At 41.6% G+C, this 144,179-nt stretch overlaps 1 protein-coding gene across 6 annotated transcripts; it reads right to left on the reverse strand.

The window, feature by feature from the left end:
• Window positions 1–26,755: 26,755 nt before the first annotated feature.
• On the reverse strand, window positions 26,756–109,901 carry PXYLP1 (2-phosphoxylose phosphatase 1). 6 transcript variants are annotated; one of them, XM_030575280.1, is made up of 9 exons: window positions 109,732–109,901; window positions 101,419–101,597; window positions 99,580–99,808; window positions 88,047–88,149; window positions 86,496–86,627; window positions 55,184–55,345; window positions 53,967–54,093; window positions 32,884–33,023; window positions 26,756–29,163 (listed from the first exon to the last, which is right to left on the reverse strand). In XM_030575280.1, the coding sequence occupies exons 5-9, from the start codon at window positions 86,572–86,574 to the stop codon at window positions 28,232–28,234; spliced, it is 1,440 nt and encodes a 479-aa protein (XP_030431140.1). In that variant the 5' UTR covers window positions 86,575–86,627; window positions 88,047–88,149; window positions 99,580–99,808; window positions 101,419–101,597; window positions 109,732–109,901; the 3' UTR covers window positions 26,756–28,231. The 6 variants fall into 6 exon arrangements, with proteins under 6 accessions (XP_030431140.1, XP_030431139.1, XP_030431141.1 ...); XM_030575279.1 differs by having other exon boundaries at window positions 101,419–101,645; XM_030575281.1 differs by lacking the exon at window positions 101,419–101,597.
• Between the last annotated feature and the right edge of the window lie 34,278 nt (window positions 109,902–144,179).

Genomic DNA, 144,179 nt, shown 5'->3' on the forward strand with positions numbered 1-144,179 from the left:
GGGACTCCATCTTCTCCTGACTGATCGTGCGGGGGGCTCTGTCTGTCTCCTGCCCTCAGAATCCTGGGAACCCCGACCAGTTCAAGCTTCAGGAAGCGGTGAGATCCCCTTCTGTCTCTCCCTTTCTCTGTTTTCCTTTCTACCTTAGGTATTAACCTTTAATAATGTATGTTATGTTGGTGTAGCAATAACTACACAAGGAGGGCTATATTGAATAAATAACTTTTATGGTTAACTTGGTTGCTTCTCTCTCTCTTGCTGAACTTTATTCTTTTGTGGTTTTAGCTTTCCCCATTTGCTCTACAGCAATGCTTCTTTTACCGAAGCTAAAGATCCCTGCAGCACCCAAAATAGGGTCATCAAGTAGGCTACTGCCAGTACAATTGTGATGTGAGAGTGGGGATAGGGACATGCTGAATCTAGGACACATAAGGGTAACTGCTTGAATGTGCTGCTTGACCCAGACCATGGAGCTCAGAGGCACATAAGGAGAGGCAGCTGAATGTGCTGCTTCCTCCAGCCCAGTGAGTCCAAAGACATAAAAGGGGTCAGCTTGACAGTGCTGATTGACCCGGTCCACTCAGACTTGCTCTGTTAATGTATGTGTGGGTGGGTGGGTGTTCATCTGGTTCTGGGGCTGGAGGAACCCAGCCCTAGGGAATCTAGGTCCTGGAGGATAGCTCCATTGGGAGGGGACTTGCAGAAGGGAGATGTAGAGCTCCATACAGGGGTGAAAGTAACTTACAGGACTTACCGGTACTGCCGGAGTCCTGAGGGGGGCGCGGCCTCATCCGGAAGAGGCGTGGCCACAAGCGGAAGAGGTGGGACACCTCAAGATTGAAAGGCCCTGGGGCACCGGCTGTGGCTGGGAGCCCCAAAGCCTTTAAATCATCCAGGGGCTCCCAGCTGCAGAGGTGGCTGGGAGCCCCCCTGAGCTCAGGGGCAAATTAAAGGCCCCGGGACTTCGGCCGCCATGGGGAAACCTGAGCTTTTCCTGGCTGGGGCCAGGATTTAAAGCGCCCGGAGCTCCTGCCGCTGCGGGGAACCCCGGGCCCTTTAAATCCTGGCCCCAGCCAGGCCGCCGGAGCCGCGGGCGGGATTTAAAGGGCTCTGCGCTGCCTGCAGCAGCAGGGAGCTTTGAGCCCTTTAAATCCCAGCCCCAGCCCAGCTGCCCCAGCCGCAGGAGGGACTCAAAGGGCTCTGGGCTGCCCGCAGCTGCGGGAGCTCTGAGCCCTTTAAATCCCCGTCCCAGCTTGGCTGACGGAGCCGCGTCTGAGCTGGGGCCCACAGCCCACAGCCCTTTTAATCCCCGCCATGGAAGCTGGTGCAGTCCAGCACAGCATACTGGCTCTTGCCAGTATGCTGTACAAGACTGTACCGGCTTACTTTCACCTCTGGCTCCATATGAAAACACAAGTGACACAAGCAGTACATTGATACAATTACAGCATTAATTTGGGAAAACACCACAACTAAGGTTCATAAAGATAAACCATGAGCAAAAGACAGGGCCGGCTCTAACATTTTTGCCGCCCCAAGCGAAAACAAAGAGAGCAGCCCCCCCCGAGCATCACGCCGCCCAAGTCCCCGCCCCCTCCGAGTGTTGCACCGCCCAAGTCCCCGCCCCTGAATGTCACGTCGCCCAAGTCCCCGCCCCTCCCAAGCACCGCACTGCGCCTCCCAAGTCCCCGCCTCCCCGTGTCGCGTCGTGCCACCCAAGTCCCCGCCCCCGAGTGTCACACAGCCCAAGTCCCCGACCCCCAAGTGCCGCGTCTTGCCACCAAAGTCCCCGCCCCCCCAAGTGCCGTTCCGCTGAAGCCCGCCCCTGCCGAGTGCCCCGCCCCCCCCAGCGCCGCCCGGCCGAACCAAAAAAAACAAAAACAAACCCCGAGTGCTGCCCTGTCCCGCGGTGCCACCCCAAGCCCGTGCATCTGCAGAATTCACCTTCCACCCTGTGTGGAAGGCGGGGGCATAACGAGGTACCTTACATGCTGCACTGCTCGCTTGTCATCCCAACGGCCAATTGCCACGTCTCTGTGGGGCTCTGCTCTGGCCTTCTCCACCAGGTTCTCTGCTGGCCGCTTGCCGTGTCTTTCTGCCAGCTGCTCTTCTGGCAGCTTGCCAAGCCTCTCTGTCAGCCGCCCTGCTGGCTGCTTGCCATGCCTCTCCATCAGCCACCCTGTTGGTCACTTGTCATGCCTCTCCACCAGCTGCCCACTTGCCAAGGTGTCTTCAGGGCCTCCCCCACGCACACACACTTAACACAGCTCTCAGTGATTTTAGGTGTTAGTGGGGATGCCTCAGTGCTGGTGCACATTGGGCAGTCTCTTGCAGTAAAGACACTGTCCCAAAGTAGGTCTAATCTTTAGGCCCAGGTATCAGTGATTTCAGCTCTGTAGCAAGTAACAAGACACTCTATTGAGTCTAAATTACCTCTTTTATTATACCATGGATAGAGGAAGGGTCAAATGGTGTCTAGGACCCTTAAACATGGGCCACACCCACAAGTACAGGTGCCCATGCCCACCCTCTCTCAACTTACTGGGCTTTGGAACCCATGTTCCCTGTCTAGAGAGTGCTGTTCAATTGAGGATGAATCCCTCCATTTGGGGTATGCCAGGTACAGTTCCGCCTCCCTTGGTTCACACAACAAGCATAAAAACCCTTTATTACTCCTGTCCAGGTGACTGGGGAGCCAATACCAGCCACAAGTGATCACTTGGGCAAGCACCGTGGGTATGTTCATGCAAACGAGATCAGCTTCTGAAGTCTTTTTCCACAACTCACCACTAGATGTCAGGGGAGAGCTCATCCAGCCTCTGCTTACATGTTAATGGTATTTGTATCAACCCTGTGTGAAAGAAGCAGTTGGTGTTCATGCAAACAAGTTCCTGGTTTGTGTGGGTTTATGTTAACAGAGCTCCACTTTCAGATTTGGTTTTAAACAAATTCAAATATTCCAAGTAAAACAAACAAAACTAGCAATGTTTGCTGCTCAAAGGTACAGGCCAGCTCCTCAGATGGTATGAATCAACCTAGTTCCACTGATATTTAATTCCTTTGGTCTTTACTATGCAAGAGCTTAGACTAGATGACCATATTGCTGCTTGCTAGCCTTAAAATATCTGAAATAAATGGAACGACAAAATTTCCCTTCCCCCGCCTCGATGATCTAGCCCAATATATCAACTCAAATTTGCTTGCCTAGTCTTGCTTGCCCTTCTACCCAGACTTGTGTCAACTTTGAAGAACATTTTGGCAAATCTGGTCTGAATTTTATAAGACAAGTATTGTTACACTCTTGCACACTTTTCATTGGTAAAGGAAAACCTTGTTTGATGGCCATGTTGGACTGGATCTCCCTAGAGGTCTTTCCTAACTTCATCATTCAGTGCTAGTGGATCCATGGAATAATTATATTTCTGGCAATTACTCAACTTCAGGAAGAAGAGAATGAACTAAACTGTTGATTTAAAATAAGATATTGGGCCACATTCTGCTCTCAGCTACCCTGGTTTACTGTAAATTTAGAATAAATTCACTGGACCAGATCGCCAGCATGTATATTGGCAAAAGGAGCTAGGATTATTTGCACCAGCTGAGGATCTGGCTCGCAGACTTCAGTGGAGTTATTCTGAATTAATGATGATGTGAACAGAAAGCAAATTTATTTCGTAAATCAAGGCATTTTGCATTAATTGGTTCATTTGCATAACACTCATTTATATTATCCTTACAATTAATTTAGCTAAATACAAAGAGGTAGGAGAAGGGAAGCCTCAAAGGCTCCATAAATTATATTGATTTCCTCTTACAATGCTGTACTATTAAAACAATATATTTAAATGTCTTCAGGAGTTTGAAGAGTGAAGAAGTAGCAGCGAGCATTTCAGTGGTAAATGAAAAGCATAAAAGTATATATATATATATATATTAGTTAAAAGCATTCAGGGCTAAGAAAATATGACTTGGATTCTAGGCTGATAGAGTAGGATTAGTAATGTGATTTTTAAAGGGCTGCTGCCACCACAGCTACACTGTATTTTCTTAAAAATATCCTAGGGCAGTCATTTATCAACATTTTTAGAGCCGGGTGAACTATTCACAATGAACCATTTACCCAATGAATCTAGCACTCTCTTCCTGTTCACAAAGGAAGTATCTGAAAGTATGCAATTAATAGAATGTGAGATATATTTTACCTATGGGTTCCATGCAGCCTATTCCCTCCCTGTGCCTCTTACTCAGAGCCTTCCCTATCCCTAACTTAGTATCGGGTCACCTAAGTTACACGGTACTGACATTCCTTCTGCTCCCTGACTGGATGACTTCCTGTTAGCCAACCAGGATGAGGTCAGTCTAGCTTAGTGGGCAGCATGGACATCAAGACCTAACGACTAGGGTCAGAACCAGAGACAGTAAGTCAGAAACTGGAGCCAGAGTTAGACTGGAGGGCAGGAACTTGACACCAGGCCAAGGCTCAAGCCAGAGGTCAGGAACTAGAGCAAGCAGGGTATCAGGCAAGGAAGGGTTTAAGGCAGGAGCACAGAGGCAAGGCAGGAGCAGCAAGAACCAGGTAACGCAGAAGCACGCACAGTGGTGGGCAGGTGCATTGAGAAGTCAGCATGTACTGCAGGCCAGCTGTAGTGATAATGCACCCTGGAGACTAGCTCCGCCGCCGGCCCTGATTTGTGACACTTTCAAAACCAAAGGCCACATGAATACTTTCAGTAGACAAAGTTGTGCAAATGTGTATGCATATGAGCATTTGCAGACAAACACACATATACTGTAAAAGTACTTGTGAAATTGTCCATTTCAGTCAACCAAAATTTGCTCATCCAATATTTGTGACAAAGCAAATAAACAGGATTACAAATCCTGCTGAAGTGAATTTGCATGAAGGGGAGATATTTATAATTTGTTATTAATTTTTCCAAATGCAACCAATATACCAAACTGCAAGATTAATCAGAATACACAAGTAAATAGCTAGGGGTAGGATAAAATGAGGGGAGGAGAAGCAACATATCTATCTTCAGGGCCTACGTTAATCATAGACCTCTAAAAAGGTCAGCCCAAATTTCTTTGCATTTTTTGGGCCTTCCCTTTCCGCGGAATGCCAGGCATTCGTTAGCTGTTAGGTCACCCATATCACCGAGCAAGACATCAATATTTGGTGGGGATCGACTTTGCCATTTTTGCAAGATTAATTTTTTAGCAACCAAAGCTGCATGTTGGAGCCATGCCACCTTGTTATCAGGTAGTCTCCAAGTATCAGGAATATATCCAACAATGAAACTTAAGGAGGAGGGGTCCACCTTAGGATTCAATACCAAATTAGTCCTTTAACACACTTCATACCAGAAATGCTTGATACAGGGATACTCCCAAAACATATGAGCTAATGTAGCACCAAGGGAGTTACATTTCCAACAGTGGTCAGCATTTATGAGGCCAACTAGCCTTAGCCAATATGGGGACCAGTATACTTGAAAAAGTGTCTTTAGTCTCAGGTCTGTAGGTGCTTTTTAAACATTAGACACAGTTGTATTCCATTAGGTCAGAGATTCCAAGCAACTATCAAATTATCAATCTTTGGCAGATTTCTTTGGGCCAGAGAACCATAAAAGGATACCACTGGCCAAGAAAATCCAGGATATTTCCTCCAAAATAATAAAAATTCTGGAGGTTCTGGAGCTCCCAATGCATAGGGTACAAATGCATTCATAAGTAAATGCTTAAACTGGAGATATTTCCATGCTCCGGAGCAGGGCTAGCCAAATTGTTGCTGAAGTTTAAATATATTATAGTCAATAAGCTACGACACAGTCACAATTCCTCTGTCCATCCAATCCCTCAACATCAACTTTTGCCACTGATTTTAAGGGTAGTATAGCTCCACGAGACCACCTCCACATGGAAGAATAGAGGGAAGCAGAGTTTTTTAGCCAAGTTTGATCAAGCTTGCCTCACAGCCATTATTGTGGGAGAAGAGCTCTGGAGCTATCAACTCTATAATAATTTGATCCTACAGTGCCTGAAAGGAGGAGAGGCTGTACCAATTCTCATTCAATCTGAATCCAAGGTAGAGTCTGTGGTGTCATATCTAACAGCCTTTTGGGACAGAAGATTGTTGATGTCAGACCTTATATTGATGAGGGTTCAGAGTTTCTCTGGGGAAGGGGCCAGAAGCATAGGCCATGGCTACATTGGAGAGTTGCAGCGCTGATGGCGGGTTTACAGTGCTGCAACTTACTCACCGTCCACTCTTGCAAGGCACAGCCAGCGCTGCAACTCCCTGGCTGTAAGGCTGGCTGTACACCTGGTCTGCTTGGGGTGTAACGATTGCAGCGTTGGTGATGCAGCACTGCTCGTCAAGTGTGGCCACCAAAAGCACTTTTATTGGCCTCCAGGGCATTAGGAGGTATCCTAGAATACCTTTTCAGCCAGTCTGCTCATCAGTTCACACTCTACTGCCCTGGGCTCAGGTGACCCGCCCTTTAAATGCCCTGGGAATTTTAAAAATCCCCTTCCTGTTTGCTCAGCCAGGTGTGGAGTGCAATCAATCAATCAATCAATCAGTAACCATGCTCCACGCCCCAAACGAGACCCAGCATGGAACACTGGCGAGTTGCTGGACCTTATCAGTGTTTTTGGTGAGGAAGCTGTGCAGTCACAGCTGCGCTCCAGCCATAGGAATTAAGATACCGATGGGCAGATATCAAAGTCCATGCTGGAAAGAGGCCATGAGCGGGACACGGTGCAGTGCAGGGTTAAAGTAAAGGAGCTGCGTAGTGCCTATTGCAAAGCCCGTGAGGGAAACCGCCGCTCAGGTGCTGCCCCCATGACCTGCCATTTTTACAAGAAGCTGGACGCGATACTTGAGGGTGACCCCACTACCAATCCGAGGACCACAATGGACAGTTCAGAGCAGGGAGAGGAGAGGGAGGTGGGGGGGGGAGGAAACCGAGAGTGAGGGTACTGGGGTGGAGGGAGACACCCCGGAGTCCCAGGAGGCATGCAGCCAGGAACTCTTCTCGAGCCAGGAGAAAGCTAGCCAGTCGCAGCAGCTGGAACTTGTTGGTGAAGAAGAAGCAGAGGAGCGTGTTCCCAGTAAGCAGCTTTTATTTTCAGGATGGAAATGTTTCGGGAGAGGAGGGGGGGTTATGGCTGCCTGCATGCATGCCTAGATGTGGAATAGCCCATTGATGTGATGTATCACGTCTCGGTAACTGGCGTCTGTAATCTCTTCAAAAGTTTCTGCCAGAGCGTGGGCACTGCGCTTGCACAAATTTATAGGGAGAGCCACTGTGGTCCTTGTCTCAGTCAGGCTAACGCGTCCGCGCCACTGTGCCGCGAGGGGACCATTGCTGCACACAGGCAAGCTGCATAGGGACCAAGGCGGAATCCACATTGCTGTAGAAGACCCTGCCGCTCTTCCCAGGTAACCCGCAGCAGTGAGATATCTTGCAGGATTAACTCCTGTGTAAAATGTAGAGATAGTGTTCAGTGCAGTTCCCCCCATGCTGCTCTCTGCCTTCCCCAATGCACAGAAACCCCAGTGCAGCCCTGAACCAAGAAGTCCCCCTTCCTAGGTGAGCCGCGGCAGCGAGATGGCTTCCACGATTACTTAACTCCTGCTCTCATTTTCCATTACTCACCATGTCTTCACTGCTGTGGCCTCTCTGTGCTGTGCTTGCTATGTGTAAAGTATGCTACAATGAGACTAAAAACTCCTTCACTGTGATTATACACAATGCAGCCTTTGTAATAAAAGTTTCCATTTTTGTTTTTTTTCTAATGACAGTGTCCTTGACTAGTACTAGTAACATACCGGCCCTATCACAGACTGCTGAAAAGCTACAAAACCTGAGGAGGAAACCAAGAAAAAGCAAAGAAGATTTGGTGAAAGCAGTTATGAATCAGTCTGCCAGAGAGAGCAAGAGGCTTCAGGACTGGAGAGAAAAGATTCAGCAGTGGAGGGAAACACAAAGCAGGAGAAAGGAATTGGCCTAGAAGAAAAGCACTAAGCAGCTGATAAGCCTCCTGATGCGCCAAACAGACTGTATGCAGTCACTGGTAACCATGCAGGCAGAGCACTACCATGCTGTCCCCCCGCCCCATCCCTATCCCAAAGCTCTCTCCCTTGTGCCCCAATATCAGCTCAAAACCCCCTTCTCCGGCATCCAGGTTCTTACCACCACCAGCTGCCCCCAACACCTGTACGTTCACCTACCAGCCCTGAGAACTATGACCCTTACCCTCTGCACTCAACCCCCATCACCATGCAGCATTTTCATCCTGAAGTGCAGCAGTCATTGCACAGCACTCCAGGCAGGACATATTTAAACCTCTGACTCTACAGTTCACCACCCTACCCCCCTGCTCTTTTACTTACTTTCTTTTCAATACATGATTTATTTGCTTTTAAAACAGTTTTTATTATTGAAGAAAGTGAGATACCATACCCCAAAGAAAAAACAGGCACTGCAAATCATTGTGACCACTGCACTTCACTCCCGTGCAAGGCACTAAACATTACTGTTGCCTTTCAGCCTCAAATTGCTCCCTTAAGGCATCCCTAGTCCTTGTAGCCCTGTGCTAGGCCTCTCTAGTAGCCCTGCCCTCTGGCTGTGCAAATTCAGCATCCATGCGTTGAACCTCAGAGGTCCATTCCTGACTGAATGTTTCACCCTTCCCTTCACAAATATTATGGAGGGTACAGCATGCGGATATAACCGCAGGGATGCTGCTTTCCCCCAAGTCTAGCTTCCCATAAAGAGATCTCCAGCGTCCCTTTAAACAGCTGAAAGCACACTCCACAGTCATTCTGCACCAGCTCAGCCTGTAGTTGAACCGGTCCTTGCTCCTGTCAAGCTTCTCTGTATACGGTTTCATGAGCCAAGGCATTAACGGGTAAGCGGGGTCTCCAAGGACCACAATGGGCATTTCGATGTCCCATACTGTGATGTTCCGGTCTGGGAAAAAAGTCTCGGCCTGCAGCTTCCTGAACAGGCCACTGTTCCGAAAGATGCGTGCATCATGCACCTTTCCAGGCCAACCTGTGTAAATGTCAATGAAACGCCCACGGTGATCCACAAGCGCCTGGAGAACCATAGAGAAATACCCCTTCCGATTAATATACTCGGATGCCAGGTGGTGTGGTGCCAGAATAGGAATATGCATCCCATCTATCGCCCCTCCACAGTTAGGGAAACCCATTTGTGCAAAGCCATCCAGAATGTGCTGCACGTTCCCCAGAATCACGGTTCTTCTTAGCAAGATGCGATTAATGGCCCTGCAAACTTGCATCAACACTATTCCAACGGTCGACTTTCACACTCCAAACTGGTTCGCCACCGATCGGTAGCTGTCTGGAGTTGCCAGCTTCCAGATTGCAATAGCCACTTGCTTCTCCACTGACAGAGCAGCTCTCAATCTCTTGTCCTTGCTCCACAGGGTGGGGGCAAGCTCATCACACAGTCCCATGAAAGAGGCTTTTCTCATCCGAAAGTTCTGTAGCCACTGCTTGTCATCCCAGACTTGCAGGACGATGCGATCCCACCACTCAGTGGTTGTTTCCCGAGCCTAAAGGTGGCGTTCCACTGTGCTGAGCATGTCTGTAACTGCCACAAGCAATTTAGTGTCACACGTGTCAGGCGACTCGATATCATCGTTGGAATCCTCACTGTCACTTTGGAGCTGAAGGAATAGCTCAACTGCCAAACGTGATGTGCTGGCGACATTCATCAGCAAAGTCCTCAGCAGCTCGGGTTCCATTTCCCACATAAATCGCGCTGCACAGAGACTCACAATGGCGCCAAACTGCTGGAATGTGAAGCGATGCACCACAGGGCGTTGGGACAGGAAGCGGAATGACTCGCACCCTTCCGTCCCCTTCCCACAACCCACGGCGCCAAAATGGGACGAGGTGCTCTGTGGGATAGCTGCCCACAATGCACCACTCCCAACAGCGCTGCAAATGCTGCAAATGTGGCTACATTGCAGCCTTGGCAGCTGTCCGTGTGGCCACACTGCAGCGCTGTCCCTACACAGCTGTACGAACACAGCTGTAACTCCCAGCGCTGCACACCTCCAAGTGTAGCCATACCCATAGTCTACATTCAAGGCCTTAATTTCCTTCACAAAGGTATCAATTCTATGGTCTCTCCATTTCTTTTTTAAAGGTGCCATAAGAGATGATATGGCCTATGGGAAAGGCTTTAAAAGTTTCCTGAAGTATGGCAGCTGGTGAAGTAGTGAGGTCATTTGTTCTTTAATAAAAGTTCTAACTTGTGCTGGATAGAGTTAACCAATTATGTTTCAAACATCAGAGAGGTATTTAATCTCTACATTTTAGTGGGCGGGTGCATGCTTTGGGGGTCTAAAAGACATCTGTATAGGAGCATGGTCAAATATAGCAATAGTACTAATGCCACAATCAGTGATAGAACTGATCAATCCTTGTGACACAAAAAAATAGTCCGATCTTGAATATGTTGAATGAACTGCAGAAAAAATATATATAATCTATAGTCTCTGGCTGTAGTCACCACATATTTTGTAGTTACCACACATTTCATAAACCTAAATCACCCACGTATGTATGAAGTACCTGATGAGTATTCATGTTTTGAGATGGAGATGATTTATCAAGGACTGGGTCTGGAGTTTCATTCAAGTCTCCAGTGATAACAACAGGATGATTGCCCATGTCATGAATCATGGGATCATCCTAGTTTGCCCAGTGCAATTGGAAAAGATGATTATAGAACTGCCAATTACAGCCTTGAGGACAGTAAATCCACTCTCACTGTCAGACCTTGTGCTCAGAATATTAGTATTTAACTTTTTATATATTAGTGTAGCATGACCCTCACTTTAGAATTAAAGCAACTAGAAACTAAGAGGCCTACCCAACGCCTATTCAGTTTACAAGCTTCAAGTTCTGTCAGAGGTATCTTCCGGAATATGGCAATATCCACACTTTTTTTTTTTTAAGCATTGAATTTTTTTTCTTTAAATAGGGTTATTAAAATCCTTTATATTCCAGGAGACACATTTAATTTCAGAGCCATCATTGTTAAAATATACTGGATAAAATATAAAGTCTATTTGTGAATAAATGAGAAGTTGCAAATTTTCCAGAGCAGCACACAGTTCGTGCATAACTATGCAGCAAAATTATATAATCCATGCTTCCCATACATATGTGGCAGGAATGGGAAGGAAATCCCCAGCATGGGAGGGTAACAGGAGGAGGGCAGAAAGAGGAATTAAATAACTGAAAATACAAAACAGAAGAGAGAGAAATACTTATTAGTACCATATAATCTAAAGGAAGAACCTGTTTAAAACAGTCCAAAACCACACATTTGACACCTAGAGGGGGCAGCCGAATCAAGTGAAACTTAAATATCTTCACAGCATTTGAGGCCCCAAACAATACAATTACAGTAATCACCTTTTACCAACAGAACCTTCATATATTAGTTCATAAGAAAGCACCACCTAATACAGCAATGATAATATATAATTACTAATCAAATGATAGATTTTACATTGATGCTCCTTCCCCATGAGTTAAGGCAGTGATTCTCAACCAGGAGTACCCTGGGGGTACTTGGTGATCTTCTGGGGTTACATCAACTCTAGATATTTGCCTAGTTTTACAACAGGCTACATAAAAAGCACTACCAAAGCCAGTACAAACCAAAATTTCACACAGACAATGACTTGTTTATACTGCTCTATATACTATACACAGAAATGTAAGTACAATATTTATATTCCAATTGATTTATTTTATAATTATATGGTAAAAATGAGAACATAAGCAATTTTTCAGTAATAATGTGTTGTGACATCTGTATTTTTATCTCTGATTTTGTAAGCAAGTAATTTTAAAGTGAGGTGCTACACAAGACAAATCAGACTCCTGCAAGGGGTAAAGTACTCTGGAAAGTTTGAGAACCACTGAGTTAAGGCAATAGGAAGTAAATTGGTTATAACCCTCCAATCCCAATGAGAGAGAAAAAAGGGAATTAATGTATCAGTATCAATCAGCACCCATCAACTTGTTTAGAGCAACCATCTATAAATTCCATACAGGCAAATCATTCCATAGCTATCTCCTCTTGCCTGGGAGGAGTTTGCAGATTTTTGAGGTATTTTTCTGCCTCCTGAGGGCAACTGAATGATATTATTGTCTCACCATTCTTAATATGGAGTGTTGCTGGGTATTTATTAAAAAATACTTCAAATTCCTTTTCCTGGCAAATCGTTTCGCTTTGTTAAAAGCTGAGCTCATTGAAACCACACCACAGACATAATCTTGAAGAGCAGTATTTTAATGACTCATTCTCCCCATAATAGCTTGTTTCCTTGGGATGTCTGCAATATAAGATCCTTAGCGGTAAACTTCAGGAACTTTACAATCAATGCTCTAGGCCAATGGGCATGGAGTTATGGACACAATGTGCACCTGTTTAGTATCAACCCAAAAACCTATCGGCATATCAGACAACTTAGTTCTCAGTTTCAAGACAAATTCAGAGGGTTTACCTTTCTTCTTTTCCCTCAGAATGTTACATTGTCTTGAGAGGCTTTCAGATCTATTAGCTTGGTCTTAATAGTCTTGATATTATTATAGTTCTTCACAAACTGTAAGTTGTTCTCTTTGAAAGCCTCTTCCACTTCAGAAATTCTATGTTCTGCTTCACCCATCCATCTGCACGGAGAGTCAGAGGGCACTACAAGCTCTGTCGTGGTGGCATGTAAGCTGGAAACCATAGGTATAATTTCAACAGTAGCTGCAGCCACCTGTTTCAGCACAGACATCAGCTGCATTCTATCAGGCTCAGGCACCATTCTGTTTGTAGAAGAGAGGAAGGCAGATCTCCTTTGGTTTTTGGTGCTATCTGACTTAGAGAGGAAGTTGCAGAGCTACAAGTCACCTTGGGAGCTTCAGTAGTTGGGTGGAATATTTCTTAGAGTTGGATGATGTTTGGGGATTCTCCATAGGATGCTTTAGGATTCAAGAAACCTGAATCCACCTCATCTGCACCACCCTCAGATGTCCCAAATTTGCAGTTTTTAATCAAACAAATAGTCACAAATAGTTTTTGCAGTTTTCACTAGAGGCATCTGTTCAATGTTCAATGTTGACAGAATCTTTTAATTGAACTCTAAAATGTTTTACTAACACAGGGGTGTCCAACCTGTGGCTCCAGAGCCACACGTGGCTCTTCAGAGGTTAATATGATGCTCCAGGGCTGGAGGTACAGACACCAACTTTCCAATGTGCTCGGGGGTGCTCACTGCTCAACCCCCTGCTCTGCCTCAGGCCCTGCCCCCACTCCACCTCTTCCTCCAAAGCCCCCGCCTCTTCCCCCAAAAGTGCTGTGCCCTCCCTCTCCCTCCCTGCCCCCCGAGCCTCCTGTGCATGCAAAATAGCTGATCACGGCAAGTGGGAGGTATGGGGGAGGGGAGAGGGAGGCGCTGGGGACTGGAGGGGGTGGAGCTGACGGGGGGCTGCTAACGTATTACTGTGGCTCTTCGGCAATGTACATTGGTAAATTCTGGCTCCTCCTCAGGCTCAGGTTGGCCACCCCTGTACTAATATGTTCATACCTAATAATAATCATGGCTAGTCTGATCTTAAGTTTAAGACAGATATTTTCCAATGATGTACTGCTCACAAATCACTACTCAACAGAACTCATGCACTGAGAGTCATCTCAGTGGAGTCATCTTTGGACCAAGAGGGAAGAACAGGTGATATTCACACTATTGCACTTCTTTGAGGGTTTTGCCAAGGTAAACCAGCTTTAATATTCAGTTTAGAATCCCATTGGTGGAACCTGCCAGGGGAGTGCACTGAATCAGGTACATGACTCAGCTGGCTTGGCTATCTCATCCATCTCCCAGCAAGCACTACTCAGGTTTGGGGTTGAACTTGCCAGCTCTGGGCCCTCTGACACAGCAGGGCTTTGTTTACAGCTACTCTTGTTGCTTCCCATTTTGGATGGACTCAATCCTGCTCTGACTCTGACTTATATTATCTTTGAAAAAAATCATACGAACAATCATTCAGTTCTCTTAAATTACATTATACTGGAAGATGTTTCCCATGTTTCAAGGTTTACTTCAAACTTCCCCAGGATCCGTCTACCTCCAGTGAACCTTCCAAATCCTGCCCCAACCTGGGCTTTGTACTCAGTACTCCATGTAGCAAAGCACACCTTTTATAACCCTTCCATGTTTCCTACAAGGGTACATTCCCTCCCCACACATATATCCCCAAATTAGACCAATTCACTATAGCTCAGGACAAGGGATCTTGTTATATGCTCTCATAAGGATGGATACACAGTGTAGTTGTCGGAAGATGTTTGAGAATGCCTTGTCTGTTTAGATTGAAATTCTTGCTTCCTCTCATTCTGATGACAGAGGCTGACATTCTGACCACGAAATAGACATCTTTGCTGGCAGTGGACAAAATATTTTTAATCTCAGGTACTGATGAGTGTGTAACTTTTGCAATTCTCTACCATGAGGCATTAAAGCTTCATGATTTCTTTGTTTTCTGGTCTACCTTGTGCAACTTGACTTATGTTGCGTTAGCAGTGGCTATTTTACAGTCACTGTGGTTGGTCTTGACCACAAGAGGGAGCTCTACACCTTTCTCCACTCCACAAGAAAGTAGGTTCGGAAGTCTGAGGAGGAGGCATGTAATATATTAACTCCTTCTTCTTTAAAAAAAGGAATCTTTCCCCAAGTTGACAAAATGACATAAAACATCCTGTACTGCAGACAGCAATTTTTTCAGGTTGCACAAAGTACAGCCGTATGATGTGTGCATACACATGTACACTGAGATTCTCCAGCCTGCCCGACTGGAGCTGGGGCAAAGTGGAGGGGGTTGCGTGGGAATCTAGTTGTACTCCCTGATCCTGAGCTGCCCCACCCAGGTGCAAGTTAGCTACTTCTCTATAGCTCTAACTTAGACCAGTGGAGTAGAGCTCTTTTCCAACTATGTCACTCAGAGTGGAGGTAGGGGCAGTTGGTGCCAGAGGTAGTGCAACCATCTCTGCCAGCTTTTTGCCAACTGAGAACTCCCCAGGACAGGGTTATTACTGAACTGGCCATCTCCAGCAGCTATAAATCCACCTTGCACTGCTGCTTTCGTGGTGCAAAGTGCAGTTAGTGCAGTATGGAACCTGCCCTGGCCATTTTGCTTCTATGAGACCTGCATGTATAAAAGGGGAGAAGGACATTTAAAAATGAGAGCTGAACTCACACACCTAAGCCTTACATGATGGGTCTAATAATACTAGAAACATAAATGCAGTGAGAGTATGAATTTTATACATGCAACTGTATCTGATGTAATAATTACTTCCACCACCAAGAGACAGAAGATAATTGTCTTTTCTGACATGAAAAGTCAAGCTAAATGCTCCCTGTCACACCCCTCCTGCACACAGTGAAACCTGCCCCTGTAGATATTGAGGCCCAATGGGCACAACATACCCTCTTTTTCCTCAGTCCTTGGATGCTCTTCTAGGAGATCTCCAATTCAGCACTGAATTGTGCAGTTTCCCCTGCTGCACTATCTGTTCCGCTCCTTGAAAAGGCCTGAAGGGGTAGCAGCAGTCAGGACTGTCTGCTAGCAGCTGGGGGAGAGGGAGAGGGGACACTGTAGAAGTCAAATGCAGAGTAGTGCAATAGGCAGACCTTGGCATGGATGACCCTGAGCTCTAGACAACCTCAAGAAATCTGCAGATTCTGGACGCTGGATTGATTGCCACATCTGGCACACACACTCTTTCCCATCTCCACGACAGAAGCATGAGAAGCAAAAATTGGATTTGGTAACCAATTTGTTGCTTGAATTAAGCTTTTATACTCTAACCCAATTTGCAGGGTAGTTGCCAATAATATTATGTCCGCCCCATTTCCATTACAGAGAAGTACCATGTGGCAGAGCATCTGACCCCTTTGAGAAGTTATCCCTGCTCAGGTAGCAGAAGACCCCTAAGTCGGGGGTTGTGCTGTATGACTGGAGGATTGCTAATGTAGTTCCTATTTTTAAGAAAGGGAATAAAAGTGATCCGGGTAATTATAGGCCTGTTAGCTTGACGTCTGTAGTATGTAAGGTCTTGGAAAAAATTTTAAGGGAGAAAGTAGTTAAGGACATAGAGGTCAATGGTAATTGGGATGAATTGCAACACGGATTTAGTAAAGGTAGATCGTGTCAAACCAATCTGATCTCCTTCTTTGAGAAGATGACGGATTACTTAGATAAAGGAAATGCGGTAGATATAATTTACCTAGATTTCAGTAAGGCATTCGACACGGTTCCGCACGGGGAACTGTTAGTCAAATTGGAAAAGATGGGAATGAATATGAAAGTTGTAAGGTGGATAAGGAACTGGTTAAAGGGGAGACTCCAGAGGGTCGTATTGAAAGGTGAACTGTCAGGCTGGAAGGAGGTCACTAGTGGAGCCCCTCAAGGATCGGTTTTGGGACCGATCTTATTTAACCTTTTTATTACTGACCTTGGCACAAAGAGCGGGAATGTGCTAATAAAGTTTGCGGATGACACGAAGCTGGGGGGTATTGCTAACACGGAGAAGGACAGGGATACTATTCAGGAAGATCTGAACCACCTTGTAAACTGGAGTAATAGAAATAGGATGAAATACAATAGTGAAAAGTGCAAGGTTATGCATTTAGGAATTAATAATAAGAATTTTGGATATACGTTGGGGGCGCATCAGTTGGAAGCGACGGAGGAGGAGAAGGACCTTGGGGTACTGGTTGATAGCAGGATGACTATGAGTCGCCAATGTGATACGGCTGTTAAAAAAGCAAATGCGATTTTGGGATGCATCAGGCGGGGTATTTCCTGCAAGGATAAGGAGGTGTTAGTACCGTTATACAAGGTGTTGGTGAGACCCCATCTGGAATACTGTGTGCAGTTCTGGTGTCCCATGTTCAAGAAGGATGAATTCAAACTGGAACAGATTCAGAGACGGGCTACAAGGATGATCCGAGGAATGGAAAAACTGCCTTATGAAAGGAGACTCAAAGAGCTTGGCTTGTTTAGCCTGGCCAAAAGAAGGCTGCGGGGGGATATGCTTGCTCTATATAAATATATCAGGGGGGTTAACGTTAGGGAGGGAGAGGAATTATTTAAGTTTAGTACTAATGTAAGCACGAGGACGAATGGGTATAAACTGGATATTAGGAAGTTTAGACTTGAAATTAGACGAAGGTTTCTAACCATTAGGGGAGTGAAGTTCTGGAACAGCCTTCCGAGGGAAGTAGTGGGGGCAAAAGACTTTCCTGGCTTTAAGACAAAGCTTGATAAGTATACGGAGGGGATGTTATGATAGGATCGTTAATTTGGGCAATTGATCTGGATTACCACCAGATAGGTCTGCTCAATGGTCTGCGGGGAGATGTTGGATGTGATGGGAACTGAGTTACTGCAGAGAATTCCTTCTTGGGTGCTGGCTGGTGACTCTTGCCCACATGCTCAGGGTTTAGCTGATCGCCATATTTGGGGTCGGGAAGGAATTTTCCTCCAGGGCGGATTGGCAGGGGCCCTGGAGGTTTTTCGCCTTCCCCTGCAGCGTGGGGCACAGGTCGCTTGCTGGTGGTTTCTCTGCAGCTTGAGGTCTTCAAACCAATTTTGAGGATTTCAATAACTCGGTCCTGGGATAGGGGTTGTTATAAAATTGGATGGGTGGGGTTCTGTGGCCTGCCTTGTGCAGGAGGTCAGACTAGATGATCAGATTGGTCCCTTCTGACCTATGAGTCTATGAGTCTAAGTCAGACACAGAGGCAAACTGGTGTTCAATCAGCAGAGTCCCCCACCTCACACTACCATAACTCTCCATGCAAGAGTGGGAAATAAGAAAATGAAATGGAAACCAATAACAAAAATTAGCAGTAGAACTTCATTTTAAAAGCACAAATAGCCATGGGTGTTTTCTGCTCGCCGAGAAAAGCTGCGCAGATACTACTAAATGCTTAGAGGCTTTTTCTAATTTCAAAAACTATGACCATGTGAATGTCTAGGGCCAGGGAGATAGGATAGTTATTATGGGTAGACTTTTCAAATTGTCTAAGTGACATAGGATTCTAAGTCACTTCTGAAAATGGGTCTTACAGGCCCTTTTGAAAATGTTACCCTGTGTCTCTATATTCGTCTCCAAATAAAGTGAAACTTACTGCACAGACATCTATGAACAACATACAGTGTTTGGGTTTCTGGGTGAAGCTCTAGTAATTGTCAGTGGCAGTTGGTCTTCAGGATGTAAATAGCTAGTTCTTATGTAATTATAAAGTGAACAATAATTTCCAGCATAGATGAATATGAGTGGCAAGTAAAATGCTCCCTGCATATACCTGCAAAACCTTCAATAAGGGCCACTTTTAAGATGCAAGCCCCTGCCTTGCACTTCAAAATATCCCTGGGGTTTCCAGTACTGTATAATTTCATCCAGACCAACTTTCTACTTGACAACTGATTTTTGCTAGCTCCTTGGTTGGTCCCTTAAGACAGGACACCGTAGAGTGTAAAAGCCTAGAGGGATCCATCAGGATGAAAGATGCTATTTATCCATAATTTCTAATTATCATCTCTATGAAATGTAAACAAAACTGAAAATGCTCAGCAGAAGTTTGCAGGATGCTGCCTGCGCTACACATGCTTATTAACACCGCATGAAATAATCATTGATTCAGAAGAATGATGTACTGGAGATATTAATGTAGTGACTGGAATTAACTGCAGAAAACTGACAGCATCTGCACTAACAGAACAGACAATCCCTAAAATGACAGCATTAATTCACTGTGGACGTGCCTAACAGATTGTATTTAATTGCACTACTCCAAAATCTATTGCCAAGGCTGACTATAGAGAAGAGGTGGCCATTTCTTTTTGATTTGTTGGAAGTGTTCTAGAAGCTATAAAATCTAAAAGGTCCAGGTGGCATTTCAATGAGTGATGCAATGGTTAGAGCAGGTCACCAGGAGCTGGATTCTTGGTTCAACATCTGGCCACGTCATTTACATTGGGAAAGTCTCTTAACATCTGTGTCTCAATTTACTCACTGTCAAATAGGTACAATACTGCACACCTACCTCAGGGTCAGGGAGGGGGGGATCATGAATTGCTTTGGCAGGTTCCAGTCAAGCATGATACTAAGTTACCTTTTATCTTCATTGTCTTTAATGGGGGTTGAAGGCACTCAGAAGCAACACATGAATGACCCCTAAGGATAAAGTATTATTAGGTTTCCATTGCCTTAAAAGACAGTCTAAGCAATTCCTCACAACCTTTGAGTGTGCAGCTCTGGATGTTAACTATAGGAGAGGCCAAGCAGTGTCAAGGCAAGGGCCCATTTCCAAGGCAATGGCTGAAGTGTCCCGACACAGGCTATGCAACACACAACAGTGTGTCATATCTTAGCCACTTTAAAAGTGATCCCAGCAAACACAAAGTGGGATGGCTCCTTTTATGGGCATGAAGGGGAAAAGGAGAAGAGATCAAATCACAACTGAAAAATAGCACACCCCCACCCCAAGAGTGACAGTGTTTGTGTTCTAGCACATACCACAAAAAACTTAATTTATTTTGTAATTTACTACTTGTTAAAGAGTGGGATTGAGCACATGGAAAAACAAAGCCCTCTCTTTACTCACAGCCCACAGACAATATGGCAATCCAAGCTTCCTCACACCGCCCTGGCAGCTTTAATCTTGTTCTGAAAGAACAACTTTTTTGGCTGAGAGAGGGTTCACACTCTCACTTCATTCAGTTCTTGGCTGCTCTGTTGATACTGCTGATTCACCTCACATAGCTACCAAGAGCCACCAGCTGGTAACTGCCGTATGATACCAACAACCTGGGCTTGGTTCAGCATGGAAAGCTAAATGCAATACTTCCTGTTACCAATGCCTTGAGCCCTTCACTTCCTACTCTGTGTCTTAGTTTTTAATAGTATAGTGTGACAATCTGCTTTCTTCCCCGCCCCAAACAGCTGACACATATACACACTTGGTGATTCTTTAACTGGTACCTTTGCTGCCTGTAGTAGTTATTATGTAGCACCAGCCCTTGATGCTTGGTTACTGGAACAGCCGTGGCAGTCCCTCACTTTTCCTGAGAACTCTTCCCCCTACAGAGCCCAACATGACGTACGTGGGCAAGCAGCTGCGGCTAGAGACACCAAGCTGAGCTCTCTTCAGCCTCCTCTAGTTCCCTCCTCAGAGCTCTACTAACCCATTTTCAGTTAGCCCCCCACTCCAGGCAAGTCTATCCAGGTCTTCTGGCTGCCCTCCAACTCCCTTACCATTCCCAGATCTCCCTCTCTCGAGAGTCACTCTCCCGCTATCACCTTGGTCAATCCTCTGCTGAAGCTCTGCCCCCTTTGGTGATGTCACTGCTGGTGATGTCACCAGCCTCAGCAGTTCTTTCACAGAGTGTATTGATAGAACATGTCTTGTGTGAAATTCAATTACTCGTGTTCTGTAATCCTCTTGACGGTACAGAAATTGGTACGTTACTGCCAGTTTGTTAATTAGTAGTTCAGTTTGAGAGACAAACAGTGTGCTAAAAAATAAGTTGGTTTGCAAGACAGGCAAATAACCATCCCTTTCCATTTATTACACTGTCACCATATCTCCTGCTAACACAACCTCTGCATTTAATCCATCACCACAAAGCAATAGCTGAGAAATAGATGCAGAAGATTGGACACCATCATGAATCTGCCATTCGGTGTCTGCCCTACACATCCCAATGTATTTTGAGCAATATCTCCTAGACATAAGGAGTAATGCTAGAGCTGTGCAAAAGGAAGGACTTTTTTTCCCCAAAGCCATTATGCAAAAGATATGTAAGTTAGATATGTAAGTTATGCAATTTCACATGGAAAAATTAAAATTTCCATGGGCTGTTTTTCACATCAAATCACGCAAAAATTAGTTTTGTACAACAGGAAGCCAACACAAAGGGGTGCCCTATCTGTACATATACAAACATATAGTAGTTATTTTTCTGTTAGGATTTCTCACCTTCCCATATCTGTGCCCATTTTCACAGTCTTACTTCTCTGTATTTGCACAGTGCAGATTCCCTCTGCCTGCTGCCCCATTTCTCATCCTCACATTTCATCATTAGGTTTTGCCTCACGCTCTCCTGAATGCAAAGTCAATTATGCTAGGGTTCAAGCCAATCCATTTGAGCACTCCAGTGTCCAAGTGGGTTTAAAATATAGGAAAGGAAGTTCATCCATTCCAGTATCCATAGTAATTTCACAAATAAAAGGGAAGAATGGGAAATAACCCGCCCTGTTTCTGCCATGAAAATGCAAGAAGAGTATGAGTTTGAGAATCACTCAACACTCAGAACCCCAGCTGTAGTCAATGGGAATGGTAGGTGAACTCAGCACCCCTGAACCAGGACCTAAGTTTTATTTAAACCAACAGAATGATTTCAGGATAGCAAGATTTTTTTTTTAAGCTTCGTTGTAAAATGTCAGCTGTTTTTATTTCTATGCTGTCCATTTGATTAAACCCGTAGCCATTCAGTCAAGCTTTCCCGGCTTGTATATCTAATCTAATCTAGTCATCCAGGTAGCAAAATTATGGTCGTGTACCAAATATAAATCCATTCTCAACTGTCAATTGGACAATAAATGATGCAAAACTGTTAAACTCTAGTCATGAAAGTCATGAATGAAATGTAATGGCTTGCCTGGCTCATCATTTCATCTCCTTAGAAGGGTCAGTGGTGTGAACGCAACTAAGCCATGCAATGGCCTTTGTTTTAGCCCCTTAAGTGCTGGGAGGTGCGGTGGGTCTTTCAGTGCTGGATGTACAATATCCCTTTGTGCACAAACATCCTATCCTTTTGAATGGATGTTCAAAATGGAAGAAAGTGATGCTGGGACATAGGCATATTCTACCAACGGTAAAGAGTTTTGTGAGTGCTGGGGTTGGTAAGTCTCATTTTACTTACAAACCTTAAAATAATATTGACTGCTGAACTTGCTGCACAGTTCAGTTATCACAATTACTTCCGCACCAGAAGGCCTGATCTAACTCCTAATGACTTCCATGGGAATTGGGTCAGATTCTAAAAGCCTGTGGCTTCAAAAAGGTGACAAACTGATTTTCTTGAACTGTGCAATTTTTTTCTAATCAGCTGCATTTTTTCATTTTAGTGCCTCTGCTCACTCCCTCTCTGTCCAGGTCAGATGGCTGAGGTGACTATCCTGACATCACGCTAGCTTTACGGCTCTAGAACCCACTTCTCTAGGAATATATTAACGTTAATGTACCATATAAATATTAATTATGCCTCCCAACTCCTCTGTGAGGAAGCAGAGGACTAATATTATTATATATACTAACAGGTTTTAAACTAATTTAATTTGGGATGTATAAGATATGCCTTGTGCAGAGTTTAAAAGATCAAGACCAGGTTGAGGATTAAGCCTTTAAATATTTAAATGATAGCCTTACAAAACAAGCAGAAGAGTTACACCTCTTCCCACTAGAGATGAACTTGAGTCGAAGTGTGGATCAAGAATCTTATCCAAACCCAAATTCCCCCAGAGTTCAAAGTTATCCAGATTCAGTGATGCATTTTTGCCCATTATAGAGTTAGGCACAAGTCCTGAAGTATTGATCCAGAATTGGGTATCAACTTCAAATCTCAGAGGGCTCAGTTCATCTGTTCCATTTGGGCTTCTCTTTGTATTTTTGACATAAAGGAGACTTAGCCATCTTGGTTTATAGAGCACTGTTCCCAGGCCCTAGGCGAAACTTCCACCTTGCGCCCCCCCAGCCCTGCAGTACCTCCCCACCCTAGCTCACCTCTGCTCCACGTCCTCTCCAAGCATGCTGTCCTGCTCTAATTCTCCTCCCAGGCTTGTGGTGCCAAACAGCTGATTGGCGCCGCAAGCCTGGGAGGGAGAAGCGAAGCAGCGACTGCGCGGTGGAACCACTGGGCTGCCGGCGGCGCACTGACCCAGGGGAATCCCTGGGCTGCCGGTGGTGGCTCGCTGACCCCAGGAAACCCCTGGGCTGCCGGCTGCGGCCCACTAACTCAGGGGAACCCCTCGGCTGCTGGCGGCCCGCTGACTCAGGGGAACCCCTAGGCTGCCGGTGGCAGCTCAGACTCCCTCTCCCTCCCAGGGCAGCGGCCGCTCAAACACTTAAAAAGAAAAATTGGAGTGCGCCACTTTCTGGCGCCCCCAAATTCCGGCGCCCTAGGCAACCGCCTAGTCCTCCTAAATGGTAGCACTGGCCCTGACCGTTCCTCTAGTAGATCCAGAGTCTAAGGTGCTTTTCAGAGTAAACAATGGAAAACATAAGAGTGGCACATTCACTGGCAGTCTTTAGAGACAGGCTAGTGAAAGAATGCGTATGGAGACCAAATCACTGTTCCAGATTAGCACTGAGGCATTTTTGTGGGCCATGTGGGGAAGCTTGTGATGCTGGTTGTCTAGTAACAGAAAGCTTCAGTACACAGAGTTATCATGCCTGTTCTTCTCATGAACCCCAATTTTACGCTGCTTCTCTTTCTCTCACCCACAAACAGCCCTAATTCTCTTTTTCAGTAATGAAAAATGCTGCAAAGATACTAGTTTTAGTCTGAATTCTGGAAAAGTTCCAGCAGTAGCAAAACCCTTAAATGAATTTCCTGTAAGTTTACAATACTTGAAACCTTTAAAGATGCAGTGAACTGGTTTTCTCCATAAGGAGAGAGAGAGAAAAAAAAAGCACTTAGCTTTTAATCTTGACATAACCTTTACTTCTCTATAAAAATCATTCATACAGCACCATAACAGAGTATCTTAGAACAGCAACATGTGGAAATGGTTAAACATCTCCCCCACCCTTTATTTATTTACACTAATGCATGCACATAGCCACAGTGGTACAAACTGAGATGCCAAAAATGCTGCAAACAATAACCAGACTATTAAGACCCTTGCTCTCTTTTCATTATTTCTTAGCATTTTGCTATGTCCTAGTCATGCAATTCTCTTCTTATGCATTTCTTTTGGCCTTTAAATAAAGCTGAAGGGTCAAATTACACCTCCATTTATATAGCATGCCCCAGGTCCTTTTCATGATGCTCTGCAAATCCATTGGCACTCAACCCACATTGTGAGTAATCAACATTAGTTCAGCTCGTGCCTTTGTAGTGATTAAAGATACCAGGCTGAGTGTTTTGAGAGCACAATTCTAAGCAATGAGCTCTAAGTGCTGCTCTGTCACCATTCTTTGACCTTCTTAGAGAGGTCATTTTATTAAGAGTGTTGGAGCCCATTATTTTCTTGTCTGAAGCTATGTTGCCTTAGATAAATGAGTTGCTGAGAGTATTTCTTCTTCCATCAATATCCTGTGCAGTCATACAAGGCCAGCAGTAAGAGAAAAAGCAGCATCGAAATGGAGTTTGAGGGCAGAAAGGAGGCTGTGGGTGAAGAGGGCTGTCGGGAAACGAAGAAACGTTACTCATCAGTAACAGAGGTTCAAGTTGCGTCTGGACATTGAAACTCATTAAAGTGGCACCCCCGTTGCCTTGGGCATGGAAGCCTTTCCCAAAGTAGTGTCTGTGGAGGCTGCATACCTGTACCCTCTACTGAGGCAAGCGTTCCAGGCCTCAGTCTATCTAAGGAAGTGCAGCTGTTTACCTTCTCCGCCATAGGCTCTTCCATAAAGCCCCTTTTACAGTTTTCTTCCAGTTTTGCATTTAGTTTAGGTGTTATGTTTAAGGAAAATGTTTCTCTCGTTTCCAGTCAATTGCAGAATTTTGAGCCTTCATGGGCTTGTTTCACATTGAGACCACTCTGACTGGCGAATCCCTAAAAGGCACAGACTGAGACTCTAGAGGGCTGGGAACCCATAAGGGGACTATAACAGCTGCTGTCAGCACTCACAATCACTCACACAGGCTATACTATCAGCCCCGACTTCTCCTTGGGTACTCAATTCCAAGCAGGGCTCACGTGAAAGGTCTGTGATATCTGTTCTCTGTGAACAGGACCAAGAAGCCCATGGAACCTTCTATCTTGGCTACACTTCACGCAGAGGCCTAGAGAATAGCACCAAAAACTAATTCCATAGACCCGTGGGCCTGCCACCTCCACATTCACCTGTGACATCATTTTACCTCCTGACATGAGGAATCCATTCTTGTACCCACCCCAACACACAGCAATGACACCACACCATAGAGCCCTCACATCTCAGAGCAGACTCTTCCTGTGAAGAGAAAGCGAAAGAGTAAACCCTGCTGCGGTATCCATGACACACCTAATAAAAGGAACAAACACAGACACTTTTCTCAAGATGATCCTCTGGAACAGACCTCTCTGGTGCACCTGAACACAGCAAAGGGTGCAATGCTGCTAGAGGGTGCATATGTGCAGGGAGCACCAATCTCACGATTGAAAATGGACAGGGGTCTGCGATGGGCAGTGCTTACTGGTGGAGCTGCATAAGGGTTTAGCAGCTGAGTCACAACTCTGTCCTGTCTCTAGCATCCACTGCTGGTGGTCACTCCCGGCACTGTGACGCTCTCCTTTCTGGTAGTATGTGACTTGGCCGCCAGACACATTGACTGTAGAGTCAATCCCCTTCCAGGGAGTTAACAGAATGCAACAAAATATATATCTAAGGTTTCCCACAAAAGAAAGTCTTCAGCTCACATCCAGGCCTCTGTGGGCTTCATGCCCTTGCCTCAGGGTTTACAATGTCTCTAACCCCTCCTTAGCTCCAGGGAGAAGGGGTTTGTACCCTTTCACAGGAAAGGGGTTGGTAAGGAAGCCTAGGCCTTCCCTCTCCACTGGGTTCTGGCCCAGGAGCCTATGACAGGCAGCATTATCAAACACCGAGGAGTACTTCAGGGCTGTCTCTCTGGGCCACTCCCTACCACTAGCCCTCCCAATCCAAAAGCCTCACAAATGGTTCACCAGAAAATGGAGTGACTGGTTCCCTAATCCTAGGGAAAGACTAGTCCCTCCCCTAGGGCTTGTGGTAGAACAGCTTGTAGCCCCCGTCCCTACGGCCAGGACTCCAGCTAAGGAGTGCCAAGATAGGTCTCTCCCCCTACCCTACCTGCTCCCCTTCTGAGCTGCTGGCTATCAAGCTCAGCAGATATGGTGGAGAAGAGCCACTTGGGCCTGAAACTTCTCCTTAACGCCTATTCCAGTGTGGGGTTTATATACCCCATTACAGGCCTCAAACAACAGCAGCTTATCAGCCTGAAGAAGTTATTGCAGCAGCCTTTTGTAGAGTGACTTAGAGAGTGCAATGCCTACTTTACCAAGCTGATCATTTTCAATAAGTTTAAAAAAAGGTTGTTTAAAGTGAGCTAAATCTCTCAACCTGACGCATTCTGTACCCTTCCCAACCCACCAGAAGAACAATTTAAATTTGCCCCATATACAGAGGTACAGGAACCTTTTCTGTGATTACACACTCCTAATGCAACATAAAAGACCCAAGATTTATACCTTTATTTCTCTTTAAGACCTTACAGTGTGTTTACTAGCCCGTACTCAGAAACAGTTTTAAGGAGGCAGAAAAAAATTAAATAATGCGGTGACAGTGAAAATTATCAATGAAGCAAACAACAGTTTGCAAGATAAATTTTAAAAGCTGGGTATAGTAAAGAAAAGTAAGAATTATATTGAACTCAAAGCACACACAAGTGTACAAATATTCCCCAAAACTTTATTTATAGAAACTTATTCAAATTCAGAATTTGGAAACGAGATAGAGAGACTGGAATGCTGCTCAAGTTAGAGAATCTGATGTTCAGATACATTTTCTTTGATTAACTAGCACCATTAAGTCACAAACCACAAACTAAATCATAATTATTTCTAGACATGTAAAAAACTCCACCATTATAAAATGCAATACTCTCGTAATGAAAATCTTTTTCAGACATTTGTATTAAAAATTGGATCTGCATTAACTACTTGTAAGAGATGAAAGTAGTTTAAAAATGGAGTTTTCATACTTACTATGGTGGCTCAAGATAAATCATCCATAAAAGCTAGTTTGTTCCTAAGTCTGTTGATCCTGATCAAGGGAAAGCACGTACAAAATCAGTTTTTCACAGCCCTTTGCAAACCAAACAGGTAAGAAAATGTAGTGTGCTATACATACACACAATACAGTATGTACCAGACTCGTCTTATAAAATAACATCTTCCTAGTCTATAAAAATACTAGTTGGACTACAAAATTTCTGAGCGTTTAGTCAAGCTGTCTTTCTCCCTCAAACAGCCACTACATCAGCCTGAAACACATCGGTTTGTACCACAGTCTGTCAGCATGAATACAGTTACTAATAGGAAAGATCCAAAAATTCTGCCATTAGACTGACTGATTTATTATTCTAATTTCCCACTCACATTTATCTGTAATATTAGTATTTACTTATCTGTTTCTAGTGACAGTCACACACCTTAACATTTCTGGATTGTGTTCAAACTATTTATGAAAGTGCTGAAAGTGCAATCAAAGAAGAGACGTTTATATCCATTCATCCAGCATACCTACCTGAGGGACAAGTTTTCAGAAGGCTGTGTGCAAAAAACACATGCATACATTTGCACATGCTCAAAACACATGTGTGTATTTCTGCCAACTTGTCCCCTAATATTTCTGGCAAAGGGAAGGATGCTCCTGTCACAGGATTTCTTTAGCAAGACTATACTACAGATGGTTGGAATTAATACATACTTTTGATCCAGTGTGCTCCTTATGTATTAAAACTATCGTGATAATATGGTGGAAAAAAACCATTTTGTTTATAAATGGTAACTTGCAGTGTCCAAATACTGCCCTGGAATTCAGAGGAACCAAACCTATACTCTCAAACTTTTTCAAGCAATGTCCAGTTTACAGTAGCACACTTAATTAATTACAGATAATTTAGCAAATGTGTTCATATGCATACTAAAATAACCTAGCAAATTATTTTCTACTCCAGAACATCCAGAATGTCTTCTGATGAAAATCCAACTGTATTAAAATCTGTTTCAAGCAATATTTTGTACTTTAATGTACAAGAATTTGAAAACCCAAAAGGTGAACTCCACCCCCTCCACAAATACAGACACACAGACCTTGTGTCAATACATAAATTAACATTTCTTCTTCTCCTCAACACCCCCCTTTAAAATGGTCTCCTGCGACATGCATCATAATAATTAGTGCTATTAAAAACTGAAAACATGCCCCTTTTGACAAAATGAACAAACTTTTCCAGAGGACACATGGGCTTGCTGGAATGCATGTTATGCTCTCGGCAAAACAAGGTCTGGAATGTGACATCAAACCCATTATATAAGATGCGGATAAAGTGTTCTCTGGGTTTTTTCCCATCCTGCCACAACTCAAAGACTAATCTGGCTGCAAATCTTGGAAACCTGGCTTCTGTAATGCCCAAGGCACTGAGAACAGGTGACAAGGTTACATCATGAGCTGAGTAAAGGACAAATAATTCTTCTTTCTTGCCTTCTGCAATGCGCTGCATCCGGTTAACAGTCTGATTAAGGAGAGGATGAATAGCCAGTAGCGCATACCAGAAGTAAAGTTTCTTTTCTTGTCTCTCTCTCTCATCCTTTAATTGGTGTGTCTTAATTACCTTAAAGTGTTCAATGTCAATGCAGCCATTTTTAGTACAAGGGAAACTGACATTGTGGCAAAAATGGCACAACAAAGAATCTATTGGGTTAGAAGCTCTTAATTGCCTAGTGGGAATGCCTACAATTTTTGCCATATCCACATATGTTCTCTCCAAATGGCTGTTTTTCACCCTTAAGCTATATTGGCGGCGTTGCTCCTCTTCTAGGTAATGGTTTCTCATTGGGCAATCACAGCTTCCAGAACAAAAGATAGTGCTCCACTGATGTTTTATGTTAATTTTCTTCCAGTCAAAATCTGGAAGGAAAGTATACAGAAGTGCAAGCCCACTCTGCAGGGTTCGACTTTTTCCTGTAGTCTCCAAGTAGAGATGCTTTGCTGTCCAATCACTCGATAGCAGTTTATGTTTCTTTATATAAATTTCCCGTAATAGCTGTCCATTATGTAAGTGCTGTACAACACCTAGGAGAGATTTAAAAAATCCTGTTACCAGTGTTCGGATAAATGGGTTATGGGAAATGTCTAGAACTCTGATACTTTTGGGAAATGACAATTAGTAGTTTTCTAACATGCACAAATTAGTTTAAAAAATGTTGATCTTACCCAAGAATCAAATTTCACTTAAGCTTGGCTATTATCCAGGAAGATTTCACAAAGTGTGTGTATGTGTATATATATACACACACACACACACACTTCTAAATCTGAAATATAGGTTAGCTCTGTATACTCTTCAGTGTAGATAAACAGCTAGTTCTATAACCTTTAATAATAAAGCAGCTCATTCATCAGTAGTACTGGATATAGAACTTTAAAATAATTGAACAGGAAAGCTAGTCTGATGATCTATGAAAAATACTATGTGGTTTATAAAATGGATCCACATTCAGAGATTAACTCAGTTTCCAGGAGAAATCTGTTAACACAGTGCTGCTTGCATAGATAAACAGCCATAGTTTCAAAACAGCCCTTAAATGCATACCACAAACCTGGAATGGGTTAGGGGAGCGTAAGCTGGCATACAGACTCTCAAACTAGGGAAAGTAAATCAAGTCCCAACTACCAGCCTCTTCCCATTCTTTCTTCAGAGATTGCTTTATTTCCAGAACCAAAATTCAAAGCCAGCACAAATCAACTCATACTACAGAATAACACCCTCCACAGCTTCACATGGCTGGGAAGGGAGAAGTCCCACCCTTCCCCTAGAGTAGGCTCCTTTGCAACAGACTCCCCTTTCCTTTTACAACCCTGTCCAGCACAGCCAAGTGATAGGCAAGAACTCAGTTACTTTTGCATGCCAGAGCACCTTTACATGTTGTCACAGGGAGCATCAGTTCTAGATACTAACTAACCCATACAGACAATGTATGAGTCCTGGGATGCGGTAAAGTTAGATTTAAAATTGATGTATAGGTTACCTCACTACATGGCAGAAATCCTGGGACAGCTCTGCAGATTCCTCAAGAGAGGTGGTATTGCAGGGGCTGAGGCCAATGTTGCTCAGTGACTGATACCCATGAGGAGGAGGATTCTTTTTATTTAACTCTGGAATTTCTGGCTATGGTGACAGTCACAGGACCACCCCAGCTGGTTTTACAAATCTAGCTGGCTACAATCTGGATCTAGTACTAAGAATGGGTTTGGAGAAGTTATGATTACACTCTCAGCATGGACAGGCCAACTAGCTATTGTTTCAATGATCCACTCCAAGGTGATCGATGGGATCTGACAGACTCCAGACAGTTGAGGGAATTTATTGTGGTATGACTGATCATTATCAAAAGTCTGATCAATGGAGATACTATAGCTGGTGCTTCCTGAATACAGAGAGGAGGCAGTTGCTGGCATTCTCCACAGAGGCTCCTCAATGCTACAATGTGTTTGCCACTCTCTTTGGCCAGAGTCCAGATTTCTCCTTCCAGATACATTGCAAAGAACTCCATTATTCATAGGTATTTGGGGAAGAGAGATAGAATTAAGGTATAATGATGTTATGGGGCAGGAATGAAGAATGTGCAGGTGGTCCAGAGTGTACTCCTGGGGGAATTTTGTGCCACTGCGCAATGTAGAATTTTGAAGAAATTAATGGTGTGCGTGCAGAATTTCCTTTTTTCCCCACAGAAATGAGCTGCAGAGATGTTGGCTGCCACTAGAAGCCGCTGGACCTGGCAGAGCCTAGCTCCAAATAGAAGGCAAGGCTGGGGGAAGGAGGCAGGAACTGGAGGGTTCCCAGCAGTTGCAGTTCCCAGCATTCACTGAAGGAAAGAGACAGCAGCACATAGGAAACTCTGTGCAAGCCTGGGACCCAGCATCAGGCTGTTTCTTCCTCTGGATCCCTGGGCTCTGGGAGGGTAGGGTCTGAGAGTGTCTGATCCGGAGTGCGGGGAGGCTGCTGGCCACTGGGAAGTGGGGTAGGGCTAGGGGTTGTGAGTGTCTGGGCTTCGAGGAGGGGAGGGGAAACAGCTAGGCCTCTGGGGGGAGTGGGGGTCTGAGTGCCTGCGCTGGGAAGGGGCCCCTGGCTGGGCTCTGGGGGGGGGCAGGGAGCAGAGAAGCAGGAACTGGGTTGACACAGGGGTTTCTTTAACTCTCTACTTCTGGGGGAATTTTTGTGTGTCTGTATTGTGACAGACATACTTGCTGAGAGGTAATTTGAAATAAATTACCAAAATAATTGAAACTGGCGCAATTATGTAGTGTTATTTTGACAAATACGCAGAATTTTTACTTTTTAGGCACCGAATTCCCCCAGGAATAACAGTGGATATGAATGGTTCAGTATTGTTTTAAATATTGTAAAGAGAGTCCAGAGCACAGAGGTGTGTGCTGCTAGTGTGTTTTTTAGAAAGCAAAATAAATCCATATACTGAGGTAAGAAATCTGCCAACAGTAAAACTAATTCCTTGCTCACAACCACATTTCAACCCAACTGTGTTTTGACTGGGAAGGTTTACAGATAGGGATTTTTTTGGTTTGTTTTATAAGGGCTTTTGTTAATTTTGGAGGAAAATATTTGGACAGCAAATAAAAATAAATGTACAAACAGGGATTGTAGCTTATACACAACAGGTGCTATATGTTGACCAGAATTGATAATACACATAAAATACACAAATACATTTGAGGACCTGAGTCCAACATGTTTTCATATATCATGTGATATATACACTTCATTTTTATTACAATAGTGAGGATAATGTATCTGGTTGACCTAAACTGTAACACGGTTTTACAAACAGGAAATGCATGCTGGTGTAATATAAACGTTTTATCAGAATAAATGAGGGACAGAATGTTACTCACAAGGAGTGAAGCCATGACAGAGTTATGCAAATAATCCCCATTTACTACCAATGAAAGCTATACACCATATAACAAAGCCATCATGTGTCCTATGCATTCCATATTTTAGAGCCAAGCTAGTTCAGGAATGTTTTAGAATTGTTAAACAATTTATTGGAATTTCTTTTTAATCCCATCATCTGTAAAATTCAGCTCCCTTCATATCAACTTAATCCAATTGAACAGAACTCAGAGCGAGAAAGAAAAATAAACTCATACATTAAAAGCCCCTCATATAATCTAAAAAAGCATTTCCATTTCCATACCGACAAGTGCCACAATTTGTCATCTGCTCTCCCAGGATCTCCCTGGGCTAGAAGCAACAACTTCATCACAGGGGAAAATTGGCAATTAAATCTTACCAATCATGCCTAAATTTGATGGATCATAAGATATTGAACTGTAAGCCTGCTACCAACTCAGTATTAATTATTCTTCCTGGATGTTGGACTAATGTACAACTAATGTACTAATGTAGGGGGTGCAAAATGGAATTCCATGTTTGGGAGAGGAGGGAAAAGGAAATAAGGTTGATTTTTTTTTTAAATGGCAACTGTTTGCCGTTCTGAGGTTTAACATATTAAAACTAGTGTCAACAGTGATGCATTAGTAGGCTAAATGTAGGCAAGGTATATGACACTATCATGACTGTGTGTGGTATATGCAGGTTTTGACATGGCCATATCTCATCTACACTGGGATTGGAAACAAAGTTAGCTAGCAGAATCATTTTTCAACATGGTTCTACTTAATACACACTGAATTCCTATTTAAACAGGGCCATAGAGCCCTGGAAGTGGACTATGTTTTGTTGGAGACCGAGAAGAAGGTACAGGAACTTACCTGTCTGTGTAAGTTCTCCCATTTCACACAAAGAATGACTGGGGTAACGAGGCAGGCTGCTCAGGGTGCCATCCATCTGGGCTTCAGAGCCTTGGGACATATGCCTAACAAAAGCTTCAAGCTGAGGGTGAGACGGCTTCCTGAAGAGGAAACCAAAACATGAACACTTCCGTAAGTGCATGCAAAAATAGCTCAGAAAAATGAAAAGTTCTAATTAGGGTCAGTTCACGTACTCTCATGACAAGGAAATATTTCCTGTTGAGAAAATAGCTGATCTTGGCCAGAGCTTTCCTTAAAAAAATCCAGCCACATAGCTGTGCACTGATATTAAAGAACTGGTGAGGACAAAATAAAGGACTTTAATGTATCCAAGGAGAATATCAAAAAGTCAATAAAAGTTAACATTCTTCAGTTTAGTAACTTTTGTGGTTACTTGCACCAATCTCATTATAACAATATTGGGAAAAATCCCTTGTGTGGAGGGATTTGTTTTCAGAACTAGAAAGACTACCCCATTTCAACAGCATCGTCTGTAACCACACAACCTTAGTTTGTGATTTTGTCAGGTTTGATAATCTAAACAGGGCTGACTGGGTCAGTATTTAGGTGGGAGATCTTCAGGGAATTCTTAGGTATTATAGCGCAGGAAGTGCTGTTGGCAATGCAGTAAGTCATACTTTTCTCTGAGTCCATTTCTACTTGGTTTCTTAAAGGGCACTGTGTCATTGCTGGAACTGTCTTTAAATGAGAAATAAAAGCAACTTCCTAACTTCTCCTGGCCATTAAAAACACCATGGTCCTTTTTGTAAGAGAAGGAGAATTATTCCACATGACCTGGCCAAATTAATGGATAATTCATGGGTAACTACCCACCTGCAAATTCAAATTCAGCTTTAATTGAATAAGATAATCCTTGTATCATATAGTATAGTGTTAGTTTGCAACCACTTGCAAGAGTGTTTATAAAAAACTATTCTTGTACATACTTACAGCTGAATTTTCATTTATATTGTAATGGCACCCAAAAAGCCTAATTGAAATGGGGCCCTTTGTGTCAGGCACAGTACAGACACATGAGATGACATGCATCCTAACACTCTTGAGCTGACCATTACGGATGAGGCCAAAACAAACCAAGTAGTGTCACAGTAAGATTGAGGGGAAATATTCACAGAATATTTACCCAGTATTTTACCCAGGCAGGCAAATAGACAACAAACATCAAATATTCTCCATAATCTCTCTCTAATCTCTGTCTAGCAGCAGAGTTTGAGAGTGAGTTAGTTCACATAAATTGAGAGTGTTAGTGGCAATATCTAAATTACATATATACAATTTAATAGAGTGACTAAAAGTCATTTTTAATGATCAAATATCCCTGCAAAGATACCCTGATGTATATACATGTAGTATGTATTTCACTTCTAATAAAACTTTGCACTTCCAAGCCTTTCAAAGTGCTTTACCACCATTAATGAAACATTCATCAATTTCCCTCTGAGACAACTAGTTTCATTTTACAGGTAGAAAAACTGAGCAGCACAAAGCTTAAGTAAGTTGCCCCAGGACATGCAGTCATAACATGGACAAGGGTCAATATTTAAACATTACACCAACCAATAACATTCTTTCAACAAATAATTTCAGTTATGCGAAAAGTAAATATTTGGCTTCCCTGATACTACAAACAAGAAACAGAGCTCTAGCTCTGAAGTAGTCATGTCTTGGCTGTTGCTCCATTTCAAACTTTTGCAATGTCCTGGAATACAGGGCACACCTAGGAACTCCCAGTGGCACTAAAATCTCTCATGCATTGCAGCTTCTGAGGTGTCCTTGGCACTGTGGCATGTAACTAATGGACAGCTCTATGAGAACGAAACAGAGGGGCAGCAATATGGAGCAAGGAAGTTGATAGATACTGGCCTTTCCTTCCTATCAGTGAAGATGGCTGTAACAGAAAGATGGCTAACCCCATCCTAAAGTTACACCCCATCAGGAGGAGATGGCTACTCCACGGCTGTTCCTTTGGCCTTTCACTGAGATAGCTGGAGAATTAGTGTGGTTTATTTTAAGAAATTAAAACAAGTACACATGCAGTAACAGAAACTGACTGCAAACACTCTCTTATCATACAAGTGTCATGGCTACAACTCTCATGGATATAAGTAAAACGTATCTGAAATTAACACAATAACAGAGTTCAAATTAATGGAAGATGTGTCTAAATCCTCTACACTGCTTTGAAAATCTCAGCCAAGGTGATTCCATAACACAATATGAACTCTTAAATTATTGCTGTTGGTGGGTTACTTAAGGGCAGGACCGGCGCTAGTGTTTTTAATGCCCTAGGCGCGCGGTCATTTCGCCACCCCGCGCGCTGCTCCCACGGCTCCGGTGGACCTGCCGCAGGCATTCCTGCAGAGGGTCTGGAGGTCCGCGGCTCTGGTGGAGCTGCCGCAGGCATGCCTGCGGGAGGTTCACCGGAGCCGCGGGAACAGCAGACCGTCCGCAGGAATGCCTGCGGCAGATCCACTGGAGCTGCGGGACCAGGGGACCCTCCGCAGGCACGACTGCGGCAGGTCCACCGGAGCCGCCTGCTGCCCCCCCCCAGCAAAATGCCACCCCCCAATAATCCTGGTGCCCTAGGCGATTGCCTAGGCCGCCTAAATGGAAGCGCCGGTCTTACGTAAGGGGGTATTTGAAGATTAAGCAAGATAATGATAAGGGGAAAAAGTGAGGAGAGAAGTAAAGGAATAGACTGATTCTTCTGTGTACGGGTGGGAATTTAAAAGTGTATGTTCAAATTCATGACAGGACTATATCACATATATACATGTTAAGTCACATATTTAACGCATGCAGAAATGAAAAATATGAAACACACACAAGCTTTGAAAATCATAACAATGGTGTGCATCTGCATTCTCATATTCCATTACATACAAGATACACTTCTAAAAGGTTCTACTTTTTCATCTAGTCCAGTGTCATTGTATTTCCCCCCTTTCCCTCCCACTCGTACCCCCATCCCTATCCCAACTATTCCAGCTCGACAGCATACTTAACCATGGAAATCCAAGACTGTTGACATCTCCTTAATATGGCGTTTAGCCATCAATATCAGATATAGCCACCTATTTCTTAATATTGCTTAGAAACAATTAATTTGACTGGGATTTTGGTTTTAAGCAGAACTCACTTTGACTTTATAAAGAGAAATTCTTAAAGGGTCTCTAGTACTTTTATGGAAAAGTTTATACAGAACTATTAAAAAAAAGACACACACCTACACCCTACTGACTTTTGCCACAGTAATATACAAAACTGATATGAAAACTTATGTCTAAGAATTTTATGCTTTTCTCTGAAAGTTATCTGAACCACTAGAGGGTGCCACAATGCCATCTGAATAAAAAGCATTCTGAAACAAGAAATCTGGCATCAGATTTTCTCAATATAAAGGCAACAGTGCTCACATGGGATCTTCCTAGATGCATAGTTCCAAGGGAGCAGATGTCTTTTGTTAATAAGAATGTATCTAGCATGAAGATACACTAATTGCATTAGCTCTCAGGCAAATCAGTTCACTCAATTGGGATCAAAATGCCCCTTTCTTTTTTGTCTGCAGTCTTAAATAGATTCCCAAAACCACAGTGTTTATTATATTTTTCTTTATAAAGAGATTAGAAAAAAGTTGTTTGTACTTTACTGTAACTATGTATGTGGAAAATCATGAGCAGTGACAAATTGTGAGAAAAGAAAAAGGGTATAAAGAAAGAAAAGTTTAAGTTTTACAGTATAAATACAGTGTGGAAGGAAAACAAATTAATTTATGGGATTTTGGCCAATCCCACACTGTTTCCAGATTTTGAGAATTTTTATGTAGGTCAAATGAAGTGCAGTGTTAGGAAAGTACACGCCACAAAAAGTTTCCTTTATTTCTAGATCACTTCAGGTTTCCTATTATAGCAACTCTGGCCATGTACCACAAAGCTTAATTCTGTTCTAAATATGGAATTTAACTAAACCTACAAAAAGTTTAGTGTATTTGACATGTCTCAGGAATAAGATTCTAAAATGAAAGAAATACATTTAAAGAAAATTGTTTTGAATGTAATCCTGCTGCCAACAGGTTTGTACAAAATTTGAAGACTAGAACATTATGATTTTTTTTTTGGCTAACCAAAAACAAGCCTAAAACCTTGTGGTGTTTTAATAAACTTTAGCCTGCACAAACTGCCATTTGTAATTTTCTCCCAGCAATGCTCCCCTTTAATGAAATTTCTAGCTCTTTTGTTAAGCTCTTCAAACAACACAATAGTGAGACAAATGGCAAGAGCTGCTCTACTACTTGCTCTGCTGCTTCTGTTATATCACCAGTAATTCCAGTGCAGGGTTTCTCAAACAAAGGTCACCCCTTGTGTAGGGAAAGCCCCTAGCGGGCCGGGCTGGTCACAGCTCTCACTGGCTGCAGATCGCTGTTCCAGGCCAATGGGAGCTGCTGAAAGCGGCGGCCAGTAAGTCCCTTGGCCTGCGCCGCTTCCAGCAGCTCCGACTGGCACGGAGCAGCGATCCACAGCCAGTGGGAGCCGCAATCGTCAGGACCGGTGGATGAGGCAGGTAAACACACCGGCCCTGCCCACCGGGGGCTTTCCGTACACAAGCGGCGACCCCTGTTTGAGAAACCCTATTCTAGTGGACTAAAACTGTCACTGGTGAAACTGTTAGTAATTATTTGGGGGAAGGAATAGAAACCACATAACGGATCTCTCTCAAATCACTATTACTGGTACAATGAAGAAGGGAGTGATACACATAGTACTAGGGCAGAGCAACTAACATCCAGGACTTAATAGCAACCTTTGAATATCAATGAATTACAAAACATGAAACAGATACATTATTTAATTTCTAAGTTTCTTTTAACACACAGACGCCCCCTGACTTACGCAAGCATTCCATTCCGGAATGCCTTGCGTAACTCGAATTTTCTGTAAGTCGGAAACATATACCTGACAATTATGCAAAAAAAAGAAAACCAAAAAAATCCAACCAACTCCTATTTCTAGCTTACACAACTTTTTCCGTAAGCGTGGATTTGTGTAAGTCGGGTTTGTGTAACCCGGGGGGGCAGGAGGAGGGGCATCTGTACAAGCATACACCCACAGAAATCAGTACAGAAGATTATGTTATTGGATTCCCCATTCTGAAAGCTGGATTTCAGACCTAGAAAGCTTTCTGGTTGCTTCCAATGATTTCAGAAAAGTGGAGAAGCAATCCAGACATGCTAGAGGTATTTTTTGCCAAAATGGGAGATTTCAAACTAGAATGTGTTTCTGCCTTCTAGCCTTATTGTAAAACTCCAGTATGAAACAAACAGACAAAAAAGTATTCTAGTGATTTTGCTGTGGCAAGTTTCTATATAAGAGCAAACAATTCTGCAAATGGTGTTGAAAAGAAATTCTTGCAGTAGTATTTAAACTGGTAGTTGACAAATCCCTTTTTCCCCAAAGATTTTTTTATTTAGATTACCAATCTTACTGTTGAATCTGCCAATTTACAGATGCTGCAGGAGATGGAGTATCTAGGCAACACTGCTAAGACTGCTGGGACTGCTTCTGAGCAGGAAGCAAAGAAAATGACTCAGTTGTGTAGCTGAAAAGATTAAGCCCTCAGAGAAATTTGTAAAATTTAATTTCCATAACATCACAAAAGACTCAAAGTGCAATAAAAGGGATTCATTGTGTAATCTGACTGGCAAAGATTCTTTATTATTATAGCAGCAGCATTACAAACAGCAGTTGGGGAATCTGGAGTTAATATAGCATCTATTTCAAATCAATTAAGTCCAAAATTTGTTTTTAAATAGTCAGCCAGTACATTGTGATATTCATCAGCTGTTACCATCTAACTTTATCTGATCAGAGACATCTATTGTCTGGTTATTAGTTGAATGATTTTTAATTTAGTTTTTATTTCTGTAAAATAAAATGATGATTTCCTGTAACAAAATACAAGAATTTATTTCCCTTTAACAATAACACATGCTTGCTTTTTTCATGTGACTTCCTGTTATCAATGCACTATACTACACTGGGGTTAGATACAGATCTAGACTGGGATAACAAAAACCATTTGCCAGTTTCATTTTCTGGCTTTCATGCATTATTAGCACAAATGTGGAAGAATTTTTAAATGCAAACATTCTTTTTTTTTTAAGTCTTTAAAAGCACTTATATTAGATCTTCTAGAATCCTTGTTAGAAAAAAATAAATGTATGCCAAAACTATGACAGTATTCTGTTCATGTTACATTGCTATGCACTAAGAAAAGTATTTTGTGGACCTACATGAAAAGGAACTATGTATGCACCAATGCCAAAAACTTAGCTGACTCATCCTGACATGAAATTGTCCTTGTTTCTGTTGAATTACAGTAACTCCACATTTAACGTTGTTCCACTTAATGTTGTTTCAATGTTACGTCCCTGCTCAATTAGGTAACATGATCGTTTAAAGTTGTGCAATGCTCTCTTATAACGTCACTTGGCTGCCTGCTTGTAAGATTCTGTGGCAGAGCAGCGACTTTACAAGGGAGCATTGCACAAGTTCCACTTCTCCGCCTCCTCCCCATCCCTCCCAGCACTTCCCCCACCTTTAAACACCTGTTTGGCAGCACTTAGGGGACTTTCTAGGAGGGAGGGGCAGGAGCGGGGAAGCACCATGTCTCTGCTCCTTCCAATCCCTCCCAGAAAGTCCTAAACACCGCCAAACAGATATTTAGTGGTGCTTAGGATTTTCTGGGAGGGAGGAGGAGGAGTGGAGACGCGGGGCTTCTCCGCTCCTCGCCCTCCCTCTCAGCACTTGTTTCACTTAAAGTTGCATTTTTCAGGAACTACAATGTTAAGTGCGGAGTTATTGTAGGTCTAAAAATCAGGAGATATTTTAGCTGGTTTGATGAGAAATGAACTCTGACTTCCGTTTTGTGGTTTAAACTGTTAACTAGTTAGATGCCTCTGAACGTGTATAGCACACTGGGAAATCCCTATTTTTGGTATCTTTGTTAAAAAAAACCCGAAAACCCTAAGCTGCAACACATACAGAACCAAGAGGAGCCATGCTGTAGAATTTGGGTCCAGTTTTCCATGGAGTACATAGCGGTGTGTGTATGTGTATGACACACATGAACACATGGGTTTAGGTATATAGATGTTTTTCCCACATGCATGAAATGTGATTTATGCACAAAAGGTCACGTTAAGTCCTCAACAAGCTGGACATACATTCTGCAGCAAGGCTCCTTGCTTCTGTGACACTCTGGGACAGCAGCTTGGAAATTCTGCTGCACTTCTTTAAAGTTTTAAAAATGGAGGTTTTTACTGACTCTGGGAACTCAAATCAGTACAGGGAAATTGTCAGGGAATTAGCTGGAGCTTTTGCCACTGAGAAAGGTATCGCTCTTGGTACACCAAAAGGCCTGGGAGGCCATTCAGGATCATACAGTAAATTCATTAAGCTGGATATGTTCATTCAAATGTTGAGCATAAAAACAGAACATCAACTCAAGACTTCAGAGTTAAAACGGGGAGATGGATATGGACAGTTCATGCACCTCAGACCTACCGTTCGAGGCTGACTCAGGAAAACAACACTGTCAGTGCACCCAATTTACATCTGGAAGATTTTCTTCTTTTCACCCATCATCGGGAGAACCATTTTTGATTAATAATTCAAATCACATTATGTGGCACAATTGTATTCTTGCTATAAGTAGGTTGTATATTTTAAACAATTCTTTTACCACATAATGTGGACTAAATTGAGTAGAAAGTTCTTTTTGTTTTGTTTTCTTTCTAATAAACGTGACTACTTATGACATTTGGCAAACCACTATGCTCCGTATGTCTGTTTTAGTGAGGTTAAAAGAAAAGACAGATATTGGAATCCACAAGTCATTTGAGATTAAACTTTCATGAAAACTACAGGGTCAAACTGAGTAATAAAATGATGGAGTACAGCATTTACGAGTGAAACTGACATTAAAATCATATCTTGACAAGAAAATACATGTTTATTTTTTAATAATTTAAATATTTGTAAATATTCATAAATAGAATAAATAATACAAGATGCTAAAGACAAACAGAAGACAAGCTGTCAGACTATGATTAAAGGAAAACTGTGCTGTAATATGATATTTTAATTATGGTGTCCAATTACTCAGTCACATGCTTAAAATGTGTCTCAAATATAGCAAAAAGGAAAAGTTAAATGAATAGTTAATCAAATAGGAAGCTGCCAATTTGACAGATTAAAGATGTACACTAAAATGCAGTGGGGTGCACACTCTCTGTTAAATCTTTCTCTGACAAGGTGCTGTGTTCACACCACAGGAATCTGCACGCCTCAGGAGACAATCTGTGGAAGTATGTGAGGATACCCAGGAAAAGGGATTCCTCATCTCCACATGTCCACAAGAAAGTGGAACTTGCTGAAGGAATATGAGCAAATTTCCCATTCTGTGTAGTGATTGGAGTTACTGAAGTCGGGCTAGAGCCAGACAGACATGCGCCAGAAGATGAGAAGTGGACAGGCTCTTTCATCCTATGAACACTGAGCATCAGAACCCAGATCACACCACTGGTTTACTGAAGTGAGACAGTGTCTGCTGTCTGGTTTATATCTGAGATCTCCCTCAACAACTCCTACTGATCTGTCAAGCCTTTGGTCACATATGACTCAGATCCTTCTCCCTCTCACTCCTGGGGGGAATTCTGTGCCATAATTAATGAGCTGTGGATATTTTTAATATTTTGCACAGAAAAAAACTTCTGTGGGAAATTTATTGCAGTTCTGCCTTTTGCTCAGCAGAGGGTGCTGTGGCGATAGAACAGAGCAGCCTCAGCAGAAAATAACTTTGGCTGGAAAGTTGCTGCAGTTTTCCCTTTTGCCCACCAGAGGGCTATGTGGCAACAAAACAGAGCAGAAGCTCCCAGCCAGCTAGGGAAAAGAAAGAACCTGCCTTTTTTACAGCACCTGTCGGGCCAAGTCGGAAGACAGACAGGTGCTGGGGGGTCAGACAGGGGCTCATAAGGGCTAGCTGGGGAGGACAGACTGGGGATGGAGCTGAATGGGAGTGGAGGTGCAGGGCCACAGGGGGAAGGAGGTGCAGGGCCACATGGTGACGGGTGGAGGGTCACATAGGTACAGGAGGTGGCTGAGTGGGGGCACAAAACACATGGGGACAGCAGGAGAGGGTGCGGGGTCACACAGGAACGAGGTTACTGAGTGGGGACGGGGAAAGGGTGCAGGGCCACACGCGGATTGGGGGAGTGATTGAGTGGGGGAGTGAAAGGACACATGTGGACAGGGGGTGCAAGAACACATGGTGGTGCAGGGACACATGGGGACAGGGGCAGATGTGCCTGACTAAATGGGAGAGGTTAGGGGTCACACAGGATCTTCATGGGGGAAGCTCCCTAAAACAATCCCTCCCCACCCTTCAAAAAAACCTATTTCATACTTGTGCCACCTATACCCAACAACCCTCCAAATTCACACCCAGGGTCCTTCCCAGCAACTACTTCCCTCTCCCTCAGCTCCTCCGTTACCCCTTGACTCCCCTAAGCCTTTGCACTGCTTCTGAAAGGTCAGGAAATATGGTTCTGTACTGTAGTTTAAATGAATTATCATCAGAGTTCTGTATTAATATGACTAGTAAGGAATCTATTTGTCAAAAAAACATTTCCTGAATCTTTTTTGTTGTCCGTATTGTTACAGACCTACTTGCTGACAAGAATTTTGAAATAAATGATCAAAAATAATTTAAACTGGTGTGAATATTGTGTTATTTTGTCAAAAAAAATATGCAGAATTTGAAAATATTGTGCACATAATTTTTTGTTGCTGAATCCCCCCAGGAGTATCCCTTTACACCAGTGGTTCTCAAACATCATTGCACCGCACCCCACTTTGGTCAATAAAAATTACTACACGTCCTCAGGAGGGTACACTGAAGCCTGAGGCCCTGGTACAGGGGGAGGGGTCCCACTTTGTGGTTCAGACCCACAGTTTGAGAACCGCTGCTTTAAACCATCTTATTGTATTTGTATTTTAATATATTCTGTCTCACAGTTATACTGAAACTCAGTTCAGTTTTTCTTATACTTACTGAGTTTACTCCACAAGGGAATCACATACATTTTTATGCAAACCTGATGTCAACTTCTGAGCAGTTAAATAGCTATGGTTGAGGGAATGGATTATTTCCCTCTTTGGAAGACAAATGAATGGCCAGAGATATAGGATTAATAAATTATCCTAATCTGCATAAAGAGCTTTGAATAGAAACACAATACAGTTAGCCTTACTTACTAAAATGCAGCAACTTTCACTTTCTTAGGACAAACTCCCATGTCACTGGGCAGGACTCCTCCAAAATTAGTACGTTTCAGCCTTTAACTGTTTTTATAGAAGTACTCCCACTTTCTAGCCTTGCCATATGCTTCTGCCATGTGGTTTACAGGATGATAAGTAGGTCAGCCTCTAAATAAGATTTAGCCTAATTCTTGACAGCCTCTGCACCTTATTTTGAGAGGAATCTGCTGTTATTTCTTCTGTTAAATTCTCCCAACACTACTACCCTTGGAGAGCTACACTGGTGACAGCATGAGTGTACCATTACAGCCAGGCCTTCTAGCACTGGTGGGAACACAGAAGTTGCAAAAACCACAGACCAAATTCCCTGCTCCTGTAGGCAGATACAGGCCTTATGAAATAAGTGGAGTTGCACCCACTTGTGTAGGAGACATACCTAAAGCTCAAATACTGTTACTTACCTTAGTCACATCAGTACCTCACAAGCACTTGCCAATTAAACCAGCATGCTATTAAACTGGAAATTCTTCTGTAATGGTTTTAATCTCTTCTGATTACATTTTTCTAAATACAACTTATTTTAGTAAACTGATGTTCTCTATTTTGTATGATCAAAATCACTATAATCAAGTATTTGTTACAGATGGAGAAAAACATGACAAAAGTTACTTTGTTCCTAAAAAATAACTACTACTATGGAAAAATTTGGATCAAAAGCATAAAAAATAATTCTTCTTATAGAGAAAAATGTGTTTTTAAGTTCCCTCTGGGAATTTGCACTCTGAATGTTGAAAATAGTAAAAATGTTAACTGAAGTTACAGAAAGAAGAAATCTCCAAAGCATTTTATCCATTTTTCTTCTATTCATCCCACATTTTATGTACATGCCACAATCCGTAATTCACAAAGCCCAAGCAAAGCTATTTTACATATCTATTAAAAGACCATCAGGCTGTGGCATAATCTGTGTAATTAATGAATTTCCTCAGCAGAATACTAAAATCAAACAATGAATGGACTGAAACTGAATGGTATACTTATCAGAAGTAAAGTTCAAGCAGTTTAAACAAATTGAAATATTAATTAGACACCTCAGATTAATTACTCAATAGCAACCAACCTACAGTTCAAAAATGTGCCAATTATATATCTTTTAATATTCTGATTATGATTTTGCAATTAAAAGCCAATATAAAGTCATAAAGGAACTCAAAGCTGACAGGCAAAAAACACTAAAATCCTCCTGACATTAAAACAATATACCATCCAAAATGATGGCAGCAAAATTAAAAATGCCAGTGTTTTTACCTAAGTGATCCACCTCTGCTAAGACTTGAAACTATGGCATATATGCACCTCAAGCTGTCCCCTTTCACTGACTGCTGCACTCTTTTCGCAGGCAGGGTTTTAATTTACAAGAGGATTGTTCCCACAAGAGACAGTGTTTCAATTTTAGATAAGTTCTCATTTTTAGTGGCTATGGAAGGTGGTGGATACACAGATCTGAAGACTAGAGGTAAGAGGACTCTTGAATTATAAAGCCATTAACTCTGACCTGGACATTCTGCTGAGAATGCCAGCAGAGTTACCAGTCAGTTAAATTTTATGGATAGTTTTCATGATACAAACTCCTTTCTACTACAATACGGATTGAGATCACAGGCAGAATCAAATAGCCATCAAACAGTAATTATTTTCAGTCATTACTGACCTACACCCTTTTCCTACAATCTGACTCATAGCAAAGAACCCTTACATCCATACAGAGCCCTGCTAACACAAAGGGGCTCCACCGAGTGGACTGAATTAAACTAGCATGCAGAAAACCTTGATTTATCTAATTAATTTTAATCATGTTTTGTTTTTGTACTTTTTATCTTTCTGAAGAAAGCTTTATTCGCGTTGCTTGCTAACCATTAAAACACATTGATTCACAACTAATCATAACCTTCACACTAAATTTGGTATTTCTTTTTGCTAATCAGGAAGATATATACTACATCTACACTCATTTATTTAAGTAAGTATATAAGCTTAACTTATCTTTACACAGATTTTTAATTTTTTTGTTAGAAAATGGTGAACAGTACATGTCTTTTTTACAAGATTATTAATTTTTTACTTGTGATTTGTGTCAAGCTTCATTTGGATGGAAATTCAAATGCAATTAAAATGTAAAAATATATTAAATGATGTTTTTGTGCTAAATAAAACTAAATTAAAAGTTACACTAAAATGTTTATCAAGCCATGTTTTGCATTTAAAACTGATTTATTAAACAAATGAATATTATGTGTAGTTGGTTAATTGAACTGATTGTTCCTGGTCCCCTTGTCCTTCAGGATTTTGGAACTAGTAGATCTCATCCTCTGACACTTAATTTCTATTCAGAGACTGAAAATGAAAAACAAGCTTTCCTGCCTTTTCAATGCCTAACTGATTTCTTAATTTTGAATGAACTAGTCAATGAACTGAACCAGTGGAATAAACTGAAATGAAGAAAATACTCTCTGTACACCTGCAGAAGAGACTACTGATAGCAAACCTGGTTTCAGTTCAACTAACTGATTCTAGGTGCTTAGCCAGTGACTCAAACCACTGAACTCGTGGGAAATTTCTTTAAAACCTGGCAGCTAACATGTAGCAATTACTTTTACTTTTTATTTAATTTGCATGTTTTTAATAGATTATAATTAGTTTTGGTCTTAATACAGATTACAATTTTAAATAGGTTTTGTTTTGTTTTTTTAATTCAGTTCAGGTTCCACAGGAGTGCGGGAGTCTGCCTGCATAGATCAGACTGCAGGTTCAGGTCCCTGGGTAGATTGAGCTAGTAGCCTTCAGGTGAAAAGCTCTCTCTCTTTCATTTAAGCAATTCCACTGAGCAGTCTCACTAAGAGGGAGTAAACAGTTTTTAAAAAAAGCTGTGATTTTTGCACAGTATTTTAAAGTAAAGACAAGGAACTGCAGATGCCTTTTATAGCCATCCATCAACCTTGACTTCTCTTTAAAATATCAAACTGAAATCTCATATTCCCCCTGTAATCCAGAGACATAAATTTAGTCACCCAACATCATCATTTCCAGTTATCTTTGCAAAGGTGCCTTCTTGTATATATTATAACAAAGCTGACATTCTCTGAGATGAAAAGATCAGACCCTTTACGAGCTCTGAGTGGATTTGAATTATGTCTCCTTATTTTCCAAAGGAAATATTATCTCACTCCCTAGAGACAGATAATTAAAAATCCTATCTTAGCAATTAGCAATTTGCTCCCAGTTCATCTTGTTAAAGAAACTAATTGCCTACTCAGCCCAGTGATAGAGTTATTTGGTGGCATGCAAAAGACCAAAGACTGGGAGCAATCTCAACTTTACATGACCTAATTCACACAGTAAGTTTAATTTTTGGAAGTGCTGACCAGTGTACTCTATTAGTGTCCATATTGCCCACTGAATGAAGACCCTTCTAGGCAGGATGCTGTAGATTATTAGTTGTTTGACCAAATAAGTGCTTCAGTGACAGAAGCAGTGTGAGAGGATAAGAAAAATGGCAGGGGTGGTAATAGAAGAAAGTTTTCAGAAATTGCAAAAGGTCACTGACCACACATTTGGAGGGTTAGCCTTTTCATGTTCATTACCCTGGAAGCCACAACCAGGAAACAGATTGTTTTTTAATTGCTGTTATAATATGTGGTTTATGGCCATAACATATCCTCAAACAACAAGTTTTTTTTTTACACTATAAATTATCTGACTAAAATAAATAAATAAATGCTTAGACCATAATGTTTTAGATATTGGAAACTGTCTAATCACATGAAAAAATTTTAGAATGGATCAATCCATACTTACCTAACTTTGCCCATGTAGATAAGTGATTAGAATCCTGATTGATTAATTAGTCCTTTTACCTAAGTTTTACACTTTAACATCTCATAACTGGATGGAGCAAATTAACAGAACTATTGGTCAAGACAGGTCTCTGATTTTTTGTGGATTCAATACAGTATCCATGGGCCCTTTAAGTTTAATTGTAATAATTCACTGTGACATGTTTAAAAAATGTAACATATTTGGGGTAAATAATACCATGCAATTTTAAACTGTATCTAACTCTCTAAACAGAGTAACAGTACATATTTGAACCTGTACACAGTCAAATATTTCTGAACATTATATCAGACATTTTTCACAAAATAGCATGTACCTTTCATACAATATTCCATGTTTTAACAAGATAAAAGTTAAAATTCCTGAAAAAATGTGTGTGTGTTAAACTAAATTGACCCTTGACTATCGAAGTCAAAGCACCCACAAGCCAGTGACTCATAGGACTGATGCAGTTAAAGCACATCACTTTCACAGCCAACGGTACACAAGGGAGTGATGCGGCCAGCATCACATCTGACTGTCCTAACCCGATGGATCAGGTACCCATTTTGTAGTTAGGTGAACTGGAGATGGTCTTTCTGCGTGAGAGAGTGACACTCAAATCCACAACCTTCAGGACTGCAGTTGAGTGCTTTAACCACTCAGGCACTGCACCTCTCCCTTGACTATACCAGTGATAAATCACAGCCAAAGAGATTAATACTCATGTTCCCTTCCAAACTGAGGGTGTGCAATTAATTTGTTTTCCCAAAATTTCTGCCCATGATCTTTTCTATAACTGTTTCTTTGCTATAAGACAATGAAAATGATTATTTGAATTTTCTGCTTCTTAATGCAACATTATACATACCACATGGAGTCCTGGTATTGACTAATGTTTTGTTTACTTCTGTTCTACCCTGAATTTTCCATGCTTAAGAAGGAATAAATGCTTTAGAAGTGGGGCTGATTTATACAACAGGAGGGGAAAAGGCCTTAACATTTTCTGTTTCTCTTTTAAAATGTTAAAAAAAAATCTTTAATAACGCATAACTTCACAACCACCAAAATGGAGACAATGCTGAGATTATCTCGACACGGTTATAGAAGAGGATCTTATTTTCATTTTTTCCCATAAATAATTTGCACTGTATTACAGAATAGAAGAATGATAACCTAAATAAAGTCTGAAGGGCCTTCTGAAGTACATTTTCTTCCTGCTGCTACAGCAGACGCACTGATGGAGCAAAACAGATTGTGCATGCGCAACTCTTTGTGGAGTCATCCAGAGTATTAGCTTAGTCAGCCATATGGTTACTGTTTAATTATTCATGCTTGGTTATAACACTGCCTACTACTGAAGGTAATATCTTAAATATTGCCAAGTTCAGGACATATACCTTCTTCCAGGTTGTTTTTCTTATGCAGTCGGATATCCTATCTGACTAAAAACAAGTAATCTAGTTGTGATAGGGTGTCCATCCCACACAAGGCTTGAAGGGGTTAAGGTGGCTAGGTAGACTAGTTAACCATCTACAATGTAACTGGAGGAGCAGCCAGGGGGCAAGGACTAATTAGATATGAGGCTCAGCTGGACAGGAAGGACCTCAAGAAATCCTACATATGTTAGCAACATTCCCATCATGCAAGATTATTAAAGTCACTGATTTTAATATAATCAGAAGGGCAAAGAATTGAAACAGGACAAGGTCTGGGACTCGGCTAATAGTTTCCTAAATTGAACTACTCAAAACTATCCAGTCAGGGAGACAAGGAATAAATATCACAATACCCACTGTCCAGACATTAGTTACATAAAAAACACTTAAGACACTGAAGGGGTGAGGTAGTCTGGCTCCAAAGACAAAACCACATGTTCAGCTTATGCTGGAAGCATGGGGGACGTGCAGGAAGACATCTTATATATTTCCTGAGACCAGGAGCTTACATGTTAGAATGACAAACCTAAAAACCAAATTAAATAAATCCAAATTCCTGCTCTACTACCCTTAAAAAGTACCACAGAACAACCACCTCTCTGCTTGATTCTACAACGCAGGAACAGGAAGAACTGGCTGGGAAGGAAAATGGAGATCCTGTGTGCTGCTTGGAGGAGTAACTTAACGCTTGCTCATCTGCTGGTCAGTTCCTGCCTGAGTGACATGTGAAGGAAGCAACACCCATGTATCTATGCCATTGCACTGGACTCCAGAGCCTACAAGAAAACACTGCAATTCAGACAATCCTGCTGACACTTCTGCTCTTGACCCTTGCACTGCTGAGTGGACTGTAACAATAAAGCTTCTGGTTTTTGCTGAATTGCAGCCAGCACTAGCTCAAGTTCTAAAATATACTAGCATAACAGGTTTTCAAAATGCAATATGATCAGGCTTCTTTAAGTGCAAAATGCTCAAACTTAATTTAAAAGATTTTTCTCTTTAAAAATCAATAGTGTGACACCGACAATATCTTGAAATATCATTAATGAACTTTATTGAATTAGGTTAAACTTCACTAAATTAAGTAACATCTTTGAGGTCCACTGTATTAAAATTGCAATTATGTATGTGTTATTGTAGGATTGTATGTATGCACCTTCTCTAGGAGACTAACTAATGCAATCTCTGGAAGGTATTAGAAACTTCAATGGACTTTTTTGGAATAGTACCTGTGAAGTGGATTTTCTAGGAAATACGTGGGAAATGCAAATGAGCCACTTTAAAGCCAACCATTTGAAGATACGCCCTCAGGAGAGACATAGGCATCGACTTCTACTGGCGCCAGTGGGTGATCGACCTCCCTCTGTCTCCGGTCCCGCCCAACTCCACCTCTGCCCGTCCATCCCATCCCCTTCCCCAAAGTCCCCACTCAACTCCACCCCTATTCCAACCCCTTCTCCAAACCCACGCCTCCCCCTCCCCCTCCTGTCCCTCCCTCCCGGAGCTTACTACAGCTGTTTGGCGGCTGCAAGCGCTAGGAGGCAGGTGGAGGAGTGTGGATGCGTCATGCTTGGGGGAGGAGATGAGGTGGAGCGGGGCGGGGCCAGAAGCTTGGCTGCCAGTGGGTGCAGAGCACCCACTATTTTTTCCCCATACATGCTCCAGCCCTGGACAACCCATGGAATCAGCACCTATGGAGAGAGAGAGACCCATTGCATACCAATTACCTGCTTCTGGTAATTCCAGATCAAAGATGCCTGAACTGTACAAAGGGAAAACTAAACATGTCGTGAGTGTGCTTTATCCTGAGCTGAAGCTGTGATGGACTGGTAATCACAAGGACTCCCCTAGGGTGGGGTGTTGAAGGATTTATCCTGCCAGAACCTATGTTAAAACTAAGGTGATGTCTGGTAAGCTTATTAGCAAGCTGTAGGTTCTTTTGGTGTTTTTATCATGTTTTCTCTAATCCTTTTTTACCTTAAGACTAAAGTAGGCTGAAAAAAGAAGTACTGTGTGGTACCTTATAACTGTAGCAATTACACCTGTAACCACTGAGAGAGCAGACAGGTCTGTTTAGGCAGGCTGTCTTTGCTAGTATTAATACAGTGTAGGCAGGGAACTGTGCGGCCATATTCCAGTCAGAAGGGAGTGAGATGTGGTCTCCTCCCAAAAAAAGACAATGGCTGGGGAGCTGGAAGCCCGAGACTAGACGCATTTGCTGGACCACTGAGAGAAAACACAAGTGGAGTTGCCTTCAATCGTGACACATGGTATCAGGGAAAAATTGTTTTACAAGAAATATTTTTACACATATAACCAGGATGTGAGAACTATGTCAAATAATGAACTAAATTCTCTTACTCCTTACGTTAAACTGCATCTATTTTCAGGTTAGGAGAGGTTTAATTTTCATTGCATTTGGCAGTTTCATGAGGATATGTGGAATTCTAGTAATTGCTAGGAAGTACTGGAACCCCTTACAAAAACCCAGCCCTGGTCCAAATGGGATTAGTAGTCAAATTCTCTGCTACTCTAGCCCACAAACCTGTCACAGTGAAGAAAAAAAGAGAAAGACAAAGAAGTTTTGCAAGACATTACTTAATAACACTTAGCTCTCGTACACTGCTTTGGATACACTGACCTCAACACCCCTCACCATGGACTGTGAGTATCATGGAAAGAGTCAGGTAGTCCCAGTTTTACAGAAGGACAAATATAGCGGAAGAAATAATTAACAAAAATATATTGCAGCTCTTCATTCTGTCTCAGGTAATCAATATGCACAGCAAACTACAGACTGATAGGAAAGATATTCATGTTGGGCATTCATTTTTTGTTTTTACTTTCAACTTTCAAAATTTTGAGGGTACGTCTATACTACATTTCAAAAGTTGTGGCAGCGAGTCTCAGAGCCTGGCCCAGGCTACAGTGTTAAGAACAGTTGTGTGGATATTCAGACTTGGGCTCTGAAGTCCTGGGAAAGGGTGGGTTTCAGAGATTTCAGCCAGAACACCTACACAGCTGTTATTAGCACTGTAGGGTGGGCCCAAGTCTGTAGACCCAGGCTCTGAGAGTTGCGCCTGTGGGTTTTGAGCGTAGACGTAACCTCAGAATGCTCACTGGGGAAAACTGTGTCTTTTGGGAACTCAATCACCACCAATGACTCAAGTAAAGTATAAGTAAAAAACAAACAAACTAGGGTGAAGTATTTTTATACTGTATGTTTCTAATGTCCACTTTTGATCGTTCCATACTGCACCTCTCATATCACTGAGCACTACCTAAAGTAAAAAAGAACAAATGTTGCTGATAAAAGTAGCAGCAACACTCAGAGAATGTCTGCAACTGGAATTGGGCCTGCTACTAGTGGAAGTGCTAGGCTGTAGACAGCCTTATAATGTGAAATAAAAGCACCAAGCAATCAAATTAAGTGGTTGTCATTAAAATATTTACTACACAGAGGTAACTGACATACTATATTTTTCCTTTTTTACTTTGGCTTTGACCTTGGCATCTCAAATAGCACTGTGGGGTAACTGTTGGTAAATAGTAATTTTTGAATAGTGGCATTGTATCTGTTTACCTCAAAGAGCTCAAATTAAAAAGACAGATGTGCAATCTCCCCCCACTCACTCCGCCCAAAAAAGATATTCAATGCAAAAATAAACTAAACTGAAGAAAAAGTGTTATTTATCTCTTTGACACTAAGGATATATGTTAAGAAATGAAACTCAAAGGTAACTTATACATGTGGCATATAAATATTTTTAGAAGTTTCAAAATTTCTATAGCAGAGGCTAGATCTGAACTCACTGAACAGAGATTGCAATTTATTGTTATCATGCAGGAAAGGAGATTTGATTAACGGAGACGGAAATTTTTTCCTATTGATGGGGAAAAAGCAGTCAATCTCTAATGCTTCATTAAGATAAGGGACAAGAGGTTTTTAAAATTTGAAACAGGCACTGTATGTAGTGTAGATATTTAATTAAATTGGTTTTGGTTCTTTATAAGCAGATGTAGCCCAGGATTTGCAGATGAAGATAGATAATCTCTAAGAATATGTGCTGCTCTGAACTGGTAACAGAATAGGATATTTTTATTTAAACATAACATGCTAATCATAAGATTTATTATCTGTATTACTGTAATGCCTCATAGCCTTAATCATACACCAAGACCACACTGTGTTAGGCACTTTACAGACACAGAATAAAAAGAGAGTCTCTACCCCAAATTTACAGTATAAGTCAAGAGACCCCCCAGATGGATACAGACAGATGGAGAATACAAGGAAACAATACTAGTCAGCATGACAGGCAGTGGTCTCTAACCACTGTCAAGTTTTTTGTAGGCATCATGAAAAAGGAGAATGTTTTAAGGAGGATAATTAAGTAGTTTTGTGGATGTTTACAGGGAGCTCCTCTCAAAATGGAGAGGCAGAATGGGAGAAATAGACAGGTGATTGTTTGAAAATTTAAGCAGTGCATTATGGAGGCTGGCATAGTGGGCCAACTGGAGACGGGCAGTGACATCTCAACTGTGAATGGTAGATGAGAAGTAGGATGGAGGTAAATTGTGAAGGGCCTTGAAAGTGAAGACAATATCTAAATATCTTAATTTTTAAAATAGAGTTTTTTGAAGAAGTCTATGATTCTGTCACTTTGAAAAAACATCTGAATTGTCTTTTAATATATTAGGGTTAAAATTTAAAATTGGTCCAACTTTCAAGAAATTGAAACTATGAATCTCGCACAAAATGATAACAAATTGGCCATTAAAACTAAGGAATTTATCTTAATATTAATATATGTTAATACAAAACCTATACACGGATGAGTGAGCTGGATTACAGTTGTAAGAACCATAACTTGGAATTTCTACACTTTTGTCCAATTAATCCCAACCAAAATGCTTCATTAATATAATCTGTGTGAAAAATATTCATATGCATCTGTGCACTATTATATCATTTGATTTTTACATTTTTAAGGACCAAATGAAGAGATTAAATAGCATCTTAATGCACGGGACCTGCTACGATAGAAGCCATCTTTTCAATGACAAATGAACTATTTTGAGCGTAGTTAACACACTGGATTTTTTGATAATTCAATGACCCCCTAACTTTATCCAAGCAGTAAACATGCAAAAGAGATTGCAAAACAGCAGTCTGCTACATGAATAATAATAAAAAATGGACAACTGTTCATGGCTGAGTGAAGAGACAATCAACCATTCCCAGAAAGCTGTTTTACACACTGGATGCATAACAACAACAACAGTCATTTCTCTCTAATTTTGTTCATGCACCATGCCTCAGCTCTCACACATTTGGAAATGTTACAGTAAATATCAACATGGAGAGAGAAATGGCAAAATCCAGGACCTTTACCTGCTAGACACCAATGTACAGTCAATCTCTGGTCTTTTTGTTTTGGGAATGGCATAAAGTGGGTATCTATCCCCATGGCGAATCAACACGTGGACAGACACAAGCTTAAAATAATGGGGTGCATGACCTATGTGGAAGGAAGAAGTAAAATTAAACATCAATCTTAATCCTCTCCATATGTTTTCCAATTCTTCTATTCCAAGTAAAAAAGCATGTATTATTGTTAATTATTTGTTGTTTTTCAGCATTGTATTTAGTGCTTGGAGAATATGGAGGAGAGACAGTCCTTTGTCCTGAAGTATTTATTTCAATTTAAATAATTTAAAAAAAATCTATAAAGGCTCTAGGTGTCCAACACATAATACTACAATAGAACCCAAGAAATGTTAGAATAATTATTCAAAAAGAAACTCTGCTACCATAAGGCTCCTTTCCTCCCCTTCTTTAATCATTCTGGGAAGCATATCCACAGCCCTCTCCAAAAACCCAATTCAGCAGATGACTTTTCCAGCACGCCTAGAAAATCACCAAATGTGGACTACTTTGGATCAAAGTATTGTTTTTTATCTTTATCTTAGGTTTACTTTTTAAGAGGATTGACTGATATAAGCACTTAACTGACATTAGTGGACGATACAAAGGTATAGTGATTTAAGATGCTTTGTGCCATACTATGGGTAAGCAGTCCAAAAAGTGTCTTCCTCAACTAAAGACAGAGGCTGCTTTCCCCTCCCATCATTATCTCTTTCCATGGTTCTCACCAACCTAACCTGTCATTTCTGGGGAAACACCCCAATTGCTTGTGTCCCAGTTTGAGACGTCAGCGTTAACATGTTCAAATTTCACACCACTAGGAAGTGATTACACTGTTTCCAACAAAATGCTAAATATTTTTAAACAACAGCTACAATCTATATTTTCTCTCCCTGTACCCTCCTCCCTCTGTGGAGCTTACAAACAATTTAACTGTCAGAAGAACCTTTGTAGATCTCCTTTAACGACCAACTCCAAAATCAAAATACACAATGAGAGGAAGAAGGAAATGAGCATTTCTGGCAACTGAATATATTTCAGCAGCCAGTCAAGATTTTTGTGGCTAGCTCCATATTCTAAAGCATTTGCAATGCACACTTAAATCACCATTTCCAGTGCCAACATGTAAGACTTAATAATGAAATAAACCCTGTCAATTGCCTACACCACATCTCACGGCCTACCTTCCATGCTGCGTTCAGTTATGCTAGGAACGTTACAGTAAAGACGAGCTTCATAAATAGGATCAATTGCAGGGGGTTCGGTCAGAGGATCAGGCATTATTCTCTTTCGGCTCTTAGGGTTCAGCCCATCTTCCTTGACTGGGTTGACTGGAATTAAGTGCACTAAAAGACATAAAATTAGTAACATTTGTAGTAAATTAATACTGGTCATTACATCCATATTATTATTTTTATAATGTGCAAAATATTCAGTTGTAAAAATTGGTTATTTTATCAGGAAATGGACTCCATGAAAATCAGTCACACTAGACCACAGGGCTCTGTGTTCATCCTGTCAATTTTTGATGCTGTTACATAATGAAAACAGGAAGACCCTAAAGAGCTCTCTTGTGTAGGCAGTCCTTGGAGTAAGACACTGAAATCTAACTGGACATAAGAGTCACTGTTTTTTGTCATTTGCACTCTTTTCCTTGAAACTGCTTCTTATGTTGGATTTTCCCATGGGGTGACAAGAGCAGCAGCAGAACAAGGAATTTAAAACCTATATGAGTCATTATCTCCCATGATGGCTAATATCCTGACTCTTCAGCATAGACCCTGAGAGGTCGGGCAGGAGTTGCTGAAGAAAAGAGACACACATCTTGGTAAAGGAACTTGTAACCATGGAACTATTGGGACTTTTCTTAGTAAAAAGCACCTGAGAAAACAGTTTAGGGAATCTAATATTTAGAAAAGGAACTTCACCATATAGAGAGGGAAAACAGATTTTGGTCTGTTCTTTATAGGGATGGGAATGACTGAATTTCCCCAACTCTTCTTATTCTGAAGTCAGGTTTAATAGCTCAGGATAGTTTTAACTCTGTTAGGCCCTTTTAACAGTAAATATCACAAGCATTTAGTTCAGAAACTTGATTCTACTGAGTATCTTAGTTGCCTGCCTGGAGACTACTTCAGACAGAGAAACAACAGATTGTTGGCTTTATATTACATCATCTCCTTGGAAACATCAGAAGTCTTGACTGCTAGTAGTACAGAAAGAAACCCAGTGAACAGGTCTAAAGTACCCTTATTACACTTCCAACATGTCATCTTTTTGTGAGTGGCAGTCAATCTTGTTTTACATATAGGACAATTTAACCCACTGAAAATTTTCAGTACAAATGGTCATCAATTTAAGGTATGTAGTGATGACTGGGGCCTTGGGAAGTACAATTTATGGAGAAAGTAGTACATTTTAGTTTTGATTGTTCTATCTACCTAATTTATGATCTAGTAAACAGTGAGCATGGCAAAAATAACAGGAAAATCACATTAGTCCAGAATGGTTAGGTGATAAGAAAAATTCAGCTGAAGTAATTTTTTATATCACAGAGTATTTCTCAGCTCACATATCTAGCGTGGCCTAACCACTACCTGTCATGCAGGATCACTTCTTACCAATCAGCTATCTGCATGGACGCACTTTCGCTGGAGGACCAGTGACTGCTGTCTAACCGGCAGTCTAAAGCTGCAGTGTTTTACATGTGAAGCTAGCTGCAGTGGGCTCACATATTCCTAGATATTTCCCTTTGAAAGCTGTCTCTGCAGCCAGTCTCGTGCTAGTCAGTGTCCCTCTGCAGCCCTGGGAGGGCTCCTATCGAAAATTCATAGAAAAACTTAAGTAACATGTTTTTAGTAAACTTTGATTTTACAATGTTCAGATATCACCCCCTTCCCCGCATTCAGACTTTTTGTTTACTTGTGCAATAAAATGTTCATAAGGATGTCAAAATATATCTAGTATCAGAGGGGTAGCCGTGTTAGTCTGGGTCTGTAAAAAGTAACAATGAGTCCTGTGGCACTTTGAAGACTAACAGATGTATTGGAGTATAAGCTTTTGTGGGTGAATACCCACTTTGTCTGACGCATGCATGTTCACCCACAAAAGCTTACGCTCCAATACATCAGTTAGTCTTTAAGGTGCCACAGGACTCATTGTTAAAATATATCTAATAATTTTTATTCACTTTATAATCATTGAACTTGAAACTGAAATGCTGTACACAAATGAAGTCTAAAAATAGAATTCACTCATGTTGGATGATAGCACAGACTTTTTAAATTGGAAAAAGCCATTAAAGTATATGAGAAAAAGCTAAAATTACATTAAATCATGCCTGGTGCCCACAACATCTCAGTGTCCCTTTCACAAGAATGTAAGAAATATTGATTTCAGAAATACACAGAAAAAAATTACTTAATTTACCCAACTAAAACTAAAACAAAAAGTCAACAAAAGTGAATATTAACGTCATTGTGAAAATGCCCTTGGCAGTATCACACTAAACTGAAAGAGCCACAAGTCAACTCAAACTCGTATTGTGAAACAAAAAATAAACGGAAATATTTCTCATAGGTCTTTGGATCTGCAAAAACTTGTTTCTACAAAATCCAAATTTTGGACAAAGTTGAGTTGACAAACTCTCTTCAGATTGCCTAGGTTTGAAGACTATTTTCTGTAGTAGCCCTCAAAGACTGCAGCCATAATAATGAACTCTCAAGGCTTTGCCCCTGCCAATATATTCCTTTCAAAGCGGGAAAGATTTTCTTATCGAAAATGATGGAAACAATATGAACTACTTTGCCTATTAGTCTTCAACTGCAAAGAGGGAAGACTAATTTCAAAACTGAAGGTTTATTGATTTTCCTCAAATCACATCATGACTGTGACGTGCACTGATTTTAGAGGCACATTTGTTCTGCGGGTTGGCTGGTGTGTTGGGTGCAGAAGTGGGGAGAAACAATACCAAGTATTTAAAAGCTGTACTAAAATGCAACCAATACAGAAAATGTTTAAGAGTCCAAGTTAAAGTAATTAACAGAATATACACATAGATTTAAATATTTAAGGTACTATAGTCTACATACATTAAGAATGTTTAAAATTGGTTTCTCTTCATCCACCAAAGCCAAAGTTTAAGTCTTTCAGATTCTGTGCTCCTCCTGCTCCAGCTACTGACATGGCAACATCGATGGTGACTGGCCCTGAATTTCACCTACTCGTGTTTTTAAATTTATTTATAAGGAAGAAAACCCACAGAATTAGGGTTGGCATAATCTACGAATATGAAACCTTTGGACTTTGGAGGGTAGGAAAGGGGGAACTGTTGGTATTCTACTCTCAAGGCTCAGAAGTTCCCTACTCACTACATCCATTTTTTCAGGTCCTCCCATATTAAGATTTTAATAAGTTATCATTAGTCTAGACAACGTCTCTTGAACTGCTGACTGAGTGGAAAGGAACTTACAGTAGGATTTGTATGGCTATAAATCTCAGATCAGAAGAATACACTTAATTATACTAGTAAGATTATACTACCAGCCTCTGTAAATACACATTGTGGAAGGAGATCAAAGTAGTTCCTATGCCTAAAGAACAGTTATTGGAGGACTTCAGTTACCCCCATATAAATTGATGCAATGTACCAAGGAGACATGGTTTAGACAGACAACTTTCAAATGCTATAAGCAGTTAGGTGCTTTTTGGAACAGCAAGTTCCAGAGCACACAACAGGAGACACTTTGATCAGTTTAGCCCTAAGGAATGTACAGGGTTGGTGTAACTAATAGGGAACACAGTGTAATTAAGTTCAACATCCATTGATGGGTAGTTGGGGGAAAATGATACCAACAACTAACTCAGTGACACTATAGCTAAAGTAAAAAAAAAAAAAAAAATCAAAATCATTAGACTTAGCTCTGAAACTATTATGTATAAGATAACAAAGATGATGTGTAACCCCTTCAAGCAGAAAAAAAAATTATTGAAGTATACTAGAAACAGGAAGCCAGAATCAGGGAGAAAAGAGAGCAATAAAGAGGATAATAAAGTCATTGCAGAGAAACAAAATTATTTCTTTACATCAGTCCTAACCACAGAGTATATGGGGGAATTACCTGCCATAGGCCTACGCTATCCAGTTAACAAAAATGAGGTACTACCAAAGATTGAAGTATCAAAAGAATTAGTATGGAACAACTGATAAATTAAAGAGCAACAAGTCACCAGGATCACATAGTATACACCCAAGAGTTCAGAGGGAATTTAAAAATCAAGTGGCTAAACTGCTAAAACTAATATGCATTCTCTGAAAATCAGCTGCAACTCTGCATGATTGGATGGTAGCAAATGTTTTATTTACAGACCAGTTGACAATGGGCTGTCCCAAGTTTCTGTACAAGAACTAGTATTGCTTAATACATTTACCAATTATATGGAAATGGGTGAACAGCTGAGTGGCAAAATTTCCAGATGACACAAAATTATTTAGGTTAGTCAAGATAGAGAAAACTGTTAAGAACTTTGGATGGACCCAGCAAAATCAGCCAAATGAGCAGCCCGACCGCAAATGGAATTCAATTTTGACAAATACAAGATAATAATGCACATTGGAAGGAATGATCTGAACTACTCATACAAATTGAGGTGTCTAAATTAACTGTAAGCACTCAGATTAAAAAGATCCAGGCATCACCCCTGGACACTAATGTGGACACACTTTAATTTACATTTCTGCTCAATGTGTAGCAGTGATCAAAAAAGCAAACTTTTTTCCTGAAGGTGTAAGGAATGGGATAGGAAAACAACACTGAAAATATTATAGTTCCATTATATCAGTCTATTATATAAGCCCTCAGTTGGGATATTATGTTCTGTTCAATTCATATACGGGTTTGATCTGGTTCTATACTCCTAGAGGCTGTATACAATAAGGTTATTTCTACTTACTCAATGTCAGAAGTGAATAAAAAATACTGTAATTTAAATACTTATATGTGGCTTTTCTTAAAATTTCAATTCTATATCTTTTCCTCCTTGTCCGTTCTCCCACCCCCCAATGATCCACTCCCGCTTTGCCCTGTGCAATCTCATAATTTCTCTCAATTGTTTTCAACTTCTCTTTTTTCCCCTCCCGTTCTGCCTTTTCTCTGTCATCCTTTCAGTCTGATGTCTTTATTATTGTGCCTTTTTTTCCTTTTGAGTCGATTGTTTGTACTCGGCCCTAGCTGTCTAATCCTTCTTTGCGTGCATCCCCCTCCTCCTCCCACTGCCTTGCTCCTCCCCCACTTCTTGGCACACACATTTCATTTCTCCAACTGTGCCACCTCATCTCTGCTCCACAAGCAGCAGCTATTAAAAGCTCTTAGAAGAGCAGCAGTTTTCACTGTCAATACTCCTTACTGAAACTCCTACTCCTCAGTGCCAACCCTGTCTCTGCCCGAGCAAAGTTATTGACCACTAAGCCCATGGCAATATGGGGTCACAGGAATCGCTACAGCAAGTAACTCATGGAGATGGCCACCTAATGTTGTCCCATCTCTTTCTGATTTTTCTGATGTAAACTGATATAAGGTTAAATCTCTATTGTACAATGTATTTTACATTACAATAAATGGCTATGACATATTATAGTTATTTTTACGTTATGTGAATTTAGCCTTTAGTGCAATCAATATAATGCATGGTGTACAGGATCAAATGAAACTGAGCTAAATGTATCTCTGTGGAACAGTCAGTTCTCTGTCAGTGCTCACATTTTCAAATCTAGAGCCCCAATTAACAGTATTTTAGAATAAGGCCCTTATCATGCCAGGACTTGAGCATTTTTCTTGTCAGGAGAGGAACCCAAAAGCGTAAGATGAAAATTTCAACATATTTAATTAATTTGCTATCTGAGCATTTCCAGAAGTCAGTGCAATTGATAAAAGGCAGATTTAAAGTATAGTTTTGGAGGTTTTTGGAAACCTCACCTACACTGAAACTATGCTATAAAGACTACCTATATATATCATTATTATAACACCTTGACAACAGAGATGAAATTTAAATAGCTTAGAAAGTTCACAACTTGTAGAAAATGTTTAAAACTAGAGGAGCAATAATATAAAATTATTTTAAAGGATATTTTTAAAAGTCAGGACTAATAGAAACAAGATACAATATACGGTTTTTATATTAACATCCAACTACAACAGCAAGGAAGCCTTGACTGTTGTCCAACCAAGCCAAAATATGTCTGAAACATGAAAAAAGGAACATGTGGGGAAATAGCAGTCAAAAATAAAAGATGCCAAAAATTGGCAATCTGCTCAGTTTACTCCAAGAGAATTGCAGGAGGTTGGCCATGTGGTAGAAGAAAAAACACCACCATAATCAATGATCTAGGAATCTTTATGTCTGAATTCTAATGTGTTTTGTATTAACAAAAATTTTAATGGGAGAAAAGGGTCCAAACTCTCAGCTAATGTAAATCAGGGTAACTCCATTGAAGACAAAGGAGTTAAAACAATTTGTACCAGCTATCTGTCCCAAGGTTTTCATATTTTTCAATTTATTAGCAATGTAAACATCTGAATTGCACACTAAAGAATATTTAAACAAAAATTAGACTTTTTATATAAAAGTGTATTACAAAAAAGTTGATCTTTTACAGAAGCTGAGGAAACATTTTAAAATATGTAAACAGTTTGGGCTAAGCAAACAGAGAAAATCTTGTGTATGAATTAAAAAATAGCCACTTTTTAAACATTTTAAGATTCCTCTGAATAGCTGTATCTTCACTGTATTTAAAATATGATCCATTAAATCTAAAAAGGGTCGAATTAATTTGTTCTTTTGTTTTTGCAGAACAACTTACGAACTCCAGAAAGTGAGCTCACAGAACATAAATACTAGACATATAGTTTCTAAGCAACAGATGCAATCATTACAACAGGCACTTTAAAATAATTATATCCATGACTACATGAGAAGTAGTCCTCTTGGAAAGAAAGTATTATTTAAAAAAATCAAATATTATACTTAGATGAATAACTGTAGGAAGGCAGTTCTATACAGATTTTGAGTATATAAAAAGAATACAGATGAGATTGACAGGAACAAAAAACACACTGCAGAAAACAAAATTATTACAAACTTCAGTCTACACAGAACAAAGCATATGCTGTATAACATTAAACTATCAAACCATTGAATTACAAATTCTTTCCATTCCCTCTGGTATGGTTTTGAATATTAAAAACACACATAATAGTGCTGCAGCAATTTATACAGAAGAAATATAGTTTCAAAAAATAAATAAATCAACATTTACCTAGAAGCATAAAGGTAGACAACAAAGCCATGTCTCAAACTTTTTTTCCTGAAATGGGTCTGAGAGGAAAGTATGGAGCAAGGCTAAAATGGCCACTTGCATTTTTTTTCTTGCCACACAGTGATGTAAAATTTTCTACATTTATAAAGACAGAAGGTTCTTTCAGTTCCATGTGAGCAAACTATTTAAAGCATTGACATGGAACTAAGACACACAGCAAAAACACAAGAAGACTATCCAGTAATCTTATGCTAGCCTGTAAAAGCGAACAAGTATGTCAGGAAATACAAAAAGTTAGTTATCCCTCCTTCCAAGGTAAAGACTTTTTGGTATTAACAGGTCATTCCAAGGGTCACATGGTACACTGCAGACCAGACAAGTTTCTGAAATCTTCATGATAGCCATAGGGGGTATTTTTGTTTTATTTTGTTTCAAATGGGAAGAAAATGGAAGAGTAAAGCAAAGGACTGGTAAGGAAAGAACAATAAGAAAGGGTAGAGGGGTGCTGAAACAATGAAACATGGAATGGGGAAGGAAGACTCTTCTGGCAGATATACAGCACTAAAAGCAGTCTGGAAAAGACAGATAAAGTTTGAATTGGAGAGCTGCTAGTGTAAAATAACCTATAATGCTGTCAATTTAAAAGTGAGAAGTGTGCTCAACTCAGGACCCTGCCATAACAGTTTATGATTCCTGCCATCCTGCATCCACTCCACATGGCCATTTCTAGAGCTTTGCTTTTTATACAAATGCATATTTGAACACTGCTGACATTCAAATATGCTGGTGTGTGACGGAACAGAATCCACCTGTCCAATCTGAATCTTTCTGATAGTAGTACATACGTTTTGCAATTTTGTAATAGAAGAATGTCTCACTGCAGCTGAGCACTCTGACCTTAAGTGCACGTACAGCTATACAATTATTTGTTCCATTTAACTACTACCATGTTAGAGAGAAGTTGGTTTGGCCAGTGCTGGACAAACAACTCTCACTCAGTAGATGTCATATTCACAGCCATTATGAGTAGTAGGGTGTTTTAAAAGAGACATTTAAAAGCTGGTAAATTAATGCAGGTAGGGGAAAAGGGACTAGACTTTGGCAACATCTGAAACTGGAAGAGGAGACTTGTCATTTCAGAGCTATTCCTGGAGACATCTCCCTCTGGGCCATCCATAGCTGAATCCAAATTCTTCCTCGTGCTCAGGTGAAGGAAGAGTGATTACGTGACCCTTGGGGTAAGTTTGTTGTCTGCAGTGTGTGTTTGTGATGTGCTTGCTGCTCGCCTACTCTTGGGCTGGAGCACCCACAGGAAAAAAAAAAAACAGTGCTCTAGCCTCCCTACCAGAACCTTCTCCTACCCCCAGCACCTCCTGCCTGCCAGCAGGCCCCGCTGATCAGTGCCTCCCCATCCCTACCAGAGCCTACCGTAGATCAGCTGTTTCGCAGCGTCAGGAGGCGCTGGGAGGAGGGGGAAGGAGGGAGAGCACAGCATGCTCAGGGGAATGGAACTGGGTGCGGAAGGCGTGACGCATTGGGGGAATGAGTGGAGTGGGGGTGGAGCCTGGGCAGACCCCTGGGACCACCCCCCGCAGATTACAGACTCGGCACCTATGGTTTGGGGGACCATGTGCTGAGCCTAGTGGCCTGCTAGGCAAAGTTGAGAGCTTCTTAACAAGGCTTTGGTCCCTAAGCCCTTTAGCACCCATCAACCCTTAGCCGGGGGCGGGGCTACTCAGGAAGACCAGGGCTTTAACAAGCCCACTCAGAAACGACCAGAGGAGCTAGCAAATAGGAATGGTGAACAAGAGAGTTTTGTGAGGAAGGTTAGTGGGAAAGTGGGGGTTAGATACATTTAACATTCTTTAAACTTGAGGCCAAACCCTTCCCCTAATAAAAACAAAACAGCAACAACAAACAAACGAGCTGCAGAAGTAAACGGAGAATGCAGACGGAAGTCCAGCAGCAGAGTGGGGGCTATCCAGTTTATTGCACTTAGTGCAGTATGTATGATTACCTGCCCTATGGACAGGTAGCATATGTGTGCATTTGGTGCCAGCAGCTCCTGGCCCTCAGAGATCGTGTATGGGCTTTGGAGACCAGAGTGGCTGAACTGGAGGAGCTAAGGAAGACGGAGAGATACACATATGAGACTTTCCGGGACACAGAAGAACAGTTCCACCCCTGGTCTGACAGCCTACGTGCTGTTGAGGAGGATGAAAGTCTCAGGGAAAGAGAACATCCAACAGGAGCTGAGGGAAACGATTCCATAGGTGGGACCCTCCTTCCAGATGATGTCATGGTATCCTCTCGCACAGAGGATACCTCTCCAGTGGGAGGGAACTCCAATTATTAGGAAGAGACAGGTAATAGTTATGTTCAATCATTAAAAACATACATAGCTGGGATAGAAACATAACGTTAAATCAATAGAAACATACATAGCTGGGATGGCGATGACCGGGAGAACTGCATGGTGATTTGCCTGCCTGATGCGAAGATTGTGGAACTCCTGAGACATCTAGATAGACTTATGCGTAGTGCTGGGGAGGAGCCAGCTGTCATACTATATACAGATACCAGTGACACAGGGAAAGATAGGAGAGAGGTCCTGGAGGCCAAATTTAGGCTGCTAGGCAAGAGACTGAAGTCCAGGACCTCCATGGTAGCATTCTCTGAAATGCTTCCAGTTCCATATGCAGGGCCAGTTAAACAAGCAGAACTGCAGGGTCTCAGTGTGTGTGAGGCAATGGTGTAGAGAGGAGGGGTTTAGGTTTATCAGGACGGGCTCCACCTAAACTAAAATGGAACCAGATTCTTGGCACTTAAAATTAAGAAGGTCGTAGAGCAGTTTTTAAACTAAGGGCTGGGGAAAGCCAACAGGTGTGGAGGAGCACGTGGTTCAGACAGAGACCTCTCTTAGAGATTCTCCTTTAATAGATCCTTCCCTATATCTTAGAGAGGAGGAGAGGATGGATGATGATAAAATACGGGTAGGATCAGATGAGAAACAGCCAAATGAAAAAGAGTCCCATTCAATTACATCATGTAATGGCAGACAGGTAAAAAGTGTCAAGTTTTTAAAACTGCATATATACAAATATTAGAAGTCTAAATAAAAAGATGGGTTAACTGGAATGAGGATATTGATATAATAGGCATCACAGAAACTTGGTGAATAAGGATAATCAATGGGACACAGTACTACCAGAGTACAAAATATATTGGAAGGACACAAAAGGTCATTCTGGAGGGGGAGCAGCACTATATGTGAAAGAAAGCATAGAATCAAATGAAGTAAAAATCTTACATAAGTAAACTATACCACAGAATCTCAATGGATAGTAATTCCATGCTCGAATAAAAAGAATATAGCAGTAGGGATATATTACCAACCACCTGACCAGGATGGTGATAGTGACTCTGAAATGCTGAGGGAGGTTAGAGAGAGTAAAAAATAAAGAACGTAATAATAATGGGGGACTTCAACTATCCCCATAGTGACTGGCTATATTTCACCTCAGAACAGGATGCAGAGATAAAGTTTCTTGACACCTTAAATGACTACTTCTTGGAGCAGCTAGTTCTGGAACCCACAAGAGGCAATCCCTGATTTAGTCCTAAATGGAGCACAGAATCTGGTCCAAGAGGTGAATATAGCTGGACCGCTTGGTAATAGTGACCATAATTTAACTAAATGTAACATCCCTATGGCAGGGAAAACACTACAGCAGCCCAACACAGTAGCATTTAATTTCAGAAAGGGGAACTACAAAAAAAATGAGGTTAGTTAAACAGAAATTAAAAGGCACAGTGCCTAAAGTGAAATCCCTGCAAGCTGCATGGAAACTTTTTAAAAATACCATAATAGAGGCTCAACTTATATGTATACCCCAAATTAAAAAGCCATAGTAAGAGAACCAATAAAGTGCCACAACTAAACAAAGTAAAAGAAGCAGTGAGAGGCAAAAAGGCATCCTTTAAAAAGTGGAAGTTAAATCCTAGTGAGGAAAATAGAAAGGAGCATAAACTCTGGTAAGTGATATGTAAAAATATAATTCTGAAGTCCAAAAAAGAATTTTAAGAACAACTAGCCAAAAACTCAAAAAGTAATAGCAAAAAAAATTGTTAGGAACATCAGAAGCAGGAAGCCTGCCAAACAAACAGTGGAGCCTCTGGATGATAGAAATGCTAAAGGAGCACTCAAGGGCGATAAGGCCATTGTGGAGAAACTAAATAAATTCGTTGCTTCAGTCTTCACGGCTGAGGATGTTAGGAAGATTCCCGAACCTGAGCCATTCTTTTTAGATGACAAGTCTGAGGAACTGTTCCAGACTGAGGTCATTAGAGCAGGTTTTGGAACAAACTGATAAATTAAACAGCAATGAGTCTCCTGGACCAGATAGTATTCACACAAGAGTTCTGAAGGAACTCAAATGTGAAACTGCAGAACTAACAACTGTGGTTTGTAACCTAACATTTAAATAAGCTTCTGCACCAAATGACTGGAGGATAGCTAATGTGACGTCACAGGTGATCCTGACAATTACAGGCCAATAAGCCTGAATTAAATACCAGGCAAACTGGTTCAAACTATAGTAAAAAACAGAACTGTCAGACACACAGGTGAACATAATTTATTGGGCATGGTGTTAGTAAAGGAAAATCATGCCTCACCAATCTACTAGAATTCTTTGAGGCGGTCAACAAGCATGTGGATAAGGGGGGTCCAGTGGATATAGTGTACTTAGATTTTCAGAAAACCTTTGACAAGGTCCCTCACCAAAGGCTTTTAAGCAAAGTAAACTGTCATGGGGTAAGAGGGAAGATCCTCTCATGGATTGGTAACTGTTAAAATATAGGAAACAAAGGGTAGGAATAAATGGTCAGTTTTCAGAATAGAGAAGCGTAACTAGTGGTGTTCACAAAGGGTCTGTACTAGGACCAGTACTATTCAACATATTCATAAACGACCTGGAAAACGAGGTAAAGAGTGAGATGGGAAAATCTGCAGATGATACAAAACTATGCAAGATAGTTAAGTCCAAAGCAGACTGGGAACAGCTATAAAGGGATCTCAAAAAATGAGTGATTGGGGAACAAAATGGCAGATGAAATTCAGTGTTGATAAATGCAAAGTAATGCACACTGGAAAACATAATCCAAACTAGACATACAAAATGATGGGGTCTAAATTAGCTGTTACCACTCAAAAGAGAGATCTTGGCTTCACTGTGGATTGTTCTCTGAAAACATTCACTCAATGTGCAGCAGCAGCCAAAAAAGCCAACAGGATGTTGGGAATCATTAAGAAAGGGATAAATACTAAGGCAGAAAATATCGTATTGCCTCTATATAAATCCATGGTAAGCCCACATCTTGAATACTGCATGCAGATGTGGTCACCCTCATCTCAAAAAAAGATATATTAGAATTGAAAAAGGGAAACAAAAATGACGAGGAGTATGGAACAAAATAAGACTGGGACTTTTCCACTTGGAAAGAGATGACTAAGGAAGGGAGATATTATAGAGGTCTATAAAATCATGACTGGTGTGGAGACAGTAAATAAGGAAATGTTATTTACTCCTTCTCAAAACACAAGAACTAGAGGTCACCAAATGAAATTAATAGGCTGCAGGTTTAAAACAAACAAAAAAGTATTTTTTCACACAACGCACAGTCAACTTGTGGAACTCCTTGCCAGAAGATGTTGCGAAGGCCAAGACTATAACAGGGTTCTAAAAAGAACTAGATAAATTCATGGAGGAAAGGTCCATAAATGGCTATTAGCCAGGATGGGTAGGGATGGTGTCCCTAGCCTCTGTTTGCCATAAACAGGGAATGGGCCACAGGGAATGGATCACTTGATAATCACCTATCTTGTTCACTCCTTCTGAGGCACCTGGCACTGGCCACTGTCAGAAGACAGGATACTAGGCTAGATGGACTTTTGGTCTGACCCAGTAGGGACATTCTTATGCTTCCTTCCCACACCTTGGCTGTCCACAATGCCTGCCATCATTCCACATTCTCCACCCCACTCTAAAACCCTGCTTCACCCATCCTAGTACCATACACTCTCCTCCTACCCCTCCCACTCACTAATGCACTCCCCCTTGGCTCTTCTTCCCATTAGCAGAAGTGCTGTTGGGAGCCCCTGAAGCATAGATACCTCAGCAATGGATACTGTTGCCTGATGCACCCGTACAATGGCTCAGTGCGTCAAGGGCTTCCCCTAGTGCTGCTGTCTTGGCTCTGCGACATACCGAAAAACAAGGGGAATGTGGGGAAGGGGGGGGTCATGTGGGGTAGCGGAAGAGGAGGAACAATAGCATGGATAAAGGGATTTAACTGGGGGAATACGGGAAGTAGCTCCACTCTGACAAGCCTCCTACAGTTTATTTTGGAGCAAAGCTCTCTGGCAAATCATAGGAGGACTGGTCGGAGTACAGCCCTTCTCCAAAACAAGTGTCAGTTTAGTCTAGTACAGGGTTAGGCAACCTATGGCACGCATGCCAAAGGCGGCACGCGAGCTGATTGTCAGTGGCACTCACACTGCCTAGGTCCTGGCCACTGGTCCAGAGGGCTTTGCATTTTAATTGAATTTTAGATGAAGCTTCTTAAACATTTTAAAAACCTTATTTACTTTACATACAACAACAATTTAGTTATATATTATAGGCTTACAGAAAGAGACGTTAAACGTTAAAATGTATTACTGGAATGCAAAACCTTAAATCAGAGTGAATAAATGAAGACTCAGCAAGCCACTTCTGAAAGATTGCCGACCTCTGGTCTAGTAGCAGAACTGTTTTCAAGGCAAAATACACAGACCTTAAAAACTCCTGCAACTTCAAGGGGACTGTCACCCATTCCTCAGCTCTTACAGACTTACATATATTGTCAGAAAACAGGAGACTCAGAATAAGCATTTAATACTAAGCACTGAAAAATTATCCACCTATCTGTATTTGTTTGTGCCATAAAAACAGATATAAAGAGCACTATATCATAATACAAAATTTACTGGATATTTTTTCCTTTTAACAAAAAGATTAGGTGGAAACAGTGAGCTATGTAAATTGCCAATTCTGTACCTAAAGCCCTTTATACATAAATGGCATTTTTTGTTGTTTTTTTAACCAACCGGTAAACTATATACAGATATTATTAGCTTATCAAATTGTATACATTATTTAAAACAGATCTACATTTTCTAGTGTCCTTTGTACTTTTTTTTTTTTAAACCAATGACTAAATACTAAATGGAAATGTATGTTTAGGAACTCTGTTTCCATACACTAATCTTTACTCCTGAGATTACACAACAGTTTAAAATAAATAAAAACCCACTATTCACCTGTCAGTAGCTCACTTTTGACTCCTGTTACTCTACAGCTTTTATTGTGTTTGCAATTCACAGACTACCATACTTGCGCTTAAAAGGGTGGTAGATTGTTGGCATAACAAAGTTACTACTTTAATTCTGGATTAGTGGAGAAAAAACAACCCATTTATAAAATATGTTTCATAAAGTTGATTTAAAATAAGAAATCTTAATTTCTGGACAAGTTTAAGAAAATATTGTAAAACAGTGTAAGACAATTCATCAAGCTACATTTAGTGTCTTTTATACATATTTGCAAACTTTCAATTAAAAATGTATTGTAGGGCCCAATATATCATAAAAATAAGTTAGTTTAGAACTATGGGTCATATCTTCCGGCTTCCCAGCCCCACCTTTGAACTGCATACCTAGAGCCATCCTCACATAAACTTACTGTGTGCAGGGGTTGTGCTGGATATCAACAATTCAATCCTCTTTTTGGTCCCATACACATTGGGGAAAGTCTGGAAACAGGCCAGTGGATGATACACTGTTGTGCAGATACACCAATCCAGTCCTTTGTCCTGACCACAGACACAAGAGCTAAATGGGGCCATAGGCGCTGACTCCATGGGTGATTCGGGGCTGGAGCACCCACGGGGAAAAACTGGGGGATGCTCTGTTCGCACTGGCAGCTCTCCGCCCATCCCAGCTCACTTCTATCTCCTTTCCTGAGCGCACCTTCCCCGCTTCTCCACCTAGTTCCTAGCGCTTGCTGTTTTGCTGCGGCAGGCACTGGGAGGGAGCGCAGAGGAGGGAGAACGAAGCGCACTCGGGGAAGAGGTGGGACCAGGGCAGGGATTTAGGGAAGGAATCCAATAGGGGCAGGGCGGGAGCGGAGTTGGGGCTGGGACTTTGGGGAAGGGGTTAGAATGGGGGCTGGGCAGGGATGGGAGGAGATGGGGAAGGGGTGGAGTCAGGGTGGGGACTGGGGCAAGAGAGGAAGAGTCAAGTATCCACCGGCGCCAGGAAAAGTTGGTGCCTATGGATGTGGCAAACTGCAGCCCTGAGGTCACAGTACCAGCCACACAGCAGTTCAGTGGTCAGAATTGGGTGAAAGAAGAGGAGGATTCCTTCTCCTATGCCTCACAGAGAATGCTCCAGCATCCTAGCCTGTTACACAGAGTGAATCTGAGACTGAGGGGTGTGCGTGTGTGCACGCACGCAAATGTGTGTGTGCGCTGCTTGATTATAGCATCTACTACTATTCCTCATTTATCTGTATGCTAGTAACTTATAAACTGGGAAGTAGATCTGAGGGCCAAAAAGTTCATACTGCAAATATTTAAGCAAAATATTTAAAAGCACAGTGACCAAGGAGAAGATATCACTGAATAAACATTCTTGTCAGGCCAATACTTTTCAACAGAACTGAACAAATACTTGCTGTGGCAACACTTTATACTGCAGTTCACCTTAACCATAGATTTCTGCAGCAAACCTTCAGCACAAATGTATTTTGACAAGAGAACAAAAACATTATCAAAAGCCTACTTGAGTAGTTCTCTTAACGCTACTGAGTGCAAACCTCCTTTCCTACCAAACAGAAATAAATCCATGACTGTTGGATGGTAATGATCAATATAGCAGCAGGCATTTCAAAGGGAATATTGTTTTCTGAACTTTTAAATATACACATTAGGCCCCCAGCAGCAATCACTAAAATCCACAAACTGAGTTTTCATTTTGTTCACTTACCTTTGGAGAGTCTATTTCAAGATCAGACTGGATAATATTAGACACTTACAAACATTTTTTAAAATGTCCTTGGCCTCTTTATTGCTGTATTTGTAGCCTTGGAATCATAAGAAAGTTTGCTTTTCAATATGACAAAAGGCAAATTACATTCCCATTTACTAGTTAAATTGCTTTCTGTGCCTTGGTTGAGACAGAAGATGGTGGTTTCCCTCTTCATTTGCATTATCAGACCAAATGAGGATGAGTCTCCAGAGAGTCTGGGTATAACTTGCACTGCTAAAAATCTGTTCACCCAGAACCAAGAACACAGTCCCCAAACCCCACAGGTGTGGGGCAATTTGCAGACAAAAGCCCCTGCTGTTCTGAAAAAAAGGGAAGAGAGATCACTATCCTGCATCTGGGAAGATATTCTTGAGAGACTATGGATAAAGACCAAGGAATCTGAAGAGGTGAGTGGACTGATTTTGACTTTTCCAGCCTGAGGGACAACCTTAGCAAGTGACTTTGCTGCTTTGAAGAGTGTGTCTGTCCTGCACAGGGGCTTCTCTCCCCTTGTGCAGAAGCAGCATTTTGATTGCCACAACTTCCAAAACAGAACACACAAGTATGTCCCTCACATGAAAGTGCAGCTATAGGAGCCACACTTGAGGGTTGCCTACTCTTTTTCTTTAACCTTCTGTGACCAAGAGACAAAAGGAAGATTGATAGAGTGCAATATAATCTTGTAAATTATATAATTCTTACCAGTTTATCTAGAATGCTGTCATAGCACATCAGGCTGTGAGCTAATTAGGACTGAACCCAGTCAGTACCCTAAAGTCTGCCAAACAATACTCAGGATGAAAGATATAAAGACTGAATGATGTACTGATGGTAAAACAAAGTATGCTTGACAGATTCTTGACAAAAGAAACCAGTACAAATTACCTGTAACAAAACACACGAACATGGACACCAATTGCTGTAAGTATCCAACGTAAAAGAAGAAAACTGGGAAAGAAGCACAGCTTTAAAAACACAGAGACATGAAATGTAGGTGCTCTGTGTTCTAGTTTTCTTTGTCTTCATCTGTGGCACAGGTGGAAGTGTGCAGCAGGTCCTTGTCCTTGTCCCTGAATTGTTCTTTTTCTTTCAGAAAAACTAAAAACCTTTTTCATTTCCCTCTGCATCTCCAGAAACAATTTTTCTCTTTTTCATTCCCTTCAAATTGGTCAAGTGATTGGCGAATTATGATACCAGATATCTGGTTCTTCTACTTTTCAATGCTCATAATTCAGCAGTGGCCATTGAAATGAGAGGGTTCACACGCATATTAATGATAGTTAATAATTGGAATGTGGTAAAGGTAACATTTTTTGTTCATTTTTAATTCCAAAGCCTTCTTACAAGATACAAAATGCTAAGGATACAAACCTACATTTTCTTCCAAAATATATATTGCTACATAAAATTGGCAAGTTTTCCCTCTTGTGCTTGACCATCTGCTATCCTGAACTAATCTTTTATCCCTTTTATTTTATCCTTGAACTGCCAGCCATACTGAGTGATGCCCTGCTTGGCAAAGTGTTCACAAAACTGGTCACTCCAAATTACAGAGCTTAGCTGCAACTATGTCACAGTTGGCTATAATGGCCACCAGGACATGGATGTTTGCCTTAGACTAGCAAGGAGCACATGTCCAAGAGGACATTGCTGAAAAGTCATCTTACAGCAACACTACAATGGTGAAGTTTATGCTGAGGAAACACACAATGTTAAATGTACAGGTGAGTGTCTTTTGGACTTTAGAGCAGTCGAGCTCAAAAACTCCACCAGATAGGCATCTATGCAGTGACCAGTGCACTGTGGGAGACGAGTTTGCTCCACTGGGACTTTTATACAAATATGTTCACCTACACTGGCACTGAAGTAGCAGAGACTGGCATAGAGAAAGATGGCAAAGGTTATGTGTATTGTGCATGCTGGGGTCCAAAACAATAGTTGGCACACTGAATTCCTCCAAATGAAAACGGGAATGTTTTCCAAACACTAATTTTAACACTGTGGCAGATATAGCAATGTCCTGCCACATCCTTGGGAGATCCTACTGAATAAAGTTTAAGTATCTTAGGCTATGCAAAAACCCAGCCTTTTGAAGCTATACTTCTACCCCGATATAACGCTGTCCTCGGGAGACAAAAAATCTCACTGTGTTATAGGTGAGACTGTGTTATATCGAACTTGCTTTGGCCTCCTCGTTCCTTGTTCCCTGACAGCCCCCTCCAGAGACCCTCGTCCCTAATCACCCCACCCCCTACCCAATCCCCCGTCCCCTGACTGCTCTGACCTCTATCCACATCCGCCGCCCCCTGACAGGCACTCACCAGCAGCGGCGGGAAGCAGAGCAGCCCAGCCCCAGCCAGTTCCATTCCACCAGCTCCCAGCCGCAGTGCTCCGCTTTCCACTGCAGGTGAGTGCAGGGAGGTTGGGGAAAGGACCTGCAGCGGGAAGCAGAGCGCTGCGGCTGGGGGCTGGTGGAGTGGAGCAGGCTGGGGCTGGGCTGCTCCATTTCCACCGCTGCTGGTGAGTGCAGGGGAGATCCAAGCGACACGGCTGGGGCTGGGGCGAGGTAAGCACAGCAGGCTGCTCCTGGCCCCCTGCTAATCCCCCGGGCCACTCTGGGACTGCAGAGCCCCCAAGAGTGCCCTCCCACAGCTCCTGCCTCCCAGACCATAGGGCGGGGGAGAGAGCTCCTGACCACCCCCAAGACCCTCTGCTCCTTATTCAACCCCTCGGCCCTGGCCTGGCCCGGCACCCTTAACACACTGCTCAGAGCAGCGTGTCAGAGCTTTACCGTGTTGTATGAGGACCCGCGTTATAGCAGGTCACATTATAGCGAGGTAGAGGTGTATGCCCTGAAGAGAGTTGATTGCTGATTACCGATTCCCAGAGACTTGAGATCACAGGTCTGAGCAGTATGACTGAGCAGTGTGACTGAACAAAATGACTGAACTTCCCAGCCTGAGTTCTGGTTCTGAATTTGAAACGGATATGAACTTGTAGCCATGGGGAAAATCCACATGTGGGTTTTGAGGGACTGACACCTACCAGAGCTTGAAGTTGGAGTAGGTATGATCTCTGCTAAGATTTTTATCATGCATGTAGGTTCTGTTACTGTTTTTAAATATTTTCTCTGTATACCTTAAGAATAAATTTGCTTGCTTAGAAAGAGCTGTGTGGTAACTTGCATCTGTGGACAATTACACTGTTCATAGCCTTTGGAAAGAGAGCAAAACACAGAAGCTAGCCTGTTTAGACAGTCTGGCTTGCTGAGAATATCACAGCATAGGCAAGGAATTGTAGAGCCTGGAAAAAACAAGTCAGAAGGGAGCGAGACATGAGTCTTTGCCCAAGAGAGGTGATGGCTGGGAGCTGGAAGCCTTTAAAGTAGGTGTCCTTGGTGGATTAAAGAGAGGGAATACAGTTGCAGTTGTCCCCAAACAGTTACAATTTCCTCATCATAAATGGTGATGGGAGCTAATTTCCACTTGACCTGTGTCAGCATTTCACTGCAATATCAGCAATGAGTGTGAGTGCGAGTCCTGCTGTAGGATTGGAACATGCATTATTCAGGTTTAGACTCCATTTTATTACAACCAGAACCACAGTGCCATCTAATACATGTAAATCACTGCTTTTCTCTCAGTGAATGAACTTTTTTCTTTTTTAAGTAACTTCAGGAGAAGGGATTCCGTTAAAAAGTAAGTGATCAAAACATGCCTGAAGGGAAAGCATTAAAATCCACAGAATCAGCATGGAAGCAACTTAAGAAACCTCATTAGTCAGAGAAGATATGTAAACCCTAGAATACAAGAAAGGGTTAGGAAAAACTCCTGCATTATTAAATGACGAGATACTTTAGCCTGAATAAACTTTTCAAAAAAGGGAAACCAGCATAACTGAGGATAATGGAACAGAACAGACTCTGACAGGTAAAATGTAAGATGAAGATTAAGAGGGCTAAGAAGAAACCTAAACAGCTAGCCAAAGAAAAAGGAATTTTAAGTGTATCAGAAATAAAAGCCTGCAGGACGACCTGTACATCTACAAGAGTGCCAGATTGTAACATGGTGGCAATTGAGAAGAATAAAGAAAAATTCAGGAAAGATACAGGATGACCTATTTACATTATTCATCACAGAGAATGATTAAGAGATACTTATGCCAGAGTTATTCTTCATTGAAGGGTAAGGCACACCCAGAGACAAAAAGTTCCAAGCAGAGGACCGATGAACTATTATGAGAAATTAGATTGCAATTCATAACTGGGACTAGATGGTATTCATTTTGAAAGCTCTGAAGAAACTAAAATGAAATGGGCTAGACTAATGCATTCTGAATTAATTGTGAGCACTCAGGAAAATGATCACGCATGACTGAACAGCTCCAACAAAGCATCAGTCTAAAAAACAAGAGGCTGTATTAAAAGGGGGCAGAAGTACAACAGAGATGTAGAATGTCATTATGAAAGCCAAAAGGCATTTAGTTTTGATTACAGCATCTCAGTAAAATCCAGCATAAAAAGAAGAGTCTACAAGAAGGCAACAAATAGAGGTCTGGGCGGGAGCAATAGGAGAACTTTCATCTGACAATGATTTAAGAAGCTACTAGGAAGCTACTAGGGGCTAAATTCAAGTCTCGGTGCACCACTACCGCAGCAGAAAGCCTGTCAGGAGGGGGTTGGTGGAATTAAAGCACCCAAACTCCCCACCACTGGGTGGCCCACAAGCAGACAGCACAACCCAAAAAGACTGGCAGCCCTAAAATACATCCCTCTGGGTAACCCTCAAAGGTGTGGCTCCTATTCAGCCACAGATATAACTTAAAAGCTGCACTACCATAGAAATCCCAAGGCAGAATCACAATACAAATGCTGCACTAAGAGGCATATCTGCCATGGGACATAAGGGGCCGGCTGGCTCACGCAGGTGAAGTTTGCACTTCCCTGAAAGCAGCAAACTAAATTTAATCCTAGGGCTACATAGTTTGGAAAGAAAGAAAGATATGATAGATAGATAGATTATAATGAAGGGATGCCAATCAAGCCCTGCCTATTTAGTCTTTCTTGTAAACAAAAACAAGATGGGTTTTGGAATAAAAAGGCGATAATTTAAAATGGATATTGATATGCAAAATCCCTGTTTTACACAATACATTATTAAACTCTGGAACCAACTTCCCCAAGATATTGAGTCATGTAGCACAGAAGATAAAAAGATATTGGAATCAGAAATGCATCTTTAATTACCTGAAAAGCAGCATGACTCAGAGCAACAGTCAATCAACGGATGGAAAGGAGTTTTTGTAGGTGGCTGGCTGGTTGAATAACTGCTGAATTATCTGTGTTGGTAAGGCTATATTAGGAAAGAAAGGACTAACATTTTCAAAGTGAAGAAATCTAGTTTATACATTCAAAGGTGAGCAGAATTTAAAATCAAGTACATATGCAGAATATAAAATTAATAGTTACATCTCAAAAAAAAAAAAAAAAAAGCTAATTTCAGAGAGAGAAATCCTGCCCCCCTGAAGTTAAACTGCCTTCAACTTCAACGGGGAGAGGATTTTACTCAAGAGTCTTTTGTAGGGATGTATAACAAAGTTACCTGGCCTCCACAGTAAGGAAGATCTAATCAATGTGACCTCATATACAGGACACTTGTGAGAAATAACAAGTGTGTCCAACAATATTCTTTTAAACTTTGCAGAAAGAGACCTTAAGCTCCACTTCAGAGAGAAAACTTGTCTAAGAAGAATAGATTTGACAGGGTACAACTTCACAAGCAAAGTGACAGTTTACTAATCAACCATGCAGATATTGTACAAAACTCTACTTTGATAGCTCAGTTATTAGAAACAAAACTGAGAATTAGATACCAGGATAAATATACAATGGGATCTAGGACATGGAAAGACTTATAAAGGTGGGAACTCCTAGCAAATATAGTTTGGTTCCAGTTTTATCCAAGACCATTTGCCTGGTTGAATCACAGTAGTTGGAACTTCTTTTACTATTTATCCAAAACTCAAACCAAGAATTAAACTGGAATTAGGATGCATTTATTTGGGTTCCACCTTTTTTAATTTAGAAGTAGGAATTCCTTTTTTTTAATGAATATTTAAAGTAGGAATTATATTAATAAGATGACTATTGCAATTACAAGGCTTAAATATAGTTGTTAATTACATGTCACACTTTTTGCACAATTCAAGCCTGCTTGTATGAGATTGCTATTTGTTACCAGCACTCTTGATTTTCCATTCTCATTTCCTTCCCACTATAATTTGGTCTGAGTGATGTCTTAAGATTTTTAGAAACCTAGCTATTGATTTAGAATTAGTTTTTGCCAAATATTAAGCTCTCTCTCTCTATATATATATACACTCATTTTTAATCATGCTTTAACCTGATTCAAATAATCTGTTTAGAGCTCAGCAAACCATCACAGACCGGGTCAAAAAATAGGATTAAACTGAGTTTACAAACAGTTCTGTGGCCTAGAAAATACTTTTTTCACACACTTCCATATTAACTGACCAAAACCTGTTTAAACCAAGTCAGCCGGAGCCATGTTAAAGCAGAGTTTTTAAAATGGTTCCTCTAATATTTTCAACTGCGGTCTTTGTGGAGGGAAGCAGGAGCTTCCCTAGCCATCCATCCCTATGCATAGCATTGTGCCTTTTTCTCTCAAAGAATCATTTCTTGAAAACGTGACAGACATTTTGTCACACACACACACACACACCCCTCTGCCTCTGTTTAATGGATAATATATTGTACCATAAACTTTAGGAGGTGTGATTTAAAAACATATGGCATTTTTAATATATAAAGCACACATGAAGAATCATTACTATTGTTCTTTCTCTTGATTCAACATACCAAGGTCTGGATGTTTTGTTTTGTGCTTTATTTTTCTTTGCTATTATGGTACTAAGATTAACAATCAAGAGACCTTCATTATGACAAGGATTAGGTTACTAATTTGTATTGATTTGATGGCAAGTTGAAAGAGAAAAAAATTCTGTTTTTGTTTTAATTTGATTTTCTTTGCATACAGATGACAACCATGACAAACAAAACAAATGTATTTGCACCTGAGAAGATAATGCTAAAGTAAATCTAAAATCTAAGTTGCTATATTCTCAATATAGTTAACCTGGTGAATGTCAAAATGTGCTTTTGTACCTGATTTCCCTTTCTCAGTAAAAGCATAAAGTAATTTTCCTTGAAATTGTAAATTTAAGGAGTTGCATGTTTATTATGCAGCAGCAAGGAATTCTCTTAATTACTGAAGATTTATTCTCATTGAAAACCATAAAACTAGTTATCATTTAACAGATTATTCCATTACTGTATGGATGTTGTTCTGCATCCAATTATTTCAGAGCATTTATAATGCAACTACTTCACCTTGAAAATAGAAGAGTCTATTAACAGAACTAAATAGGTAGCTCTGGGAAGGATGGATGTGGTGGGTTTCAGGGAAGTCAGTTATCTCAACCAAAATAAAACAATGACACAACTTAGATAATACAGTCTCTAAAAATTTGTTAACTGTTACTTAAAATTGCTTTTCAGTTTCCTACATAAACCTACATGGTGTTGATAGAGAAAATTACCAAACTGAAATTCTGCCTCTCTGAAACGTAACTGCAAGGCTTGTTGCTTCCGATCAAGCAAGGCTTTACATGGCCTTCTAGTATTAGGCCAACCAAGTTGTAATAGTAACAAATCAGAAAGCATTAGTTCACTTAATAGATCTGTGAAGTGTGTCTCTACATTGAAGATATAAGGAAGAGGGACCATGTGAGAATGGAAAGGATACAGGCAGAACAATAAACTCATTAATGTGGGAGTCCAGTGCCTCACTACAGGAGACTCTAGTATGGCTCATTAGCACCACCTCACACGGGTAACCCAGAAGCAGAAAATGCAATATAGGAAGGCAAAAGTACCAAAGTGGTGTCAAAGAAGGTGTTCCAAAACACAACCAGAAGGACTATTGTGCCACACACACAGGCACTGAAGCACAGATACAAGTTCCCAAGCAGTAACAAAAAGAAACAAACAAAAAAAAACCATTACTCAATTGCTAACAGGCACTGAAGCATCACAAAAACTAGGTGGGACAATCAAGGCCCACATTAAACACAAAGAAACAAGCACTCTGCTAATACAGCATAAAAGCAGTAAAATGCAGAGGCAGATGCCAAAGCCTCCCACAGCGAAACAGATCTGAAGGACTTCCCAGAGTGCCGAGGCACCCAAGCAAAAGGGTCTCACAAAATCAATTTTTTAAAAACTACATGGAACCTGCCAGGAAGGATAGCAGAAGTGCTTAAAACAGTCTGGGGAGAAGGGCCAGATCAGCAACTGGAAAAGGCAGCTCCTGCAGGGAGTTGCTTGCTGACTACAGAAGAAAAGCGTTTAGGGTCAGCATGTGGTTGCCAGCTACCAGCAGGAATAGCTGGAGCACACTCCACCAATTACCCCAGAGGCGACATATGAAGGGGGGCACACAGGGTCACATGCCCCCCCTTTCCCCTGCTTTCTGCCTTCCATTTAGCAGAGAGGTTCTAACTGGAGGGCACGTCCTGGTGCACCCCACAGTTTGATGGGAGCCGCTTGGGCCTGTGGCAGCCATAAGGCAGCCAAAAACAGTATACAAAGAGGGAAAAAAGGATATCCTGGCAAGTTAGAAGCATAATGTTATATAGAAATAAATATAAAATCACTATTTACATGTGTAACATTACTGTACTCAGATATATTTACAACAGGGCAACAGCTCGCATTTACCAATAAACATCAATTGTCAACAGCTGCATACTGTTTGAGATCTAGCCTACCACATAATAATTCAGGGTTGTATGGTCTGCTAGTTGAAAATATGCTGTGGTATCTAGCGGTCAGAGACAATTAGCTCAATTAGAATTTTGTTTTAAGCAGCACTTACTTTTCTATACTATTTAAAAATGTAAAGCATACATCAACTCAGAGGCACCATCTGTTCAAGGAAACCTTGCTTTATAGCTGAGCTGTTTTGAAATTTAATGTTGTACAGTTTGTTAGTAGATCAGCCAAACTGAAATTGAGAACATATCTGGTTCCTAGTCCTTTGCTTCAAACACTACACCACACAATCAATAAAGTAAATTACTTAAAAAATGTCCAGAACTCCCTCTGAAACTAGTCCTTTAAAAAGTTTATTACATACTTAAGCAAAATACTATAGCAAAATACTATAGCAAAATGCTGTAAATACACTGTGCACTTACTAGAAAAAGTAAATAAAAGAAAAGGTTATCCATGAACAAACCCCATCACACATATCAAGAGGGAAAAAGTGGAAAGAGGAGTTATGGACATAAATAGATGCCCATTACTTGAAAACATTACTTGGGATATTTACTAGTTGTACAAATTGGGGGCCTCTCCACCTGCTGCAATTCATTTCAGAGTCATCATGCATTTCAGCACTTGAAATCACACTAAGCACTAAATTAGTTGAAGTTGTTGGGGCAGGGATTGAAAGCATAATCTGAAGCTTTGCCCCCAATTTCAAAATCTACATGAAGCAGAAAAATCAGGAGTCCATCGCCTCCTACTCTACTGGGAATATAGAACAGTCATACTGGATCAGACCAATAGTCCATCAAGCCCAGTATCCTGTCTTCCAACAATGGCCATTGCCAGGTACTTCAGAGGGAATGAACAGAACAGGCAATCACCAAGTGATCCATTCTCTGTTGTCCACTCCCAGCTTCTGGCAAACAGAGGCCAGAGACACTTAAGAGTACGGGATTGCATCCCTGACCATCCTGGCTAATACCATTGATGGCCTTATCCTCCTTGAACTTATCTAGATCTTTTTTGAAACCCATTATAGTTTTGGCCTTCACAACATCTTTTGGAAACAAGTTCCACAGGTTGACTGTGCGTTGTGTGAAGTAGTACTTTCTTTTGTTTGTTTTAAACCTGCTGCCTATTAATTTCATAGGGTGACCCCTGATTCTTGTGTTATATGAAAGAATAAATAACATTTCCTTATTCACTTTCTCCACATCAGGCAAGATATTACAGACCTCTATCATAACACCGCTTAGTCTTCTCGTTTCCAAGCTGAATGTCCCAGTCTTTTTTAATCTCTCCTCATACGGAAGTTGTTTCATACCCTTTGTTGCTCTTCTCTGTACCTTTTCCATTTCTACTATATATTTTTTGAGATGGGATGACTAGATCTGCACACAGTATTCAAGATATGGCCATACCATGAATTTACATAAAGGCACTATGACATTTTCTATCTTATTGTCTATCCCTTTCCTAATGGCTCCTAACATTGTTAGCTTTTTTGACTGCTGCTGTACATTGAGCGGATGTTTTAAAAGAATTATCTACAACGATTCCAAGAGCTCACTTTTGAGTGGTAACAACTAATTTAGACCCCATCATTTTGTATGTATACAGTAGAACCTCAGAGTTACAAACACCACTGGTCTGACCCAATATGGCCGTTCTTATGTTCAGAAGAGGGTCACAGTGCAATGAAGTTAGTGAAACGCTGCCTTAAGGTGGCCTGTTGGGACTAGTAACAAATGCCACTTCACCTTGATTGGTCCTTTGAAACGTGTTAATAACTTATGATAAACAATCTATCCCACCTTACATTTAGCAGGGACATGAAGTTTCCCAGACCTGGAGAAGAGCTCCTGTGTAAGCTCAAAAGCTTGCCTCTCTCACCAAATAGAAGTTGGTCCAATAAAAGATATTATCTCACCTATCTTGTCTCACTAATACACCATTTAGTAATAGATTCACAGATCTGCATTAAAACAAAGCATTCATTCCCACTCCTAACATTTCATGAGATATCTGGCTTCAAATGCATCTCTGGCTCCCCTAACTTACCGTGGTTTGGGTATTTTTCCAGATCTAAATATACTAAGTCCCAGAACACTGTAATTATCATTCTGTTATTTGAAACTGAAACATACGGCAATGAAATTAAATTCGCTTAAGACAGCTTGGAAAAACTGAAAGTTTGGAAACTAAGTTTTGCGGTCTAATAAAACAGAAAATGAGCATGTTACACTCAGATGAAAAAGCATTCTACACAAAATATATCAAACCAGAAAGAGATTACATTATCACCACTTTGCGTAAAAGTGGGAACCAAGAATACTGTGAAGAACAGCTCTCTTCTAAAGGTGATGGTGAGCTATGTTTCATTGACATCATAATAAACACTGTACTGTACGAAGTAATATTATGATAACTGATGAATTTTTGAGGGAGGAAGCCTGAAAGAGGATTTATTACAACAAGACAATGACCAAAAGCAAGCATCAAAATGTACACAAGTCTTTCTTTTTGGGGGGGGGGGGGGGGACGGGGGGGGGAATGACACAAAGTAATGCAAAAAATTTTGTGCCATAATATTAGTAATCTGATCTGAATACAACAGAAATAATTTGGATGTAACGAAAAAAACAATTAAGAAAAGCTATAATACCAAAGAAAATGAAGCAGCATCCCAGGACTGCAGAGTGAACAACTGCAAAGAACTGTGTCAGGCTATTACGAAGCATGTAAGTAACATTTCAAAGAGACTTCAGTGTGTAATAAAAGATAAGATGGATACATACACTAACTAGAATGACTGAAAAAAATCCCTCTTCCTGATACACTGGTTTACTTAGTCCATGGTAAGTTATGGCTTATGGGGGCTTTGCACTTCTGAATCCTCCTCCCCATTAAAAAGTCTTCTGCTGTGTGTCATGGAATATTGGGTATGATAAACACTCCTTTCAAAACATCCAATTCCTGTGAAATTAAGTTTCTTACATGGGAGATCATTTTCCTGGTGACAGTGACTTGCTTGCAGAGTGAGTGGGCCTCAGGCTTGGTCTACACTATGAAGTTAGGTCAATGTAAGGTCAGCTTACGTCAACCTAATTATGTCAGTATACACACTACAGCTTTGCTCCTGCAGATGTAAGTGCCCTACTATGTCGACATCATAACCACACCTGTGCAAGAGGCATAGGGCTTATGTCAGTGTAGTTAGGGCGATGCAGTGTCTGTGTAGACACTGGTTATTTACATGAGTTGTTGGCTGTCATTCTTGTCAATTTCAAGACTCTACTCTGGAGCTGTGAAATTGACAAGAAAGCCATTCTGTTACTGGGGGGGGGGAGGGGGGCTCTAGCTAGAGCCTAGCTGCTGCCTGGAGGTTACCAGCTCCCCAGTAGGAGTCGCCTATACTCTGGGCACAGAGCTCCCTGATGGAAGCCTGGAGGAACAGCCGGGCTCTCAGCAGCAGGGAGCCAAGAGCCAGGACAGGGGGGAATGCAGCCCTGTTCCTATGGGGGTGCCCAGGTTCTCAGCCCCTCTTAAGTTGGTGGAAGCACTCCTAGTGCTTCTACCACACCACCCACAGAAGAAGGGCAGTGTGACCACTGCAATAATCACTGCAGTGGTTTTAAGTCGATCTAACAAGGTAAACTTACGTTTCGTGTAGACATGCCCTCAGACTTTAGTACCTGACTGACTGTATATCAAATTTGAAAAAGATAAGTTGGTACTACAGACTCATTTAAGATTCCCCTCCAAGCTCTTCTTGGAGTTCCACCTTAAGGAGAACAACATTTTTTCCAAGCTGCATGCTCATCCGTGCCAGGCCTTTCTTGACACACTCAGTGTGAACAGGTCCTTGAAACAGAATCTGGAGCAGACAAAAGATCTTAGGAACTCCACCCAACTTTCTGTTTGACACCAATTTGTTGGGCACCGTTGTTACCAAGAGGATCATGTTTAAATAGACTTCCAGTTGCATTTCCTCTTGTTATCTGGCTAGCCTGAAGCTAAAAGGCCATCTCTATCAAAGGCAAGGCTGCCACTTCCACAAGCTTACTAAGAATTCTTGCTTGGATTCAACCGCTCTGTATTCCAGAATATTTCCATGATAAAGGGAGCTCACCTTTCCCATCTATAAAAACGTCCTGTTTGTTTTGGAAATGTCCTTTATTTTAATTTTGGATAAACCTTTCAGCTAACTGAAGCTGTTAATTGTTTCAATATTGCCATCTTATCTGACTGAACTTTACTCTGTTTGGTACCTGCTGGATGATCTTTTAGTCCTCTTTATGTAAAAACTCCAATTTTACTTCACTGTCAGTGCTAGCCTTGATTGCTGCAGCCTACTTTCCTTTTGAAACATCCTTCTGTCTTCTTACTCTCCAGGTGTCATGTGAAAATGGTTTTTTTTAAAGAAATGAAAATTACTTACATGCTTTTTTGAAGGCATTATTTCATAGGATTCTCACTTACCTACATACATCCTCTCTGAGTAAGGATTCTTCTTTATGAGGTATCTATTTTTGCTATCACACTCATTTTTACATTTGAGGTAATATTTTTCTGTCTCACATTTTAACTGGCCTCTCTCTAGGACTATCACCTCCCACACAGAAAATTAAGGCAGAGGCATGTATAGTCATAAGGCATGGCATGTAGCAGCCTACAGTGTGCCTGGCTCACATCCTACCCAAGAAAGGAAAATTCTCTTAAGAGGATTTTTTTTTTTTGAGTCATGGGTTTTTGGATTACATTTTGCAGAAGAGTACTTAATGCAAAAATATAATGTGAAAACCCTGTGCTTCACAAATCATTTAAACATTATTCAAGATATATTTTGAGATGATACATTTTAAATGCAAGTTACAGTAGAGCCTCAGAGTTATGAACTGACCAGTCAACCACACCCATCTCATCTGGAACTGGAAGTACACAATCAGGCAGCAGCAAAGACACACAAACTAAGAAAATACTGTAAATACTGTGTTAAACATAAATCACTGGAAAAAAAAAACAAGAAAAAAAGTTTAAAAAAAGAGATTTGACAAGGTAAGGAAACTGTTTCTGTGCTTATTTCATTTAAATTAAGATGGTTAAAAGCAGCATTTTTCTTCTGCGTAGGAAAGTTTCAAAGCTGTATTAAGTCAATGTTCAGTTGTAAACTTTTGAAAGAACAACCATAATGTTTTGTTCAGAGTTCTGAACATTTCAGAGTCATGAACAACCTCCATTCCTGAGGTGTTCGTAACTGAGGTTCTACTATATTCCTTTACAGGTGTTATTTTGACTGCTAAACAGAGCATATTTTATTCCATGGATGTGAAAGAAATGGAGAATTACAAATAAATTTAATAAAATTAAATACAAAGGCTGAAGAGCACAAGTATTTCTTAACTAAACTACACACATCCAATGTAGGAGAAGACATTTTCCTACATTCTATCCACACTTTTCTTCTTACCTTCAGTCAACACCTATTTATTTTTGTTTGTAATAGTGGAAAGATGAGGTTCACAAATTGGCCTCACCTTCACTAGTAAATTTCATTTATAAAGCTGATTTTTAAGTTAGCTGACACAGTGCTGCCTGGAGACAAGGGCAAGTCAAGCTTAGCACTGTATCTACTAGTTTTGGGTAAACATGATTAGAAGACACAATGCGGAACATAATTTGCCTTTTTCTACATTAGCCAATTGCTTGTGGTCAGCTTCGTGTCAGCTAACTCGACTGTCAAAAGTTTTGTTAAAACACAGTTAAATTTCCTTGTGCAGATAAGACCAAAAAAGGGAAAAGTCTCAGTGCTCAATACTGTCAGAGCAATTCACTGGATTCCATCTTGTTTGTTCCAATATAAAACAAATCAGTATTTTTACATAATCAGCTTTGCATAACTACACTGACTCAATTTTATCAACCAAATTCTTAGTAAGGACAATTGTTTTCACAAAATAAATGATCTTTTATCAAACTGTCCTGATTTTATATTTGCGCAATGTGCCATTTTACTATTTTAATTTTAAAATTATTTTACCTTTTAAAAGGAAATTTAAAAGAAAAAATTATGTACATTTATATAAAACACACACATGCTTAAGAAAGGACACAAAAGGCTTTTTTTAAAAGGAAAAAACCTAACATATTTGGTTACACTATGGGCATATTGTAGGCAAAACAAAAGGAGGTTTTACTTACAGAATTGTAGGCTGAGGCTCAGAAAGGCCAATAAGGCTGCCAAAGCCAGCAAGATCAGAAAACGATTTCGGAAAAGCATTATTAGTTGTTCTGCTTTCTCTTCATGGTTTCATCTCTGTATACGAACACTTCCTGTGAATGAAACAGATAAGTGAATACTTAACAAGTGAAAGCTTCAGCTACCTTGAAGTAAATCCAAGTATAATTTTGGCAGGAGTGCAAGAGAGACATGAGGTTATTTCTTATATGCAAGTTTTGGAGACACAGAGCCTTGATCAAGATACAAAGGCTTTAAGTCTCTTCCTTGTCTCTCAGGTCAGTGTATCAAACTAAGCAAAATTTGCAACACAGTAATTGCTTCTCTCCAGTCTCTAAATATTATCTTGCCGCACTCTGCTATTTTGAGGGTGAGTTCCCAATCTTCACAACTCTAAAATGCCTTTAACTAAAGCAGTCTCTCCCTACCCTCCTGCAAAATACAGGTCAGAAAAGCAATATGCTTGCCTCATGGCTCCCCAAAGCTACCCTTATTTACCATGCTAGGAATGTTCAAACTATCATACACTCTGTTTCTGAACTGTTAAAGAGACAGGTTAACAATACTCCCTCTAGGGGCAGCACTATTGTTAAATAAATTATAGGAATCTTAGGTAAGAGATATCAGAGGGGTAGCCGTGTTTGTCACTTTTTACAGATCCAGACTAAGAGTCCTGTGGCACCCTATAGACTAACAGCTGTACTGGAGCACAAGCTTTTGTGAGTGAATACCCACTTCACCAGATGCATGTAGTGGAAGTTTCCAGAGGCAGGTAAAAATATGCAGGCAAGAATCAGTCTAGAGATAATGAGGTTAGTTCAGTCAGAGAGGATGAGGTCCTCTTCTAGCAGCTGAGGTGTGAACACCAAGAGAGGAAAAACTGCTTTTGTAGTTGGCTAGCCACTTACAGGCTTTGTTTGTTTGTTTGGTGTCACACCATCAGCTCAGGATTAAACAAAGACTGTGAATGGCTATCCACCTACAAAAGCAGTTTCTCCTCCCTTGGTGTTCACACCTCAACTGCTAGAAGAGGGCCTCTCATCCTCCCTGATTATCTCTAGACTGATTCTTGCCTGCATATTTATACCTGCCTCTGGAAACTTCCATTACATGCGTCTGATGAAGTGGGTATTCACTCACGAAAGCTCATGCTCCAATACATCTGTTAGTCTATAAGGTGCCACAGGACTCTTTGTCACTTTTTAGGTAAGAGAATAAAGATTCAGAGGAGGAGTTATGAGTCGAGCTGTGCGTAAAACAGAAATTCTAGTTATGAATGACAGTTGCCTTTTTCTTGTGTTGACTGCAAGATGCAGGAATTTGGTTGGTCTTGAAAGAAGTATTTTATGATTCCCCATCTCCTTTGATTTGAGGTCTGTTTACAGCACACAATATGTTGACAGAAAAGAACTTCTTTTCACCAATGTTTCTTGTCCCAGTACCCTGATGTTTGTATGGAAAATGCCACTCCAGATACTTTCCTGTTTTGGAGAAGAAGAGACTGCTATGCTTACCTTCTTGCTGGAATTCTGACCTCAGTCTTTTTGATTGTTTACAGTCCATGGGGGTTCCCAATCTCAAAATTGTCAGATTATTTTCTCAGATTAAGGATAAAACCTGTGAAAACACTCTTTGGTGTCACGAAACAGTGAATTAACTAGATTAGTAAATTCTTTCTACTGGTTCCTGTCTTGATCTGCTTAGCAAGACCAAAATTTAGGGACCTGTACGCAATATATGAGACAAAGATGACCATCTATATCAAGGCAGCACCGGTTCTGTCCTGATGGGCTTTTTCATCTTTGTGTATCGTTTTTAAAGCAGCACCGCTGTACCCCATTGGATTGTTTCTTGGGCATCAAACAGTATTAAAGGCAACTTAACCAATCCAATTGGCAAAGGGAAAGAAACACAAGGGCAACATCAATAAGATTAGATAGTTACTCAATGTGGCTAGCACACAGCATGATGGAGCATATATTTATGAGGAGATAAGTCAAGAGAAAGTAGATGTCTAGTCCAGAATGGAGGAGTCCATTTATGAACTAGAACTTACGCTGATGTGCATGATAATGGTGCACAGAAAACTGCACAATTTACCTGGGGCCTTCTAGGTGGAATTCAAAGTGCTGGTATTGACCTTTGAAGTCCTAAATGGGTCACATTTCTGGAGAGACCACCTCTTCCCTCAAATCATTATTCCCGCAGCAATGGCCAGTGAATGTGCTCAGTCTGGACCAACACTGCTACAAAACAAGAAAGGGGATGGACTGGTGGCAGGGGTTACCAGCCTGGAAATGCCCTTCTCCACTTAGACCTCCACAGCCTTGATTTATTAAACTTTCAGACACACTGAAAAGCTTATAATTTCCCTTAAGAGCAGGACAGGATAAGAACTGGATGGGGTGTTTGTTAACATGGTATAATTAGACTGTGGGGCTGAATTAGCTACCTTTAAAATTTTAATCTTAAAGTAGATTTAAGCAGTTTCATGTAATTTTGATTATTATGAGTTTTAAGTATTGTAATGTGGATCTGTGCTTTTCTGGTAATAAAATTAATTGGATTTCTCAGAACATAAAGTTAGGAGTTATAAGTCTTTGCAAGATTGTCTGTCTCTCTGTCTCATGGGACACTGATTATATTGGGAGAACTGTCTTTCCATTTTGTTATACTAATTTCCAAGAGACTATAAAGAACTGAGGATTCTGAGAAACTAGAAACCGATGCCTGTTGCTATACTTTTCCAAAATGCCACCAGTGCCATAGTTGGCATGGGAACACAGTAAGAAATGCATGGCTAAAAAGAGAGAGTATAAATGGGAAGGAAGGCCTGTAGTTTAAAGGGCCCTTTTAACTTTTCAGAATAATAGCTCTCACTGTACACTAGTGTAATCTCTTAACGAGAGGTGTGCCAGTCCACTGACTGATGCTAAACTGAGCTGTGAAGGAAAAAAAGTGAGACATAAGGATGATTGATTATAAACCACCAGGAGAGAAAGAAGCATTTAAGTTAAATAGATGGAAGGACAGAAAGAAAACTACAGGAAAAACAAATTTAAATGTAGAGGGGAAGAAAAGGTAAAATATATGAGGAAGAAAAATCTCAAGAATTAGCACCAACCTCCCCTATCCCAATATCATTAGTTAATAATGTTGGTATACAATGCAATATGCCAAAAAAAATGGAGAGGGAGAAGCTCAGAGAAGACCTTAGATTGAAGAAAGTGAGGAGAACAGATGCCGGGATATTTATGGAAGAGGTTTAATTAGCTTAAACTTTCACTCTTCTTGGAATTAAGAGTTACTGTTTAGACTAAATAGTTCAGAGATTGTAAATACAAAAGCAAGATTTTTTTTTTAATGATACATGTTTTCGCATGCTAACAAAAGTATAGTCATTATGTTATGATTGATTTGGGACAGTTCCTGAAGAGTAATTGTGTTCAATAAAGGGTCTGCCAATAAAATTTGTTGTCAGCTGTCACTTGATATCAAGTATCATGGGATCAGATGCACAGATACAGTACTATGAAATGAAACAACTGGTTTAAAATACTGATAGATGTGGTATTCAAGAGAAAAACAGCACTAAGACTGCAAACATTAAATAGAAGCAATAGAATATATGTTAGTTATACTGGCTGGACATTCAACTGGCAACTTTGAGAAGTATATTCTAATTGAGTAGTACATAAAAAGAAGGAGGGGGTTAGAAAGCATAAACTAAGGGCAAGAAAATCAACTCTCCCCAAAAAACCAAAACCCGCTCCACGTGATCAGAAAAAGATGAGGAGGCAAACACATAGCCAATGTGCTTTTGATGTTAGGCCTTCTCTACATTACAAAATTAAGTTGACCTAAGTCAAGTCGACGTACAGCCACCGGAGTAATTACTGCAGTGCTTTATGTCCACACTATGCCCCCATTGGTTATGTGCATCCTCACCAGGAGCACCTCCACAGACTTAACTGTGTGGGGCACTGACAGCTGGAACCATTCCATCATGGGGTCAACAACCTGAGCTGCCAACTCACACGAGGCTGTTGGCCCTGGGGCAAGGGGGGCTCCAGCTGTGAGCCCCAGGGTGGGGAGGCAACAGCTGTGAGCCCTGCACATGGCTGACAGCCAATAGGTGATGTAGGCAATACAGAGTCTACACCAGTGGTGGGCAACCTGGGGCCCATCACAGTAATCTGCTGGTGGGCCACAAGACAGTGTTTACATTGACCGTCCGTGGGCACTGCCGCCAGCAGCTTCCAGTCGCCGTGGTTCGTCATTCCTGGCCAATGGGAGCTGCGGGAAGTGGCACAGGCCGCAGGCACATGCTGGGCGCCGTTTCCCCCAGCTCCCATTTGCCGGAAATGGTGAAGCACAGCCACTGGGAGCTGTGGGTGGCCGTGCCTGCGGATAGTCAATGTAAACACTGTCTCGTGGCCCATCAGCAGATTACCCTAACGGGCCACAAGTTGCCCACCACTGGTCTACACAGACACTGCATCACCGTAACTACATTGATCTAACTGCTATGCCTTTCACCAAGGTGGAATTACTAGGTCGATGTAGTGGGAGACTTATATTGGCGGGAGCCACATTGTAACGTACATATTTACAGACTGAGGTTGACATAAGCTGCCTTACGTGGCCCTAACTCTGTGGTGTAGACCAATCTTTAGAAATACACTATTACAGAATTAGAAATACTGCTGCAGAATTAAAGCTCACAGCATTACAGAGCAGCTGCTATTTGGATGACATTTGGAGTACATTGATCTTTATCTATTTACTTTACGGGTGGTTCAGAGTGCAGGTCATGTCCTAGCCTCACTGTCTCCACTTGAAAGCTCTCAGTACCCAAAGGCCAATTTTATCATCAACAATTGACATAACATTGGCTCTACTTGTTGGCTCGTGATCCTCCAGTCTCTGACTTTCTTGTTCTAAAAGAGGAATAAATACGGTACTGCTAGAAACGCAGTTCACACCCAGCGTTCTTGGCACTGGCATTCTATCAGTAGGTTAATAAATTGGTATAAATCACAGAATTTATTGCACATGACCTATATCATTAGTTTTCAGCTCAAGACATAATGCTAGATTGGATAAAGAAATTCTGCTGAACCGCAAACCTCATTCAGACATTACTAATCATAAGACATACAAAATCAACCTACACTTAAAAAAAATAATGTAATGATACCCCCTATAACCAAATGTAGCTAATAATTAAAAGAAAAGCTACTTGGACACCTAATACAGTATATGTCCTTGCTATATGATTTTTTTATTTTCCTCCCTCTCAAATTGTGTCCAATATTTATTCTAACAAATCACAAAAGCAGAAGATTACTGATCTAGTTTAAAGTATCCCCATTACCACCTACTCAAGCACAAAGAAGTCAGTATGTACTAACATACGCCGTGCAACTGCTTGCATATTCACTCAAGGCTGAAAAAATGGTATTGTTATTAACAGACAGGAGAGAGGGAGTCAGGAAATCTGGGATCCATTCCTGCCTCTACCGGACTTCTTCTGAGATCTTGGACAAGTCATGGCTTCTTTCTGCCTCAGTTTTCTCAACTTCAGACTGGAAACCTACTTGACAGAAATGTCTGACTGAATTTGTGAATGTTTGGAAATCACTGCAAGATCTCCTCGGGCTTATGTAAGAAAGGTGGTTTTTTTCTTAGTATTAGTATTTCACACAGTGCACTGAAAAGATATCCACACTACCAAGGACTTTAAAAGTTCTTGAGAAATTAGACTTGTCCAACCCCCAAAATAATCATTACCATTCTGTACCTCTGTGCCACTTGACTAATAACATTACCTCTAAATTAGCTGCATCCATCTAGGATGCAAACCTACGATCTTACTTAGCATGTAAGCACATTATTTCACTGAATCACCATGACAGCTGAATGAATTTACTTGATTAAAATAGCATATATCCATAATAAATCAATACTACTCTTCAAAGTCTGCTTCCATACAATTACTGTGCTTATCTGGTATGGCAGATCCAGCAACATCACATTGGTCATGTGGTCACTGTGAAATGGAGAAGGGAAACAGTCACAGTTGTAAGGAAGAAAGCTTCAAAGCCTATAACTGAATGATTGCTAGAGACAGACACAACAATCATACTGTGCTATCAGGCTCTGCAGTAGCAAAACCAGTCTGGAAATTGAGGAGAGATCGCCTGGAAATAAAAATTTATGGGCTGGTACAGGGTGACGTTCATGGATTAATTGGGGGAAAGTTACTGAAGAATTTAGGCAGCCTGCTCACTAGTCTCCTATCTACTACTGACAGTTCTATCTCTTTGAGAGCTTTCAATTGCTTTTGATCTGTCTCGTATCTTTTCATTGCACGGTAAGGATTTTTCTTCCTGCATACAAGAAAGCCTTGTTTTGAAGGTAACTGAACTGAAAGTGATAACAGCAGATGGGATTATGAATTTTTTTTCTATTTTCAGTTTCCACATTCAGACTTGAATTGTTAGAAGTACTATACTTTTGAAGGGTCCATTTTAAAGAAGGGAAAGAACACTGAGTGAAGTTCTTTGAAAGCAAATATATCAAACTGCACACAGTGAGTGTCCCTCTATACGAGAACATAGATCCTTATTAATGCCTCACAAACAGAACCAAATTCAGAAAGTTATATAGTAGCGTATGTGATTCTATCTGGGTGAGTATCCATTATCCCAATGCACATTGCAGCAAATGAGAGGATCAATGCTTCTTCACTTAGTAAAATACCTACAATAAAAAATTTCTGATTCCCCACTTCTTTTTGGCTAGGCAGACAACGTCAGTGTTATCTACATTCATCAGGACATCTTTGGGTAGCACCAAAACCCAAAATAATTCCAGTTTAAGATCCTAAGAAAGATATCCAATTATAAGAACAGAGCTGAATGTAATACTGCACGCCATATTCATCACAGTGGTATCACTATGATATGATTATAACATAGACTCTAAGGTGCCACAAGGACTCCTCGTTGATTTTGTACACGATGCATCATAACTAACAAATTTATTTGGACATAAGCTTTCGTGGGCTAAAACCCACTTCACCAGATGCACAGAGTGGAAAATACAGGAGCAGGTATAAATACATGAAAGGATGGGCATTGTCTTACCAAGCGTGAGGTCAATCTAACAAGACAATTCAATTAACAGCAGGATACCAAGGTTGGAAAAATAACATTTGAAGTAGTAGGAGAATGGCCCATTTCAGACAGTTGACAAGAAGGTTTGAGTAACAGTAGGGGAAAATTAATATTGGGGAAATTAGATTTAGGTTTTCTAATGACCCAACCATGCGCAGTCTTTATTCAGGCCAAATCTGATGGTGTCCAGTGTGCAAATTAATTCCAGTTCTGCAGTTTCATGTTGGAGTCTGTTTTTGAAATATATTTTGTTAAAGAATTGCCACATTTAGAACTGTTACTGCGTGACCAAAGAGATTGAAGTGCTCTCCTATTGGTTTTTGAATGTTACAATTCCTCATGTTAGATTTATATCCATTTATTCTTTTGCGTAGAGACTGTCCAGTTTAGCCAACGTACACGGCAGAGGGGCACTGCTGGAACATGATGGCATATCAATGTGATATATGCCATCATATAACATTCCTTAAGCAAAAAACACACAAAAACAAGCTAGTCGCTTGAATAGTGAAACATTACTGTGGCCAGAGAAACCACTACTACTTATGGTAAGTATAGTCATTAGAGACCATCAATAAATTCAGCTGTTTCAGCATAATCAATGATTCCTAAAGACAAACATTTGAGAAGAAAATGAATATCTACTAATTTTTAGTAACAGGAAATTATAGGGACAGGACACAAGTAGTTTATCTAGATCCGCCTATTGGAGTGAGCGTTTCTCCTCCACATTCTTAACGCTGTTACTATAACTACTGCATATATGCCACACAAGAGTTTCACAAAAATTCTCAGTGGTGGTGACTGCACCATGATTTTATGTTCCAGGCTCTGCACTACCTCCCCAAAAGCCTTCCCTTGCTACTAGTCTAAAATAAGCTCAGGGGAAGGGGATTTTTTTTTTCCCAGAATTGTCTCCACTTGAGAGGAATAACGTTAAGCAACTTGCTGCCTCACTCTGCCTTTCTAGGAGTCTCGCAATATCCTTATTGCAATTGTTCTACCTCTTCTTGCCTTTGGTATTATATTTATAAAGAGCTGTAACATGTTGATCAGAGAGGACAAAAAATAACAGATACCTGCACTGAGGAGCTTACAAAAGTCTAAATTAGCCACAATAAGAAACAAAGGGTGGGAGGAAGACAAAAAGGATTTCACACAGAGGAGATTATGAGTTGCACTTACTGTTACATCTGTCTTGTTAGCTCCTTTTTATTTTACATAAAATAAAACATTAAACTTGGAAAACATTTGGAAACAATGCCAGGGTGGAGGTCAGCTTTGAAATCCTTGTATTCTGCAGTCTAGTTCAAGAATTTTGTATTAGTTCCTTTATTTACATCTGCAATCATGTCTTCCACGGCATTCAGAACCAAATCTAAAATTGCTTCTGCATAATTCTGTTCTTTATCATTGATGTAAGGAAGATAGGTATTGTCATGCACTCAGAACCATAGAACTAATGCTCAATTCTTCCAATGGAGTACTGCAGCTATAAGTCTGTATTTCACTAAGTGATTTCTCTAATTATGAATTTGTTTGCCATTTCCACAAGGCCTCAATTTCCATTTATACTCATGCTGATGATCCTTCTCATCAGATGGCCTATAACAAAACCCTGTCAAATAGAGTTCCTTTGTCTCTAATTTACGCCAGATAATTCTATCCCCAAGGTCCTTGTTCTCTGAAATTTATGTTACAAAATGTAAGTCCACCCTTCTAATCTGGTCTCTTCTGTAGAGTCTGTGGCCAGGACTACAATAACAGGTAGGTTGACCCAGTTACGTTGTGCAGGAGTGTGAAAAATGTAAAACCTGGAGCGATGTAGTAAAACTGACCTAATCCCCAGGATAGCTAGTGCTAGGTCAATGAAAGAATTATTCTGTAGACATAGCTACCACTTCTTGGGGAGGTGGATTAACTATAGTAATGGGAGAACCCCTCCTTTCGCTGGACTGTCTACACTGAAGCATTGCAGCTGTCATGTAGACATAGCCTGTGTAACTCTAGGTACTTTAAATCCCACTCAATTGATTAGCTAGGACCCCCCCCTCTTCCCCAATTCAACTTAGAATTCTGCCTTTATGCTTATATGCAATTTGTATTTCAAATAGCCAACGATCTAGGATATGTATCTCAATATCAAGACCATCTATAGTACACTTTTGTATTTTATTTTTATTTGTTTTACAGTATTTTCCATTTACATGGTTCTTTGGTAGGACAGATAAAAGCAGAAAAGATGGTGGGGGAGCCTTGAGACTGTTGTGTGTAATAGAACTATTATTATGCATTTATTCTACATCTGGGTTTGTTATAGTTTTTGTTATGATTACAAGGATTATACGGGATCAAAGCAATTTTATTTTTGCAGCAGCTGATCAAGAATAGAAGATCACTAAGAAGTAACTGGTGATAGAATGTGACATATCTGGGTTATCATGCTATGTTTATTTCTATATCTGTGCACAGAAGCTTGTGCACAAAAATACAGGCCCAAAGGTGCATGATATAGTAGATTTATTGACTTTTTTCAATTTAGAGTTTACAGATGCATGGTAAAAAGTAATTCCATATGTACCTTGTTTTGTGGCCCTGTTTATAGCTAGCTTCAGTTATTCTGATGTTTCCAACCAAATTAAATGTGTTCCTTGGCTTCAATGGATGATTTTAATCCCAATTTACACCAAAGTAATAGTAAAATTTGGCTCTTCATACACTAACGGATACCATTTCGTTACATTTTTCAGCAGTGACTAAGAACAAATTATCTTCAGCAAATGATCTACAGATGTAATATCTCTCAGCCATTTCAGATTTTCTAGTTTTGGATACTCAAGTTTAAAAATTAACATTTGTTATAGTTCCATAAGTTAAGAAGAACAAACAAAAAGCTTTGCCAATATGATAAATATGTAATACCACTGTAAGTTACTTACCAGTACACCTTTACTAAACAAAAGGAAGACTTTGGTATCACTACAGACCTATCTATAGAGGATTTTTTTAAAAAAATTGCTTGTATTGCATGTGTCTGTCATACCATACAACAAAATTAAACAGTGTATTTGCTGTAAATCTTTGAATTTCCAAAGACATACTATTATTTCTTTGACATCTGTTGGGGAAAAATTATACAATATCTTGCCACTAGTTGCAATCCTCTACTATAGATGAAAAATTTAAATCATCATCCACACTCCTTGCAATCAACAAAGAAAAGAAGAAAATAGCAAAAGCTCTACTAAGTACAAGGAAACGTCAGGGCCGCCCAGAGGATTCAGGGGCCTGGGGCAAAGCAACTTCAGGGACCCCTTCAATAAAAAAAATGTTACAATACTATAGAATACTATATTCTTGTGGGAGCCCCTGTGGAGCCCGGGGCAAATTGTCCCCTTGCCCCCTGCCCCCCCCTTCCCCGGGTGGCCATGGGAAATGTTGTATCCATTTGTGTTTCTCTAGCACTTTAACTTAAAAGAAGCCAAGTACTTTTTGCTACTCCCTTCATACTCCTCTGCCCACTCCCAATGTGCTGTTAAATTTACTTTTCAAACTATTGGGAGTATTCATTTTATGTTAAGCCAGTCAGAAACCTGTACAAATGACCATCCTTTAAAAAAAAAAAAAACCTCAAAGGATTCTGCACATTTTTAGGTTACCAAAAGGAAGACTGAGAAACTAAATCACTGCGACAGAAAACCACTTATAAACTGCTGCTATAAAATTTCTGTAAATGGAAAAGTTGCTATTAAGACTTATATGGTTTCAAGTTTAAGACAAAATGAGAATTTTAGAATACATTTTACAATGGAACAGAAGACAGTGGACCACAGATTGCACTGTACATTAATCTCCCCAATATATTACTTTATAATCAAATCTGTCAAATTATGAAGCTTTTAATAGTTTTCAAATAACTTTTGATCATAAACAAATCCTTTAGTTTTAGACTTTATGACATGCCCCCATTAAGAGTACTACACAGCTATGCCAGAAACTATTACTATAATATTAGAAGGTGTACTGCAACCTTAACAACCCTCCCCTCCCATTTTCACATGCTCTTAACTTGCTGAAACATTGCTTTTTGGAGCTCAAATTATCCATGTTTAGGTCTGACTGGACTCAAAGGTCTTGCTTTAAAGAAAATCCTTAATATAAGGTAATTGAGTTAGTGAACACGGTATACTTATTAGTGAGACAAGGGGAGAGAGACAGACAGGACTGGCGCTAGGGGTTTGAGCACCCTAGGCGCACGGCCATCTTGCTGCCCCGCACGCTGGTCCCCCGGCTCCGCAGTCCTGCCTGCGGATGGTCAGCTGCTCCCGCGGCTCCGGTGGAGATGCCGCAGTCGTGCCTGCGGGAGGTCCACCGCAGCCGCGCGAGCAGCCGACCGCTCGCAGGCACCACTGCGGCAGCTCCACCGGACCTGCGGACCAGCGGGCCCTTCGCAGGCACCACTGCGGCAGCTCCACCGGAGCCGCCTGCCGCCCCCTCCAGCAAAATGCCGCCCCCTAATAATGCTGGCACCCTAGGTGATTGCCTAAGCCTCCTAAATGCAAGTGCCGGTCCTGGAGACAGACATGCACAGAACAAATCACAAATGGGTGTTGTTAGCTCAGGCTTCATTTGGCCTTGTACACCAGGATTCCACTTTTCCTCAGAAATAGAGACACACCAGATGTCACCTTGTGGTCCAAGAGCTCTTTTAACTCCTTCCTAACAAGTAATTCAGCCTGGCTGTGAAATCTAAGCATGAGCAACCTGTAGTGTCTCTTCCTGCCTAACTAACACTGCTTCAGGGCTAACTTCATTCTTGCTCTTTCCTTCTCCTTCCAAATTACTATCTGATAACCCAGCTGCCCAGGGTTTCACTGTGCAGGCCACACGAGATACAGGGTTTAAAAACTTCCTGAACTGGTATGTTTATATGCTATAAACCACATCAAATGAAAGGCTAGAATGTCAAAGCAATTCCTGTCGCTTCCTTCCCCATTTAGTGAGATGGCAGGTGTCTAAAGGTTCCAAAAAAAAAAAAAAAAAAAATCCCTGCAGCCATCTGGATGGGGAAGGAAGTAAAAATACATTCCTGCTTTAAAAAAAAAAATTGAGCATCACTTTCCTAATATAGCTACTTCAAAATTAATTTGGAACTTGAAAGGAGGCAGAGAAGTAGTGATGGTCCCATGCACTCTGCAGCACAGCAGAATTCCATTCTGAGATAAGCCTCCCAATTCCTGCAGTAACACTGACTGCAAACATCCCAAAACATACACATTTAATTAAATTATAATAATCCATCAGTAGATATGGAATGACTGATGTCTGATCTACACTAGAGAGTTAGGTCGACATAGGGAAGCTTACATCAATCTAACTCTGTAAGCATTTACATTACAATGGTGCTCTCACCAATGTAAGTTGACCACTACACTAGGGTGACCAGATGTCCCAATTTTATAGGGACAGTCTCGATATTTGGGGCTTTTTTAAATATGGGCTTCTATTACCCCCAACCCCGTCCCGATTTTTCACACTTACTCTCTGGTCACCCTATACTGCACTGACTTAATAACTCCATGAGAGGCATAGCACTTAGATCAGTTTAGTTAAGTTGACAGAATGTCAGTGTAGACCAAGGATAGGCAACCTGCAGCACGCAAGCTGATTTTCAGTGGCACTCACACTGCCCGGGTCCTAGCTACCGGTCTTGGGGGCTCTGCATTTCAATTTAATCTTAAATGAAGCGTCTTAAACATTTTAAAACCTTATTTACTTTACATACAACAATAGTTTAGTTATATATTGTAGACTTACAGAAAGAGACATTCTAAAAACATTAAAATGTATAACTGGCACACGAAACCTTAAATCAGAGTGAACAAATGAAGATTCAGCACACCACTTCTGAAAGGTTGCCGACCCCTGGCATAGACACTATGTTGACTCCTCCAGTTGTCAGCCTCCTCCAGTTGTCAGCTCCAGTAGCTGTCAGTCCTGGTCGGCGGGGCTCTGGCTGTCAGTGTCCCACGATGCCCCACATGATGGCTGGCTTAAGTGCTCCCGGTAAGGATCTGCACCGCCAACAGAAGGAGCTAGTTTGGACATATAAAATCAATTTAATTACTGCGTTGGCTGTACATCAATGTAACTTAATTCACTGTACACATGCCCTGATACGTTCAAATCTTAAGTGGCCTCCATACACTCAGAAATGTATGGGCTTAGAGTGTAAACAGACAACACACAGTTCACAAACAGTGGATGATCAGGAAACATTATGACCTCAAAAAAGTGCCAGAGTCGGGCAGGGGAAGGTTGAATTTTTAAATACTTATGAATTGCTGAAAGGCAGGCCTCATTTTGTGGATGATTATCCCCCCCATACACAAGCAGACACATACACACACAGGGTCATCCCTAGCTATTCTGGGGCCCTACACAGACCCCCCCATCGGGGGGGCAGGCCTCTGCAGGGAGAGAGCGGGTGGGGGGGCTGCCCCCAGGCTTCCACAGGGGGGAAGGGAAGGTGGTTTCATTATCTAATTCTTTGCATGCTTATTCTGCCTTCCACTACTCCAATAGCCCTACATTCTCTTCTATTGACCATATCCCTCCCTGCCCCCACTCTCTTCCCCCCAACACTATCTTTGGAGATGTATCTTGCAGGGATCCAGCCAGAATTAACTGGTGATCAAGTCACTGGCTCAGGTCAAAGTACGGTGACCAATCATGAATTTTGGAGACAAAATCTTTAGGTGGTCTAGAATAATCAAATTTTGCAGACCACTCTGCAAGCACCCTGTCCAACACTTGAGTTAGTACTAGTATGAAGAAATACATTTATTTCTGCTTACTAATCTCGTATTAAAAGTTACATATTATCCTCTTCTTGCAGCAAGTCAATGGGACTTGTGCTATTAAGTCAATTAGGCTTCTTTGAACTCCTATGTGATCCTGAATGAATCTCTAGTTGTTCTCCACCCTCTAAATATCACACCTTCTATGATAGCTAGAGTTGGGAATGTATCCATTGTTATCCTGGATACACAAAATCACTTTGTTTTGGTGTATTGTTCCTCAATCACAGAATCTATGCGTTTGCGGAGAGCCATGTGGCCTTTAACATGTCAAGCAGTAATTAAGTACTCAACTCTTCTGTCCACTCACCAGATTAGCCTGGAACTTCCCTACCACTTTAAGACAAACCCTGCATGCAGTCATCAGCTGACTTTCCCTTCAGTGGCAACTAGCTTAAAATCCTATAGCATCTAACCATTAGAGTTCACCTGATTCTCACTAACCCTGAAATGAAACAATTTTCTTCTGCAGCAGATACCACTAAGTTTTTTACCATACTTTAAACTTTACTGAGGTACTTCCTGTGGTAAACGTCAGAAGTATCACAGAACAGAAAGTGTTAACGAGGAAAAATAAAAGTTATCTATGCTCCCTACTTCCCAGGTTGGATTTCTGGTTCCCGGCCTAAGATTTTTTTGTGGTCCTACTCCCACTACAGCGGCTGCTCCCTCTCCTTGAACGATGGGTCTCCTGACCACTTTTCTTCCTTCAGGTTTATCTACACTGCTCTGTCACAGAGCTGAAGTAAAACAGTGAGGCAGCTAAGTGCCAGAACTGCTTCCTGCCCCCTCTATCCAAAAGAGCTGGGCAAGTGTGGCTTTCCATCCCAGCAGACTGTACTCACCCTTCTTTCCCTCAGCAGCATATACTGAAGCCACTCTCCCATTTCAGCTCTGCAGAAACACAGCTAACACTCTGTTTAGAAAGTTTCGCTTCCTCCCACTCGATATTGGGCTAGTGGTGCATTGGGAGCAGGCAGGGTCTTCTGTTTTCTTCAACCCCAGAGTTTCACTGAAGAGTCATCTGGAGCATGTAGTGGGGATAGGTTTCAGTGATGATTCCACCCCATAGCTATAGAGAATGACATATTTCCTTGGGGGAACGGCAACAGACAGCATGTGTGACTTTAAAGTAGCTTGAGCCCCATGACAGTACAACAAGCAAGGCTGAGGAAATAGCATGGGATCTTTCAATTAAAGGCTGTTAGACAAGGTATGCACTAGCAGGCAGATTGATGGTTGCATAGTCCACATGAACTTTTACTTCTACTGACTTCTAAATGCTTTCTTATGCAAACTCAATGTTTGCACAATAGTTTTTGTTTTGGTTTTTCCATTTCTTTCTTACAAATTCTTTTCAGGAATCATAGGCCAGATAGACATCACTGGGAATGTCTGTCAAAAGATTAAGTCGAAATTCAAGTAGCGTGAAACAGAAGTCCAAACACACGGGGAATGTAAGCCAGCCCAAAACAGAAATGTGAAGAAAGTCAAATGAAGTGAGTATGGTAAAAATTGGTGTTGGTATTAGTTTGTCTCTTTAAAATAATCATTAACAAGACAGAATACAATACAATAGAGCCTCTGTATTTCACTCACAGGAGAACATCAATTCTAAAAGAACATCACAGGATAATGATCTACCGCATAAATACTCCTGGTCTGTTGTGCAATTTATCAAAACAGACGTTGAGACAAAGCCATAGGGTTTCTTTTCAAAACAGGACACAGTAATCCTATGACAAATTTCTGTAATGCTGACTTTATTCCTATTATATCAACTGATTAATGCAGTTATGAAAACTTTATCTAACAGATGGGTCATCTGAGTAATGCTTATTCACTGCAGCATTACTGAATAGCTTCTTTTCTGATTAGCTCAGAAAACAAACCTCATTATTTCAGCCCCCAAAAATAGTTCTTTTAAAGCATACTCTATATATGTCTGCTTGTTTAAGTAATTTTACTTCTTGTTGCCTGAATTTTTATTTGATTGTGTTTAAATCAACAGGATCAACTTTCTATCAATCTGATTCTGAATCTGAATTCTATTTATGCCCTAAGTGTCAGATGCTGCTTCTACCTTCCCTGTCTGTTCAATCTGATTGCCTGGCACATATTTCATAACTATACAGCACAATGAAAATATCTTTTATCTTTAAGATCAACCAATTACATTTAAAATACATGCAGTATATTAAAATACCATTGGATATATGTAAGACATGTACCAAGATATCAGCTCCATCACTACAAGTCTCACCTCCTGTGCATATGCCACAATTTCTTCCCTGAGACATAAAAATCAAGGTATTGAGCAACTGTAATCAAAGATCACATGACACTTTACACAAAAACAAAATGCTAACTCCTGAGTGCTGCCAAATTCCAAACTAGGATACTGATACTGCAAAGAGAATCACACGAATGTTCCTGCATGGAGTTTCACTGACTTGAATTAAACTGAGGCCTAGGTACTTACATTCAGCCTATCTGGAGTACCCTGTGCAGTTTTAAGAGAAAGTATTCATAATTTTCTGCCCTTAACTGTTGTGTAGTGTTATAGTGTTCAACTAAGGAATCACTGTTTCACCACATAGAAGTAATTCATAATTTAGAGAGCATCTGATATATTTCTGGATAGATGGGGTTATATACATTTTGATATAAATTTAAGTTATTATCACCCTGTTACTGACCTTATGATTGACTGCTTTAATTTATATTTGCCACCTCCGTGTAATTTATACCTACACTTACTTCTTTAAGGCACTTCAGGATATATTATGCCTGAAAGATGCTACACAGAAAAAAGCCATACTGTAAAATGAGATTTAGTAGATAATCTCTATGGTATTTCAGTATAATTACCAGGTCGCTCTCAAAATACCTGAACGTACAAATTACATAATTTAAAATCTCCACATAGACTTTCGTTATTCCTAAACTTTCAGACAGATTTTAAGTTGTTTTAGAAAAAAAAAAAAAAAAGGTTTCTAGCCAAGCTACAGTATTTTTATAAATAACTTTTTCAGTATGAATCAATGCAGCACTGCTGTCTTACTGGCTCCATCATCACTAATTCATGATTAGTCATGATTACAATCTGTATTCAAACTCCTGGAGCAGTTTTGAAGACAGCCAGCAAATGTGGACACTGCCAAACCCTGATCAAAACTGCTCTCCAAGGATAATTTAAGAAACTGATGTGTTAAGATTTTTGTTTTAAACGGACACTGCAGAGTCTTTGAGGACAGTTTTGAACACACTCTCGCCACGTCCACACTTTCTAACCAAATGTACTCAAAACCATTCAGCAGAGCACCATGTCATTTTTCTTATACCCTAGTTTCCAAACCCATCTTATATCACCTACAAAAGGCTCCATCCATTTTGTCCTCCCACAAACCTTTCTGCATACACCCCTTTGTCAGATTCCCCACCTCCCCAATACTAGCAATTGGGGATGTTTGGTGTAGTAGTCGGTTACGGTGGGAGAGGCTAGTTTTGGTGTTTGCAGAAGGATGATAAAGGGAGTGTTGAAGGTATTGTCCTAGGGCAGGGGTTCTCAACCTTTTTCTTTCTCAGGGCCCCTAATATGCTCTAAAAACTCCACGGCCACCTGTGCCACAACAACTGGTTTTCTGCATATAAAAGCCAGGGCCAGCAGGCAAGGCAATTGCCTGGAGCCCCATGCCACAGGGCCCCCACAAAGTTAAGTTGCTCAGGCTTTGGCTTCAGCCCCAGGTTGCAGGGCTTCTAGTCCTGGGCTTCGTCCATCTTCCCTGGGCCCCAGCTAGTCTAAGGCTGGCCCTGCTTAGAGGACCTCCTGAAACCTGCTTGTGACCCCCAAAGAGAACCACAGGACAGAACTATGTTTCCAGTGCTTGGTCTATGACAGGGGCCGGCAATCTCTGGCACGCGGCTTGCCAGGACAGCACCGTGGCGGGCCGGGACAGTTTGTTTACCTGTCGTGTCGGCAGGTTCAGCGGACCGCAGCTCCCACTGGTTGCGGTTCACAGTCCCAGGCCAATGCGGGCAGAAGGAAGCGGCACGGGCGAGAAATGTACTGGCTGCAGTTTCCTGTCATCCCATTGACCTAGGACGGTGAACCGCAGCCAGTGGGAGCACGATGGGCTGAACCTGCTGACGTAGCAGGTACAAAAACTGGCCCAGCCCACCAGGGGGCTTACCCTGGCAAGCCACGTGCCAGAGGTTGCAGACCCCTGGTCTATGATGTACAGTGTTTGTGGTAAGGGTTGTGGGGGAAGAGTAGAGGATATATAACATTAGGTTGGTTAACTTTTCATTTCTTTGCTTTTGTGATTTAGCGTCTGGTAGGTTGAGAGTGAATCAACCTTAATTGCTTCTTAACAAAGTTTGTGTATTCATCGTCTTTAGATTTTTGTAACACTACACTCAGGGTGGGAACCTAAGGAAAACTTGTGGTGGAGGCAGAAGCGTAGCAGCTGATGGAGAAATGGAGAAAATCTTCTCCATTAGTAGCTGTGCAGAAAACCTTGTATGTCAACAACTTCACAGGAAACCCTTCTCTACCATGCAATAAAGAAAATTGCATGGTAGCTCCTGACAGGGAAGATTTTGCACGCTCAGTCTCCATCACTTAGATCTGCTTGCTCTTTTGTGTAAGATTTCAATAATAATGTAAACAGCTGCTAAAAAAACAAGCCTAAATCCAATAAAAAAAAGCCTACCCACTGCACCATAACTACTCAGAGCATCCATCTCCTGCCAAGTTTTGTGCAGATGGACAATCTTGTTTGAAAAAGAAAAAGTCAATAATGAAAAGTCAGATTGCCATGGAAAAATTTTAGCCAGAGCCCCATTTCAAAGACCTATTAAAAATTTATGAAGAATAACAAGACAAGAGCTGCAGAGAAAATTCAAAGAGCTTAAAATGTTACACCAATTGGACACCTACTTTTACAAAAAGAAAAAAACAAAAAGCAAGAATTTATGTCCCATTTTAAGACCATTCTAGAATGTAACCCTAATTATGGAGACACTGCCATAGGCACCTACGTAGCAAATCAGAATCCCTCTCTTTGGAGAGGAGATGGTCTAGCAGAAACTCTCTAGGAGACAAAGAGCTGTGCCTACATATATATTGTCTGTTATAAATATTAAAGTAGTGTTTTACTAATGCTGAATTTACATAAAATATTTAAATGACTACAATTAAAAACCACTAAGATAAGGTTAATATGATTTATCTCTCTGTGCTTTTAGTCACCTTTTTGAGAAGAGATTAAAATTAAGAAGCTTTTCCTTTTCATTCCACTCACACCCACCCACTACCAATTCTGTCTGCTGTAATCCTCCTTCCACAGATGTCAAAACAGGACATCAGTATTAAAACTACTCATTGCCAAAATCAGTTAGTCTAGCATCCCATTATTATTGTAATGCTGACACAATAACTTTAGTATAATATGCAACAGTTCATGCAGCTACTCAATGCCAGATCACTTGCTTCAGAGATTTTTTTCTCCACCTATAAAGAATTATAGCATAAATATTCTTAAAAGGCAAAGTTTGGGATGAAAATAGGTGCTTGTCCCTTAATCAGCAGTAACAAGGTCATCCCCTTGGTAGTTCTGTTTTCCTAGCACTTACATAAAGTGATCAGCCAAGAGAGTTCAGTCTTCAGGTAGGCATGGTTATGAACATCTCTTTTAATCCTTTCTTTTCTCCCACTTTTTGAAGGAACTCACATTTTACAGAAATTAAGAGGCAAAAATCTGTATAACTAGGGCCCTACCAAATTCACGGCTGTGAAGAACGCGTCAAGGACCACGAAATCTGGTCTTTTGTATGTTTTTACCCTATCCTATACAGATTTCTCAGGGGAGACCAGTGTTGCCCAAATTGGGGGTCCTGACCAAAAAGAGAGTCGCAGGGGGTTGCAAGGTTATTTTAGGGAGGGTCATAGTATTGCCACCCTTACTTCTGTGCTGCCTTCAGAGCTGGGCGGTCAGAGAGCAGTAGCTGTTGGCTGGGTGCCCAGCTCTGAAAGCAACGCTCTGCCAACAGCAGCGCAGAAGTAAGGGTGGCAATACTATACCATCCATCCTTACTTCTTCGCTGCTGCCTTCAGAGCTGGGTGGCCGAAGAGCAGCAGCTGCTGACTAAGGGCCCCATTCTGCAGGCAGCAGTGCATAAGTAAGGGTGGCAATACCATACCATGCCATCCTTCCTTCTGCACTGATGTAGGCAGTAGCTCTGCCTTCAAAGCTGGGCTCCTGGCCAGCAGCCACCACTTCCCAGCTGCCCAACTCTGAAGACAGCACTGTCACCAGCAGCAGTGCAGGAGTAAGTGTAGCAGTATCTCAACCCGCCCCCTACAATAACCTTGCAACACCCCCCCCACACACACACAGAACTCCCTTTTGGGTCAGGTCCCCTACAGTTACAACACTGTGAAATTTAAATAGCCGAAATCATGAATTTTACTTTTTTTTAAATCTTAGGACTGTGAAATTGACCAAAATGAACCACGAATTTGATAGGGCACTATGTAAAACTGATACATTCTATAAAGTACCCAATGAATGCAAACACAAGAAATTTCAAGCGAGATTCGATAAAAGTCAAAAAGTCTTCAAAACAAAAAAAATTTTAAGATGAAGTTTCGGTACACTGAAAAAAGTGGACTTTCCTTAAATACATTAAAGGCAGCAAACTTCACAAAGATTGAATTTAAAAAAAATTGACACCTCATATACTACACCACTTAAAAACATATCCTAGCTAATGGTATGTTGTGACATTATCTGATTAAAATATGACCATATAGATCATTATTGCTGCCACTGTTATATGTTTGCAGCAAATATTGTACAAAGATTGTAGAGTGAGGTGTTTATGAAATGGTTATGACTTGCTGGTTCTGATTATGCTACCTATATGCATATATCATTTTGTATGTGAAGTTATGAGTACTGGCTCTAATACTTGGATTTCAAACGTTTGTTCCTGAGGTAATGCCCACAAGGTAACACCTAGCACATCTTGGAAGGAGTATTCAAATTAAGTGGTTCATCAAAAAACACTTGGCTGACAATGGACCATGGGAGACAGCCATCTACACTGAGTGGAATGTCATGTAAACGTGCTGTCTGGAGTGTAGGTAATGGCTTCCTGCAATGACTAAGGGAAATTGGGCATGAACATGTGACTCCAAACTCCACCTTGTTGCTGTAATTGTCCACTGTAAGAACAATGGGATGCCCTCCACATGGCAAAAGCTATAAAAGGCTCTGAGATCATCTCCATTGTGTCTTCAATCCTGCTTCTTACCTCTGGAGGAACTTTGCTACAAACTGAAGCTCTGAACAATGAACTGAATGACCCATCCAAGCTGTGGATGTACCCCAGAGACTTGACTTAAACTAGCAGTTTATTCCATCACTGCTACAAGCCTGAGCCAAGAACTTTGCCATTACTGTATGTAATTGACTCCTTTAACCAATTTTAACTCTCACCTTTCTTTTTATAAATAAAGTCAGGTGTCAAGGCTGTCAAGGGGAGATACTGGGGGATTCTGTCTAGCCTTTGCCATTATGAGGGATTATTCTAGATTTTACTATTATTATTACTTATTATTATTTAGCCTTTTTTTTTTTAAAAGTTACTTGCCTGGAATGCTGTCACCAATAGACCATTCAGACTGGCAAGTGACAAGCTGGGGTAAAGTTTTCAGTCACCTAGGTGACAGGCTTCTAATGCCAATTCAGATGCTTAGAAGCTTAACATCTAATCAGCAAAATTTAGGGTAAAATTTTCAAAAGCACCTTTAAGGCTGTGGCTGTACAGACATATCCTTAGGGGCCTAAATCTCATTGGCTAGTCCACAATAAAAGAAAAGAAAAAGATGCTTTCTCACCTTTTATTAGTTAACACATGGTAACTGAAAGGGAAATCCTCGCAAGGAGAAAGCAGTTTGTAGGTTTTAGATGTGCTGGCAGGTTGAGATAAACTCTGCATCAGCTGGCACGAGTTAAAGCTACAAACTGCTTTGTCTTCCTTATGTCAGGGTACGAACTCACATTTTCCCTAGTAAAGACAAGGCCACCAAATCTCAAAGGGCTGTCACAGCTTAATCTTCAATGCCAAAAGGGAGGAGTTTGCTGGAGGGTCGTCTGGGGGAGAGGGTTACAGCAGGATATTATTAATTAGTGGTAGCATAGCAGCACCTAAGAGACCCTTTGGGAACCAGACCCAGCTGCTCTAGGCAGGGCACCAGCCCGCCTGGAACCGAGCCCCTGCCCTAGGAGCTCGCAATCCAGCTAGTGGAGACTCACTGAGCGGTAGCTGTTTCTGTCGTTACACCGGCACGCGGCTCCCGACTGCCCCTAACGAGGCCGGGCTACGTGGATGGCCCACGCTGGCGCCGGGCGAGCTGCCCAGCACTGGGGGAAGTGACATTCCTCTAGAGGGAGCGCCGGACGCAGCTCGAGCCAACCGGGAAAGGAGGAGCAGCGGCCGCCCCGCACTCAAACCCGGCTGCTCTGGCCGGGACCCCCGGGAGGCGGGAGCGGAGGAGCCCAGCGGGTCACACTCCGCGGTGGTTCCCCCCAGACAAAGCAGCCCCCGCGCCAGGAAGGGAGCCAGGGGAGCTCTGCGGCGGCGCCTGGAGCGGGCGCGGGGAAGGGTCCGCCCGGAGTTGGGTGCCCACTGGCCGCGCTGCCCACAGCGGGGAGCCGGGGGTGCCCAGCAGCAGCAGTGCTGCCCAGGTGCCCGAAGGAGCGCGGAGCTGGGAGTGCCCGCGGGGGAAGAGGCTACCCAGAGCAGGACGCCCCGTCACGGCGCTGCCCGGGGTGCCCGGCGCGGGGGAAGGGGGCGCCCGGTGGCGGCGCTGCCCGGGGCGCCCGGCGCGGGGGAAGGGGGTGCCCGGCGCGGGGGAAGGGGGCGCCCGGTGGCGGCGCTGCCCGGGGCGCCCGGCGCGGGGGAAGGGGGTGCCCGGCGCGGGGGAAGGGGGCGCCCGGTGGCGGCGCTGCCCGGGGCGCCCGGCGCGGGGGAAGGGGGCGCCCGGTGGCGGCGCTGCCCGGGGCGCCCGGCGCGGGGGAAGGGGGTGCCCGGTGGCGGCGCTGCCCGGGGTGCCCGGCGCGGGGGAAGGTGTGGCGAGCTGTTCCTACCTCCCCCGCGGCTGCCGTCTGCTCGGCTCAGCGCCTCCGCCCGGTGCTAGAGCCGAAACCCGCCACCTCCTGCTGCTGCCGCCGCCGCCAAGCGACAGCTCCAGCTCGGACTCCGCGGAGCGGACCAAGTTCTGCCGAGCGCCGCCTCCTGCCCCGCTACCACACGCGGGGCTCCCTGGGATCCAGCGCGACAGCAGCCAGCGCCACCTGCAGCCGCAACGGGAGGCTGCATCTTAGGCTCCCTCCTCCCTCGAATGGGGAGCGGCGCGGTGACTCCTCCGGCTCAGCCGCGCTGCCCACAACCGGGGTTCCGCGCTGAGCCACCCTGCTCCCTGTCGCCTGGGACCCAGACGCTCAAAAGGTGCGGGGCTGGGCACTCCTCCCAGCGCGGCCACTGCCTGCCCAAGTAAGTGACCCTGGGCAAATGAACCCCTGCCCGTGCCTCAGTTTCCCCTCTGCACAAAGGAAGTGATATGTTTTGTATTCTAGCCTCACCCAGAGGCCCCGCTCAGGATTGAGCCCCAGGCAGTGAGGCACCCCCAGGATGAGCTCACTGGTGCTTGTGACTTCATCAGTGTCATGATTCATAACATACAGAATCTGAAACTTCTCTGTTGAAATGGCCAAGATCCACCTTGATTGCATTGGCTTCCTTAGCACTACAAAAGTAATTTTCCCTTTCTTGATAGTCACCCCTTCTTGACAATAGTTGAGAATAGGCCACTTCAACCTTAATTGAATTGGCCTCATTAGGACACACACACACACAGTTGGTAAGGCAACTCCCATCTTTTCATGTACATATATACTCCTTACTGTATTTTTCACTCCATGCATCTGATGAAATGGGTTTTAGCCCCTGAAAGCTTATGCCTAAATAAATTTGTTAGTCTCTAAAGTTCCCCAAGGACTTCTCATTATTTCTGTTATCACAGTTGCCTTCCTGAGATCTGTTGAGATCTGGTATGTCTTTTCAGGATTGCTCCTTTTCAGTTACAGACAGAGGAACACTGTTGGAATTTCCAATAAAAGATAAAATTGAGTTGGACTCCTTATTTCATAACTCTATGAACTACTTGGAGACATTGATAATGTATAACCCTCACAACTATTAAATCAGTCTTTTTCCATGAAGATTGTTCTACACCATCATAGTCTCACATTTTCTCCTAAAGTCAGTTCTTTTGAATAAACCTGTTTGTTTGTTTTAAATCTCTGGAGCTATTAAACTAAATTGTGTACAGATTTGTGTAATCTTAGTGTAAAACCTACTCTCTTTTTTGACTCATGTTTAGATATATAACCTACATTTCAAAAGTTAAATTTAATGGTGTCACTAAGCAGAACTATTAAACAGTTACATGTTGTATAACAGAGACTGGACACCAACTGTTGACTATCAAAAGAAAAAGCAAACACAATACATTCCTGGCCATCCCACATTGATGTTGGTGAAACACCCCTTGTGATCCATCAATGTTTGCAGCACCATTGAAAAGTACCGCTTTCAGTTTATGTACTTGCTGGCTTGGTGCTCTGGTGCCAAGATAGGGATATGGGTTCCATCTATCACCCTACCACAGTTCGGGAATCCCTTTGCAGCAAAGCCATCTACTATGACCTGCACATTTCCCAGAGTCACTACCCTTGAAATCTGCAGCTCTGTGATTGTGTTGGCTACTTGGATCACAGCAGGCCCCACAGTAGATTTCCCCATTCAAATTGATTCGCGACTGACCGGTAGCTGTCTGGCGTTGCAAGCTTCCACAGGGCTATCACCACTCACTTGTGAACTGTGAGGGCTGCTCTCATCTTGGTATTCTTGTGCTTTAGGGCAGGGGAAAGCAAGTCACAAAGTTCCATGGAAGTACCCTTACTCATGCAAAAGTTTCACAGTCACTTAGAATCGTCCCAGACATGCAACACTATGCTGTTCCACCAGTCTGTGTTTGTTTCCAGGGCCGAGAATCAGCGTTCCACGGCATGAACCTGCCCCATTAACACCATGATCTCCACATTGCTGAGGTCCGTACTTCGAGAGAAGTCTGTGTCCGTGTCCTCATCACCGCACTGCCATCACCTACTTGCTTGCTTTTGCAGGTTCTGGTTCTGCATATACTGCAGGATAATGCGCATGGTGTTTACAGGGCTCATAATTGCGACAGTGATCTGAGTGGGCTCTATGCTTGTCGTGCTCTGGTGTTTGTGTGGAAAAAAGGCATGAAACGATTGTCTGCTGTTGCTCTAATGGAGGAAGGGGTGACTGATGACATGGCTTACAGGGTTGGCTTACAGGGTTGTCACACAGAATGGCCCCCTCAAGAACTGAACTCACAACCCTGGGTTCAGCAGGCCAATGCTCAAACCAAATGAATACAAAACAAACCTGTTCTCTTTATTGTTTTGATCCACTCCATCTTTCTTATACATCTTAGACTGGCAGCAGATGGTGCAGTACAACTGCTAGCCATTGTCATTGCCTGGCTGCTCGCTGGACAACGGTGCAGTACGACTGCTGGCCATCGTCGTCTCCCATTTATGTCCAGGTGCCCCTGGCCAACCTCACCGAGGCCAGCCAGAAGCACACATATCTGCCCAGGCGCCCCAGACTGACCTCACCGAGGTCTGCTAAAAGAGCACTCAGGAGACGACAATGATGGTTACCAATTGTAATGCACCGTCTGCTGCCAAAAGGCAACGAGCTGCTGCTGTTTAGCAATGCTGTACTACATCTGACAGCACCCAGAAGACATATGGTGACGGTGAGCTGAGCAGGCTCCATGCTTGTCGTGGTATGTCATCTGCACGGGTAACCCAGGAAAAAAGGCGAGAAACGATTTATTGCCATTGCTTTCATGGGGGGGGGCCTGACGACATGTACCCAGAACCACCAGAGATAATGTTTTTGCTCCATCAGGCATTGAGAGCTCAACCCAGAATTCCAATGAGCGGGGGAGACTGCAGGAACTGTGGGATAGCTACTCACAGTGCAGCTCTCCGGAAGTCGACACTAGCCTCGGTACTGTGGACCAACTCCACCGAGTTAATGGTCTTAGGTGGGGGGACACACAATCTACTGTATAAAATCGATTTCTAAAAAATCATCTTCTATAAATTCTACCTAATTTTGTAGTGTAGACATACCCTTACGTCCCCATCTGGTCCTAAAATTAAATATAATTCACAAAGGATTTGGCAGTCACGAACTCCCCATCTGTTCTCTAACTAATGAAAAGGATTTCATTTCCTTCATAGAAGCCTTTTGCTCTGGAGAATAACACATTTGTCTGTACACACAGAAGAATTTGTAATTTTCTTGGAGTTAAAGTCATTAGGTTATTTACACTATATCATAGTATGTGGGAAGGCAAACTCCACTCTCATTTTGAATCCATGGCATGTGAACTGCAGCTCAGCACTCTACTCCAGCATATAATCTGAAATAGTGGCCACAGTCCCACTTTATCACATCTAAAGAATTTTTATTCAACTGGATCTACAGACCTGCAGGTCCTACAGCCCTTTTCCCAGTCTCTCTCTCCTATGGCGCTAAAGGTCTTTGTAGGAATAGCAGAAATATTCTTTTCATTACACAGAAACCAGTCTGCTAGCAACACCACCAGGTATCCATGAATCAGGGTGAATTTCAACCATTGTAAAAGTTTTTGTGCAGTAACTTAAAACTTTAGCAGTCTCTTACTAGTGTGTGTTTGGAAACAAAACCTGTCAACAGGCCAATTAACTGCATCCAAATCCTTGCAGAGGCAAGGCATTATGCATTAGGTCAAAATGGAAAGGATACTATGAAATTGCCTACAATGTCATGTGGCCCATCTGAGACTGCTAGTAGCAAGTATCAGAACACTAGATGGGGAGGTCTCTGTGTTACCACAGTGAATTCTTTCTCAAGTATCTGACTGGTGATTCTTGCTAAAATGCTTGGGGTCTAACTCGTTGCCATCAGGGCCGACTCCAGCGTTTTTGCTACCCCAGGCAGCGGGGAGGGAAAAAAAAGCCACTTCATTTTTTGCAGCAATTCAGCAGCAGGTCCCTCCCTCCCTCTGAGAGGGACGGTGAGACCTGCTACTGAAGAGCTGGACGTGCCACCCCTTGCCATTGGCTATCCCAAGCACCTCCTTGCTGCGCTGGTGCCTGGAGCCAGCCTTAGTTGCCATATTTGGGGTGGGAAAGAATTTTCCCCTATGTCAGATTGGCAGAAATCCTTGGGCAGGGTCACTTTTATCTGCAGCATGTGGCATGGATCACTTGCTGATTTGAACTAGAGTAAATGGTGGATTATCTGTAACTTGAAGGCATTAAATCAACATTTGAGGACTTCAGTAACTCAGCCAGAAGTTATAGGTCTATACAGGAGTAGGCGTGTGAGGTTCTGTGACTTGCAATGTGCAGGAGTGAGACTTGATCACAATGGTCCCTTCAGGTTTTAAAGTCTGTGAGTCTAAAATAGTCTGATATTTCCCTAACTGACTTCTGTTCAAGGTTAGACAGGCAGACCCGCTGTCAAAACCTAGTCCCAGATTTGGACCTTAGCATCCAAAATATGGGGGTTAGCATGAAAACCTCCAAGCTTAGTTACCAGCTTGGACCTGGTAAAGCTGCCACCACCCAAAAATTTAGAGTGTTTTGGGGCACTCTGGTCCCCCCAAACCTTCCCTGGGGACCCCAGACCCAACTCCCTTGAGTCTCACAACAAAGGGAAATAAACCTTTTCCCTTCCCCCCTCCAGGTGTGCCTGGAGAGAGAGACAGAAGCAAGCTCCGTGAATCTAAACAGAGGGACTCCACCCTCCCCGTTCCCAGTCCTGGAGAACAAAATTACCCAGAGCTAATTTCTCTTTCCCCCTCACCCAGAGGGAATGCAAAGTCAGGCTAGTAAATCTAACACACACAGATTTTCCCCTGACTTCTTCCTCCCACCAATTCCCTGGTGAGTACAGACTCAATTCCCTGGGGTTTCCCACTAAAGAAAAACTCCAACAGGTCTTAAAAAGAAAGCTTTATATAAAAAGAAAGAAAAATACATAAAAATGGTCTCTCTGTATTAAGGTGACAAATACAGGGTCAATTGCTTAAAAGAAATATGAATAAACAGCCTTATTCAAAAAGAATACAATTTAAAGCACTCCAGCAACTATACCTATGTAAATACAAAAGAAAATATAGAAATCACTATCTGATCTTTGTACTCACAACTTGGAAACAGAAGATTAGAAAGCAGGAAATAGAAGTCACTCCTCATAGCTGAGAGAGCAGACAAGCAGACAGAAGACCCAAGAACAAAGGACTCACACACAAACTTCCCTCCAACCAGAGTTGAAAAAAATCCTGTTTCCTGATTGGTCCTCTGGTCAGGTGCTTCAGATACTTCTTTCCAGGTGAAAGAGACGTTAACCCTTAGCTATCTGTTTATGACACCTGCAAATCAGAAATTATAGGTGGCTGAAAGACCCACCTATAATTAATAGGTATTAACACAACCTCCTCCCTCTGGATGAAGGTTGAAACTAGTTTCATGGTTTAACTAGATTTTAAGGTACTGCTTGGTACGAAATTGAGACTCTCAGATCTGGCTTCTGACAACCTAAAAGCTGGCCAAATTAAGAGAATGTATTATTTTATTTTAAAAAGAAAAGAGTAAAGTACATTATTACCAAGTAGTCCTTGTTGTGTTTGTATCTGGCTGCCTCCTTTCTGATTTTTCAAAGATTCTCTTTATATTATTATCATTCTCTGGGGAGCTAAAGAGCAGATACAAGGTAAGGGGGAAAATAGCAAGACAAATATATTCTTAGATGTGACATAAATACTCTGATCTCATTACAAAAAAGCAATTTGGGATTATAAAGAATTAAATTATACACCCACAAACCAGAAGGAAAAGGTACTTTGTACATACAAAGAACAAACTTAATAAATACATTTTATTTAATCAGGACTATCATTAGCCTTTATCTACTCAAATTACTATAAGTCTCACCTGCCTCAGTGTGAGGCTCCATATGATTCACTCAAGACAGCCTCTGGGTAACACTTCAGGCACTTGGAAAAATTTTCCCTTTGTCTCTCAGGAAGAAAAGAATTCTTTAAGCATTCAGTCTTAAACTATTCAGAACGACTAGCTTTTCACTGCTCTCATACTACCACCTCAGTGAAGCAGGCTAACTTGGTCCAGATCCTCAAAGATACCTAGGCACCTAAACCCCAGATTCGGGCACATGAATATCTGATTTAGGTGCCTAATCCCAGTTTTTGGGGCCACTGTAATGGACCCAAACTCCTTGTAGGCACCAACATTTTCAAAATAAAAGCCCCTTGGTGCCTGTTTCTGCCCCTAGGCATGCACACTTCTGCCTCCTTCTAAGCATCTGGATGCCTGTCTCCTGCCTAAGCTCCTGAGCAATTCAGGAACCAAAGGAAGAAAGATGATTGGCTGCCTAAGTCACTTGAAGGACCCAATCTGGTAGGTGTGCTCAGAGGACACCTACTAAATTGGGTCAACTGAAACTCTAGCTGGAGGAGATGATGCTCACCAAATAACTTTTAGCACAAAACTGATCTATGGGATTTTCTGACATGGACTCCCTCAAGCTCTTCTGATGAAACTGTTCCACTGTGGATAGATGAAAGAGTGATTGGAGCAGGGAACTGGGCCCCGGGTCTCCCACCTCCCAGCCAGTGCCCTAACCACTGGATTATAGAATCTCTCTCTCTTTGGCCTAAAGATTGTTTCAGTATTTATCCACGGTGGGACAGTAAGTGGACTGCAGGGAGAGAATGAGAATAATACAGTAGTCCAGTGGTTATTGAAGCAAATGGGAGTTAGGTGCCTACATACCTTTGAGGATCTGGGTCCAACTGTGTCTCTGAATTTCAATAATAATTGATTCCTTAGCATAAAGTCAGAGGTAAAGTCACTTGCCATATATGGTACAATATACAATTTCTGACCATTTGTTTACACTGGAAATTGTAAGAATCCTAGTACATTTAAATGTTATCCATTAAGATTGTGTTGCCTTACCTGTAGACTGCCTGACCTTCCTGGATAAGATAAGAATGTGTTCGTGAACCTCTCATGTCCAAGAGTTAAAAATGCATCAAGGGATCTAGGCACTTCTGAATGCTGGAAAGAAAACAGTGGATAAACAAACTGGAACTTTACTGAGAAGTAACTAGAACTTTGAAGCATGCTACTACCCTGACTCAAACCCACAAACAGGAAGTTTTCTTTCTCCTTTTATACCACAATCTATTACATTTCCTCCTGAAGATTTCTGTTCCGTACAACATTTTTAAAATACATGTGATGCAAACTTTAAACTCAGTCCCACTGTTCATACGCTTAACAGTCTTCAACTTGCTTCAGCCTGTGTGTGGCCTTGCTGTTCTACCTTGAAATCACATCATAGGGTCAGCAGTTACTGGCATTTAACTATTGAAGTCTGGTCTTTACCAATTTTAACATGACAGACTCTTTGGTTGTTCCTGGAAAACAGACATTCCACCCTCTTAATGTAGATGCTAATCCAGATATACAGTAGCTGGTTCATCATTAGCTTGCATTTCAGGCCATCACTATCTTCATTCATCCTATTAGGATCTGCAGTGTCCTGTGGTTGTCTTTTCTCCCCTACAGAAGTGGTATATGTGTGAGGTCTATGCCAGGTTTCTTTTTACGTAGCTCTTGTTTCTCTAAGGCTATGTCTTCACTACCCGCCGTATCGGCGGGTAGCAATCAATTTCTCGGGGATCGATATGTTGCATCTCATCTAGACATGATATATCGATCCCCGAACGCGCTCCTGTCGACTCCGGAACTCCACCGGAGTGAGCGGCGGTAGCAGAGTTGACAGGGGGAGCCACAGACGTAGATCCCGTGCCCTGAGGACGGTAGGTAATTCGATCTAAGATACTTTGACTTCAGCTACGTTATTCACGTAGCTGAAGTTGCATATCTTAGATCGATCCCTTCGCCTAGTGTAGACCAGCCCTGATACAGGGTTCGGCAACCTTTCAGAAGTGGTGTACCGAGTCTTCATTTATTAACTCTAATTTAAGGTTTCACGTGCCAGTAATACATATTAATGTTTTTAGAAGATCTCTGTCTATAAGTCTATAATATATAACTAAATTATTGTTGTATGTAAAGTAAATAAGTTTTTTAAAATGTTCAAGAAACTTCATTTAAAATTAAATTAAAATGCAGAGCCCCCCGGACTGGTGGCCAGGACCCAGTGAGAGTGCCACTGAAAATCAGCTCGCGTGCCGCCTTCGGCACGCATACCATAGGTTGCCTATTCCTGCTCTAATAGATGCCATATTCTGAGGTATCAGTGTGATAAGATTTGGATTCTGCTCCTATTCTTGATGAAACACTGTAAGACCCCTCAGGTACTCCTAGGGGAGTTCTGTGCCAAAAAATTAAAAATCCTGCACACAATATTTTAAAATTCTGCATATTTTGTCAAAATAACACCATATAATCAATCCAATTTCAGTTATTTTGATAATTTATTTGAAAATACCTGTCAGCAAGTATATCTGTAACAATATAGACACCAAAAAAGATTCAGGAAATGTTTTTTGACAAATAGATTTCTTACTAGGCATATTAATACAGAACTTTGAGTAATAATTCATTTAAACTACAATACAGAAATGGATTTCCTACACCTCTCAGTAGCAATGCAAAGGCTTGGGAGAGTTAGGAGTAATGGATGAGCTGAGGGAGAGGAAAATAATTGCTGGAAAGGAACCTGGGAATGAACTTGGAGAGTTGTTGGGTGTGGGTGGGAGAATTATGAACAGAAGGTTTTTTTTTTGCGGGGCAGGGGGAATTGTTAGGGAGTTGGGGAGCCTTCCCCGGGCAGACCCTGGCTAAGTCCTAGTTTCTCCCATTCAGTCAGGTACATCTATCCCCTGTTCCCATTGTCCCTGCACCCTCACTTTCCCCATCCCCATGTGTCCCTGCACCCCCACTCAGCCACCCACCCCCAGGTGAACCTGCACCCCATTCAACCACCTCATCTCTCTGTCCCCATGTGTCCCTGCACCCACCATGGCCCTATACTCCCACTCAGCCACCCCAGCCCCCATGTGTTCCTGCACTCTCACTCAGCCACTCCTCCTCTCCCATCCCCAAGTGTCCCTGTACCCCCACAGAGCCACTCCCTCCGCCCCTGTCCACATGTGTCCCTGCACTCCCCACCTCCTACCCCCATGTGGTACTGCACCCCCCACTCCCATTCAGCCCTTGGCTCAATGCTGTCACTCCACTATCTCCTGTGCCTCTGCCCCAGTCTGTCCCCCCACTGGTCCTTCTGAACTCCAGTCTACGTGAACCCCCCAGCAGCCCCGTGTGCCCTGCTCTTTCCATACTCCTGCCCCCATATCCTGTGCCTCTTCACCTCACCGCGCAGGCAAGTCGCTGTGAGGAAGACAACGTATCCTCTTCCCCCTCCACAGCAGGCTGAGCCAGCAGCCCCTGGTTGGTGACACTGCAGCACCTTCCCGGCAGAATGTATTTTCTGTGGGGGTGGGGGGGATGGAATCTGCGGGGGACATGAATTCTGCACATGCACAGTGGTGCTGAATTCTCCCAGAAGTAATGTGCCTAGGAGGCCTACAGAGCTACCACATAGCTGATTGCTCTGGTTGCTACCCAGCAACAGCTGTAATCTGTTTTTGCTCCAATACCCATGACTCACTGTGGACACAGACTATGGGAAGTCCTGCCTGAAGGGGTTTGACAGGCAGCAGGCTCGTGGCGCTTGATTGGGTCCCCACTCTATATAAACACAAGGGGCAGTTCAGGTAACAGTGTGGATTTCCTGTAGTTGCTATGGCCATGGGTGCCCTTGGCTTGATTTGGAATTTGCCTTCAGATCCTGAAACCTGACTATTAACTTTTCTGTTACTCCCTGCCTGAGGTTTCATGCTGCTCTAATCCTTGGATCTGGCTGTCCTTATTATGATCCTGACAGACAGTATGTAGCCACCCTGGTAACATTTCTCTCATGTTTCACTGAAAACAAACAGAAGTCAAATAAAAATATACCTTCTCCTGCTAGAAGGTTGTAATATAACATTATTTTATTTCTTAAAATTCATCATAACACACAAGAATCCAAAACCAAGAAGCAGCCTGTTTTCTCTAAGGCAGAGAGCCAGAACTTGCTGTTCCATAATTAAGATTAAGCTGAGTTTTGCACTTAAAAGAGGGATTCAACCACTTTTATCTGAAGCTGGGCACATCTAAAGTACATGCCAATCTATTTCTGTATGAAATACCAATTAGCAATTGAGCAGAAGAATATAACACACCAGTCCCAGGGCTATTTCTAAAAACTAACTGAACCTGAGGGTCTATTTCTCCTTTTTAAAATCATAGTTTTAACCACCTAATCATTCTTTCAATTATACCTTTTGATTGCGGATACCCTGGGCTTGTATTTCTCTAACATGTTCCCCAATACTTTGCTAAATCTTTAATCTCTCATCTAGACAAAGGTCACTAACCATTTCTGATAGTATCCCCTTCCTAGCAAACACTGCTTTAAGCTTCTAAATTACAGGCTGGGATGCCTCATCACTCATTCTCAGTATGTATAAGCATTTACATGAACAGGCAATAATCAGCTAAAAAGAATTTACTTTGAAATCACAATTCTGTGCCTGCTTTTTGCCACAGCATACTTGGAAATTAATGTGGTCTCCCAGGTTCTTTTGGGTTGCTTTGTTCATGTTATACAAATTTGGCATGTTTCTAGAGCATTTGGAATGTTATATTACATATATGATCAATGCTTGACTGAAGTAGCAAAGGTTTTATTCCCTTTGATACCCTGATGACTCATGCACATGTAAGTGTTCTAACCTTATATTCCTACTTCCTCCTGGGATATGTATATTATTACCTATCAATATTAGTCCATCTGGAGTCTTTGCAAAATCTTTCGTTACATTCAGTTGATGACTATGCCATTTTTCAGTCAGCAAGGCCAGTCTCCCACCTCTGTATAAGTGTACCATTGCATTTCAGCATCTCTTCCCGTTTCCTTTTAGAGTTTGTTACCTCAGTCTCAGATGTCTGCCATTTTAACATGTATGAGCTTATGATATTTAAATGATGACCTTTGCTTACTTTCTTTGGGAATCACTACATTTACCCTCAAAAAACTTTATTTTGTATTGTATCTTGTTTGTGTTAAATGTGGTATATTCATCTTTCGCTCTTGGCATTAACTTCCCGATAATGTTATCATGCTCAGATTCATCAGTTGAAGCAATAATCTGCAATAATAGTACATACAGTCCAGGAATATACTAACAGTTTCATTCTTTTTCTGGACTATTTCACTACTTGATTTAATCCCTAATGATAATCTACAAAATCTGTATTGTTACCACAAGGTATTAAACAAGCAAAGGATGTTCATCCAGCTGTACATACAAATATCTTTCTCTCTCATGTAAAAATCAGCCTTTGTGTATTCTCTAGTGTGAGTGCAGAACAGTGCTAATTGTTAAGTTTTAGCTTTCTGGGGTATAAATAATGTGCCTGCTAGCAAACTACTAACCTGTTCAGCTGAAACATCAGATCTCTTAATTCCAGCATCTTCAAAAATAACAATGGTTTTTCTCCCAAGAGAAGCAAAAAGTATCTTTTTACACTCATGAAAATGGGGTAACATTTCTGGCAATACAAATGTGCTCATCACCACAAAATTCAAACACGTCAATATAACTCTATTTACATCCTCTTGGGTAGCAAATGTTCTCTAGAGACTGCAAGCTTCAATCTGTGCTGTCAGTGTAGCACCTCCCTTGTTTAACATCAGTGTAGACATTACTCCAGCTACACAGCAGGGCAACTTAAGTTTAATGTAATGGTGGGACTCTCCACGTGGTGCTAGAACAGTCTTATAAGTGCTTTTTCTTAGTGTGCAAATGAGGTACAGTTTTTTTAAAAATGTATTGTTAGTTTTATGATGTAGTTTCTTTATGGGAGTTGCTCTGTCCTGTAATAGCTTTAAATTGCTGGGGTGCACTTGCTCCCTAGTAGGATTATGAACATTTTTCAAAAGTAAAGGATGTGTATGATGGAAGAACAGTAAGGCCAAATTTGAATGGTGTGGGCCTGGCCATCCCTCTGTCAGCATGATGGAGGGCCAGTGGGGCCAGCTTTTAGGGGTTTTGTGACCTGGTACTTGGGGTTGCAACATCATGCAAATTTGACCTGGCCACCTCCACTAGAATTCTAAATCCGTACAGGGACACCTCTTATCCTGAAATTCAACTAGGATGTAGTGTTGCCAGAGTGGGTCAGATTCTGCTCTTACAGCAAAACTGAGTAAAAGTACTTATCTAGTCAGGACTTATCTATACTTACCTAGTCAGGACAAGCAATTTTGTTTAGTTAAATAATGGATTCCCTTATAATACAAGGCTGTTGGCATCCTTACTCCCTGAGAACCAGGCTTTGGATTTTGGGCTTAGATTTCCAGAAGAGGGGTTTTCCTGTGCACTTCCATTTGTGACTCTCTGTTTAAGGACTGGTGGATATAATACCAAATTAAACTAAGAAAATACCCACACTGCATACTGCTGACTATTTTTTCAATGGGAAAACCAACTTGCATGGCCCTGACATCTGCTGCTGCTTTGCAGAGGTTAAACGGTATTCTTTGTAGCCCAACTACATTCAGCATAAACATGTTTACATCAGGCCTAGTACAGTATTTTATCAACAGATATCACATTGCTCAATGCCACTGGAAGAGGAACTTGAATGGCACTTTGTGATGTAATTTTTTGAAGTGCTTTGTACTAAGAAGCAATGTTTACCATTTGTTGTCAGGAATGGTGACTTGTGCTTTTCTCAGATCTCACTTGCAATTCCTAATACAGTCCTGCTGTTAATATCTTGTAACTAAAGGTAGCTTTGGATAATTTTATACACTCAATTTAACAGCATAAGCAAATGACTCACTCTTGATTAGCTTTTGTTCTAAAATCTGCTGTCATGATGGGTGAATAGGCTGATAATTAGTTATGGCTAATTCATATTCAGGTGTCCTAATGCTGTTAGACCACCATCCTCCATTTTGAACAGCACCCATTGTTCCTTCCTCATACCCCCTGCCGCTCAATTGGTGGCCTTAAATCACCAATGACCTTGTAAGGTAGAAGGCAGTCTCTAAAGGGGAATAACTAGATCATCTGCCACACCCATTCAGACTCCTCAAAGGGTGGCCAGCAAAGTACAGCTACTCTCCAACCTACCAATGAATATATCTCCATTTTACAGTAGCTGCTAATATTTATACTAGTTGGCAAATTTGTCTATTTACCCATCCTTGCTCTCAGTCAATATTTTCTCAGACAATGATTATTAACTTGGAGCAGGACTAGGATTAGCCCCACTGAATGATCCAAATCTTAAAGAATTATTTTTCTTGTACAAGTGAAATGCTCTTTGCTATGGCTTGCATTTTGAGTGATTCAGATTAAGTATCACTATCCCAGGTCAGCAGACACAAAACAAGCAAAGGCATAAAACAATCAGTGTGGGCTGACTCTATCCCATCTGTGCCCTACTACCCTCCTAAATCCCATATTCTCTCAACAGCTCTTCCTGTCATACTGCTGAGAAAGGCTACTTATATAACCTTAATTGGTTATAAGAGTAACAGGGTCCACCTGTTCTGTCTGGCACAGCTGCTTTCTGTTAGCTCAGACAAGCTGGGGAGGGAGAAACTCCTACCTGCTCTTCAGGCTTTCTACTCCCATAGTCTTGAGCCTGACTAGAATCTGGATTGGAATTTCAAACAGATCCCCTAGGAACAGCAATTGGCTTCCTAGGCAACCGCTGGTGGCCTGAACACATTACTGCAGTATTTACATGGTAATTGAGGGGTTGTTTCAGTAGGACAGCTGAGAGGGAGGAAGGGTTTTCAGATCATGATGTTTCTGTCATAAATAGTGTGTATTATTTTTTGTGGGGTTTTAGGTAAATTCAGACCCATGCAGGAGCCATGTTGCCTGGGCAGTGGTTTTGTGAAAAGTGGCAGCTACTTCTGCCCCTGATGTGCCTCTCCACAGAGAGTGGGATAGGATAAGGTGGCAAGGAGCCCATAGTGCTAGCTTTAAACAATCTGTGGATTCTCTTATGCCAGAGGAATCTGTAGATGTAGGCTCCTATTACCCTCAACCCCGTCCTGATTTTTCACACTTGTTGTCTGATCACCCTATGTAGATGCCATGTCAGGGAAGTTTTTTTACTGCTCAATAGTTGGATAAGCTGAGGATCTGCCCAAGAAACTTCTGAATTTTAAATGTATTTTGTGTTTACATTTTTCTAAAGCATGTAGTGTTCATGAGAAGTGCTAGCTTGATAATAGTGAACATGGAAATCCCCTATTTTACAGAAGAGATACAATTTGTGCCGTGGCATTGCCATCTTCCTTACTGCCCCTTCAGTTACTATGCCTCAATCCTGTCCAGGCAGGACCTCTTCTGGGTGTAAGAGAGTATGAAGATACCTTTAAAATCCTTGGCCTCCCCTCACCATTAAAATTGCCACCAACATTTAACAAGTGTATTTACATTTCATATTTCATTGCACCTATTACCACTTAAAAAGGTAATAAGCACCTTAAAAACATTAGATGGAGACACAGATGAGCTCAGGTTAACACAGGCCTAATTCACTCTCTAATAAGATCTGGTCCTGTAAAAAGAAAATAAACCCAAAGACAATACAAGTTACTAAAATCTTTCTTCCTAACTTGGTAATACTGGTATATATTGGAGCAGGCAAGTACAATTACCTTTGCAAGGGAAATCCTTTAGCATCCCAACCTGCTGTTCCATCTTATGAAGGAAATAAACACATTATGATTTGTGGTGGTGGAAATGTGTATAAATTAATGTGGTTTGCTTACTTGGGGAAACACTAATATGACTTATTAGTTGTGACACCAAAGCCACTTTGTTCCCCATTTCTGTGACTAGAATGTAAGATGTCTAAAAGCTGGAGCTGTGTCATACCTAAGTGAAGATGCATACCATTGGAAGACTCACCTCTAATGTCTTATCCCTGCTTAAAATTAACACCTGCTGAGGGATACTGTAAATCAGTCAGGATCTGTGCCCAATACACACTGTCTGCTTCTGCAGAATCTGCAATATACACTGATTCCAGTTCTCTCTATATAGAACATTAAAGTACTGTGCATCTAAACAGCATCTTAATTCAAACACTGAATTTATCTTACTGCTTTAATTGTATTCAGGAACAGGCTTGGGAACGTATCTTTCTTTCTGCAACCTGCTCATAGTGAATAGTGCTCATTATCACAAATAGTGCCCAGAGGAAGGGTAACAGAACAGAGCCATTAGGTACCAGGGAGCAAAAAGAATCACAGACTCCTTTAGGGTAGTCAATGTAGTAGTTGGTGGGCTGGTGAGGGGTGTCACAGAGGGTGGGCTGGTGAGGGGGCGTTTGTTGGCAGAGAACAGGCAGGGAATAGACACAGCTTTCTGAGACTGCAAAGGGAAGACAGGAAGAGCTGACAATGGGGCTGGGCTACCCTTGCAGTGGCTTCCACCACCACTTTTAATTATTCATTGCCTGATCTTTATTTTTGAGTGAAACTTGTATGAGTGACAAGTATCAGAGGGGTAGCCGTGTTAGTCTGGATCTTGAAAAAGCAACAAAGAGTCCTGTGGCACCTTATAGACTAACAGAAGTATTGGAGCATAGGCTTTCATGGGTGAATACCCACTTCATCAGACGCCACTAATGTCTGACAAAGCGGGTATTTATTCACCCACAAAAGCTTATGCTCCAATACTTCTGTTAGTCTACAAAGTGCCACAGGACTCTTTGTCGCTTTTATGTGAGTGAATATTTGCCCAGTGACCAGATTCCATACAAATACAGTCAAAACTGAGCGTTCATTCCAGCCCTATCCAAACTTAATTTCAAACGAGACAGTATAAAAATAAACAATCATCCCATCAAATCTAGCTGAGTTTACTGTGAACAGCTGCAACCAATAGGAGTGGGTCAATGCGCTGGAAAGGTCCAAATTGGGAAAAGGCAATTGTAACAATGTCTTACTACTTTCAGATCAGGCAAGTCTCCCTGTATTCATGATGGCTCTTACAAGTACATGTGCGGCACTTTTGGGGAAAGATCTTTAGTCTCCTCTACAGCTGTGACTTTGTACCATCAGTTACCTACTTCTTTCCTCATTGCCCTGGAGAGGCCAAAGTACTTAATTTCTCCAAATGTGTCTTTCATTAACACTTCGGCTATCCAGACCTGGTCTTCATCAGAATAAATTTTTAATTTTAGTGATGTAGAATAAAAAAAATTATATAAAAGAGGTAAAAATAAACACCATAGAGAAAGCATTTCTAAATTGGCATTGAGCTTAGTTACAAATTAGATGATCTGGGCCAGAGCCTGAACTGTTCATCTAGCTGATTTGCACTGTTTGGGCACCAAAACGAAACTGGAAAACTGGTGGGGCAGCTGAGGAGTCTCCTGGCATAAGAGAATCCCTCAGTGCTGTAAAGCCCACTCCCCGATCCCCTTTCTTGGCACAGGGAACATACCCTGGCCAGCAGAACAGTCCCTAAGAAACTTACTGACTGCCTAACAGAAAGTAGCCCTGAGGTGCTGGGTGGTCCTAAGATCAGTTGTTGAAAAGGTGGCTTGAAGCCACCTTTGCCTGAAGTCCTGCACCAAGCACAGATCAGAGAGATCCAAGGATCTGGCAATATGTTACCTGGGTCCGTATGTGGCAAAAATTTATCTTGTCATGCAGCCTAAGTTGCTGCTTTTCCACCAGTTCGATGTCTCCATTGTGATGTCACAGAACTCCTACATAGACTCTTCTCTGACAAAAACAAAACAAAAAACAGGGTTTGGCATGCTGATTTTATAAGGGCATCGCTCAATTGTCTACAGTAGTTATTCCTGATTTAAATCAGAATAAGGCCCAGAAGCCATAATCTTTTGAAGTCCAGGAGTCAAGAATCCTTTAGTATTTGGGATTACATCCTTTGTTTAATGCATACATTCCCTTAGATTTTCATTTTATAAAGAGAATGAGTTTGCTTCTACATTTCCACTGTATATTTTTTTCTTGATACAGACATCAGGCAATATTCCCTGTACATATCCATTTCCAATTGTTCCTTCAAATATAATGATGATGCTCATTTTTTTGCATACAGCTTATTAGCATGTCTCAAGGGCAGGGAAATTCAGGATAGAGGTAGGACGGAGGTACTCGAGTCTAGAATGGAAAGAGTTGGATTGTGCACTGTGTGACCAGATTGGAACCTGTGTTCCTCTCCTTCCAGATCAGAGTCTTAGGACTACCCTCCCCTTGTCATTCACTATACCTATCCCAGTACATCTGATTTTAGTTCAACCTGCAGCCTGCAGTTCTGCTGTCTCCAGGACAATGACAGTGTTAATCAATGACCAGTCAGCATGAATCAAAGCATCATAGATGTATTTAGGGCAAAAGCAATACAGAGAAAGCATCATAAAACAATAGTCTACATGCACGCTAAGCTTACTAGATGTCACTCATCCTTTCCCTGGGACCCTGGTAGGTCCATACACACCTCTCAGTTCTTTATTTTAGAGTGAGTCTGCTGAGCCAGATCAGTCTGACTTTTTTACAGTATGGAAACTTTGTCTCCCAGGCCTCCTGACCCAGGTAATGCCAGTCAAGGCTACTGCCCGCAGGGGGTGAACTTCAAAGGGCTGGGTATCTGCATAGCCAGAACGGAAAACTTGCAATAATTTCCCTCTCACCCTAACTCAACAGTGATTCCAGATTCCCCAGGAAACCAATACAGCAAGCCAGGAACACGGTACATACACCACTTATTGATACAATAGTTTATGAATATCCCATGTGTCCATAGCCTCTGGCACATCTCTTTTGAAGTTTCTAGGCTTCCAAGGTCTCCCATCTGTCACAGAATATATAACAGACATACAGTAGTGTTCATTATGAAAAGGAGTCCTCAAAGCAATGCTCAAGCACTTAACTCCAAACTGAGCTCCAGATGCCACATTTGAAAGCAAACACATTGAAATGGATGAACCTGTCAATATGAAATTCATTAATCCCACTCTATCCCCCAAAGAAGAGTGATCTAGCTGTAGGACCTTTTGATGTGTGTTCTCATGTGTGGAAGCAGGGGAAAAGGAGAATTTCTTTGCTGCCATAGGACCAAAGCCTCAGGCCCAGGTATATGAGAGTAAAGACTATATTAGCCTGAGGCTAATCTGGCCAGTGCAGAAGGGACCACAGAATGATTTCAAGTAAAATCCATGGAACTGCTCAGGTTTGTGCAGCTCTGCAAACAAACCACAAAGAACGTACATATATATCATTACATTCTAATGGACAGTCAGAGCATGTTTGCTCTTCATATAGTAAGTGTCATTCACGTAGACTACAAACACTCCCTAGTTAATTAGAATCTCTTCCACATATCTGTACTGTGGAAGAATTAGATTTGAATCTGTATCCTAGCACCAAGCACTGCATGTTGTGTGCAGCTGCCCCAGTGTGCAGAAAATGGAACTATTTTTCTTGACATTAATTAAAGCAAGCAGTCATCACAATAATCACTCTAGGCAACCATGCAGCTATTTATCTCTCAGCCTCCAGGAGGACACAGTTAAATACTTTGAGCCTTACTCCCTTCCCCCACATCCACTGTTTTTGATATCCCGTTCAGAATCTTTTGTCTCATTTTTACCATGCCTTGATCCTCCCCCCGACTTAAAATGAGATTTAAAATTAAAATAGCATTTATGTTTGCAATGCCATTTTCACTGAAGTCAGCAGAGCTTTGGAAGCAGCAATGGTGGGTAACACAAAGGTACTTTGGGACCAACACCCCATATTTAGGTGCCTAAGGACCAGTTTTTGGCTGAATTCAGTTCACGCCTGTGTAACCCTGTAGGCATCTAAACTTGGGTAGCACCTAAGTTTTCAGGGTAACAGTTCCCTTGGCACCTATGTTTCTGCCTCTAGGCATGTGCACTGTGCCTCACCCTAGGTGTCTGGACACTCACTTAAGCCTCCGAGCAATTCATGAACCACAGGAAGATAGGCGTTCATCTACTTCCAAGATATGCAGGGCCTGATCTGGAAGATGGCCTCTGAGGCTGCCTACCAAGTCAGGTCTCATGCAAAATGTGGCAGCAGGTAGTACCCTAGTTCAGTTTATAACTGTTAGCTAAGTGGTTAGAGCACTCACCTAATACAGAGGTAAACCAAAATTCAATTCCCCCCTTGACCAAATATGGAGATTTAACCACTGAGCTATTCTCATAGTGAAGCTGTGGATAAATGGAAAAGTGGAAGGAGGAGAACTAGACCCTGGGCCTCTCACATCCCATGTGGGTGCCCTAATGACTGGAGAATCATCACCACTCACTTGCTTTCTCTCTTGTCCAATTACTGTTCCACTATGGATAAATACTTAAATAGTTCAATTCCCCTCTCTGTCTGTTGGGGAGAAAGGATTTGAAGAGGGGTCTCCTACTTCCCAGGTGAGTCCTCTAAACAGTGGGTTAAAAGTTGTATAAGGTCAACTTCAGCTCCTTCTCCTCCAACTGTTTTTGTGTGGAGCAACGTAGGTGCCTAATTCATTTCTTCTCCCCCCTCCCCCCCGCTGCCTCAAAAAAAGCTTAGGTGTCTAAGAGGGGTTTCCATTTGTGGATTGTTAAGCAGAGATAGGTACCAGAGAGGGGTGGGGCTTAGTACATACCACTCTAGTCAGTCTCTCCCACTAGTTGCTTAGGTAGCTCCATACCAAGTATGTTGCTATTTGTGGATTGCATTCTGAGGTGCCTATTTCTCTCCATTTATTGTATAGGGAGACTAAGCACCTAACTCAGGTTTTGGGGATTGAAGTATTGTGCCTGTGATTTTTCTAGGCACCATGCCATGGAGCATTGCAATGTCTACGTTCCTTTGCAGATCCAGGTCCATGTGTATGTTTATTCTGTAACCTCAGCAGAGCATAAAACACTGTGGGCCAGGTTCTGATTTCACTTGCACTAGTATAAATCTGACACAGCTCTTGTTACTTAAGATCTGCACCAGTGTGAATGAGAGGAGAATTAGCGCCTGTACGATAGCACTGATTTTCCCCACTGGCTTGGTAGTAGGTCCCAGACATCCAATTTGCCTGCTAAGACCTCGATTGAGGAAAGTTTTTGTATGCACACTTAACTTTAAGCATGTGCTTGGGAACCACTGAGCATGTGCTTAAAGTTAAGCTTATGTGCCCTTCCTGACTAGAGATGCTTTCGTGAATTAGGGCTGTTACAGAATAAGCTGGATCTTTAAGGGTGCTGGGGTTCAGCTGTACTTATCCAAGGCTTAGCCCACTTCTCCAGGTGAAAGGAGTGAGTTGGTGTGGGGGAGGGGTCATGTGATGGGACAGGTGACTCAGAACCAGACTTCTGGAAGTTATAAAAGGCATCCTGAGTACTGTGGGGAAAAGAGTTATGGTGTTAGAGAGCTATTGTAAAGCAGAGGCTTTCCAAAGCTCCTGTGTAGGAAGTAGTTATAGGAAGGCTGGGGGGGGGAGGTCCAGCATTCCCTAGGAAAGGCCTGGGTGAGAGACCTACAAGGTGTAAGAGCTTGCTAGAGAGAAGCGTCAGCTAGGAAAAGTCTTGAAAGCCCTGGAAGGAGGGTTATAGGTAAGGGGAAACTGAGACAGCACTGTGTCCTGAAGCCAGAGCAGGTATGCCCTACTACAGAGGACTAAGGGCCCAATTCTGTATGACCTTACTCGGAAGTAAAATCACTGAATACAGTGGGGGTGCTTGGCAGAATAGAACCCTAAAACACTTATCTCATCCCACTATGTTTTCCTAGGAGGCTTTGTATTGTTACTAGAGTAAGTAGTCTTGACAATCAGGGTCCAGATACCCAAGGGGGAGAATGGAGTTGGAATGCCAAAGAATATTCAGTGGAATCAACTGATCATATACAATGTGACTAGTATAAAAGTATATCAAATAAGGTATTTTATGAAAGCTTGTAATGTTCTAAAATGTGCATACAGACTGGTTATGAATAGTGTGTGTGGATATATAAAACTGTGCTCATAATCTGAACGGCAACATTCAGTTCTACCTATAGCAGGCCATTGGGCAGCCAGGCAAAAAGGGGCTGCCTTCCTAACTAGAGGAGACTAGCTCCCAGCACCTAGTACTGTACAACCCAGGAAAAGACAAATGATTGTCCACTAAAGTTAATGGGAAAACACTGAAAGCTTGGCACTGAAAAAAGAACCCAAGTTTTGGGAAACTAAGAAAGGAGGGTGTTTTCCCCACTTCGAATAGCTATAGTGACTGAAAAGGGGGAAACCCCCTGCAAAGTCTCTTGAAGAGGGAAGGGGTTTGATTTTGAAATTGATCCAGAAATTGAGTAACAGTCATTGGGTAGGTGCTGTCCATGAAATGCAGCATCTCTGCTGGGAAACAATAGGTAACTTGTACTAGATAAGGGAACATATCACATTTGAAGGTTAGACCATGGCTGCGTCTTTGTTAATTTTCTGTCTAACTTGTATGTGTTTGCTTATTCTTACTATTTCAACTTGGCATCTGTTATTTTTCTATTTAAACCTTTGTTTATTTTTACCTCCAAGCAGGTCTCCAGTGTGTAAACTGTATTAATAACTGTGTTGGGGGGTGACAAACCAGAGGGGAGAAGTCAGTGTCTGGTTGCTAAGAACTTGATGGATGGATTGGGATGGGGACTGGAATGGCTTATGTCACCCTGAAAGGACCAGCTAGGCTGGTGGAAGCCAGGATGAGACCTCTGTGTGTGAGCAGGATACTGGGTGTCAGGGCTCTTAGCCATAGCAGACAAGTATTAAGGCACCCAAGGTTACAGGGCAGGCAGTAATTGAATCATTTAGTGGTCTGTGTAATTTCAAAATGACACAGTAGTACTGTCACGTTTAGGTTTTTTATAGAATGCAAGAGAACTTGATGCTAAATTTCTCCTTAGTAAGGGAGTCCTCCAGAAATCTAATGCTTCTAATGCATTTAGAGCACTTTGCAGTTACTGGCTCATTTTACCCTGACAAGCTAAAAATTCCCTTGAAAAAACAAATATATTTAATTGCTAATTACCATACTTTTACCCAGAAGCCTTCACATTCTTGCATTGCTAATACATATTTTGATCAAACATAGCAGCTTTCAGCTTCATAATAGCTTTCTCACTTATTAAAGTAGAGAAGAGGTAGAATTAATGATATATTTTTAAAAAGAAGAGCGCTGCCATTTTAGGGATTCCAACAGCAGGCAGAGTTTGTAATAACATGAATGGTCAGCACCTTCCCTCAAAGACTGAGCTTCACTGTCTCAATTCACCATGTTTCCAATAAACTGGGGTACAGCATACGCAAGATTACTCCCAATTCCATCTCATGCACAGCGACATTAGGCTAGTTTATCACTATAGTGATATATATGTTTTAGTCCACCAATTGTTACAGTTATCACATTTGTAAACTGACCTCTCAGTGTAGAGTTTTTGTGTTGTTTGAAATGCATCCAAGCTCACCCTGTCCAAAAACAAGATTTAATAATGGTCCATCACAGTGGTGGTATAACTTACTCAGCAGGTAAGGGATGATAGACAAGATAATGCAAGTAGGTGTTTTTTTTTGTTTTGATTTGATTTTTGATAGCCAGAACCAGGTTTTTATTTAAACCAGAACAAAGGGAACTGGATTCCACCTACCTACAATAACATTAAATATATATAAAAATAATAAATACAAATACATACACTAACTTATTACAAAGTGTACTTAACTAAATATAACCCTCTACATAAACTATATTTCTATCTAGCTCCATATGTACTGGTTATTACCTTACAGATTATTTTATTTTTAGTTCAAGATTCCCTTCCCTCAAATCTTGCTGAGTACTGTCTAATGCCCAGTGAGTCACTGAGCCTCAGAAGTGCCTCTTGTCAAGTCCATCCTTCCAGGAAGAGATGCCAGCGCTGCTGGCTTGTGGGGGTGCACATTAGACCAGACCCATGGGATCTAAAGGACATCTGGTTCTTCTGTTCCAGATCTCCGGGACCACATGAATCAATGATAGGGACAGGTGTTCAAGAAAGTGCCATCAAATGTGGACTCACTTGACTAGCTAGCTTTAAACTGACAGGACCCTCCTGCACATCTGTCCTGCCCAGCCTCTGCCTTTCCACTCACTCTTGGTTTCTCTCAGGTACAGTTTGCCTCTGGCCCTCTGGCTCCCTCTCCCCTCACCTTCTTTCTCTTCATTTCTAATCTCTCTTTCTCTTTCGGGCTCCCCATGCCTGCCTAGGTCCCTCACCTGCTACCCTCTTCTCGATCTGTCACTTCCCCTCCCTTGGGCACTACCTCCTCTGACTTTCTCAAAGGGAGTAGCCACCTTCTCACCATAGAACGACGACTGCACATTCACCCTGAACACACCCTAAATCATGTAATACCATACAGAGTTGAGTCCCTTTACCATATTTACGCATTTTTAGACTATATTTTCACTGATTCCTGTACTATACATTCAATTCTCTTGGAACCAGATCCAAAGCCCATTCAAGTCAATGGGCTTTGAATCAGGGCCTTGCTACATCGACCATCATTGTACACACTCCTAAGTTCTTTGGGCCAATCTTGTGGTGATTTACACTCTAGGGAAATGAATACACTGTCACAGAGCTTAGTGCCTGGCATGTTAACAGTAAATGTGGTTGGGTATCTATTTCCTTCTAAGAGCATTCTAGCATGCTAAATATGAGGGGGGAAAGTATTTAACTTTCTTGTTATTCGGAGGATCTCATCTGTGACTAATCTGGTTTTGTTCCATGTCACTCATTTCTAAAGCATATTTTTCCAAGTTTTGCAACAGCAAAGGAAAAGCTTGCCATTTTGTGAGATATTTTCCTAGTTTAACATTACTGTTGATATTAACAATAGAAAGAGGTGAGTAAACCGTGATTTGATGGAAAAGATGGCTAGACCATAAAATGAATGCACTGATATTAGAGTATTTGCATTGTACTCGCAATAGTTCTATTTTTCTAACTTTGCAAAGAAAAGGCACATAGAATCAAACAGTGCTGACTGCTGAAAAATAGCAACAATCTCTCTGGTGTTCCCATGGAGCTCCCATTTGAAATTAAATGGAACCTCATGGGGTAGCTGATCTCATTTCCCCCACAAGATCTTGCTATGTGTTCAGTTGGCAGCACTGTATACAGATTAGAAAAGCAGTCTGGGAAGGCTAGTTACCAAGCTTAGGGTAAATCTTAGCACAAAAAACCTATGTTAAGAAAAATGGATAATGGATCAGACTCAAATCCTCCAGAGGCTGGGAAATTCATATTTAAGACTCTTCAGCCTTTCCTCAGCACGTATCCCTGTTCTTCCAGGACCAAATCCAGCACAGGCGTAAACAGGCCCAACTCCTGTTGCACAGTACAGCCCATATGGCACATAAGATTATGCATTCACGTATCTCCAAAGTCAACAGTACTTGGACACACAGGCATTTGTTGTTTAACATGGTGATAAAAGGGGATGTGACTTGACTTAAATGACCAAAAACATCAGTTGTATTTAAGAATTTCCTTGCCTGAAGTAAATCTGTTCTGTTTTTTAAAAATTGGAAATGGTCAGCCCAAAGATATGTATTTGCCCATAAAGCTGCTGTCCCAGCAGAATACCAGATGGTGTATCTGAAGCACTAATGTTATCATTTGGAAAGAAATGCACTGAGAGCAACAAAACAATGTGCTTAGTCTGATGTCTCTTCCTCTGTAGGCATTTTAGGCTTTGTATTAAGGAAATAGTCTTTAATTTCCAACCTTTGATAAATAAGATGACAATTAAAAGGGAAAACCTTCAAATACTAGTTGACTCTTAAAATTTCCTAAGGTAAAAGGTGTTCCTGAATTAATACATTCCCCTAGCCTTTCATTTCAAGGGCTGAATCAAAGAGGCCAGTGAAACATCTTTACCTACCATCTAAGTCAGGGGTCAGCAACCTTTCTGAAGTGGTGTGCTGAGTCTTCATTTATTCACTCCGATTTAAGGTTTTGCATGCCAGTAATACATTTTAATGTTTTTAGAAGGTCTCTTTCTTTAAGTCTATAATATATAACTAAACTATTATTGTATGTAAAGTAAATAAGGTTTTAAAAATGTTTAAGAAGCTTCATTTAAAATTAAATTAAAATGCAGAGCCCCCCCCAGACTGGTGGCCAGGACCTGGGCAGTGTGAGTGCCACTAAAAATCAGCTCGTGTGCCGCAGGTTGCCTACCTCCGGTCTAAGATTACAAATAAACAAAATCATATGTATCTTTGTGTCATTCCTATTCACTAGATATCCCTTAGCTGTAATGCCAGCACCCATTCCTCCAGGCACTATGTTAACCTCCTGTTAATGAAGAATATTGTCATCATGCAATCCCCCAAACTCTGGTAAATATTTAGATGTAGTCAGAGGCTGTCCCGTTTGTTAAATGAGGAAATAAACCTCTCTCCATTTACTTTGTTTCACAATGTTTTCTGTTTTCTTGTTCCTTCATAAGGCAATGTAATCAAGGACCAGTGAAGTTGTCACTACTTGCAAAAATATGTCTAGTATTTCAATAGTTTTCTCAACAGCCTCCAGTGGAAGAATGTGCTCCTTTTAAAGAATTTTGAATTGGCTACAATCTGACCGTAGTATATATTGTCTGTTCAGAGCATTACAAATTGCAATCAGTCTCTGGTGGCTCTTTTTTCCTTAGTATAGCACAGCTCCTGGTGGAACAGAGTGCTACCAATTCTGGATCAGTGTCTGAGGCTGACAACACTGTTGCTGTTGGTACTAATGTGTTTAGTGTCCAAATTGTCATTTATATCTGTGCAATGTGGATATGAGACTTTTCCATATCGGAGTACTGTTTTATACCCACTCTGATGGAAGGCCCAGTAAAGTAGAGAATAAAGACGAATGTGATTTAGTGGCCTTTTCTTCTAGTAAAAGGTTTTTTAATGCAGCTTTGACATTTGTACCATAGCTATCCCATCCTATTCTAATCACTTTGATCCTAGACTTGGTAGTAGCCCATAAAGTTCCTGTTAATGGAACATTGGTCTTCCTTGAGATGAGCACCAGCCATTTATACTAATGTGCTGTTTATAATATAAAACTAGAACCATTAACTGGGGTTTTTAAGGGTAGAGATCTCAAAGGATTAAAATACTAATGAGCCAATGGTTCTGAACTTGGTTTAATTTAAAATCCTCATTGAATGTGTCACCAACTCATGCAACACAGTAACATTTCAATGACAGTGGAGCCATATAACATGCACAGTAGGGCATATGGTAACTTGTAGATTGTGTTTTGGTTGGGAAGAAGTAAGCAGGTAATACCAATTACTGTGTTCTTTTCCAGAAAGAAAACAATTTAAACCTTCAGTCCCATAAAATTCTGTATAACCATAATTTAATATTTTAAACTTTTTAATGTGATTTCTCAAAGACAGAAAGGAATTTTAACACCGCAAGAGAACGAGAGGGTTGGCTTAGTTGTCTAAGGTTTGAAACACCTACTCATTGACATCACTAGTTCAAATTCCTAATAAGGCTTACTCTAATTTTAATCTTTCCAGGGCAGATAGACTGAATCCTCTTCAGTCTGCTCTGTGCAATTCCAATGGCACCTCTAAAAATTCAGATCTTGTCTCTTGTGCATGAATAATAAAGAGCCCATGCACTCTCTGTGAAAGCACTGGTTTGCTCTGGTGTCCTTGGTGAAACTTTCCCCTGGCCCCCTTGCCCCTGTTCATTGTGCTGTGCACCTCTTGGTAACCCTGCTTTTACCCTACTGCCCCCCACATGTGGTTGCACATCAGTAGTGCTGTATAGGATGAAAGGCACTATACGAACATTAAAAAAAAAATCTTTTCACATACAGAGTGGAGCCTCTTCAGACCGCTCCCACAGCTAAACTATTTGATCTCTGCTGAGATCAGCTCTTTTGTCAAGTAAAATCTAATTGTTTAATCTATCAGAAGTGGCTGTGGTATCTGATTTTATTTTTTTCTTTAACCAAGGCAATTCATTGGCATGGAGGAAATAAAATGTTCCCCATTGTCAACAGACATCTCCTCCTCCCAATGACAAACACAAATGAGACTGCTTAAGCCGTACTGTGATTTGTTTCAAGTCAGTTGAGTTACCCCAGTGATAAAACTTGGCCCAAACAGTCTAAGATGTAACGTTCAATCACTAAAACCACCATCTTACATCCCCTATCTATTCAGTTGCGTGGCAGGAGTGTCAGCATTTCATATCTAGTTCCTCCTGGTACCTGGCAGAAGTACAGCAGCTCCCAGTTCTTAAAGATCAGGGTCCTGCACGTGAAGGAGAGGTTTTACTTCATAGCTTGTTGCCTGTGCTATTACTGTAAAAACAGTGGCTGGGGTAGTCATTTTTTTGTATTTCCATTCACAACATTCCAGATAGGAGCCGTTGTTCACACTACAAATTTTCATCTCTAAGCAGCCTTTGTGGGATATACTCTTTTTTCAAGCATTGCAGAAATCAGGTTGTATGGGAGGCAGGTTTGTTAGAGAGGACAGAGAGTAGCCTTTGTGCTTTCAAACACTTTCTCTTTATAAAAGAAGAAAAGGGCTAACCTAATAAATGAGAATTTATCTCATATCATCCCTCAGTAAAGCCTATGGGAGGGGAACAGAAGGTGCAGTGAACTGAGGTCTTCAGTAAAGCTCCCCTCAGGAGGAAGGGGAGCTGTACTGCTCCCAGCCCTGCCCCTTGCCCTTCCAGGCAGCTGCGTCTCCTGTCTGGGGTCTGTACAGTCCCACCTGAGGGCAGGGTTGTGCCCAAAGACCTGCCGGCCTGGGGCGCTGGCTCCTGAAGCAGCAGCCCCACATTTTGCTCCTTTCACCACTGTAGTTTCTGGAAGAGCCCCGCAGTTCAGCGGATACCAATTGCTGTCCAGGATATCAACATCCGCAGGTATAAACTTGTATCCATACAGAGCTCCACAATCCATTCTTGAAAACGTGTCTTAATGGTATGGCGTACTGGCAATAAATGGCTTAATGGTACAGTGTACCTGACCAGACGGCTTACTTGTACCACTGTGGAGCTGTAATTCCCCAAAGGGGACCCACCATGCCCATGTAGTAGAAGCATGCAAAAGAGGTGCAAGTGGTTACACCAGGAGCAAAGCAGTTGAGAATTGGGCCCGTTGTTTTTTAAGATGTTTATTGTAGTTGACTACTCCTTTATTTCAAATAATTTACAAACTCATAAAGCAAATTTGAGTTTTGTGAACATTTTTGATAAACAAGGCCTATGTTTTGAATATTAAAGAAATAGTTTTTACAAAGGGATGTCTGCCAGGCAAAAAGTAAGAAAACAGTGAAAAATCATATTTTCTGTTATCTGGAACATAATAAATAAGCCAGACCAGAAGCCTTAGAGGGGGTTAACCCCTGGATTCTACTGGGAAATATGCCACATATAGAATACAATGAAACAAAACTGAATTAGGTATTCAGAGCCATGTTGTAAGCCATACAACCATCCAACAGCAGTGGTCACATGGGCAGTAGTGTCCTTGGATATCAGAACAAATCTATAACTTGTCAGGAGCTCTGTTAACACAACAGATCAGCAGCTGAAAAGTTACAATAGCAGGTGCTTTTCTATCTAGGAGAGGTAGAGGAACTCCTCCAAAGAAGTGGTGACATTCATAGTAAAACAACTTAATTTAAGAATAATACATAAATGGGCACTGGTGTAACCAAAATGGTGGTAGCAATGGGGAAGTTTTAGAGAGAAAAATGTAGCATAGACAAGGCCTCAGACTGCACAAAATGTTTGATTTGTCAAGAGACATGGAAGTGGATTCTTTGAGCTTTACATAACAGTATCTAGCAGAGAGAAGTGTTGTGTTTAGAAGAAAAAAAAATTCTCTGTACAAGCTTCTGAAACTCAGAATTTTGGTTTGGTAGAAGAAGAGGAAGCCTGAAAAATCAATGGTTTTCAGAACAGTTTTCAAGGTTTGGTTCTCCCCTCTCCTTTTTTGTCCTTTCTTTTTCCATCTTTTTTTCAGAAGGGGAGTGGGGAGGATGGAAGGGTGGGGAAAGATAAAGAAAACTGTAAAAGAAAAACCTGAAACATGGAAGACTGAAAATGAACTTTTTTTTTGTTTAAAATCAGAAAACATAAGTTCCATTGAAAACCATTCATTTTTGGAAGGTAGGTGAAGAGGTTCATTTTTTCTTTTTTTTTTTAAATCTCAAACCAAAATGATGACCAGTTCTAGTATCCAGTATATAGTTATAGTGCTGATCTAGAATTGATCTAGAGAATGGGAATGTACCAGTGGGAGATTCTTGCTAGTCACCATTCTGGCAAATGTTGGTATTAATGTGCAGTCCTGCAAGCATAGATTCTACATGCTTGAAATATTCAGAGAGCATTGTTAACAGGCCATGAAAGCCAGTAGTAAGAATTTCTTTGAATTGAATCATATTAATAAGTTCTATGTCTTCTCCAAAGATTTTTTTATTATTCTTAATTATGCTAGCAGCAGGATATAACAAATGCAAAATACTTGTTCAAGATCACCACTGTTTTCAGCAGGGAATAATTAAGAATACATTTCAATAATATTTAGGATTCTAATGAATAAAAGATAACTCATGTCGGCAATTCAGAGCACTGCATAATTTTCTCCAAGGGGGTTAAAATGCATGATGAGTGTCTGATTCACAAGGAAGCACTTCTGGGTTATATGGATCAGTAGCAGGCAGCAAGAGATCAGGGTTCAGGTAATGCGGAGCCCAGGATCTTTTAAAATTCCACCTTTTCTGTAGGAAGGCAAAGTTTCTTTAGCAAGAATTCAGTATAATTCAACATAACTAACCCTGTGAAGTAGCATACCCCCTGCAGGAAAGATGAAATTTTAGAGCTTCATGACTGTATGAACAAAACAGAATCAAATCAAATATGGACATGGAGAAACTCTCCGTTTTTATTCATAGAAGAAGTGACTGCTTTTTCCCAGCTGGCTCTTACTCAATAAACAAGTGATAAGCACAATTGTGCTGCAATCTCCACAAAAACAACATAATGAAGGCACTAAAGAATATGACAATCAAACTCTGGCTTTCTTTCCTGCTCCACTCCATTCCTCCCCTCCCTTTTAAGTGCCAGATGTAACTATATATTCTTGCATCACAAAACTGCACTGATCTTTTTTAAAAAAACACAAAAATTTAAAAAAGCACAGAGACAAAAGTTATGTGGCACAGAAAATTTGGTAGGGAGTAGGGTTAACCATCACTAACACATTTTAAACCTCATTTGTTGTCTATGATAGGTGCAAGTCACTACTTAAAAAAAAAGTATAAGGGACAATTTCCTGGTACAAGTGTTAGAGGAACCGACAGGAGGCAGAGCTCTTCTTGACCTGTTGCTCACAAACCGGGAAGAGTTAGTAGGGGAAGCAAAAGTGGATGGGAGCCTGGGAGGAAGTGACTATGAGATGGTCGAGTTCAGGATCCTGACACAAGGAAGAAAGGAGAGCAACAGAATACAGACCCTGGACTTCAGAAAAGCAGACTTTGACTCCCTCAGGGAACTGATAGGCAGGATCCCCTGGGAGAATAACATGAGGGGGAAAGGAGTCCAGGAGAGCTGGCTGTATTTTAAAGAATCCTTATTCTTTATTGCAGGAACAAACCATTCTGATGTGCAGAAAGAATAGTAAATATGGCAGGTGACCAGCTTGGCTTAACAGTGAAATCCTTGCTGATCTTAAACACAAAAAAGAAGCTTACAAGAAGCGGAAGATGGGACAAATACCCAGCCCTTCCTCTGCCCAGACACCTGCAGCCCCCTCACATGCCCCCAGCCCTCTGCCCTGACTCTTGCATCCCCCCACATCCCCAGCCCCTGACACCCCATGCACCCCCCACATCCCAACCCCCACCCTGAGCATCAAACAGGAGCTCCTGCACCCCCCCTCCACAATCCCACCTGCACCCCTTTCATCAAATGGGGGCTGCCCAGATAAGTGCCCCACACCCAAACCTCCTGCCCCAACCCTGAGCCCCTCCCTCATTCTAGCTCCTGGCCAGACCCTTCATCCCCAGCCCTGTGCTCGGTCCACTCCCACCCTCAGCTCAGTGCAGAGAGAGGAAGAGAATGGGCCAGAATCAGGGAGAAAGTAGGTACCCACTGTATGTGGGCAGGACCGGGACCCCAGAATGGCAGCGGCCTGAGTGGATCTGGCAATCAGGATCCCGGCTGGCAGGAGCCAGTGGCTGAAACCCCTGAGTGGCAGTGGGTTGAGCCACTGGAGTCCCAGCTGCTGGCCCCGCACAGCCTGCTGCTGGTCTTCGGTTCTGGCTGCCGGACCCTTGCCAGCCGGGGTCCCGACCACAGGCCCTGCTCAGCCTGCTGCTATCCTAGATGAACAGAACCCCAGACCAGCAGTGGGATGAGCGGGCCGGCAGCGTAAGATCAACATTTTAATTTAATTTTAAATGAACCTTCTTAAACATTTTGAAAACCTTGTTTATTTTACAATACAACACTAGTTTAGTTATATAATATATAGACTTGTAGAGAGAGACCTTCAAAAAAACATTAAAATGTATGACCGGCACATGAAACCTTAAATTAGAGTGAATAAATGAAGACTCAGCACACCACTTCTGAAAGGTTGCCAACCTCTGCCTTAAGGAGAGTAAAGAGAGAGCAGTCTCTTGAGCCAATGTACTGCAATTGTGCCTAGGCCTTATTTGGGTTGCATAGATGCGGAGAAAAGGGTAACTGCTCCTTATGTCCTCTCATCCTGGTGAGGGCCAGGAGCAGTCAGACACTTAGGCCAGATCCTCAAAGGTATTTAGGGACCAAACTGCAAGGCACCCACATACCTTTGAGGATCTGAGTGTGAGTGCTGCTTAGTACTGTAGTTCCCAAAATGAGCAAAAGTGTGTGCTCTGAGTGTTTTTAAATGCTTTTAACTGTTATTTCCTTTGTTCCAAACGGTAACGTTCAGCTGTTTAAGTTACTCAGATGAATCAGATGTTCTCTCTTCATCAGGTCTGTTTCTTTTTCTTCCACTCCCCGTCCCCCATACTCTCATAACTCCAAAATGACTGAAGGGATTTTCTTCAACCTTCCCAAAAACATTTACTTCAAGGCCGAGACCAAGCAAAGAGAATCATTCTTTGAAGAGGTTCCCTGGATAGGGCCCCACCACACCACAACACCCTGTCCCCCATGAAGAGCCACAGAGTAGCCTGAGTTTTGGTGAGTTAATTCCTAGTGAAGTTTCGGGGAATTTGTTCACACAGGAACTCCCATATGGGAGCCAGCTAAGTGTAGCTGGCCCTCATAAAACTCCGAATATTCAAGAGGGGCTGAGGTATTTAGTCCTGGGAGCTCTGGGGAAGTAAGAGTGGTTCTGTGTGGTCTGTTTTGTATGTGGCCTTTATTTTTTGTAGACTGACCAGAACTGAGCCAGACATGCTGTTGACAGTTTTGTCAGGGCTGCCAAGTTGCATCTCCCAACCCTAAAGTGCCTCCCTGCTGCACCGCTGAGATTGCTGTGTTGTAGACAGCCAGCCACTGTCCTTCTACCAGCCACTGTCACCTGCAGCAACGGTGGGTTTAAGAAGACTTTGTCTTTACCTCTCTGCTCCCTTGCTCTTGCCAGGCCAGTGTGGAGCCCCTGCAGGAGGTGGGGGTGATGGAAGCAACTGGTGAGGAGCAAAAGGGGATGAAATGGAGGCAAGTGGAGACCATGAGGGGAGACGGCCCCAGGTCCTTCCATATCCTCAAGTTCCTCTGCCATCTCAACCTCCACAGGTACTGCTCAGTCCCCCGCAGCCCCCCCACCTCCTTGCTTCAAACACCCTTCATGCTGTTCTCCCCACCAACAATATTGTAACCCTCTATAACCTGTTCCCTGATGGCTCTCTAATACCCTAAACTCTGTCTGGCTCCCTGTTTCTGAAGGGAATGGGTCTTTCCCACAACTGGGCAAGGTTGGATGCACCCAAAGGAGAAATTAGTAACTATTTTCACCAGGGAGAAATGTCACATGGGAAACAGTGTTGCCAATTCTCTCTCTCAATGTTCTCATAGTCTCATATTTGGTGTGGTTTATTTTCTTAATGACCAACCTCCTGGAGTCATGTGAATATGTGAGAATATCAGCTTTTTTGTGAAGCAAACTTCTAGTCCTTATGGCTGCTGAGAAGTTTGAAAACATGACCTGAGTGAATGCTGAAGCCTCAAAACCCAGAAGGTAAGCAACCCCCCCCACACACACACACAGGTTTTATTGTCTAAAATCTAATTTTTTTAAGACCATCCAATGGTTTTTGTGTGTCTGACAAATTTGAGGCAGTACGGGGGGCTGAAAAACTCAGATGATGTGATTTGGTTACACTGGAGCTTTCAACAGAAAAAATAAAATCTTAAACCCAGACAGGGCTGGACCAGGGTTTGTTCGAAATATTAATACACATGTTGACTTATCAGTGCAGTCTTGGCCTTCTTTTCTCCTTCCCCACACTAAATGTAATTACTTTTCATAGGAATAGGCTGTAGATGTGGTCCGCAGCCAGAATACCAGAGCTGCAATAAAACTAATGTGCACAGTAGATGTGTACTGGTTGGTAGTGAGTACATTCTATTCTGTGCACTTCCGAAAACTTGTCCAATAGAGAATAATATTACAAACTCTTGAGTGAGTCATCCTTGAATTCAATTGAACTACTTCCCCGCGTAAGGGTTTACCATATTAGACTTACAACTTGTAATTGTTTTATAGAGGACATAAGTGTATTAGGATGAGCAGTCCACAATGAACAATGTGCTTGGAACACTTTGGGGCAAACCAGGGGAGGAGCCATGTGAATAATATTTAGTTTGGACATACAACACAAGGGACTGTTGCTGCTTTCAAGGCACTGTCTGTAAAGTGCAAGTCACCTACATAGAGTCTTGTTACTCAGACTTTTATGGATGAAGTGGATTTCATCTAAAGGGCTTATTGTAGTATGTTATATAACTTTTAAAAAGACAGTATGCCAAACTGAGGGAGGATCTATGGTGATAAAAGAGCTGTTTGTTAAATGATCCTGTAACACTGATACAAATAAAGTAGGAACAAGTGTTTTCATATATACTAAGGATGTAAATTAAGAAATGCGTGTATTGATATACTGAATAGACATGCACTCTTTAATATACAAGAGTAAGAATGTTTCTTATGAATGCTTTAAAGGTAAAACTTCTCGAGA

This window comes from Gopherus evgoodei, chromosome 9 (genome assembly GCF_007399415.2).
Source record: "Gopherus evgoodei ecotype Sinaloan lineage chromosome 9, rGopEvg1_v1.p, whole genome shotgun sequence".
NCBI lineage: Eukaryota > Metazoa > Chordata > Testudines > Testudinidae > Gopherus > Gopherus evgoodei.

What these genes read in the sequence shown, in the direction of transcription:
- PXYLP1 (XM_030575278.1), bottom strand. Translation starts at nt 86,574, where the DNA reads ATGCTTTTCCGAAATCGTTTTCTGATCTTGCTGGCTTTGGCAGCCTTA. An exon ending in AACTGAACGCAGCATGGAAG is followed by an intron (nt 54,094 to 55,183) that starts GTAGGCCGTGAG and finishes CCTTCCACATAG; the next exon opens with GTCATGCACCCCATTATTTT. An exon ending in TGTACATTGGTGTCTAGCAG is followed by an intron (nt 33,024 to 53,966) that starts GTAAAGGTCCTG and finishes TTTCCTCTTCAG; the next exon opens with GAAGCCGTCTCACCCTCAGC.